At 39.2% G+C, this 144179-nt stretch overlaps 3 protein-coding genes across 3 annotated transcripts; 1 reads left to right on the top strand and 2 right to left on the bottom strand.

The window, feature by feature from the left end:
- The first annotated feature begins 42789 nt into the window (after positions 1-42789).
- LOC107831173 (protein OXIDATIVE STRESS 3 LIKE 1) lies at positions 42790-44693 on the top strand. The gene is made up of 2 exons (XM_016658910.2): positions 42790-43299; positions 44143-44693. Exons 1-2 carry the CDS (start codon positions 42971-42973, stop codon positions 44636-44638), a joined length of 825 nt encoding a protein of 274 aa, XP_016514396.1. The 5' UTR covers positions 42790-42970; the 3' UTR covers positions 44639-44693.
- A 3250-nt stretch (positions 44694-47943) lies between these two features.
- On the bottom strand, positions 47944-101019 carry LOC107831172 (myosin-15). Its single transcript, XM_075250375.1, has 38 exons — positions 100505-101019; positions 100263-100406; positions 98579-98724; positions 98334-98490; positions 93186-93244; positions 92732-92888; positions 92322-92471; positions 92082-92218; positions 81251-81397; positions 81057-81158; positions 78703-78760; positions 78456-78557; positions 77242-77279; positions 77023-77149; positions 76756-76929; positions 75793-75924; positions 74985-75094; positions 72589-72649; positions 72288-72465; positions 70872-71077; positions 70535-70654; positions 69143-69241; positions 68820-69041; positions 67194-67333; positions 66841-66952; positions 66687-66737; positions 66509-66598; positions 65980-66150; positions 64589-64738; positions 62976-63152; positions 51870-52007; positions 49817-49887; positions 49625-49724; positions 49482-49538; positions 49340-49396; positions 49177-49257; positions 49013-49095; positions 47944-48576 (listed from the first exon to the last, which is right to left on the bottom strand). The coding sequence occupies exons 1-38, from the start codon at positions 100622-100624 to the stop codon at positions 48453-48455; spliced, it is 4548 nt and encodes a 1515-aa protein (XP_075106476.1). The 5' UTR covers positions 100625-101019; the 3' UTR covers positions 47944-48452.
- A 17880-nt stretch (positions 101020-118899) lies between these two features.
- LOC142162646 (uncharacterized) lies at positions 118900-138727 on the bottom strand. The gene is made up of 5 exons (XM_075219031.1): positions 138551-138727; positions 137836-138301; positions 137674-137753; positions 136904-137122; positions 118900-119079 (listed from the first exon to the last, which is right to left on the bottom strand). Exons 1-5 carry the CDS (start codon positions 138725-138727, stop codon positions 118900-118902), a joined length of 1122 nt encoding a protein of 373 aa, XP_075075132.1.
- Positions 138728-144179: the final 5452 nt, after the last annotated feature.

The raw sequence follows: 144179 nt of genomic DNA, 5'->3' as shown, positions 1-144179 counted from the left end.
TGTGCCTAGTCATATAGCACAGCCTCTGGCACAAGAGGTGCTACTGGCGCTAATGGCGCAGCTGGGTCTACTTCGTGATCCCCCATGTCTGGTTCGAATTGTTTAGTTGTTTGTTTTCCGGTTGGCCTGATTCAAGGCCTTGAAAACTTTCTCGGGATCTGATAATGCTTTAAATATTTCACTAGTTCTCGATGAGTTTCTAGGAATGCACCTGCATAACCAAGTCAACAAACGTTAAAATTTCAATGTATAGATTGGATATAGAGAGGCTGACCACACTAAGAATTTTTGTACTTCTTTCAATTGCAATTGATAACACCATTAAGTCCCGGCCAACGGCGCCAAAATTTGGTCACGCCCAACTATGCCTTATTAAAAAGAACAACGGACGTTGCAAATATAATCTGAGTATTTCGCTCACAGTCGAACCCACAAGGAATTAACCTATCAATTACTCTTGTCAGACTCACTTAATTCTACGTAATCAACTTCCCAAACATTTTGAATAACAATTGAGGATATTTTTACTAACTATGATGGACTACAATTAAGTAAATAAAAACTAACTATGATTAAATTGTAAACAATTAAGAGAAGGATCTAAGGTTATGATTTCTCTTATTGATGGAATCCCTTCCGGTTATATTTCACATAGATTCGTATAATCGCCTCTATCAATCATGAGCACTCTTATTACCGTAAATCTCTCCCGAGTAATCACGACAATTTACTAGACACACTCTCCCGAGTTACACTAGCTGGCTTTGTTTATTACAGCTCACTTTAGATTGCACCTACGGCTTCGTTATCCCTAATTCCGCCTTTAAACCCTCGATTATTGATCCCTCATATACTCTGGGAGTGGTGTTGTTCAACAATTACCTAAATATGCACTCTCTCCCGAGTTATGCATACTAAATAGGCACAACTAATTGAGGATCCTATCAATTAACTACAACAAGAACGTAATTGACACAAATAGAGATTAAACCAAGCAATCTATATTAACATAACAAGAAGTTCATCCTTCAATAGGGTCCATCAAAACCTTAGACTAAATATTTAGCTACTCATACTAGTGTTCATCATAACAATAGCCAAATTCATCACAAATGGTAAAATACAAAAGGAAGAAATGAAAAACTCTATGTTGAAGTCTCTTCCTTGCCTCTTGCTTCTTCTTCCTTGAACTCAGCTATCTAGATCTTGATAATCCTCTTGTGGGCGAGCTGGACCTCTTTTAGGTTTTGTGGGATTGCCCCCGAACTTCCAAGTTTACCCCTGAAATTCATTTTTCCGGAGCTGGACTAGCGCAGTCGCACTAGTGGGCGCGCTAAAGGCCGCGCATATGGCCTACCATTCTGCCTCGAATTCCTGGGCTAGCACGGGCGCGCTAGTCTGGGTTCTCATTTCAGCCCTTCTTTTTCTCTTCTTCCCACGTACTCAGCTCCAAGGGCTTCCCTTGCTTCAATCTAGCTCCAATTACATTTTTAAGTCCTCATACGCGTAACTCGCTTCTGCAAAACATGAAATTCACAATTAGAGCCAATTTACCATCATTTAACTATCCTACAACAGTCAAATCTAGTCAAGCTGGGGCATAAGCAGTCGCCAAATTACATAAATCTAGCTTATTATCACTTCTCCCCGTGATATCCCTGAAATTTAAACCCATAACAGAAGTTGCCCGACTCCTTTTGCCACTGGTCAAGGAAGAGCTATTTATATATCTATACTATAAATCTATTTATGCTAAACTTTACTGCACAATGTGTGGATATGATGTCTGCTTATATAGTGGTTTTCATAATATAATGGTCAAGATTCCATTCAAATTATGTAATTAAGGAATGCATCTATAAATGTGTAACCGAAAGAATGTGGAGGAATCCATGATCATGTAAAGTTGTAACCGAAAGAATAATCAATTTTATAACTGAAACTTTTTGTTAAGTCTTTAACATCAGAATGAAAAATGAATAGAAGATCGGAAAAACAAGAAATAATTGTGAAAATCTAAGAAAAAAGATAAATAAGAATGGTGGCTTAGAGGCATGCCACGTAAGCTTCTCAATTGCCCACATTTATATTTATATATAGTTACAAGTTTAATTTTGTTATGAACAACAAAGTAACCGAAAATACTATAAGATTATTCAACTGAACCTACAAGCTTTTCCCCATTAGTCGAAGCGCATAGACGGAGTTAATAACAATAACACTAATACTTCCTCCGGTCACTTTTACTTGATACGTTTTGACTTTTCATGTCCCTTAAACAATAATAAATAAAGTACATAATTTACCATGTTACGCATGTTAATTGATGCATATTTTATTAAATTTAAGAAAATGATTTGAAATGATAATAAATACTGTGAGTAAAATATGAAAAAATTTGTTATCTACTCTTAATATGCATAAAGTTTCAAATAAAAATGAACATCTATTTTTAATATATATGCCAAATAAAAATAACCGGAGGGAGTACATTAATTAAAAGTTTGTGCGGCTTGAAAATGAATTTGTGGGGCTTGAAGTTTCTATGATTAGGTTGATCCAAGAAAAATATTTTTATAAAGGAAAAAGGAAAAGTAGAGATTAGAAATGGATTATCCCAAGAAATGGTGAGTCATCTCCACGTGATTGAAAGGTAAACCAAATCCTTAACCACTTTTTTATAGGGGATACGTGGTCGTTTGATACTTTCCCAAGTTTCTGTTGGACCCTTCAACTTCCCCTCCCTTTCAAAACTCTCTCATCATCTAATTTATTACTCGCTCCCGTCCACAATATGATCATTTTATATTTTTATTTTTGTTTAAAATAAGTATTTATTTATATAATTAATAAGAAATTAATTTTATTTTTTCAAAATTCACCCTTATTTACATATTCCGATATGTCAAGTTAATAATTAATTAAGGTTAATTTAGTGAATTTTTTTTTTCTAAAAATTTATATTTCCTTAATGAGTACTATGTCAAAGGTAAAATGTTCACCTACCGGAGGGAGTAATAAATTATATGAGCGTTTTTAAGAGTTTCGCAAGTCCTTTCGTATTTTCCCTTTTCAAAAAATGATTAGACTTTTATATGAAATGATAAGATTAAATAGTTTTAAATATAATAACTATGGCATTATTTTTTAAATAAATTTAAAAAGAAAAATATATCATATAAAATAAGATTGGAAGACGATAGATAGTAAGATGTATACTTTTCGTCTTTTGATTAAACCTTTTACGTAATTATTTATAAATTTCATCATTCTTTATGTAGGATGTTTTATTACTATTGAAAAAGACCGTTAATTTCAAATACTTTTTCCAATTTCAATTTCAATTTCAGATATGATCAAAACGCCTAATTACAAATAGAGTTGGATGCATACCTAACCTCCACGGATAATTGAGAAAGGCAAAAAAAAAAAGAAAAAAAAAATTAATGAAAGAATGCATATTGAAGCTAATATCTTGTTTTAACAAATTTATTTATGTAGGTGAGTAGGTCGTTGAGAAATCATGTAAAGAAAAGATTTTAATAAATGTCTATTGGAGTTGAAGCAAATTAAAGGAATACTATTACTCTTGCATCCGGAATCTAGGGAAATGAAAGGTTAAAAATCAAACTCGAAATTTTCATATTTAATTGGAATTGTCCAAACGCCTACCCCTACATGAAATAGTTAAAGAAATCTCCCTTTAAATTATTTTTATTTTTATCTTAGTGTACAAGTAAATGATTTTCACTAGTTTCTAGATAATGACTTCCCCCCTATAAATGCAAAACGAGGAGAGACATGAGAGAGAAGTTAGGACAAAGATCTAATCAAATCTTATCTTAAGAAGATAATGAGTAATGGGACCCACAACGGCCAAAACTGAAGCTTTAGACTTTTTTACATTGTTAGGATTTGGATAAGCCTATTATGGCTAGCTGGTCCTTTCTCAGTCTCACCACCACATCAATATTTGTACTGCCATTTCCTGTTTCCTTTTTTAAAGCAAACGAGTTAAAGATTGAACTGTCGCGAGAAAATTGTTAAAATAGTACTATCTTGACTGGTCATTCAAAAATAGTCAGTATTTGTCAACTCATTGAAAAATAGTTACTATTTTACTGCAATAAAGACTGGTCCAGCAGAATATACTGGAGTTCGGTGCACCTGTGTATGAACTTCCAACATATTATGCAAGATCGGTATATTTTGCAAGCTCCAGTATATTATGCTGGACAGGTATATTATACTGAAACTCCAGTATATTAGACTGGAGTTTTAGTATAATATACTCCAGTATATTATGCTGGAGTATTTTTCCGAATTTTGAACAGTGTTTTCGTTCAGATTTATCTTTACATGAAAAGTAACTAAATTTCGATTACTTTTAAAACTGTGGCTATTTTTAAATGACACTTGTAAATCTGACTATTTTTGAATTTCATTACTCACATATTATTCTTGGAAAAGATGAATTATTTAATGAGAATTAATACAAAAAAAAAAACAAGAAAAACAAAATCGTTTTCTAATAACAATATCAACTAAAAATTGTGTTTTTTAACATGTCCAATTTACCTAACTATTAATTTTGCCCTCCATTACATTTTTGGTCCATTCGTGCCTTTGTAGTTAACAAATCATCTTGCATGTGTACTTGTCACCGTCGTGAAATGTATGAACTCTACGTGTTCAAAAAATAGTACTCTCTTCCGGTTTATAATAAGTAATTTTTTTAACTTTTTATTTTGGTTCAAAATAAATAACCTTTTACATAATCAAAAAGGAAATAACTTTATTTTTTCAAAATTTATCTTATTTACATATTCCAATGTGTCAAGTTAACAATATACAAATTTAATTATGGGTAATTTAATAAAAATATCTATTTTTTTCTCGATGAGTTAATATTTTCTTAAGGGGTATACCAAAGGCCAAAGATCACTTATTATGACCGAAAGAAGTATTAGTACTTGTTATGCCCTTCAAATTTTGGATATGATTTAAAAATTACTCTCATGTTAAAATATCATTAAAGGTCAAGGAAAAAAAATAAAGCCATTTCTGATGAGTTAATAAGATTAGACTAAACATTTAAGGGAAAATTACGTATCAAACATATACATTATATTTATCATTCGAAATTATACTTTCAGCAAATTTATTATTCGTATCTATATTTGAATTTTATAGCAAATTCATGAAACAAGATATTAATTATTTTAAACTGAAATAAGAGAGCAACAAGCTCTCCTGGTTCAGTTAGTTAGAGCGCACATTTAGTTAGCGGAGGTCTTGAGTTTGACTCTTAATAAAAATATTTTATTTTATTTTATTCTGAATTTCGCCTTGATTATATTCGAACAATAGTTAAGAATGATAATTAGGCAAATTATAGTTATTAGGTTCTAAACTATAGTGATAAAAATAATATTTAGTCAATGATTAACGGATGGCAAAGTTGCTCTCGCTCACCCCACCCCTAACCCCTTTTTTCACAAGTTTTAGCCATGTTACTGTATAGAGAGAGAGATGACTAGCTCTTCTTTTAATTGGAGAAGTCCAATCAAAATTCACTTGTTTGTTAGTACAATAAGGAAATTAGGAGGATAAAGAAATGGTTGGATAAGAACCAACCAAAAGTAGCCACATTTTTTTGTTTTGTCCAATTGGTATTTATGATGTCTCCTTTAAGGGGCAATCCCTAACAATTCTTCTTCAATCTCTCATAAATCATAATAGTGCAATTTTATCATCATTTCTTAAGGCCCATACATATATTATTCAATCACTATCCATCCTATCGAATGTTTCCTATGCAATAACCAGTCGGTTTTCTTCCTACACGACTCTAATTTTCTTACCATTAATTATGTCATTGCTTACCATGGAAATGGATTTGAAAATTTTATAACTAAACACTAATTTTTAAATAAAGTGAAAAATTATTCTGAAAAAAAAAGTGAATAAAATTCATGGCCAAACGGCTTCTAATAATCACTCGATATTGATTTTTCAAGAGCGAAAAGTTAGAACTTTTTCGTACGAAATGAGTACTAAAACTAAAGTAAATAGATAGTACAGTAGTAACTATTTTCTTCTCTGAGTGTTCTCTCCATTTTAAACTAGTTTGTGCAACTACATGTCAAAAGAGAAACAGTCATATTCAACTAACAACCCTCAAATCCTCACTTTGTTCAATGAGCATCATTTTTATCAAAATACAAATTAATAAATTTGATATCAACAACAACAATAATATATCCAGTAAAATTTTATAAGGACATCTCAGAAGATAGAGTGTATGCAAACTTTACCCGTACCTTATGAAGGTTAGAGAAATTTTTTTTTATAGCCCTCGGCTCAAAGAAAGTGATTCCAAAACAGGTTTGAAGAAAGAAGAAAAAAATATATATCGAAAGTACTAGCAAAAATAATACGGTAGTACTAGTAAAAGAATAGCAAAATAGTAATATGGTTGTACTAGTAAAAGAAATACAATAATAAAGGAGTATGTCGAAAATACTGGCGAATAGAAAAGTATCAACAGCAAAAACAGTAAACTAGCCTAAGCGACAACATCATCGGGTAGTTATAGATAGGGGCGGAGCTAAGGCAGAGAATGCGGGTTCGGACGAACCAAGTAACTTTTCTTGAGACCCTATATTTGTATTAAAATTTTTATTATTTATATATAAATATATCATGTCGAACCCAATAACAAAAGGGATCTGGGTTCAATGATAAGAGTTCTTGGTTCGCTTGGAGAACATGTGGGTTCAAATCCCGTTGAAAGCAGTGAGCTATTTTCTTTTTTATTACAATTTTTCTTTTTTAACAAAGCAGAAATTAAACAACGTCGTAATCCCCAAACAACTTCAAAGTTCAAAAGACACTTTGCCTTCCCAGCTTGTTTGGATGGTTGTTACGTATCGTTTTATAATGTATTGTATCGTACTGTATTGTATTATACTGTATCGTTTGATAAATATAATATTTGGATAGATTGTGTCGTTTGTCATTGTTTCATGATATCACACACCAGCAATATGAAGAATAAACTTACAATATTATACAGAAAAATTATGATACAGGTAAAATTATTATATAAAAAGGTAGGGTAAATGATAAAATAAAATTATTTAATAATAATGAAGGGTGAGATTGAGAGAAAAAGACAAGGTAACGACGCGACCACACCAAATCAGTCGTTACATAAAGTGGCACATTTCGTCGTTACGTAACGACGGATTTAACGATACAATACAATAAAATTTAAGTAACAATCAAAACAAACATCGTATTTAAAATCCCCAAACAACTTCAAAGTCCAAACGACACTTTGCCTTCCTTTAAACTACTCCATTTATTCTTTTTAATAAATAAACCATAAGGATGTTTCTTCTAATCTCCTCAACTCCCAAATCAAAAAAGCTAGGATTCTGCCTCTATTGATTGCCGGCGCTGCTACCACAATTTGCCGGAGCCGGACGCCTTCCAACTCTCGCAGTGTATGCTCTTTCTCCCTTAGAAGTTAGACCCTTTTTCCTTCTTCAGTTCTTCTTTCCTGATTTTTTTCTTCATGTTTTCCTCTTATATTTTATATTTGACAATTTATACGAAATCTGGTTTTTAATTTTTGATTCTAGGGTTGTCCCATATTTTGAACTTCATTCTCTTTGTCAATTAGTGCTTTGGTTCTTTCAGAAAGTTCAAACTTGGATTCTGCCGACTACAAGGTATGTGGTTGTTGTCCTACTTTCTTGTTTTTAGTTTCTTAGTGAGACTAACTTGCATTCACATGGAGTGGTCTTATGCCCTTATTAAGAAGAAAGCTTTCATATGTAGTCAGGGGAGGAGCTACAGTAGAAGAAAATTCAGTGACTTTTTTCGAGACCCTGTATGTAATTTAACACATACACTTTAAATCCTAGCTCCGCCTCTGGTTATAGAAATGGAGAATAAAATAATACGAGCATAATAGTAATAGTACGGATAAGGCGCATAGGGAGCAGAAAAAGGTACTCCAAACTAAAGCCATGTTATCCCATAGAAAAGAGAGAATACTCGACTACCTACTAACATTTTACCCTAATTCTGAACCTTTATACCTTCCTATCTAGGATCATGTCAGCTATAAGCTGACAATGTGTCATAATGTCTAATCACTTCTCCTGAATACTTCTTCGGTCTACCTCTATCTCTATTCAGACTTGCCATTGCCAACCTCTCGCACCTATTTACTGAAGCATCTGCACATCTCATCTTCACATACCCAAACCATTTTAGACTCGATTCCCTTGTATCTTCCATGAAAGTCACTCCCACCTTAATTTGACAACTAATCACAATAGCCACACAAGTTTGAAACAATAGGACTGCAAGCCAATAGGCACGTATATATAAAGTTACTGATGACACAATTACATTTTTTTTTGGTGAAATGCCATTAGTATTTTAAATTATGGAAAAAGGTCAATAGTTAAAAAAGATTTAAGTAATAATACGTCAACAACGTCAAAGAACTTTGCACTGCTAGAATGTTTAGGGATCGTTTGGTTGGGAAACAAGCTATCCCATAATTAATTATCTCGAGATTAGTTAGCCTAGGATTAGTTATTCTATTCTCCCATCGGGATAAAAAATACTATTGTATACGGTTAAAACCGGGCCTACCCAATTCTACTATTTGATCGAGATCAGGGAGTTGCATCGAAGGCCGGCCCCGCAGTGGATCAGACCAAAGCACGAGGACATGGTACCGAGTTTGAGAATCGAGGTGCCTGTCGAGATCGAGGCCAGTAGAGATTGAGACCTAATAGGGCAGGCTTCGAGCAAAGCACAATAACAGAAAAGCGAGATATCTGTGACTGGCCGAAGATCATGACGAAAATCTCGGAACAGATCAAATCAAAGGTGGTTATTTAAGCTAATCATAGGATTTACTTCCGTAATTAGAATTGTACCATAGATAGGGTTCCTCTACAATATAAAGAGGGTTCTAATCATTTTGTAAGCATCTTACATTCTGAGACATAAAAGCAATATAACGCCTTTTCTTTTTCATATTCTTGTTCATTAGCTTGTTATATTTTTAATTGTTCTTCCACCAACCAGTTCGAGGGTATTCAAGCTCGAGGGTTGAATTCCGTTCAAACATCGGTTTGCTTTATCTTATTGTTAATTTCTATTACTAATCTTTATATTTATCAATTGATATTAGGTAAAATTACGTGTCTTTAAAACCACATTATAAGTTTAATTGTTATCCAATTTTAATGGTAAACAGTTTGGCGCCCACCGTAGGGCTAAGTATAATAGTGATTTCCTGGTATTAATTCTCATAACACATATTGCTTTACGCTTGTTCTCGTAAGTGTCTTTGATTTCAGGAATCAACATGTCAAACCCTCAAGTAGCGCCCACTCATACAGACAACGGCCTTGGTTTTCATGGCGAGAACAAAAACATAGTTGTCCCGGAAAACAGAGTACATTCAATCAACCCCGATGGACCACTGGCCATAGACCCAGTTGATGTCATCTCTTATATTGCCAGTAGTGGGAATTTAGGCGTTGACTGGAGGTACTTATCAATCCGGAGGATCAGGAAAAGACTTCGTTCATCACTAAATACAACACCTATTGTTAAAAAATGTCAGTGCTACTTATCAACGCCTAGTGAATCGGATGTTCGAAGAACAAATAGGTAAATTAATGGAGGTTTATATTGATGATATGTTATTCAAGTCCCTACGAGCAGATGACCATTTGAAACATTTGCAGGAGACCTTCGACATATTGAGAAAGTACAACATGAAGCTTAACCCGGAGAAATGTGCATTAGGGGTTGGCTCGTGCAAGTTCCTCGGCTTTATGGTATCAAATCGGGGAATCAAAATCAACCCCAATAAAATCAAGGCAATCGAAGACTTCACAGTTGTTGATAATGTCAAGGTTGTACAAAGGTTGACAGGGTGCATAGTCGCCCTGGGTCGATTTATTTCGAGGTCCTCAGATAGAAGCCACCAGTTCTTCTCACTGCTTAAGAAGAAGAGCAATTTCACATGGACCCTAGAATGTCAACAAGCCTTGGAGGAACTCAGACGATACCTGTCGAGCCACCATTGCTTCACATCCCGAAGGTAGACGAGCAACTTTACTTATACTTAGCGGTCTCAGAGATAACGGTAAATGGGGTATTAGTTCGAGAAGAGTAAGGTACGCAATTTCCTTTTTATTATGTTAGTTGGACCCTAAGCGAAGCCGAGACGCAGTACCCGCACTTAGAAAAATTAGCGCTTGCTTTAATAAGCGCCTCTAGGAAATTAAAGCCATATTTTCAATGTCACTCAATTTGTGTTGTAACCACCTACCCCCTTTGCAACATTTTGCACAAGCCCGAACTCTCGGGTCGATTGGCTAAATGGGCCGTCGAGATTGGATACGAAATCGGGTATCAGCCCCGAAAGGCCATCAAGTCCCAAATCTTGGCAGACTTCATGGCCGACTTTACGCCAGCCCTCGTACCCGAGGTCTCAAAGTAACTATTATTAAAATTAGGTACATCATCGTGGGTGTGGACCCTCTTTACAGATGGCGCTTCGAACGTGAAGGGGTCCGGGCTAGGCATCATTTTGAAGCCACCCACAGGTAATACAATTAGACAGTATATCAAAACTTCGAAATTAACTAACAATGAGACCGAGTATGAGGCCATGATTGCAGGTCTCGAGCTAGCTAAGAGCTTGGGAGCGGAGGTCATCAAGGCCAAGTGTGACTCCCAACTTGTGGTAAATCAAGTCAACAGAACTTTCGAGGTTCAAGAAGATCGAATGCAGAGGTACTTAGACAAACTACAAATGTCTCTACATCGATTTAAAGAATGGACCCTGCAACACGTACCTCGAGAAAAAAATAGTGATGTCGATGCCCTTGCAAATTTTGGATCGTCGATCGAAGATGATGAACTTTTCTCGGAGGATGTCATACAACTTTCGAGGTCAGTAATCGAAGAGGGACACGCTGAAACAAACTCCACAAGTCTAATCTGGGATTGGAGGAATAAATACATCGAATACCTAAAGAACGGGAAGCTTCCATCGGATCCTAAAGAATCAAGGACTTTATGCACGAAGGTCGCACGGTTTACATTGGCCGGGGATGGGACACTGTATAGGAGAACATTTGATGGACAATTAGCGAAATGTTTGGGACCAGGAGACACCGACTATGTTTTGCAGGAAATTCACGAGGGCACTTGTGGAAATCATTCTGGTACCGAGTCATTGATTCACAAAATCATCAGAGTAAGGTACTATTGGGACGATATGGAAAAGGACACTAAAGAATTTGTTTGAAAGTGCGACAAATGTCAAAGGTATGCACCAATGATCGACTAGCCCGGAGAGCAACTCCACTCAGTCCTATCCCTATGGCCGTTTATGAAATGAGGGATGGATATCGTCGGCCCTCTACCATTAGCCCCAGGTAAAGCTAAATTCATTTTTTTATGACTGTCTATTTCTCTAAGTGGGTTGAAGCACAAGCCTTCGAAAAAGTCGGAGAAATAGAAGTCATAGACTTCATTTGGGACCACATTATATGCTGATCCGGAATGCCCGTCGAGATCGTGTACGACAATGGAAAGCAATTCGTCGGTAGCAAAGTGACAAAGTTTTTCGAAGACCATAAAATAAAAAGGATCCTATCGATACCATATCATCCTAGTGGGAACAGACAGGCCGAATCGACAAACAAGACCGTCATCCAAAATCTTAAGAAAAGATTGAACGAAGCTAAAGGAAAATAGAGAGAAATATTGCTCGAGGTCTTTTGGGCGTATCGAACAACGTCAAAATCCAGTACGGGGGCAACACTGTTCTCTTTAGTCTACGGTGCCGAAACTCTAATCCTGGTCGAAGTCGGGGAACTTAGCTCCAGGTTTCGATATGCAATGGAAGAGTCAAATCACGAGGCTATGAATGAGCCTTGAATTGCTAGATGAAATACGGGAAGCCGCCCTCGTTCGAATATCCACACAGAAGCAGCGGATCGAGAGGTATTACAACCGAAGAACCAATATTCGACACTTTAAAATCGGGGACTTAGTTCTGAGAAAGGTCACCCTCAATACTCAAGACCCAAATGAAGGAAAACTTGGCCCGAACTGGGAGGGACCGTATCAGGTCCTTGATATCGTCGGAAAGGAATCCTACAAACTTGGCACGATGGATGGCGAACAATTACCAAACAATTGGAACGTATCACTCCTCAAAAGATATTACTGCTAAGGTACGACCTTCTCTATTTTCATTTAAATTTTGTACTAACCAATTGCAAGTATTCAATCGAAGACATCAAAGGATTCTTCATCACAAAGTCCTTAGGTATAAAAGCACGCATTGCACTCTTTTTCCCTTAGACCGATTTTTAACCCAATTGGGTTTTTCCGGCGAGGTTTTTAATGAGGCAAGCATTGTTTGTGCTAACTTAGAGAAATTCAATAGTATCCGAGGCTTCTTTACAATCAACCTCGAATACTGGGGGCATCACCCTCGGATGTTAACTTTGTTACAAGGAAGGTACTTCCTATTAACAGTGTCTCAATAGGTAAAACTTTATAAGGGCCAAATGGTCAAATGAATCGTGCCCATTGATAAGTAGAGATTTTAACGAGTTTTATGCTCCTTCTTGCTTATGCTTTGATTATAAATCGTTACAAAATAGTCCCAAAAGGCTCATAAGTTGTGCTTGATTGCAGGTTTGATCGACAAAGTGACGAAATGTCAAAGATCGGCTCAAAAGGAGTGAAACAAAGTAAACTAAGGGCAAACAAGCCTAGTGCGGACCGCACAAAATGGAATGTGGCCGCACTAGGTGATTTGGAGAGATGGCAAGATCAAGCTTCAAGCAACACGGCCGCAGTCCACACTGTGCGGCCCACGGTGAAAGTTCTGTGGCCGCACTGCCTTTTTGTGCGGTCCGCGGAAGAGGTATTCAGAGAGATGACAAAAACCAAGCCTCAGGCAATGCGGCCGCAGTCCACATTGCGCGGTCCGCGGTGAAGGTTCCGCGGCTGCACTGCCTTCTTGTGCGGTCCGCGGAAGAGATATTCAGAGAGATGAAAAATGCCAACGCGGTTCGCGGTCATTGTTGCGCGGTCCGCGACAGCTGCCTCCGCGGCCGCGGTCCATTTTACGCGATCCGTGGAGCCCAAGTCAAAGAACCCAAAATTGAAGTCCAAGAGCCTAGCACGGCCACAATCCATTTTATGCGGCCCGTGCTAACCCCGCAGGGGTATTTTTGTCCAATTTTCCAGCCTAGTATAAATAGAACAATTTATCATTTTAGGGTATCAGATATATCCAGAACTTAGGTGCGCTCATGGGAACTTCATCTATAGCCATTTTTTGGCATCTTAGCTTCAAGTTAACGATAGATTCTTGTATTTTCATTTAGCATTTAATTAATATGCTTTGTTCTTCATCTATTTCTCTATTTTCTTCTTCAAGCATGAGTAGCTAAACTCATTAGCTAGGGTTGTGGCTCAACTCTAGTGTGGGTAATTGATGGGTGTTGTCATCTATTGTTAGATTGACTATGGGTATTTGTTATTTGGGTCAATTTTATGGTTTAATCGATGAATTGGTGATTGCAAACACTGGTTTGTGCTAAGTTGACTTGGCTCTTCTTGAGAAAGACCCCAAGTCTCCAAAATTGACCCAACAAGGAATTGGGATGGACTCAAGAGAATTGATAGTCCCAATTAAAGGGTTAAACCTCGAGAGAGTAATTACCCCACTTGAACCCTAGTTGCTTGAGCTAATTTGCCTACCCATTTGGTCTCGAGAGAGTCAATTGGGCAAAATCACTCTCTCTATCGAGAGGTGTGAGAGTGGGTAAAATTGTGCAACGGTTACAGCATAAGCCCTAATTATGTCAATCAAATTTAGTAACTTCTACCCGTCAATTAGCCACCTAGGTAATGTCACGACCCTAGTGCCCTTCTTCCCATTAGATACAACTTAACAATTATCTCGTAGCATAATCTAGTTTCAATTAATAGCTTGGTAATAGTAGTTTATAATCTAAAAACCCAAAAATGTATGGAAGTGACATTTGGAACAAATACACACTTCTAGTCTAGATAGATACTCGACTTCATTCCTAGATCCCTGTGGAAATCGATCCCGACCCTTATATCAGGTAAAAGCTATTACGACCCTCTCTTCCTACTTTTTAGTAGTGTGTAGTTTGAAGCGATCACTTTTTGGCGTCGTTGCCGGGGAGCTAACGGTTTTGGCTATCTATTTAGTTAGTTTTGTGTATTGTTCTTCTTTCCTTTCTTGTTACTTACTTATTTGTGTCATTACTCAGGTACCAACACGGCTTAAACAACGCTAATGATCCTCTTGGAAATGTGATAGCGGGGGAGGAGGTAGATGATCTTGAACAAGATGAGGTGCCTCTTGCGCCTCAAGGTCAATGGAGAGGCCGGAATGCAAATGTTATTCCAAATGACAATATTCCAGACCCTCCCTCGGTTCCCCTAAGAGTGGCTCCCAGAGTATTACCGAACCAGGTCTACGCAAGTGCTATTGTCCCACCCCGAATTCGGGCAGGCAACTATCAGATAACCAATGTGATGTTGACCTTACTTGAGCAGCGTGGGTACTTCACGGGCGCTGCAAATCAAAATGCCTACAAATATCTCAAGGGGTTCATAGATACATGGTGGGGGAGCAAACAGACGAATGTGTTCGAGGATGCATTGAGATTGAGACTTTTCTCGTTCTCACTTCGGGGAAAGGCATTGGATTGGCTTGAGAGACTCCCCAACCATTCCATCACAACTTGGGATGAGCTGGCGGATAGGTTTATTGCCAAATTCTTCTATCCTAGTTATATGGCGGCACTTCGAGATGAAATATTAGCCTTCAAGCAAGAGCTAACGGAACCTTTGCATGAGATTTGGGAGCGATATAGAACGATGGTGAAAGAGTGACCAAATAATGATATGATCGAGGCCATGATCCAACAAACCTTCTACCGAGGCATAAATACTACAAATCAATGCATTGTTAACCAATTGGCCGGAGGCAATTTTATGAAACTTTCTTATGAGGAGGCATGTGATGTACTTGATGAAGTGGAGGACATATCTTCAGCATGGTAGAGTAGAGCAAATGTGCCTCAAGATGACCCTACGGTTATCCATTTGCACAAGGAATTACATGATCACGGGAAAGCGATAGTTGAGCTTACCACCACGATGAATTAATTGGCTAAGGCACAATTGCAACAAGTTCAGAATCCGCGTCAAGTGAATGCCATGGAGGGTGTTAGTATGCTTGTCAACAAGAGAAGGCAAAGGAGGCAACAAAATCAAGGAAATTCTGAGCAATTTGTTGATGAATATGATGGGTGTCAAAATGATACAATATGTCAAAAACTATCAAGGCAATAGGGGCAACTCTTCAAACCAACAATGGTGACCCCAAGGAAATTGGGGCGTTCAACAACAAATTGGTGGCAATTGGAACAACAACCAAAACAACAATTGGGGTAATCAGAACAACAACCAAGGCAACTGTAATGGAAATAACAACAACTGGGACAACAAAAACAATCAAGGCGGGTGGAACAACAATGGAAACTAATGCAACAGGGGGCAAGGCTTTCAAAGGCCCCCAATGTACCAACAACCGAACAATCCACCCCTTTTCTCTTCTCAGGATCCTAGTTCTTCTGGTAATGATATGGGTAGAATTGAAATGATGTTCGAGCAGATGATGAAGAGGAATGCAGATTCTAATGCACAATTGGCTTCTCACAACACCTCTATCCGAAACTTGGAGGTGCAATTAGGCCAAATCTCTCAGTCATTGAATACTCGCCCAAAGGGTGCTCTACCAAGTGATACGGGAGTGAACCTAAAGGGTGGAAATAACAATCATGTGATGGCGGTTACAACAAGAAGTGGGAGAGGTGGTGATGTGAATGCCTCGAAGCAAAAGCAAGTTGTGGATGAAGATGTTGAGTTGCGGGATGTTGATGTACCTTTGATTGTTGAAGATGTGGTTGAAGAGAATGTGAACAATGATGTAAGGATTGATATTGGTGAGGCCGAGGTAGAAACTCATGATGTCGTGAACCCGTCTAGGGAACACGTGATTGACATGCCCGAGCCGGTGGTTCCAAAAGCCAAGGTTCCTCTGCCAAAGCCACCTCCACCTTATCCTCAAAGGCTCGCAAAGCAGAAGATTAATAATCAGTTTAAAAAGTTCATTGACATGATGAAGAACTTATCTATTAATGTGCCTCTGGTGGAGGCACTTGAACAAATGTCGGGCTATACAAAATTCATAAAAGATTTGGTTACAAAGAACCGTTCTATAGACTATGAAACTATAAAGATGACTCACCAGGTTAGTGCTATAGTGCATTCAATGGCCCCGAAGCTTGAAGATCCCGGTGCTTTCACCATTTCTTGCACCATTAGGAGTGCGGATTTTGCTAAAGCTCTTTGTAACTTAGGAGCTAGTATCAATTTGATGCCCTACTCGGTTTTCAAAACTTTGGGTATTGGGTAACCTAGGCCAACTTCAATGAGACTTCAAAATCGATCGATGAAGCGACCTTTGGGCATTATTAATGATGTGTTTGTTCGGGTGGACAAATTCATATTTCCGGCCGACTTTGTGATTTTGAATTGTGAGGTGGACTATGAGGTTCCTATTATCTTGGGCAGACCTTTCCTTGCAACGGGGAAGGCATTGGTTGATGTTAAAGCGGGTGAGCTCACTTTCCGAGTGGGAGACGAATAAGTCGTTTTCCACATTTGCAAATCTATGAAGCAGCCCAATAGCACCGAGGTGTGCTCATTTGTAGACATTGTCATAGTAGTGATTGTGGATGATACCAGTGCTATGATCAACGTGGAAGATCCACTTAAATCAGTGCTCTTGAACATGGATGTCAATGATGATGCTAGTAGAGTGGAAAGTGTCAATGCCCTCCATGGGATGGGCTCTTATTATTATGAGCTGAGGAAGCTATCTTTGGATATTAAAAACCGGAAAACTCCACCAACAAAGCCATCCATTGAGGAGCCACCGGTGTTGGAGTTAAAGCCATTTCCTCCACACCTCAGGTATGAATTCTTGGGTTCAAATTCTATTTTACTAGTTATTTTTTCTTCTTGCCTTACTAACATGCAGGTTGAGGCCACTTTGGCGGTGCTTCAAAAGTGAAAAAGGGCAATTGGATGGACTCTAGCTGACATTCAGGGAATAAGCCCCGCATTATGCATGCACAAAATCATTTTGGAGGAGGATGCAAAGCCTTCTTTGGAGCATCAAAGAAGATTAAATGAGGCGATGCAAGAAGTGGTGAAGAAAGAGGTTATCAAGTGGTTGGACGCCGGTGTGGTTTATCCTATTTCTTATAGTTCTTGGACTTCTCCGGTGCAATGTGTGCCGAAGAAGGGTGGTATGACTGTGGTGGCCAATGACAATAATGAACTCATTCCTACTCGCACGGTCACCAGGTGGAGAGTATGTATGGACTACCGGAATCTAAACAAGGTGACCCGAAAAGATCATTTCCCATTGCCATTCCTTGACCAAATGCTAGATTGTCTTGTGGGGCGTGCTTTCTATTGCTTCTTGGATGGTTACTCGGGGTACAATCAAATTTTAATTGCCCCGGAGGACCAAGAGAAGACAACTTTTACATGTCCCTGTGGCACATTCGCCTTCTCTTGAATGCCATTCGGATTGCGTAATGATTTGGCAACCTTCCAACGTTGCATGATGGCTATTTTCACCGACATGGTGGAGGATATCTTGGAGGTTTTCATGGATGATTTCATTGTGGTTGGGGATTATTTTGATGAGTGTCTGAAAAATTTGGATAGAGTATTGGCCCGGTGTGAAGACACAAACCTCATACTCAATTGGGAAAAATGTCATTTCATGGTTGAAGAGGGTATAGTGTTGGGTCACAAAATCTCGAAGCGAGTAATTGAGGTTGACAAAGCCAAGATAGAGGTGATTTCAAGGCTTTCTCCCCTATTTCTGTCAAAGGGGTGAGGAGTTTTCTTGGGCACGTGGGTTTTTACCGGAGGTTCATAAAGGATTTTTCTAAAGTGGTATACCCTTTGTGCAAGTTGCTAGAGAAAGATGCAAAGTTCTTGTTCGACGAGAGTTGTATGCAAGCATTCGAGCTTCTAAAGCTCAAGTTGACTTCTACCCCCATCATTACCACACCAAATTGGAGCTTGCCTTTCGAGCTCATGTGTGATGCTAGTGACGTTGCGGTTGGGGCTGTTTTGGGCCAAAGAATCAACAAGATGTTTCAACCGGTGTACTACGCAAGCAAGACCATGAATGAGGCTCAAAAAAACTATACAGTCACCGAGAAAGAATTATTGGCTATTGTGTTTGCTATGGAAAAGTTTCGACCTTACCTTATGGGGGCCAAAGTTATAGTGCACACCGATCATGCCGCCCTTAGGTATTTGATGACCAAGAAAGACTCCAAGGCGAGATTGATGAGATGGGTGTTACTTCTTCAAGAGTTTGATCTAGAAATTATTGACCGGAAAGGTAGTGAGAATCAAGTGGCGGACCACTTGTCCCGTTTGGAGGAGGAGGGGAGGCCTTGTGATGGCCTTGAGATCAATGATTCATTTCCCGACGAACAACTCCTTACGGTGTCAATGAAGGATATTCCATGGTTTGTCGATGTTGCCAATTACCTTGTGACCGGAATAATCCCGTGTGAGCTCTCTTCTAACCAAAGGAAGAAGCTCAAGCGGGATAGTTTGGATTTTTATTGGGATGAGCCATACTTGTTCAAGATTTGCACGGATGGTATGATTCGTAGATATGTCCCGGAGGAGGAATAATTGAGTATCTTAGAGGCTTGCCATTCTTCACCCTATGGTGTCCATCATGGTGGGGTGAGGACTGCCTCGAAAGTTCTTAGTTGTGGATTCTATTGGCCCACCTTGTTCAAAGATGCGGGCGATTTGGTGAAGAGATGTGATGAGTGCCAAAGAGCGGGCGAAATTTCAAAAAGGGATGAGATGTCTCTCAATACGATTCTTGAAGTGGATACCTTTGATGTTTGGGGCATCGATTTCATAGGTCCATTTGTTAGCTCTTGTGGGAATACTTACATTCTCATGGCGGTTGATTATGTCTCAAAATGGGTTGAAGTCATGGTTTTGCCTAATAATGAAGCCCGGAGTGTTGTTACATTTCTTAAAAAGAGCATCTTCACAAGGTTTGGCACTCCTCGTGCGATTATTAGTGATGGAGGGTCTCACTTTTGCAACAAGGCTTTCGACACGTTGCTTTTCAAGTACGGTGTCAATCATAAGGTTTCTACCCCCTATCATCCTCAAGCTAGTGGTCAAGTGGAAGTCTCCAACTGAGAAATTAAGAGCATGTTGTCAAAAGCTGCTAATGCTAATAGGACCGATTGGTCAAAAACGTTGGATGACGCTCTATGGGCTTATCGGACGGCTTATAAAACTCCGATGGTATGTCTCCGTATCGGTTGGTGTTTGGAAAAGCTTGTCATTTTCCGGTTGAGTTAGAGCACAAGGCCATGTGGGCTTTGAGGAAGTTGAATTTGGAATGGGATGTTGCGGCAAATCTTCGTGTTGAACAACTCAATGAGCTCGATGAGTTTAGATTCATGCCTACTCAAGTTCATCCTTGTATAAGGACAAAATGAAGTACCTTCACGACAAATATGCTCGGGGTAAGGAGTTCAAGGTTGGAGATATGGTTCTCTTATTCAATTCCCGGTTACGTCTATTTCCGGGTAAGCTCAAGTCAAAGTGGAGTGGGCCATTTGAAGTTGTGTTTGTGACCTCATTTGGTGCTCTTAATCTAAGGAACAAAAATGGTGAAGTTTTTAGAGTTAATGGGCACCAGGTCTGGCATTATCTTGGAAAATTTGATGACAGCCACGTGGTGACACTTCTTCATCTAAAGTAATGTGATGATAACATGCGTCGTGTCGCGACGTTAAATCAAGCGCTTCTTGGGAGGCAACCCATGTCTTTTTCTTCTTATTTTCTTTCATTTTCTTTGTAGTGTAGGATTGATTTTTGAGCTAATTGGTTGTGAGATGTTGCAGGGACTTGATCCAGTGCAAAACAATTTGGGAAAAATTGAACAGTCTCTGAAGTTGCCAGTGCGGCCTGCATTGCACTTTGTGCGGTCCGCACTGGTGAAGGACAAGTGAGGTTCTCTCTGATGATTGCCACCGTGGCCGCATTCCATTTAGTGCGGACCGCGATGGACCTCCGCGGCCGCGGTCAATTTTGTGCGGACCGCAGAGGTTGCCTTCTCAAGCTTCTTCTGAACAAACCCAGCGCGGTCCACGGTCCGTTTTGTGCGGCCACGCCGGTAGTTGAGGATGGGTCCCATGTGCTTTTCTATAAATAGACCTCTGAGGTCACCGGTTACCCTTTTCGAAAAATTGATTCTTAGAGACCTAAAAATCACTGTTTATCTTCCCTCTTCTTTATACTAGCTTATTTGCATTGTGTTTCTTCACTTCTTCTCAATATCTGGCAATAATTCAACCACTTCTTGTTATTTTAATTAGTTAATCATTTTATGTCATTTTCTATTAACTGTGTAGGCTTCTTTCCCCCGTAATTCTTCAATTTTGATGTTAGTTTAGTTTAACGGTTAAGTTTTGCGTGCCTGAGGAGTATTATTAACTGGGTAAATTGAGTAGGGACAAAGTTAGGTGAAAATTTGAATAAAAATGCAAGACCAAGAACTCTAACTCAATGCCTTGACCAAGCACCCACCGCGGACCGCGGTCGTTTTTATGCGGTCCGCGATGCTTCGATGCGGTCCGCAGTACCATTTTGTGCGGACCGCGATGAGGATTTTTCAGGAATTGAGCTCTTGCCCAACGCGGCCGCGTTGCATTTTGTGCGGTCCGCGCTGGCCCACCGCGGCCGCGGTGCTACCTTGTGCGGGCCGCGGTGGTTGGATTTAGAGAGGTGGTGTTATAAACCTTGCCTCAGTGCAGACCACGGTAGCCTTTATGCAGTCCGCGGTGCCCCTAGTGCGGCCGCACTCCTTTTTGTGCGGGCCGCGGTGCACTATTTCTGCAACATGTTCTGCAGCTTGTGGTTTCTATTCTGCAATTCATTTTCCACATCTTTTTCACTGTCTGTGTTGATACTAACAAAGCTAGATGTTTATGTTTGCAGGCAATGATCAAACAAAGAGGCAAAGGCTCGAAACAACCCGGCCGAGGTAACTCCTCCCGGGGAGGGAAGCAAAGGATGGTAAAACTCACTCCCCAGGCTAGACAAAACATAAAGGACATGAGGAAAGCAATATAAGAGGCTGACAGAGCCATTGACAACTCGGGGAGTGAGTACGAGCCCTCTCAGGAGATCTCTTCAGATTCAGTCCCACTATACATCCCGTATCCGGAGAACGCCATACATAGAGACACTCCTCCCTCTTCCTCCGATGCTCGAGCTTCAATCAACATTTCTTCTGGGTTGTCTGAGGGCTCAGCAGCAGGTAGTGAGGATGAATTCTCTACCTCTCCCACAACGTCAATATCTGGAGAGGGTGCTAGAGGTGATGAGGGAGTTGGGGAGTTACCTGGGGGTGGTGTGCCTCAGGTTGGGGGTGTTGACCGGACTAGAAATCTCGTTATTTGGGAAGATAGATTCGTCAGCCAGGTGGCGTTCCACAAGTTTAGGGAATGGTGGTCGGCATGAAAGTTGATTCTTGAGAGGAGATTCATTGACAGAGACCTTCTACCCCTACACCCCAATATACATAGACAGTTTCGAGCTCGAGTGGGTTGGGAGCACTTCAAAGATAATTGTGTGAAAGTAAATGAGCACATGGTAAAGGAGTTTTATAGCAATGTGGCCCACATCTTGAAGGGCACTAAAGTGACCAAAGTGTGAAACAAAAATGTGGTATTTACCGGAAAGGCACTAAATGAATACCTGGGGTTCAACGAAGAAGATGAGTCCCTTTACAATGAAAAGTTGGTAATGGGCGAGGAGGTTCGTCCGTGGTTAGCCTCATACCTGGCAGTCTCAGGTACAGTTCTAGAGTGGTTACAAGCAGGGGTCAAAATACTTCGGAGGACTTTTAACTTTGAGGCTAGGGGTGGTTGACTTTTGTGTGCAGTCGGCTCGACCCCACTACCCATGATCAGACTATTCCGCTTGCCTGAGCTGTTCTTGTTGCATCTATTATGGCAGGATACCCTATCAATATGGGCAATGTTATGTCCTGCGTCATTTCTGCAGTGGGGGTTGAGCATGACCGAAACTACCCTTTTTCCAACACCCTCATTATGTATTTTAGGGACCTGGAGGTGGAGAAGAGACCTTTTGACATCAAGGTCAAACCCGTGGCTCCGTTTTCATGGTACAGTCTGAAGGGGTCAGACAACCCCAAGGACAAAAATTACAAGCCACCTGCTTCTGCCCCAACCGGCCAGTCTGAAGAGCCGGTTGCGGTAGAGCCCTCCACTGAGCCTGCTTCCACATTTGCTGACATGCCTCCCGGACCTTCCACTACTGCTGGTCCCTCTACTTCAGCTGGCCCGGGGATTCCATCTTCCCGGGCCCATCCTATCACTGCCCACCAGCTGAGCCATACACTTCATAGCTTGAACAACTGGATGTTAGCTGCGTCATCCAAGTTGTCCACCTTGACTTCTACCATTGTGGCTCAATCGGCACTGCAGCCAGCACAACTTCCATAGGCCATTGATGATACATTGAAGAAGATCCTGGAGAACCAGGAAAAGATCATCATTACTTAGGGTGCCTTGTCTAAGGCAGTAGATTCACATGGCAAGGCCCTGAAGGAGCTTGCCAGGGAGCACAAGAAGCTGCGCAAAACACATGCTTCCAAGGAGTCTGTAAAGGAGCTTAGAACGGATGTGGACAAACTGAAGGCAGACCAGCTGCCTTTAGACTTGTTATTTGAGGATCCAGCTCCAGCAACAGTACCAGCAGCAGAGCCACAGCAGGAGCAGACACAAAGGCTTCCAAAGAAGAAAAGGAAGCTCCCTAGTGCAGATGAGGCGATCATCCAATTGGCAGACCCACCGGAGGCTCCCTCCAGTCAGCCACAGGATGTTCCTGATATTCAGCCCATCCAGGTCCAGGCCCCAGTCCCAGCAGCTGAGCAGCAGGAGACCAGGAACCAGTCTGAGGTTCCCGCACATACAGAGGACCCAGGGACCACTGATGATCCTATGCAGACGGACACAGCTTAGGGAGTTCCCATATCTTTTCCTTATACTTTTTGGTGCTTATTTGTTTAGTTGGCATTGGGGACAATGCCAGATTTTTTTTGAGGGGGTGCGCCCTACATATTGTATGTATTGTTACATTTTATGTCTTTTTGATTTTCATCTTTGGTCTGTATATAATTTTATGTTTAGTTACTTTTATCGCACTTTTTATCTTTCATTTGGTCTGTATATAAAGTTACATTATTATATATATTCATCCCCATTGTATATTCAAATCCCCTATTGTACACATTCATTCTATTTTCTATTTTCGTAATTTTTTTTGTTTTTAGTTTCTTATACATCCATAATCAAGACTCTACTAGACACGGCTCATAGACAACCCCTAGGACAGACTTGCTCTGATACCAAGTTTGTCACGACCCAAACTGAAGGGCCATGACTAGCACCCGACCACACTTGCCGAGCACCAACGTACATTTCATCTAACCTTCATTATTATCTTTTAGGGCTGACGAGATCAATATAAATGGTAGACCTAGATCATGGACAACCAGCAATAAAATATGACGGCATGAACATACATAGCAGGGGATGACCAGACAATCAAGAAACTACATATAAGGTATGAGCTACCACACTACTATGAAAGACTATACAACAAAAACTAGCCGACAAGGCATACCAAACTATACATGAGCCGACACCTGTCTATGAGCCTCTAAAAGAACATAAGTGTTGCAACATAGCCGGAACAGGGCCCCGACATACCCATAATGTCTATAACAAAAATTGCATACCAAGACCAAGGCAAGTCCGGAGAAGGGATCTCGCCAATCACCGCTGAACTGGACAGTCTACTGTGGTGGGGGAGCTGCACCTGCCTGTCTATCAGGACCTGCAGCACGACATGCAGCGTCCACAAATAAAAAGACGTCAGTACGAATAAAGTACTGAGTATGTAAGGCAAGGAACCATAAATACGATCAGTAATGTAAGCAAGGATAGAGAATATACAACTTGTAACATCTTAGTACCTCTGAGGGCTACTTACATGAAATGCATGATACATATGTATAAATACATAAACCTTTAAAGCATTCGCCTCTGTGGGCATCATCATCATCATATCGTACCCGGCCATAATAGGCTCGGTAGAATCGTACCCGGCCACGTGGAGCTCGGTAAAACCCAACTGATCAGTGGTTGCACAATAGGTGCCGTACCCGGCCAACTATAGCGTGGCTCGGTAGAGTAAAATAGATACATATATATAATGCATGCTCGACTCATGCAATCACATTCTAAACCTTTCGGAGTGACGTAAGGTCGGTATCCTCTATACACGTTATTAGGACTAACTCTTCACTATGAACCTTATAAGATTTAGGAAGTACGAACAACATTGATAACATAAGAATAAGAGAAGTAACATTAACATCAATTGTTCCATAAGAGGGAAAACAATGTAAGTACTGCTAGCTTCTAAGAGTAGAGTATCTTGGAAGCTCGTTCATTACATTATGTACAATCGGAGTTGTGCAAAAGAAGGAAAGGGATATCCTCACATACCTTGTATATACTGCCCCAATCTCAAGCTATGCAATTTTCAAAACTCCTTAGTCTACAATAAGAGAAACGATACTATCGTTATCATTGAAGCGTCATAACTATTATGTATCGACCACAACCTATTTTACGATGAAACGGACAGCACCTCCCCTATATATATGACCTCACACCATTCAAAACAGTCACCAAACAGCCCAAACAACATCAATAATAAACATATTGAGCATCCCAAAATAGTCCACACACAGCCTTATCACTCCATACATACGATGACCACCGTAGTCGTGTCAAACAACCTGGAAATGTTACGGATAACTATCAGCCCATAACCCTACATATATATGGTGTTTATCCACACCTTTACTCCTCCAAAACTCCACAAGATAGTAGTAAAATATGCATCCCAACAACAACGCAAAACAGTCCACAAAATAATAACATTACTACCAAGCCTTTCGATATATATCTCACAAGTTCTAGCTTCAATGGCTTAGCCGCAACTTGGATAATCTTAAATACATATAGATTAAGAGGTTCCTTACCTTTATAAAGAAATAACAACTCCAATTTGACCTTAAATTTCCATGAAATATCCCTCCAATGCTGCCACAACAACAAAAAAGCGAAACTAGCGATCAATTAGTGTTTTTCGGCACTAGAATCACTTTAGAAGGCTTGAAATCACCTAGGATTGATATTAAGAACATGAGGGAGTATTTACAGAACATAAACCCTTTAAAACAACCTCCCACACGAGCTGGAACAACACAAAAATGAGCAACAACAAGAAGAACAAGAGACTTACTAGCGCCACGGAATTCCCGACACTTGATTTGTGTTGTTTGCCCCTTTTTTGGGTCTTGAATCTTGAGAGAACCTTGAGAGGATGTTCCTAGGGTTCTAAGGTCTGAAAATAGTGAAAAGAAATGACTTAAAATGGGTTGGAGGCATCCTATATAGGTCCAAATATCTTAAACCAACTTAGTGGGCCCCATAGAGAGGTGCTTGGCGCAGTCTCGCGAAAATGCGAATATCTCTCTACTCTGAGATCGTATCGATGAACGGTTTAATGCGTTGGAAACTAGACTCCTAGATATTTAATTTTGTTGGTAGATAACCCAGTAATTCCTTGTAAATTATGAGAAAAGATTAGAAACATTTGACCCAATGTTTAAGTAAAATTATGAACCTAAGTTGCGACAACTTTTGTCGACTTTTGTTTCATAACTCGTTTGACTTCAAGACTTATGATACGGATATTATATGATTAAAATACCTTAATAAATGACCTCTTGAGTGTATTAAGCACCGCTAGATTACCTGAAAATACGAGTTACAACATCCTTGATTCGTTTAACTTCTAATACTGGTTAATCACCCTTATACACTCTTGTATCACTTAAGACCAATAGGATTGACTTCTTATCATCTAAAAGATAATTCCTTCTTGGATTTATGTTAACTAATATATGGCATGAACTAACACATGTGGATATGGGTTGTAACACCCTCCCCCCCTTAGGAACATTCGTCCTCGAATGTAAGGGTTTATGGGGAGTTTAAATCATCGTGGATTCCAATGGAAATTTCCGATCAATTTTCCCCTATAAAATGGTCACTAGCAAAACTTGCATGTAATTAAGCCCAACATATGGCTTCACAAGGCTACACAAAGCATTATGCGTATTTACATTATCTACATATCACCATTTTGTATTAAGGAGGAGTATTCTCAAATTATTGCTTACCTCATAGAGCCGTTTCACCTTCCAATGTATCATGTCTTCCACCAGCATCCTTGTTATCTTCATTCTGGAATAAGTAAGGGTATTTAGACTTCATCTCCTCTTCTGCTTCCCATGTCATTTCTTCCATATTTTTGTTCCTCCATAATACTTTGACGGAAGCTACATCTTTTGTTCTCAGCTTGCGGACTTGCCGATCTAATATCGCCACTAGCACTTCTTCATATGATAGGTCCTCTGTAACTTGTACATCTTTGATAGGGACGACTCGAGAAGGGTCTCCAATACATTTTCTCAACATAGATACATGGAATACCGGGTGGACAAATTCCAATTCGGATGGCAATTCTAACTCATAAGCAACCTGTCCAATCCGTCGAAGAATTTTATACGGCCCGATATACCTTGGACTCAGCTTACCTTTCTTCCCAAAACGCATAATACCCTTCATTGGTGAGATCCTCAGGAAAACCCAATCACCAACCTCAAACTCTAGATCACGACGTCGGACATCAGAATAAGATTTTTGCCTGCTTTGTGCCGTCCTCAATCGCTCCTGTATCACTTTCACCTTCTCAATAGCTTGGTGAATCAAATCTGGCCCATATAATTCTGTTTCACCGACTTCGAACCATCCAACTGGTGATCTACATCTCCTCCCGTATAGTGCCTCGTATGGGGCCATTTTAATACTGGAATGGTAGCTATTGTTATAGGCGAATTCTATGAGTGGAAGATGATCATCCCAATTCCCCTTAAAATCTAGAACACATGCTCGTAGCATATCTTCCAGTGTCTGAATGGTACGTTTAGCCTGTCCGTCAGTCTGCGGATGAAATGTAGTGCTGAGATTTACCTGTGTGCCTAAACCCTTCTGGAAAGACCTCCAAAAGTTAGTCGTAAATTGAGCTCCTCGGTCTGATATAATAGATATGGGCACACCATGAAGCCTAACAATCTCCTTGATATACAACTTTGCATAATCTTCAGCCATGTAAGTTGTCTTCACTGGCAGAAAATGGGCACATTTTGTAAGTCGGTCAATTATCATCCAGATGGAGTCAAACTTATGATAAGAGCGAGGTAATCCAATAATGAAGTCCATATTAATCACCTCCCACTTCCAGGTCGGAATCTCTATATTTTGAAGCAATCCACCGGGTTTCTGATGTTCTATCTTTACTTGTTGACAATTGGGACACTGGGCTACAAATTCTGCAATAGACTTCTTCATATTATCCCACCAATATTGCTCCTTGACATCATGATACATCTTTGTCGAGCCGGGATGGATGGAATATCGGGATTGATGAATCTCATTCATAATCTTCTCTCGCAACCCTGCCACATTAGGCACACACAATCGGCTCTGGTATCTCAGTGCCCCATCTTTTCCGATCCCAAAAGCCATACTTTTACACTGTTGAATGCTTTCTCTTAATCGTACTAAGATAGGATCTTCATATTGTCGTGCTTTTACCTTGGCTACCAAAGATGATTCCGATGTATTCTGTACAGTAACACCTCCATCATCAGAGTCTAACAATCTGATTCTCATATTGGCTAGCTGATGAAGCTCTTTAATCAACCCTCATCTACCTGCCTCAATATGTACTAAGCTTCCCATTGATTTACGGCTGAGAGCGTCTGCCACAACATTGGCTTTATCGGGATGATACAATATCTCGACGTCGTAGTCTTTCAATAATTCAAGCCACCTACGCTGCCTCAAATTCAACTCTTTCTGCTTGAAGATGTATTGTAAACTCTTGTGATCTGTGTAGATGTCAACATGGACGCCGTATAAGTAGTGCCGCCATATCTTCAAAGCATATATTACTACAGCCAATTCCAAATCATGGGTTGGATAATTCTTTTCATGCTTCTTCAATTGTCTTGATGCATAAGCAATCACATTCCCACGCTGCATCAATACGCACCCCAAACCTATACCTGAGGCATCACAATATACCACATAACCTTCTGTTCCTTCAGGAAGAGTGAGCACTGGTGCAGATGTCAATCGATTCTTCAGCTCCTGAAAACTACGTTCACAAGTGTCAGACCACTGGAATTTGGTAGCTTTTTGTGTTAACTTAGTCAATGGTGATGATATAGAGGAAAATCCTTCTACAAACCGCCTATAATATCCTGCTAGCCTTAGGAAGCTGCGGACTTCTGATGGTGTTGTAGGTCTCGGCCAATTCTTTACTGCATCGATCTTCTGAGTGTCGACACTAATACCCTCATCAGATATCACATGGCCAAGGAATTCTACTGAGTTCAGCCAGAATTCACATTTGGAGAGCTTAGCATATAACTTACGATCCTGAAGCGTCTGTAATACTATCCGCAAGTAGCCCGCATGTTCCGCCTCCGAACGAGAATACACTAGAATGTCATCAATGAATACAATCACGAACACAACAAGATAGGTCCTGAATATAGTATTCATGAGATCCATAAAAGCTGCTGGGGCATTTGTTAGCCCGAACGACATCACCAAGAACTCAAAGTGCCCATATCTTGTCCGGAAGGTCGTCTTTGGAATATCCTTCTCCCTAACCCTCACCTGATGATACCCTGAACGTAAATCAATCTTAGAGAAATACTTGGCACCCTGGAGTTGGTCAAACAGGTCATCAATTCTTGGAAGTGGATACTTGTTCTTTATAGTAGACTTATTCAACTGTCGATAGTCGATACACATCCGTAACGACCCGTCTTTCTTCCGCACGAATAGGACTGGTGCACCCCAAGGTGAAGTGCTAGGCCTAATAAAGCCCTTATCCAGCAAGTCCTTCAACTGCACCTTCAACTCTCACAACTCTGCCGGGGCCATTATGTATGGAGGAATAGAGATCGGTTGAGTGTCAGGCAACACATCAATGCTAAACTCAATCTCCCTTTCAGGAGGAAGGCCTAGGAGTTCATCTGGGAAAACATCTGGGAATTCGTTGACCACAGGGATTTATTGTAAAGTAGGCGGTTTCGCCTCCGCATCCCTAACGCGAACGAGATGATAAATGTAACCTTTTGAGATCATTTTCCTTGCCTTAAGATAGGAAATAAACCTACCTTTCGGTGTAGCAATGTTCCCTTTCCATTCAATGACGGGTTCACCCGGAAATTGGAACCTAACCATCTTCGTACGACAGTCAACATTTGCATAGCATGAGGCCAACCAGTCCATTCCCATTATCACATCAAAATCAACCATTTCTAACTCAAATAAATTTGCCGAGGTTTGACGACTATAAATCATCACAGCGCAACCTCTATATACCCTTCTAGCAATCACAGAATCTCCTATCGGAGTAGATACCGCGAGGGGTTTACTTATCAATTCAGGTTCAATGCCAAACTTATTAGCCACAAAGGGTGTAACATAGGATAATGTAGATCCCGGATCAATCAACGCATATACATCATAAGAAAACACAGATATAATACCTGTAACAACATCTGGAGACGACTCGAGATCCTGTCGACCTACTAGAGCATAGGTTCGATTTTGAGCACCACTCGAACTCGGCATTGCACCTCTACCCCTACCACGACCTGTCGACTGCTGAAAACCCCGTGTTGGAGGTCGAACTGATGAGGAAGAACCAGACACAGATCCAGTCGGTTGAGCCATACCATCACCTCTTCTATTAGGACAATCCCGCATCATATGGCCAGGCTGCCCGCACGAATAGCATGCATCAGAACCTCGACGACACAGTCCAAAGTGGGCCTTTCCGCACTGATCACAATGTGGTGTTGGGGGTCTCATCTGAATAGTATCCCTGTGATGTTGCGATCCAGATGCCCGCGAACTCTGACCTGAACCAGAATAGGATCGATCATATCGAGGCCTCTGAAACTGTGGAGGAGCACTAGCTACAGGTGGCACCGAACTCCTCGAAAACTGTGGCCTGATGCTGCCTCTGAAGTCATCAGAATACCCTGCAAATCTCGCCCTCTTATGCTGGCCCCTATCCTGCTCCCTAACTGCCCTCTGCTGGCGCTTACGATCCTCTAGGGTCTGGGTATAAGCTTGAATACGGGAAATATCCATGCCCTCCACCAAGGAGGCTGTCGTACACTCATTTATTAGATGTGGTCCCAACCCATTCACGAACATATGCACCCTATCACTCATCTCGGCCACCATATGGGGAGCATACCTTGCCAAAGAATCAAACTGCATATTGTACTCTCGCACACTCATATTACCTTGTCTAAGGTTCAAGAACTTATCAGCTCTAGCTCGTCGTATCTCAACTGGCAAGTAGTGACGAAGAAAGGCCTCAGAAAATTCCTTCCACACAGCTGGAGGAGGGTTCGGACCCCTGGATCTCTCCCAACTATCATACCAGAGAACCGCTAAATCTCGTAACCGATAAGAATCCAACTCTACTGCCTCTGTATCACTAACATGCATAACCCGAAGTGTACGATGAACTTGGTCAATAAAAGTCTGTGGGTCCTCCTTGGGGTCTGATCCGGTAAACACTGGAGGGTCTAAATTAATAAAATCACGAACTCTTGTACTAATTGGTTTCTCAGCAGCACCTGTATTCTGCCTCTGAGCCTGAGCAGCTACCAAGCTAGTCAATAACTGCAAAGCACTCCGCATATCCTGGTCTGGAGTGCCAGACGGAGGAACTGGAGGCGCTGGGTGCCTTCTAATATCCTCTGGAGGAGATGGAGTAGATGAGGTATGAGAGGGCATCTCACTTTGAGCCTCACTTTGTCCTGCTCTGACTTGGGGCACCTGACTGGTACCCTCTCCCACTGCTGTATCAAGCCGTCTACTAATCGTTTGCTTCCTAGTCGAAGGCATCACTGAAAAAAACAAGGTGAATATTAGAGACGAACACTTACGACTCAACTATACGCACGATCTAGATTCAGGAAGAAGGTAACAACCCTAGATGTCATGTAGCCTCCTGATTATAAATGTGGCGCGCTACACATCCATAATCAAGACTCTACTAGACACGGCTCATAGACAACCCCTAGGACAGACTTGCTCTGATACCAAGTTTGTCACGACCCAAACTGAAGGGCCATGACTAGCACTCGACCACACTTGCCGAGCACCAACGTACATTTCATCTAACCTTCATTATTATCTTTTAGGGCTGACGAGATCAATATAAATGGTAGACCTAGATCATGGACAACCAGCAATAAAATATGACGGCATGAACATACATAGCAGGGGATGACCAGACAATCAAGAAACTACATATAAGGTATGAGCTACCACACTACTATGAAAGACTATACAACAAAAACTAGCCGACAAGGCATACCAAACTATACATGAGCCGACACCTGTCTATGAGCCTCTAAAAGAACATAAGTGTTGCAACATAGCCGGAACAGGGCCCCGACATACCCATAATGTCTATAACAAAAATTACATACCAAGACCAAGGCAAGTCCGGAGAAGGGATCTCGCCAATCACCGCTGAACTGGACAGTCTACTGTGGTGGGGGAGCTGCACCTGCCTGTCTATCAGGACCTGCAGCACGACATGCAGCGTCCACAAATAAAAGGACGTCAGTACGAATAAAGTACTGAGTATGTAAGGCAAGGAACCATAAATACGATCAGTAATGTAAGCAAGGATAGAGAATATACAACCTGTAACATCTTAGTACCTCTGAGGGCTACTTACATGAAATGCATGATACATATGTATAAATACATAAACCTTTAAAGCATTCGCCTCTGTGGGCATCATCATCATCATATCGTACCCGGCCATAATAGGCTCGGTAGAATCGTACCCGGCCACGTGGAGCTCGGTAAAACCCAACTGATCAGTGGTTGCACAATAGGTGCCGTACCCGGCCAACTATAGCGTGGCTCGGTAGAGTAAAATAGATACATATATATAATGCATGCTCGACTCATGCAATCACATTCTAAACCTTTCGGAGTGACGTAAGGTCGGTATCCTCTATACACGTTATTAGGACTAACTCTTCACTATGAACCTTATAAGATTTAGGAAGTACGAACAACATTGATAACATAAGAATAAGAGAAGTAACATTAACATCAATCGTTCCATAAGAGGGAAAACAATGTAAGTACTGCTAGCTTCTAAGAGTAGAGTATCTTGGAAGCTCGTTCATTACATTATATACAATCGGAGTCGTGCAAAAGAAGGAAAGGGATAGCCTCACATACCTTGTATATACTGCCCCAATCTCAAGCTATGCAATTGTCAAAACTCCTTAGTCTACAATAAGAGAAATGATACTATCGTTATCATTTAAGCGTCATAACTATTATGTATCGACCACAACCTATTTTACGATGAAACGGACAGCACCTCCCCTATATATATGACCTCACACCATTCAAAACAGTCACCAAACAGCCCAAACAACATCAATAATAAACATATTGAGCATCCCAAAATAGTCCACACACAGCCTTATCACTCCATACATACGATGACCACCGTAGTCGTGTCAAACAACCTGGAAATGTTACGGATAACTATCAGCCCATAACCCTACATATATATGGTGTTTATCCACACCCTTACTCCTCCAAAACTCCACAAGATAGTAGTAAAATACGCAGCCCAACAACAACGCAAAACAGTCCATAAAACAATAACATTACTACCAAGCCTTTCGATATATATCTCACAAGTTCTAGCTTCAATGGCTTAGCCGCAACTTGGATAATCTTAAATACATATAGAGTAAGAGGTTACTTACCTTTATACAGAAAGAACAACTCCAATTTGACCTTAAATTTCCATGAAATATCCCTCCAATGCTGCCACAACAACAAAAAAGCGAAACTAGCGATCAATTAGTGTTTTTCGGCACTAGATCACTTTAGAAGGCTTGAAATCACCTAGGATTGATATTAAGAACATGAGGGAGTATTTACAGAATATAAACCCTTTAAAACAACCTCCCACACGAGCTGGAACAACACAAAAATGAGCAACAACAAGAAGAACAAGAGACTTACTAGCGCCACGGAATTCCCGACACTTGATTTGTGTTGTTTGCCCCTTTTTGGGTCTTGAATCTTGAGAGAACCTTGAGAGGATGTTCCTAGGGTTCTAAGGTCTGAAAATAGTGAAAAGAAATGACTTAAAACGGGTTGGAGGCATCCTATATAGGTCCAAATATCTTAAACCGACTTAGTGGGCCCCATAGAGAGGTGCTTGGCGCAGTCTCGCGAAAATGCGAATATCTCTCTACTCCGAGATTGTATCGATGAACGGTTTAATGCGTTGGAAACTAGACTCCTAGATATTTAATTTGGTTGGTAGATAACCCCGTAATTCCTTGTAAATTATGAGAAAAGATTATAAATATTTGACCCAATGTTTAAGTAAAATTATGAACCTAAGTTGCGACAACTTTTGTCGACTTTTGTTTCATAACTCGTTTGACTTCAAGACTTATGATACGGATATTATATGATTAAAATACCTTAATAAATGACCTCTTGAGTGTATTAAGCACCGCTAGATTACCTGAAAATACGAGTTACAATATCCTTGATTCGTTTAACTTCTAATACTGGTTAATCACCCTTATACACTCTTGTATCACTTAAGACCAATAGGATTGACTTCTTATCATCTAAAAGATAATTCCTTCTTGGATTTATGTTAACTAATATATGGCATGAACTAACACATGTAGATATGGGTTGTAACAAATATTGTGTGAACCGGGTGACTCTTCCCGATTATGGATGGCGTGACAACCTTCTTAAGGGATTGAGTCCGTTTTTGTTTCTATTTTTGGTAGCTTGTAGTTAAGGTTTCCTCAAGAAAAGCTTTACTTGGGCCTAACACGGTTGCCTTTTATCCCATGGTCAAAGACAAGTCGTTGTGTTTAGGATGGTGAAAGTCGTGACCTTGAGACTCTTGTGTTGACCAAACAATCATCATGTGGTCTTTCGGGACCATTGTGTGCTCAAATTGTGTCTAAGGTTGTTGTGGGTCCCCGACTCTATGTCTTAAACAATCCTTGAGCTTGTGTGGTGAGAAATTGAATTGTGAGTCCAAGTTCCGAGCCAATGGTCTAGAACTTGCCCTGAATGTCTGTTGAGGCGAAATCTTAAGTGAAATTTGGCTTGAGAAGTGATTATAGGCTCTCCTTGATCCAAATGATAGTTGAACAATTCCATAGCCCACCAATGATATACTCCCTAGTTAACCCTTTTGAGCCTTAAACCTTTTTCTTTCAAGAACCAATACTATCAGCCTATATCCATTCTAAAATATACCCTCTTTCGGCACCCGATATTCCCTTGAGCAATGGCAAAAGTCTAAGTTTGGGGGGAGAGACGAGAGAAGGAACAAGTGGTAAAAGGTACTAAAGCGAAGAAAAGGAAGGCAATGAAAAAGAAAAGAAAAGAAAAGAGAAAGACAAAAAGAAAGCCCAATGTGAAAAAGAATAAAAAGGATTCAAAAAAACAAAAGAGAAAAAGGTGTGGAAAATTTTGAAAAAGGAGAAACGCTTTGAAGTGCAATAAAAAGAGTGACGTCTCTCTAACCCCTTAAAAAGAAGTGAGATACTCAAAGAGTCAAGAGAATTGTGTCAAATGAATCAAAAGAAATGCTTAAGGGAAGATGGGACCCATTTAGACCAAACCTTTCCTACCCTGAACCAAAAGCCTTCACATTGACTCCTCAAAAGCCCTATATGATCTTGAGTTGAAGGACGCTTACATTAGAGGATACTTACATGAGGGGCAAGCATATGGTACTTAGAGCCGGACTTGTGACCTTTCCTTGAGAAGAGATGAGTGAATTCCCATTAACCTCGGTTTGTGTGTTAATACTCTAAAAGGTGAGGTTTGCTTAGGGAGAGTTGAGGATGTGTGAGTTTGGGTTCCACAATGGCCAAAGTAAATTGAGAGAGTTCTTTGATGTAATGAGTCAACTCTTGATGCTCTTGTGTCACACTTGATCCATAGTTTTTCAAAGTTTAAATGTTGTTAATGATTCATTTGTATTGAGGGCAGTTGTTAGTCACAATTGATGATTATTGAGGTTATTTTAGGATAGTTGAAAATACTTGGATTTTTCCCTTAGGGGTTGGGTCTTATTTTATTTGCTTGAGGATAAGAAAAGGCTTAAGTTTGGGGGAGTTGATAAGTAGAGATTTTAACGAGTTTTATGCTCCTTCTTGCTTATGCTTTGATTATAAATCATTACAAAATAGTCCCAAAGGGCTCATAAGTTATGCTTGATTGCAGGTTTGATCGACAAAGTGACGAAATGTCAAAGATCGGCTCAAAAGGAGTGAAACAAAGTAAACTGAGGGCAAACAAGCCTAGTGCGGACCGCACAAAATAGAATGTGGCCGCACTAGGTGATTCAGAGAGATGTCAAGATCAAGCTTAAAGCAACGCGGCTGCATTCCACACTGCGTAGCCCGTGGTGAAAGTTTCGCGGTCGCACTGCCTTTTTGTGCGGTCCGCGGAAGAGGTATTCAGAGAGATGACAAAAACCAGGCCTCAGGCAACGCGGCCGCAGTCCACATTGTGCGGTCCGCGGTGAAGGTTCCGCGGCCGCACTGCCTTCTTGTGCGGTCCGCGGAAGAGATATTCAGAGAGATGAAAAATGCCAATGCGGTTCGCGGTCATTGTTGTGCGGACCGCGACAGCTGCCTCCGCGGCCGCGGTCCATTTTACGCGATCCGCTGAGCCTAAGTCAGAGAACCCAGAATTGAAGTCCAAAAGCCTAGCGTGGCCACAATTCATTTTACGCGGCCCGCGCTGACCATGTAGGGGTATTTTTGTCTACTTTTTCCAGCCTAGTATAAATAGAACAATTTATCATTTTTAGGGTATAAGATATATCCAGAACTTAGGTGCGCTCGTGGGAACTTCATTTATAGCCATTTTTTGGCATCTTAGCTTCAAGTTAACGATAGATTCTTGTATTTTCATTTAGCATTTAATTAATATGCCTTGTTCTTCATCTATTTCTCTATTTTCTTCTTCAAGCATGAGTAACTAAACCCATTAGCTAGGATTTTGGCTCAACCCTAGTGTGGGTAATTGAAGGGTGTTGTCATCTATTGTTAGATTGACTATGGGTGTTTGTTATTTGGGTCAATTTTATGGTTTAATCTATGAATTAGTGGTTGCAAATACTGGTTTGTGCTAAGTTGACTTGATTCTTCTTGAGAAAGAGAGCCCACGTCTCTAAAATTGACCCAAAAAGGAATTGGGATGGACTCAAGAGAATTGATAGTCCCAATTAAAGGGTTAAACCTCGAGAGAGTAATTACCCCACTTGAACCCTAGTTGCTTGAGCTAATTTGCCTACCCGTTTGGTCTCGAGAGAGTCAATTGGACAAAATCACTCTCTCTACCGAGAGGTGTGAGAGTGGGTAAAATTGTGCAATGGTTATAGCATAAGCCCCAATTATGTCAATCGAATTTTAGTAACTTCTACCCATCAATTAGCCACCTAGGTAATGTCACAACCCTAGTGCCCTTCTTCCCATTAGATACAACTTAACAATTATCTCGTAGCATAATCTAGTTTCAATTAATAGCTTGGTAATATTAGTTTATAATCTAAAAACCCAAAAATGTATGGAAGTGACATTTGGAACAAATACACACTTCTAGTCTAGATAGATACTAGACTCCATTCCTAGCTCCCTGTGGAAATCGATCCCGACCCTCATATTGGGTAAAAGCTATTGCGACCCTCTCTTCCTACTTTTTAGTAGTGTGGAGTTTGAAGCGATCACCCATGTAGATTACTCGAGACCAAAAGGTGAACATGTACGCATGTATAATATATTGAGAGAAGTATTTTTCCTTGCCAAATATTTCCTGCCTTAAAGAAATTTTTACTTTATGATTTCATAATTTTGATCTATTGTGGAAACAGGCTTAAGGACCAATCACAACTGAAGTTCAAACAACTTACCCCATACTCGGGGACTGCCATCCAAGAAATCGATGTAATCGACTTATTAAAGCCTCGAGATTATAAGACCTTGAAAAGGCAACCCTCATTTTTATAGGCCACGGCCACCCCACTCGGGGACTGACACTTCGACCAAATTTGAATTGTAATCGGGAAATAAGCGCAAGAGGCAAATCCCAAATTAAAGGCTACCACCAAGACTACCACGGTTCGGAGATGTCCGAATTCCGTAATGAAACAGGCCTTCTAATATCTTCACAAAACTGGTTAAAAAGGCAACCCTCGGCAAAATTATAAAGGATTCTGATAACATCAACCCTCGAAAACCCTAAGAGGTACCAGATTGTTCGAACTCTCGAACAACCTTATTTCATGCTAAGGCATAACAAATTTTAATATGATCAAATTTTTAAGCCGAAAAGGGAAAAGAGTCATTCTTTTGAGGCCATATCGGCCTAATTCAAGAACCTAAGGGCCATTCCATTTTTTGAGTTCGAGAAGTCATCCTCTCTCAACTAAAACCTAAGGGTCATCCTACTTCGAGTTCGAGCAAGTACTCGCTCGATTATAAAGACTACACTAGTCTGACTTCGATCAAATATCCCAAACCTCGTACTTAAGAAAGTTTTCAAGATGTGGACGAAACAGAATTTGCACGAGGCAAAAATTGAAATAAAGCCAAGTCCAAGAGAAAATAGGTCTTTTATATATGAAAATATTTACAATGACTGATCAGGATCCTACGCAAAAATTCAAAAAAGAAAAATCCTAACTGCCTAATTTTCCTCATGAGCTACATCTTCGCCATCGAGATCTCCTCCGCTCTCGGATCCACTCACGCTCCCAGAATCATTATCATCATAAGAGAGCAATGCTTTGGATTCAGCCTCAAGCTCTTTCGCATTCTCGATCTCGGCAACAAGGTTAAAGCTACGATCATGAATCTCCTCAAGAGTCTCTCTTCGAGACTGGAACTTGACATGCTCGGCAATCCAAAAAGCTCGATTTTGAGCGGCCTCGGCAGATTCTCTTGCTTGGTCTTGAGCAACTTCAGCATCAGATCGGTAAACGGCCATGATCGCCACCACGTCAGCCTTTACTTTTTCTGCCTCAGATTTAACTTTTACAAGTTCAGTGGCTAACCGAGCCTCGAGATCCTCTATTTTCTTGGCTTGAGCTGAGCTTTCCTCCTTCATGCCTTGAAGCTGATTTTTGGCCGATGATAGTTGGGCTCGAGTAGCTTCTTTCTCCGAGGCAAGGCGGTCCATGTTTTGTTTCCACCCCAAGGTCTCCGCCCTTATCATGTTAACCTCCTCACGGAGCTGTTCGATCTTTTCAGCCTTCTTCTAAACCTGTAAGATCAAAGTATTAGTCATCGTCCCCGGACTGATACATTGAGATTCTAAGATTTTCATTACCTGCTCAATCAGTTCGGTCTACTCTTTCTAAGTCGTGGCCAATGCAGCTCGGAGGTCCTTGATCTCCTCTTCTTTTTGCATGCTAAGAAGTTTGAGGGCATTTCTCTCCTCCGTGAGCCTTTGAAAATCGGCCCCGCATCGGCTTAGATCTGCTCGAGAAATGCATCACGATAGAGTGTCAAGGCCTATGCAGAAAGAAGAAAGGAAATTAGACAAGAAGAAGTAAATATAAGTGTGATATCGATGAGGGGAGTTGAGACTTACCCAACTCAGGATTCATTGAGCCTCATCGAAGAGACTTGATGCTTCAATCATGTCGGCAGCATCTTCGACCCCGGTAAAACACCCACGGAGGAGGTCCTCCCCTCCGTGGGCTCCTTCCACATAGGGGTCCCCATGGCCTGGGCTTCTTAAATTGCCCCCTCAAAAAATGTAGGAAGGGTCGGCGAATCGCCAATTTCTATTGCCCAAGCGAGTCACTTGGGGCGTTCTCTTCATTTCGAAGGGCCTCAGAGCTGGCCCCTTCAGGCATACCCACCGATTGCTCATTTCGGCGAGAGGCATCTACAGTCTCCGATGACTCGGGGACTTTTCTCGGGCCTTCTTCCGGGACCTCCTCGGTTCGAGGCTGAATCTCTTCAACCCTTACCGACTCAGCGGCCTTTGAGGCCTCAATGTTTTTCTTCACTCGGGCAACCAGTTCAGATCCATCGTCTTCATCTTCTTCTTCTTCCTCTCTTAGTCCCTGAGCTACATCAACAGGTAGAGGGACGGTATCTGTCTTCGGCTTACAAGCCTTACTTTTCTTGGGCTTTGGATCCTCGGAGGTCGAGACCCTTTTTCTCTTTTTATCCTTCGCCGGTTTCGGAACCTCCTCCTCCACGGATGGGGCCTCATGACAACATCTTTTCTGAGGTCTGTATGAAAGGAAATCAAGTGAGTATGAAAAGAAACATTTAAGCGAAAATCATTAAATACGCGAAAAGGGGCTTACCATGATTTTTGACCTCCCATCGGCCCCTTGCCAAATCACGCCATGAGCGCTCAGCGTACGAAGAGGTCAAAGTTAGGTCCCGAACCCAATTCTCGAGGTTAAGAATTGCACCGGGCATCCAAGAGAACGCTACATCGTAGAAAGGGCTGTCGATAAGAAGAAGCAAAGGAAACAAAACAATAAATGGAAGCTATAGGTGGGATTGTACTTATGTTTCATATTCTATTTCTCGGGAAATGGCATCTTCTCGGTCGGGATTAGGTCGGAAGTCTTCACTCGAACGAATCGGCCCATCCATACTCGATCCTTATCCTCATCTATGCTCGAGAACAACACCTTGGTAGCCCTACGCTGAAGCCTTATTAACCTTCCTCAATAGTGTCGGGGGATGTACAACCTGATGAGATAGTCGAGGGTGAAAGACATCCCCTCGACTTTGCTCGAAAAGAATCGGAGCAGAATAACAATTCGTAAAAAGAGGAATGGATTTGACCTAAGGTTATTTGATATTGACAGCAAAAATCAACGATGACGGGATCGAGAGGACCCAGCGTGAAAGAGTAAGTGTAAACACTTAGAAACCCTTCCACATGAGTAGTGATGTCTTCTTCTGGGGCCAGAATCACCACCTCTATGTCTTCCCAACGGCAGTCTTCCTTTACCTGCTTAAGGTCGCTCTCAGTTATCGAGCATATATATCTCGACATTGACTCGCATCGACTAGGGACCGACAAAGTTTTCTCGACCTTAAAGTCGGAAGTAAGGACACACCCCCCGGGAACGCACTCATCAAGGCACGGTGCCACCGGTGTTTTATCGTCAGCCGATCGCGATGAAGAAGCTTTTTCCTTTTGAAGAATGGTTTTTGATGTTTTTGCCATTTTTATGTGAGTTTGAAGAGAGAAGGAAACGACAGGACTTGGTGTTTGAGAGGGGATTAACATCAAACCCTGGAAATTCTGAAGAAAGGAGAGACTTAAGAGGCATAAAAGCTTAAGAGATTAGAAGAAAGTGAAAGTAAAGATTGAATCAATGAGAGAGAGGGCCTATTTAAGGGATCCACGACGACGGTTCAATGGCACTAGTGGCCGACCACTAACTGACGCTCATTAATGACTTGGGGAACTGTACTGATGGGACATTTCAGTCATTTCCGCCGCTTACGTCACGAGAATGACGTCATGACAGGTCGAAGTACAAAATTGAAGGGTCAATTCGTTTCTTCTCATTACATTCCAAGAAACGAGGGGACTGTATGTATACTGTTAAAATTGGGCCTACCCGATTCTACTATTTGATCGAGATCAGAGAGTTGCATCGAAGGCCGGCCCCGTAGTGGATCAGACCGAAGCACGAGGACAGGATATCGAGTTCAAGAATTGAGGTGCCTATCGAGATCGAGGCCAGTAGCGATCGAGACTTAATAGGGCAAACTTCGAGCAAAGCGCAATAACAGAAAAGTGAGATATCCGTGACTGGCCGAAGATCATGGAGAAAATCTCGGAACAGATCAAATCAAAGGCGGTTGTTTAGGTTAATCATGGGATTTACTTCCGTAATTAGAATTATATCATAGATAGGATTCACATACTATATAAAGAGGGTTCTAATCATTTTGTAAGCATCTTACATTCTAAGACATAAAAGCAATATAACGCCTTATCTTTAGTTCATATTCTTGTTCATCAGCTTGTTATATTTTTAAATGTTCTTGCACCAACCAATTCGAGGGCATTCAAGCTCGAGGGTTGAATTCCGTTCAAACATCGGTTTGTTTTATCTTATTGTTAATTTCTATTACTAATCTTTACATTTATCAATTGATATTAGGTGAAATATGTGTCCTTAAAATCAAATTATAAGTTTATTGTTATCCAATTTTAAGGGTAAACAATTATAATCACGGGATAACTAATCTCGGGATTAGTTATACCACGATTTTATCCCAACCAAACATGGGATAAACTCATCTCAAATTTAATATCGGGATTAATTATCCATTATCTGTCATACCAAATAAGTCCTTAATGTGTTATATCATAATTACTTACTACTATTTGTTCTGAGATATTAATTAATATTTATTAAATAAGTTCCCTTGTAATTACTTTTTAAGCAACTTTGTTGCATAAATATTTCTTGCACCCGAAGTCAAACTCTAATTTTGGTGGTAATGATTTTTATTTATTGAAATATAGCATCTCAACAAGATTGATACGGATCAGGTTTATCCTTAACAATAATAGCTGTAAAGCTGACTAGATGCATAGTAAACCATATCCTTTCTTGGATTTATACTATTTAACGCAAACCAATGGATTTACATCTCATAATGACATTGCCAATGGCTTATCTTTTATTTGTGATTTGAATATTTATTCAATTTGTACTCTTTTTTTAAAATTAAAATTTCTTTTTTCTAACAAGGACAATCAGTGGATTAGGATTCAGGATAAGACCTACCCCTTCTTTTTTCTTCATTTACTATCTATTTATTTCTGAATTTCATAAACATTGACAATGTAGTTTTTTTTATACTTATTAAAAAAAATTAATTTATAATATTAGGGCAGTTATCATTTTTCTGAGATTATAAATTAATATCTAAAAAATTATATAAAATTATAAAATAAGTGATCTGATCATATGAATATCTCTTACACGTAGACTTAGACTTAGACTCATATTTTTTTATATATATACCCCAGCCCCATTATTCTATTTACTTATCTTTAAGGTTTCTTAATTATTTTCTAAACAAAGTTTTTTCTTTTTTCTTTTTTCCAATGATAACTTATCATCTCAATATTATATAAACAAGATATGTGTCCTCTATTCTGCTCTTCTTCTCCTTCTTGTCCCAAAGATCTAAGCTTTTTCATGTTAAAATTTTGCCTTTCTTTCACCAACCTTTTCTTTAAAATCCCATTTTTATAGTTTCCAATATTTCTTAATTCAATATTTGGCTTATACAATTCTTTTTTTATGTGATCTGAAGCTGAGGAAAATTAAAAAAGAAATGTCTGTGAGTATGATAATGAAGAAAAGAGAAGTTGAAGGTTCATCTGGATTTATGCATGCATTAGCATCTGTTTGTGTTAATCCAAATGAGAAATTTAAAGGAGATCAGAATTCTTTTTGTGGTAATAATATAAAGATGGTTTTTTATGAAGAGAAAATTAATGAAGAAAAGTCATTGAATTCATGTAGTTCTTCATCTTCTATTGGAAAAAATAGTGATATTTCAGAAGGATCAATGGAAAAAACAGATGATTCTGAGGAAGTTCAGAGTTCTTATAAAAGTCCTTTGAATTCTATGGAAACTCTAGAGGAAGTTTTACCAATGAGGTAATTTTTACAGCTTTTTATCTGTTTTTTTTTTATTTTTATTTTGTCCATGTTTTTTCTTATTTTTTAGATGAAAACAATTGATTCTTTTTCACTCAAAGAAAAAATAAATAAATTGCATTCTTCATCATCCAGCAACCGATGAAGTTTTTCTTTTAAATTTTTCGAGGATTTTCCTCTTCTTCTTTTTTTCAAACTTTTAATGTTCTGTCTTTTTTTAATGGTTTCTTCTAGTTTATCTGTGTTGTTTTGGGAGAGATCAAAGCTTTTGATTTGATTGATAAAGCCAAGTTTTTCCTTAGTTTATTAATCATTTTTTATATTAAGAACATAGTGGGGTTGCTAATTAGCTGGAATTCAACTATACTATTTAAGAAATCCAGATTCTTTAGCATATTCACCAATATTATAGTCTCCTATTTTTTTGTCCTTTTGAATTTTCAATTTCTTGAGAAAGTGAGAATCTTCCAACACTTGAGAGAAATCAAGAATCAGTTTTTTAATTTAAAAAAAAATTGTTCCAGGCTTTATCAAAATGATTCTCATGATTTACCCTTTCTAGTAGGAATCTATGCCTAGAAAATTAATTTTTCTTTATGTGCTCCAATTTTTTTTTGAATCTTCTTGGGACGAGGTCTATCGGAAACCGCCTCCATATCGGGTAGGTGTAACGTCCGCATACACACACTGCCCTCTTGTCGTGCTCTAATTTGTTATAGATCTGGATTTCAATGAGCTACTATTTTTACCAAAAATGTTAATTTTCATCTCTTTTGGTAGGTTCTTATAAGGAAAAAATATTATCTCTAGATTTCCAATTAACATATGTGTGATTTTTTGCAGAAAAGGTATCTCAAGGTTCTATAATGGAAAGTCAAAATCATTCACAAGTTTAAGAGAAGCTTCAACTACATCCTCAACAAAAGATTTAGCAAAGCCAGAAAATGCATATATTAGAAAAAGAAGAAACCTATTGGCTTGTGGTTTAGCTTGGGATACTAACAAAAACAGAGGTGGAATCTCAAAAAGAGTAACAAATTCAAGTAGAACCACATTAGCATTAGCAGCAGCTATGAATTGTTGCTCATCATCAGGTTCAGTACTTAGCAGCATTAGTGAAAACACAACAATCTCATCTGTTCCTTTCGTGTCGCGCCTTAATCCTCATTTCAAAGAGTACAACAATCACAACCATTGTAATGGATTGAATTCTCCTTGTTTATCGCCATTAGCTCGTGGGAATTTCTCGGGTTGGAGATCATTCTCCTTGGCTGATTTGCAGCAATGTGAGGTTGTTTCTGTTACAACAAGTCCTACATTAGAAGCTAATATGGAATAATTTCTTGTCCAAGAATTTCCATAGAAATTATAGTATAAACAGAATTTCTTGTTCAGTTTATTTAGCAAGAGGGTTCAAGAATTCTTGTCCTTTAAGCTAGCAAGTCTTATAGAAGCCTCCAGATTCAAATGCGTTTGGATAACATCCTTTTTTTAATTAGGTTTAGCGAGCTTAATCCTGCAACATGTTAATTAGTTAACCATCCACATATTTTAATTAATGAACGTATAGTAGATATACTGACTTATCGCTCCAACTCAAATATCATTAGTCACTTAACGTCGGGAGATGCCAGATTGAGTGAACGGAAAAGGGCCATATATGTCAGTGAACTATGCGAATTAGTACAGATATGCCCGCCATTAATAATTTGGTACAGATATCCAATCCGTTTAATACTTGCTCATTCATGCCCTTAGTTTAACGGAACCACTATTTTGTCTTTCTTTAGTAATGAATAACTTGACCCAAACCCAAATTTGCTAAACCGATCTATTAGGACCCGACCCACTCTTATTTCAAAAATATTTTTTGATATATTATTTTTGTTTGATTGAGAAATTGTGTGATAATCATATTTATTTATTTGAATAATTGATAATCAATTTATTTTTGTTATACATCATTTCGGGAAGTAATCTTACTAAAAGTAGTAATATTTATTTATTATTTAAATAATATAATATTCGAACTAGTTTGTGCTTTCTTCGATCATTTTACCATCTATTTTTATTTTTCTCACAATCTATTTGTTATTTTTCACCAATACAAATATAAATAACTCCATGTTCACTATAACTTAACCCGATGGATCCATTTTTTTTGTTTAGATAAGTGATCATTATATGATTGATTATTATTTTATTGGATTATTTTCTGCATTACAAATTTGTTATGAAATAAGTAATAAATTGTTAAAACAGTGGTGCTTCTTTTCCATTTTTATTAATTAATTATTTCATAACAAATATTATTTCATAGTAAGCACCTCTGTTAAAATAGTGGTACTTCTTTTTCATTTTTATTAATTAATTATTTTATAAATAATATTATTTCATAACAAGCACCACCGAGAAAAATAAAAATAGATGGTAAAATGATTGAAGAAAGCACAAATTAATCGAATATTATGTTAGTAAAATAATAAATAAATATCACTTGCTACTTTTAGTAGGATTACTTCCCGAAATGATGTATAACAGAAAAAAAACTTATTATCAAATTACTCGAATAAATAAATATGATTATCACACAATTTCTCAATCAAACAAAAATAATATATCAAAAAATATTTTTGAAATAAGGGCGGGTCAACAGATTTTGGTTGGATCCGATTATTAATTATTTAAAAATGACAAAATAGTGATTCTGTTAAACTAAGGGTATGAATGAGCAAGTATTGGACGGATTAGACATATATGTGCCAAACTATTAACGGCAGGCATATTTGTCCTAATTCGCATAGTTCACTGGTATATATGACCCTTTGGATGTATGAACGAATGAGCAATTTGGGATGTAACATGAGAAATGAGGGTATGAATTCCTTTAGATTAACATTTTATGAGGTGAAATTACTGGTGGCCTGTTTAATAGTCATGCCTATAGCAACAACAATGCTTTAATGGATATAGAGCCCGTTCGGCTTAGCTGATTTAGAGTAGTTGATAAGCATTAAGTGTTGAAAAGCATTTTTAAGTGTTGTAGTTAATTTAAAAAATAAGCAGTTACGTGTTTGGATAAAAGTGCTGAAATTAATAATAAGCAGCTGAAGAACTGGGTATACGAAGAGTTTTGTTTTAAAAAGAAGTATTTTAGAGATAGAATAATAAATATTTTGGTCAAATCTAAAGTGTTTATAAGCTGAAATTTGATAAGTTGGAGGAGACCAACTTATGACTTTTGGCTTATAAGCACTTTTAATTTTACCAAACGCGTAGATAAACCAAAAAATACTTATAAACCAGTCTGAGGAGCTTATAGGCTTATCCAATAGTTGATTTAACTTTGCTTCTTTTTATCTCCTCCACTCCCAACTTTTAACAAGTTTTTATCTTATATAGAGCCCATATTGCTTTATTGGACAAAGGACCCCCACATTTAAAGTGACAACATCCCCAAAGCCAACAGTTTAACTTATGCCCACTGTTTTCCCTGCTAATGGAGCTGGCACCGAGTGATGTGGAGATAGGAAAAACCAATTTTTTAGCTTGAAGCAAAAGATTAAAATAGGACATTATTTTGTCACTATTAAAGCAAAAGACTTTAAATGTCACTATTAAAGGACATTATTTTGTCCTACCAAAATAGGATATTCCACTGCAGCTTAGGAAGTGTAAAAAGTTTGAATATTTTGATTTTCAGATTCCAGCGTGACTTTAAATAATTCTTTAAACTTTTATGAATTTACATAATAACAAACTAAATAGAAGACTAAAAACCATACGTTTTTACAACTAACAAGAAATTGAAAATAATCAGTATTCAGTCGTTAAGTTGTAGAGTAAGTGAGTTTTCGACCAATATTGTCCCTTATCTTTATCTTTGAGGGTAGGTTTATTTTGGTCCCTCAAATATAACCCTAAGCATATTTAGTCTCTTTCAAACAAAAATGGCCAAAAACTCTAGAGTAAGTAAATGCCCCATCTTTCAAACAATATTTTTTTATCAGATTATTTTCAGTATTGAGTCGTTAAGTTGTAGACTAAAAGCATCACATAAAATGAGATCAGATGATTATCTTAAGAATCAGTGTAGCGAAGAGGTTGACAATAAATCTTTCAAAAAGTTGACCGTTTGCCCCTTACGCCTGTTCTAGATAAGTAGATATGGTTACATCATTTATTTAAGCTGTGTTGAAAGACGAATGCCTAAACAGGATTTTGCAGTAAAGGGAATACTGGTACAGATCTTTCATTAAAGCAACTTTGAGTCCAATCCAACGCATGAAAGGGAAGGAAAATTAAAAGAGAACCAAATAGTAAGTAAATGCCCCATCTTTCAAACAATATTTTTTATCTTAAATTGACAAAGCATTTCTAAATGGGTACTAAGACTATCGAAATCTTTCAGCTAAAATTGACCCCATGGATAAGTATAAAAATGAAGTATTTTAATAAAGACAGTAAGCTGCTGTTAGGGCTAAAATAACTGAAGCACAATTATACAGATCACATAATGAAGTATGCAACTCATCAATCCTTGGAACCAGGTTCAAGAAAGAGCACACTTGCCGAACTATGAGACTTGGCTCACTATTTACACTTGAGGAGTGGAACAAATGTAGGAGAACTTGAATGGTTGCATTTGTTACAACATGACTGATTTCGATAATTTTTCAAAATATCAAATAAATAAGGGTATTCACAGTAAATGTACATCAACAAATACAAGCCTATCATTTGTACAGGGAACAGAAATGGTTAGTGAGGTAAAGGAAATATGGCTACATCTCTAAAATGGCAAGTGCCTTGAAAACTTCAAAGGCAGGAAGATACAACAATGAAATAACCAACATGACAGATATACAGAGCTCAAAAGAGGCGGCACTCCGAAAAAATAGGAAGCCTTTTGAGTAAATTGCACCTAATGCCTGTACAGATCCTACTCTAGACCTAGACTGCCATGTAAACAATCTGATGGCGTGTTCTTTTTGGATGACAACTTGTCCAGCATCTCCAGGAATCAGTTCCCAACTTCAGATGCAGTTTTCCCCCAGCAAGAATTGGTGACGTTGCACTGTGTGCAATGTCGCGAATGGACAATGCTGGGAGTTGTGCAAGAAAGAAAAGCTCTGAATGTGCCAAAAGAAAATTTACTTTGCATGCTGTATCATAAGCAATGCCGATGGATATTCAGATAGGAATTTTGGCAGCTCCATAAGTGAAGGATCTAACTCAGGAAGTGCCATATAAATGTCTTCTGTTAAGAACGGAATACTGCAAGCAGCAACAAATAATTAAAGAAGGCAACGGGGAAATGATCAAATGAATTCTCCATACACCAAGCAACTGATATGAAGCTTGCATCTTATGGACTCATATTTCATTAAGCAGAAGGCTTGATTAACGTCAAACCGAATGGCATTTGCAATATTGATGTGATCTATGAACTGGTTCTTTATGCTATCCTTAAATATTTAGTGTGCTAAACTAAATGCTATTGAGCATTTGTGTAACCAGGACAAGCTGCTACTTAGAAAAATCACTTCTAATGATTAAGATATTGTTAATCATCGACGATATCCATCAGAATTGAACAGTAAACTAATTTATATCCAACTTTGACAGAGAACAATTAACTAGTAGTTTTAGGATAGGCATACCTCAAAAGGAAAAAAATGCTGGAATAGCAGTATATATCAGTAAACCATACCTCAGATCATCATCCAACAAAAATGAGTTAGATGTTAGATTCTGAGAATCCTTGTTTAAAATCTCCCTCATCTGTGCGACAACCTACAGAGTATACAGAGTCATAAGCCTATGAGCCAAAACATTCCCGGCAAAAAGACAGGAGAAATGCACTAAAACACTTACCTCATTTGACACACTTTGAGTTCCATACTTGTCATCCCAATACATGGTACTAATTCGATATATTTGTCTGATTGTCAATGCCTGTTCAAGATGAAATACTTCGGATATTCAGTCTGCAAACAAGACTGACATCACAATGACATGTTGTGCTATTATCTCTTACCGGGCAAAGGTCCTGTCTTATCTCTTCCAGTGATTTCTTCCTCTTCTGATGAATTACCTAGATAGCCACGGCGAATAAAATTTAAAGCTCAGAATGAAACGTTCAGATATTAAAGTGCTATTTAGCAAGGTATGGCATTAACCAGAAATCCAACAGCTTGTCTGATATAATTAAGTTCATGCCAAGATGTACCTGCAAACTACATTCAGCATCCACGTACTTCTTTGTCAGTTCAACATCTACATTGGAGAATGCACAGGAGAAAAAGAATGTCTTTCTTAATACCTCTTCTTTTGCATTGACTATCCATTTTTCTAATTCTGCCAAACCGGACTTCACATATTCTCCATTTGAAAAGGTGCAACATTCTCGTCGGAGTAAAAGACTTGCATAAAATCAAAGACAATCATAAGCTTTATTTTCACAAAAGAAAAAGGATAGGATTAAAAGAAGAAGATACTTGTAAGTTAATGATACCTGTTAAAAAGTGATATGTTGATGAAGGAGAAAACCTGGGTTGTCAGCTTGCGGATGAAAAACGAAGGCACCTGGAAATACATCCATTTGTAGACAGTAAATTGACAAGAGAACGAAATTGCAAGTTTTGAAGTAACAAGGAGTTAGAAAAAGCAGACACCCTCTCCTATCACCCCAGACTAATCTTTTGCAAGTGTACTAACTATCAATGCTGTAATTGCAAGGGACACAAAAACAGAATACAAGCTTTCTTGAAGCAATACCCAAAAAACAGAATATCATTTGGATGCTTTGGAGGTTATTGAGCTATACAAAATAGAAGAAAAGGAAAATTAAGGAGTAATTGATAAATCATCAAGGTGTAATATATCATTAAGGTGATCAGGAATCCTCGGGGAGCACTGAAATAGACGTAGAGGCAAGCTGAAATAAGGCATGTGCACATTGCGAACTAAATAACCTGACCACAAATATCCGACACATACTTGGTGACTTGGGAACATGGCTTTTGTATAAAGGTATTTTATATGAGACTTCAACTATCCTCTTAATGTTCTCCAAAGAAATATTTATATTCTAAAACATCTCAAAATCCTGGTCAAATGCACAGCTTAAACTTGGGGTTGTGGTGTTCTTTCTTTTTTTTTTTTTTTTTTTGGGGGGGGGGGGGGGGGTGATTGAGTTGCGGAAGGTTACCAATTTAAAAAGCCAATAACTGTATCTAGCCAACAAACTAGCCATCCTGTTGCGAACCCATGCATATCCTCATAAGAAGGGAGGAATAGCATAGTGAAAAAGACCCCCCTCCAACACCAAGAAAGCAAAGTGGAAAATGGCCTCCTTTGGGTAGAGGTTTTGGGGATAGATTTACCATATCCGAGGGAAAAAACAAACAAAAAGGAACTTATGCATATCCTCATTGTTGGTTGTGAACTTCTGCAAATCTCACCAGTTACATTTTGTGCACAGCATAATTTTTTTTGGGATGAAGTAACAAATTTATTGATTTGGGACAAAGTCTCATATACAAGCAGTATAAAACGAGTATAGAGCCTACACAAAAATGTGGTTCTCTATGGGAAAAACCAATGATCCATATAAACAGGAACACTCATGGATGCACCAAAACTAATAAAATTTTGGAGGTTATTCCACATATATACAAAATTATATTCCACTACTTCCAAAGCTATCATATTCATCTCCCAAAGAACCCAAATGAGAGCTAGTGAGGCTACATCTCATGCCCAGCCCTGCGTCATCTTCTCCCCTTTACAAAGGTCCAATTGTGTAGCACGTGATTTGCAAAGCATAATATATATTTTTAAATTGCACTGCGTCGCAGAATCCCTACTAACCCATTTTTAAATTGAATGGCATGTTATCCATCTGGCAGTGCCAAAATAGCATTTCCCAAAAATATATACTCTATTTGACCTACAAATAGACTGTTCTAGTTTTAAATTATTTACAGGGCAACTTTCCCTTGCACTCTTCAATATTTTAACTATCATTCAGAAAGACCAGGCTGTGGTAGAGTAATTGTCCCAACCACAAAAAAGAAAACAATCTAGGTTCTGGATGACTTCTATTAAGAACGAAACTCAACTCTCATCTTAACTTCTGTGTCCACACAAAAGAGAACTCACGCATTGCAACTGAAAAGCCCACTTTGCTTCCTTGGTAACTCGAATCACCAACTTCATGGTTGAGGTTGAGGACCCTTTCCACTAGGCTATCCCTCCTTTATCACTATTCATAACCAAAAATGTTGTTTTAAAAACAAGAGTCAAACAACACGTTCCGCTTGAAATAGAGGGAATAAAAAACAGTTGTTGCAATAGAAATAAGGATAAGCTGTTTATTCTAAGTCTAGTAACGGTAAACATAAATGGAATAGCAATTGTAAGGACTTTGCAACATTAAAATGCAACTACAAACATGACATATGAAAATTGCATCAAAGAAATTCTTCATGGACGCAATACTGCAACCTCAAATTAAGAGTGAGAAAAAATACAGCTAAATGAGACGATGAGAACAATATGCATACATGATTTCCGCGTAAGCGACTCAAGAAAGAATCCAGAAATTTGATGATGCTATCCCACTGACTGCTTGGTGCCTGTTGAGGGATACCACCAGGTGATCTAGTTGATTTGCCTCCATGCACCCGTTGGATTTTTGGTGCCTTCACACATGAACACGTGATACAGAAAATTAAAATTACAGTGCTAGGAAAAAAAGGTAGCCTATCAGGTGATGTACATATCATGCTTAACTACAGGAAGAGCATGAAACAATCAACAAAATTCCCCAATTTAGCTTTTTTTGTTCTTAAGAATCCCCCAATTTTAGAGTTTCAGAGAAATCCCCCAATTAAGCAGCAGTTACTTATTTAAAATTCAACAGAGTTACCATACGACAATCAAATATCAGCCAACACCACCTCAATCCCAAACAAGTTGGGATTGACTAGATGACTCTGTATTAGTGTGAGAATGCACGGGAGAAAAATCTATTGATTAAAAAATTAATAATGATACACTGAGCCCTATATATATAATACATGTCCTACTCCTAATACATATGGGATTAGGGTTATATACTACTATTTAACTATGTACGGAGAGTATCTTTTCATTATATACTACTGTTATAATGATACAGAGCTTGTTACATATATAACTAATACGAGGACCAGTGAGGGACTTGGTGAAAATATCAGCAAACTGATCATTCGACTTCACAAATTTTGTAGTAATATCTCCCGAGAGTATCTTTTCTCTAACAAAGTGACAGTCAATCTCGATGTCTTTAGTTCTCTCATGGAACACTGGATTTGACGCAATATGAAGAGCAGCTTGATTATCACACACAAGTCCCATCTGACTAATCTCACAAAATTTCAACTCCTTGAGCAACTGTTTGATCCAAATTAGCTCACATGTAGCCATAGACATTGCTCGATATTCTGCTTCTGCACTAGACCGAGCAACCACATTATGTTTATTGCTCTTCCAAGACACCAAATTTCATCCTACTAAGACACAATATCCAGACGTAAAACATCTATCAGAAGGTGATCCTGCCCAATCAGCATCTGAGTATCCAACGATCTGCTCATGGCCTCAATCCTCAAACAATAAGCCTTTGCCTGGAGCTAATTTTATATACCGAAGAATGCGGACAACTGCATCCCAATGACTATCACAGGGAGAATCCATAAATTGACTCACAACACTCACATGAAAGGAAATGTCAGGTCTAGTCACTGTGAGGTAAATTAATTTACCAACCAACCGCCTATATCTTGCAGGATCGCTAAGAGGCTCCCCCTGTCCTGGCAGAAGTTTAGAATTCGGATCCATCGGAGTGTCAACAGGTCTACAACCCATCATTCTTGTCTCCTCAAGATTATCTAAGGCATACTTCCGTTGTGAGATCACAATACCTGAGCTAGACTGAGCGACCTCAATACCCAAAAAATACTTTAATCTGCCCAGATCCTTAGTCTGAAAGTGCTGAAAGAGATGTTACTTCAACTTACTAATACTATCCCGACCATTGCCGGTAATAACAATATCGTCAACCTAAACGACCAGATAAATACAGAGATTTGAAGCAGAAATGTCGATAAAATACAGAGTGATCAGCCTTACTACGAGTCATGCCAAACTCCTGAATAACTGTGATGAACTTACCAAACCAGGCTCGAGGAGACTGCTTTAGACCATAGAGGGACCGGCGCAACAGACATACAAGGCCACTAAACTCCCCCTGAGCAACAAAACCAGGTGGTTGCTCCATATAAACCTCATCCTCAAGGTCACCGTGAAGAAAAGCATTCTTAATGTCCAACTGATAGAGAGGCCAATGGCGAACAGCAGTCATGGATAGAAAAAGGCGGACTGATGCAATTTTAGCCACAGGAGAGAAAGTATCACTGTAATCGAGTCCAAATATCTGAGTATATCCTTTGGCAACAAAACGAGCCTTAAGTCGATCAACCTGGCCATATGGACCAACTTTGACTGCATACACCCAACGACAACCAACAGTCGATTTACCCAAAGGAAGAGGAACAAGCTCCCAAGTACCACTCGTATGTAAAGCAGACATCTCGTCAATCATAGCATGTCGCCATCCGGGATGAGACAGTGCTTCACCTGTAGACTTAGGGATGGAAACAGAGGACAAAGATGACGCAAATGCACAATGAGATGATGAGAGACGATGGTAACTTAAATCGACATAATGAGGATTAGGATTAAGTGTGGACCGTATACCTTTTCGTAGTGCAATCGGTTGATTAAGAGGAGACAAGTCCGCAGTATTAGCAGGGTCAGGTGCTGGACATGAATCAGCTGGGCCTGATGCTGGGGGTGGTCGATGATGATAAGTCAGGAGTAGTGGAGTTGTAGAAGGTTGAACTGGACTAGGTGGTCGCACTGGAGCTATAGTTGGTGGAACTGGACTAGGTGGTGGCACTGGAGCTATAGGTGGTGGAACTTCAACTGGAACTATAGGCGGTGGAGCTATAGAGTAATATGAATGGGAGATAGGAACTGAATCTCCAAAAGAAGGAACGGGTAGCACCTCAGAAATATCTAAGTGATTAACTGGACCTGTGAAGTATGATTGGGTTTCAAAGAAGGTAACATCAGCAGACATAAGAAATCGCTGAAGCTCAGGAGAATAACATCGATATCCCTTTTGCGTTATCGAGTAACCCAGAAATATGCACTTAAGAGCACGAGGAGCTAACTTATCTTTTCCTGGAGTAAGGTCATGAACAAAGCACGAGTAACTCCCAAAGACACAGGGTGGAAGAGAGAACAAAGGTAAGTGGGGAAACAGGACAGAGAAAGGAACTTGATTTTGGATAGCTGAAGATGGCATACGATTAATAAGATAACAAGATGTAAGAACTTCATCCCCCCAAAAACGCAGCGGAACATGAGATTGTATGAGTAGGGTACGAGCAGTTTCAATAAGATGTCTATTCTTTCTTTCAGCTACCCCATTTTGTACGGATGTGTACGGACAAGATGTTTGATGAATAATCTCATGGGAGTTAATAAAAAAATGGGGAAGACAAATACTCTAGGGCATTATCACTACGAAATGTGCGGATAGAAACCCCAAATTGATTTTGAATTTCAGCGTGGAAGGTCTGGAAAATAGAAAACTCAGATCGATTTTTTATCAAAAATATCCAAGTGCACTTGGAATAATCATCAATGAAACTGACAAAGTAGTGGAATCCTAAGGTAGAACTAACCCAACTAGGACCCCAAACATCTGAATGGACTAAAGTAAAAGGTGACTCTGCTCGATTATCAAGACGCCGCGGGAAATGGGAGCGGGTATGCTTACCGAGCTGACACGACTCACACTCTAAAGTGGACAAGTGAGATAAGTCAGGTACCATTTTCTGAAGTTTTGACAAACTGGGATGTCCTAACCGTTTATGTAATAAATCTAGTGAATCAGTAACGGGACAAGTTATTGGAGGAAGACAAGATGCGAGTCCATGTGATTTTGCAAGGATAAGGTAATAAAGTCCATCTGATTCACGCCCGGGACCAATGATTCGCCCTGTACTGCGTTCCTGTATAAAAACAAGGTCATCAAGGAATAAAACAACATATTTAAGTGATTTGGCTAAGCGACTAACGGCTATGAGATTAAAAGGACTACCAGGAACATAAAGAACTGAGTCTAAAGGTAAGGAAGGAAATGGACTTGCTTGACCTATTGCAGTTGCCATGGCTTGAGACCCATTGGTCATTATGACTGTTGAAAGAGATTGAGAATATGAGATACTAGTGAAAAGAGATTTGTTACCAGAAATATGATCAGATGCACCTGAATCAATGACCCAAGACTCAAAAGGTGAAGATTGGGAGACACAAGTCATGCTACTATTTGTTGGAACAACGGAGGCTAATCCTGAAGATATTTGTTTACGTGCTTTCTACTGAAGAAACTCAATATAATCCGGTAAAGAAACCATCTGGATTGGGTTTAATGCATTCGATCCAACGACTTGTGATTCTAAGGCTTCTAATAAGAATGACTTTATAATGTTCACGCCGGAAAAGGTCAGAAAATTGTTTGGAAATCATTGTTCACTGTTACTGTTTATCGGAAACACTGTAGCTCGCCGGAAAATAAAAAAGTCGTCCGAATCTGATTTAAACTTGATGGGTAGGCTCGGAAAGGCCACACGAACAGGCTGTCTGAAGGAAAAAATTTGAAATCTGGCCGGGAAAAGGCCACACGCGCCGGCGCGTGGGGAAAAACTCGCCAGAAAAACAGATTTCCGATCCGCGCGTGAAAGGTCGGTTGCCGGAGATCTTTGGTGGGATTTTGTTGCCTAAGCCTTGGGAACCCTGTGGTTGTGTTGGTTTTTGCACAACACCAACGGAAAGTGATTTTGTTACGGATAGCCTCTTAAGTCGCCGGAAAATTGCACGGCGACGAAGTCTTTCTTCCCGGAAGTCGCTGGAATGACGCACAACGATAATTTTCTCACTGAAGCTTTGATACCATGTGAGAATGCACGGGAGAAAAATCTATTATTGATTAAAAAATTGACAATGATACACTAACTTCCTCGGTATTAAAATTGATAATGAAAATCCAAAAACTCCCTCAATCGGCATTCACTAACTTCCTTTGTATTTCGTCCTAAAGAAAATGATCTTTTCCACTAAAATAAGATGTTTACCTTAGGGGCGGGCATAAAATCCGAAAAACCGAATTCCGAACCGAATCGAATTAATTCGTTATTTCGGTTTCGGATTTTTTCGGTATTTCGATCTAATTCGGTATTGCAATTTCGGTATTTCGGCACGGTCCTCGGTATTAAAATTTTGAAATTTCGGTATACCGAAATACCGATTTTTAAAATACATTTTCTTAATAACCCAGCCCACTGCCCATCGCCCCAGCCCCAACGCCCAAGCCCACACCCTTCTTTATTTAATTCCCAGCCCTAGCCCACTCTAAACTCTAATATCTAAGGGTTAGCTTGCTTAGCTGGTTAAGGAGGGACTTAGGTCTTAGGGCATTAGTAGCCATTTATCAATTTAGACTTAGAGAGAGTACAGTATAGTCTTGAGCGGCGATTTAGGCATTTGGCAATTTCCGACTTCCGAGCTCCGACTCCTCACTCCTCAGTCCTCACCCACGCTACTGTTGCGACTTGCGAACTTGCGATAGTTTCAATTTTCAAAGGTATGTTTTTCCCTCTTTTCTTCTTGGATGAAATTCGTGGTTGTGCAAAATATTTATATATGTTGTAAACCAGTTTTCTTTTCTTTCAAACTGATTAACAATTTACATATTTGGTTCTTGTAACTAATTGTGAATTTTAAAGCTTTTATCACGTAATTTTTTTCGTGTAGGCTGTGTTCAACTAGAAGTAATTTTCCGTTTCATTTTCAATTCATGGAAACTGGAAAGGAGCTATGATTGACTTTATTCTCATAGAAAATAAAGAGAAGACATTAGTTGTCAAGTACTAAGTATACTTCCTTTAAATATGATGACAATACTAATAGCACATCACATGCTGATATGGAAAAAAACACAGAAGAATCTAAATTGTATGATTGATATTTGAGGGTAAGCAAACACATTATGATTTATTAAGTTCCCAAACTCTTCCTTAAAATAATCCAAACATGTATAAGATATTGGTGAGTGAGGGGAACCAGAAAGAAAATTGGATCAGAAAGACAAATGGATTAACAATTTTGCTACAAAGTAAAGAACCTTTTAGCATATGTTGAATGTTGATTGTTATCATAAAGAACTGCTAGTGTTACTGTTAGCATCTTTTAGCTAATTGTTAGTTTATGTTTATATTTGTTTAATTTTGTATAGATGGCAGATACAAGTAGAGTAAGTGATGTTGGTTCAAGCGAAAGTTTACCTATTACGGTAGATAGTAACACCAACACCATTGATACTCAAGATTCCAAGAAAAGGAAAGCCATGCAACCTAGGTCTGACATTTGGAACCATTTTGATAAATTTGAGGTTAATGGGGTTGGGAAAGCACGGTGTTGATATTGTAAACAAGCTTATGCTGCTAATTCATCTAAGAATGGAACAACAGGATTGAAGAATCATTTGCTTAGATGCAAAGAATACCCACTTAACATTGCTAAAGATAATAGTCAAACAAAGATAAATTTTCAATCTTGCCAAAATGATGAAGGATCAATTTGGAAATTTGATCAAAAAGTGGTTAGGAGGGCCTTAATTGAGATGATAGTTATTGATGAACTACCATTTAGCTTTGTAGAAAATGAAGACTTTATGAAGTTTATGAGAAACACTCAACCACTATTTCGTCTTCTTTCTCGTAGAACAATAACAATTGATTGTTATGAAGTTTACGGTGAATTGAAGCAAAATCTAAGAAGTTCTTTTAGAAAAGCACAACCAAAAATTTGTCTCACAACAGACACATGGACTTCATTACAAAGAATAAATTATATGTGTTTGACAGCCCACTTCATTGATAGGGATTGGAAGTTGCATAAAAGAATACTAAATTTTTGCCCTATCACTAGTCATAAGGGTGAAGAGATGGCTAAAGCTATTAGGGATTGTTTGCTTGAATGGAAATTAGACAAGGTTTTCACTATCACCGTGGACAATGCTTCTTCAAATGATGTCACAGTCAAAGAATTGTCTAAACAGTTAGATATGTGGAAAACTAATATGATGAGTGGTAAACATCTTCATGTGAGATGCATGGCTCATATACTAAATCTAATTGTGCAAGATGGTTTGAAAGAACTTGATGCTTTCGTGACACGTGTTAGAAATATTGTGAGGTATGTGAGATCTTCGCCTGCAAGGACCCTAAAGTTTAAACAGTGTTGTGCACATGTAAAGGTAGAATGTACCAAAACGTTGTGTTTGGATGTTCCTACTAGGTGGAATTCCACCTATTTGATGTTGGATACGGGACAACACTTTGAAAAGACCTTTGACAAGTTTCATCTTTTTGATGATGGATTTTCTACTTATCAATGTTCTCATCTTTGTGAAGATGGTGGTAATGCAGGTCCTCTTGAATCTGATGATTGGGTGAATGTGAGGAATGTGATAGAGTTTCTTGCAAGATTTCACGAGCTAACTAAAAAAGTTTCAGGTTCACGTTATGTCACTTGTAATTCTCATTTTGAGGATGTATCTGAACTTTATTGTCATTTGAAAATGTGTTTAGCTAGTGAGGATGAGCATTTGAGAAAAATGGTTGAGCGAATGCAAGAAAAGTTCAAGAAGTATTGGGGTGAGCCTGAAAAGATGAATACAATGATTTTTATTGCTTCCGTCTTGGATCCACGTAACAAACTTGAATATGTTGAGGGAGCACTTGAAGAACTTTTTGGTGAGGAAAAAGGGAAGAAAATAAATGTCGAGGTGTATGCTTATATGAATTCTTTGTTTGGAGAGTATCTTAAAAAGTATTCAACTGGATCTTGTCCTCAATCTCCATCTAGTTCTACTTCATCTCACAACACATCTAATACATAGTGCATCAAAAATAAGGACTAAGCTTAGCTTGAAGAAACAAAAGGAAGACAATGGAAGTGGGAGTGCTAAATCGGAGTTGGATAAATACATTAGTGAAGAACAAGAGCCTTTTAGTGAAGAATTTGATATCTTGAGTTGGTGGAAAACACATGCTCCTAGATTTCCTATTCTTTCGGAGTTGGCTCGTGATGTGTTGGCCATTCCAATTTCTAGTGTGGCGTCGGAATGCGCATTTAGTACTGGTGGTCGTATTCTTGATTCATTTAGGAGTTCATTGACTCCTAAAGGTGCGCAAGCTCTTATTTGTGTTCAAGATTGGCTTAGAGAAGAGAAGAATCCTATTAGTGTTGAAGAAGACTTGAAGTATCTTGAGGAACTCGAGCTTGGTAAGCTTTAATATTTTGTGTGTATTTTAGTTCAAAATAATATATCATGCTTTTTCATTTGTATGACATATTTGGTCGAATTATCTTTAGATATGGAAAATAATGGAAGCACTACTATCATTGTTTGATGTATAGTTGCAACTTGCATTTTGAGTGGTAAGTTTAATACTCTATTTGTTTGGTGATATACTTAATACTTTTGTAGTTTTGTTTTATTATCATCAAAATATAATATTCTAACTTATGATTTATATTTTTGTTAGGTTCAAGTGCAATCATGCCCCGTGCTCCTAAAGTATGCTCCGATATTTGGGAACACTTTGAGGTGAAAGAAGATAACGGAGAAGTTCGCAAAGTAGAGTGCAAGCATTGTGGTCAAGTCTATAATATTAATCCAAAGAGGAATGGAACAATTGGTTTAAGGAAGCATATTAAGCGTTGTCTTGCGTGTCTTCCTGGAATCCGTATTTAAGAATTAAGACTGTTTTTGTGCCCTCTCTGTTTTTGTTGCACTATGTTTAAGTGTTAAGACTGTTGCAGTTGGCCAATTGCATTGTGTTTAAGTGTTAAAACTGTTTTTGTTGCACTGTGTTTAAGTGTTAAGTGTTAAGACTGTTGCACTGTTAAGTTAATTCTGTATTTTTGCTGCATTCTGCTGCATCTGTTGGCTGTTGCACTGTTAATTACTTACTTCTGTTAATTCTGTTGTATAGTTGTGTAATGTGTAGTTGGTCGTCCCTTTTAGGCCAACTTTCAGCTTTGGAGTTAGGCAAAATTTTCATTTTGCAGTGCACTGGAGTGGCGTCAACTTGTATTTGCATTGTTGGTTCAATCATTCTTTAGCTAGTGATGTCTTGGCAATTTTTTAATCCTTTTAATTATTTGGTGTTTTAGCCTATACTTTGACTAATAACTCAATTCTTCCGAATTTGAACTCTAGAAAAGATTCCATGGCTTGATTATCAGTTGATTGTCTCAAATTCTCTATTCTTTATAGTTCGGAACAGATTCTTTCACAATTCACAGTGAAAGTTTCAGTTGTGCATGTGCACTGTTAGCATTGATTATTCAGCGATTATTAAACTGAAACCGTACCGAAACCGTACCGAACCAAATTAAGAAATACCGAACCGTACCGAAATATTTTGGTATGGTATTTGGTATACACAATTGATAAACCGAATACCAAAATACCGAACCGAAATTCTTAAATACCGAACCGAAATACCGAATGTCCACCCCTAGTTTACCTTATAATAACACCAAGCAACCCAAATGCTCATCCTAGGAGAAGCCCTTTTTACTCCTTTATTTCCATTTTATATGGCGATATTTGACTGGACACAATGTTTAATAAAGAAAGAAGGAAGACTGTTGGCACATATTATAAGTACCCTTAGAACTTATGGTCTTAAACACACCACGACATTTCTATGACTATAACAGCATGTCACTACAGGTAAAACGAGAAGTTTAAAGTTAAGAGTTCTCAAATGTAGACAAGTGTTATTCTTTTTGGAATAGACAAAAAGGGAAAGAGTGATATACCAAATGTAACAAAGGGAATACCAACTTTTATGTCTAACCTTTCAGTTCAGCTACTTCCATTTTCAATTTCCAATTAATTTCTTTTTAATTTATTATTTGCTTAATGGTAATATATACACAACAACAAACAACAACAACAAACTAGATGAATTCCCACAAGTGGGATCCTGGAAGTGTAAGATGTACGCAGTCTTACCCCTACCTTGGAAGAGCAGAGCGATCGTTTCCGATAGACCCTCGGCCAAAGAAAGGATGAAATGAAGTAATGACAATAATTAATAACAACAAGATAAAAAGAGAAAACCGAAGCCAAGATAGCAATTATACGCTAGATAGTAATAGCAATCTAAGAATAAAAATATACATGCTAACCTAATGCTATCAAACTAAGGAAGACAAAGGAAAAACGCTCGACTACCTACTAACCTTCTACCCTAATCCTCAACCTTCATACCCTCCTATCAAGGGTCATGTCCTCAGTAAGCTCCAGCTACGACATGCCCCGCCTAATCACCTCTCACCAAAACTTCTTTGGCCTACCTCTATCCTGCTCGTACCCACCAAAGTTAACCTCTCACACCTCCTAATTGGGGCCTCTGTGCTTCTCCTCTTAACATGCCCGAACCATCTCAATCTCGCCTCCCGCATCTTATCCTCCACAGGGGACACACCCACCTTATCCCGAATAACTTCATTCCTAATCTTATCTAACCTAGTATGTCCATACATCCATCTCAGCTACTTTCATCTTCTAGACACGAGAGTTATCGACGGCCAACACTCTGCCCCATACAACATAGTCGGTCTAACCACTGCTACGTAGAACTTACCTTTAAGTTTCAGCGGCACATTCTTATCACACAAACCACTGGAAGCGAGCTTCCACTTCATCCACCCTGCTCCAATACGATGCGTGACATCCTCATCAATCTCTCCATCACCTTGTATTATTGACCAAGGTACTTGAAACTTCCTTTCCTGAGGATGACTTGTGTATCAAGCCTCACATCTATGTCTGCTTCCTGGATAACGTCGCTGAACTTGCACTCCAAGTCCTCTGTCTTGGTCCTGCTTAGCTTGAAACCATTAGACTCAAAAGTCTATCTCCAAACTTCCAGTCTCTCGTTAACACCACCTCGCGTCTCATCAATAAGAACTACATCATCTGCAAATAACATACACCATCGCACCTCCCCTTGAATGTGTCGCGTCAATGCGTCCAAAATAACATACACATCGCACCTCCCCTTGAACTACATCATAAGTTTTCCTTATTTTGAAATACTGCTTTTGAGTAAGTTCAGCCCCGAGTTACAATAAAAGTGTCTGAAACAGGAAAAACAGGTCCCAGGAGCATATGAGGCCAAAAGACAAAAGCATCATGGATTCTTCTTCCAACCTCTCACTCAATTATCATTACACAGTTCTTCATACCCCCTCCCCCCAAAAGAAAAAAAAAAAGGGAAAGGACGTAAAGCAGTAGGTAGGGCTTGTCATGCCTAACTAGTGGTTGCAGAATCAGTAGATTCGACAAGAAAATAATGCTGACTTGGAAATCAGTTCTATAAAAGGCATTAAGTACTGAAAGACAGTGTTCAACAGCTGAATCTAATGACATGCTCATGCACAGGAAAATTATTTGGGAGGCAGGAATAGCGCACCTGAATGCACAGACCCAGCAATGGGGATATTTCCTTCTTCAAATTGTCACGAATCAGACCAAATATCTTCTCTACACATGCGGTTAATTGTTGTTTAAACAGTAAAGCTGGATATCTTGCTTCCATATGTGACATTCCATCCTCCGATCCAATAAATTTCAAGGGCGACTTTAAACTCTGAAGAAGGTGAAAACACAAAAACCTGTTAGGTCTCTTGACGTAATCCAGCAATTTGAATGATGATAAAACCAAAAAGGTTAACGACAATCATAGCAGATTTGATAAGGATAAAGCACAACGCATTGAACAATAAATACACATACACAAACACACTAAATATGTACACACACACATAGATATTTCCAACACACACATAGATAGCCTTTCACCTTCCTCGGGGACCCAAGGGTGAAGGGGAAATGAAAGAGATAGAGCCCGGAGGATTTAAAGAAGACTTATCGAAGAGGACACACAAATCAAGCACTGAAGCCATAGACGACAGCAACATGACTCGTTGGCTAAGTTGCTTGGACTCGGGTACAGATATCCGATACAGTTGCCGATCTAGATGTCGGATCCTTCATGATCTAAATCTTAAGATTCGGGGTACGGATCCAGGTATTGTAAATGCGCCGGGACAGGCTAAAAATAATTCAAATATCTAAAATAGAGTCATAAAAATATGCATAAATTATGAGACATTATGTGGAAAACTTACAAGGTATTCCGAGGAGGAGAAAATATTGATCAAGAGGAGAATCCGAGAAGGAGATAAAAGGAAAAGGACTGACATAGAAATTTCTACATACAAGGTATTCCATTTTCTTCAATTTCACCTTACCTTTTGTTTAATTTCAGAAATTATTGTATCTCTCCCTAAATTCTCTCGATTTTAGTCAAAGTACCCAAAATCGGTTGACCATATCCCACACCAACACCCACGTCGTGTCAACACGGATGCGAAACCAAAAGAAAAGAGTCCGAGCAACCTACCTCGTTGGCCACATAGATATAGCTTTCCCAACAAGAGAAGAAGAAAAAGGCATCAAAGGATTTCTAGCATAAAGTTGTGGGAAAGAATACGTGAAGGCGATGAGATCTATACAGGATAGGATAACACTAGGCTGATACCGCGTCCCAGTGATTTGCTCGGTGGTTAGAGCGCAGTGCGTGATGTGTGAGCTAGCCGTCATGACTCATGGGTTTAAACCCTATCAAAGACAAACAACTTGGTATTTAAGTGGAGAAGGGTAGATGGCGAGCTCATATTCACCGAATTTTGAATCATGAATCAATGACCCTCGAGGATTTTCGGTCATGCATAAAAGAAATTTTAACCACCCAAAAAGAATGGCAAGGTTCGCGATACAGTCAACTCATCCAATTTATGAGTATGCAGACACAATTTTGTAATTTTCTTAACTACATAGAAATACAAATAATATTTTGCAGCTAAAAATAGAGGGGTTTATGTTAATTTTTCACTTTCTACTTTATCAAAAACTTTCCAATTACAATCATGATCAAATACTATTGGATATTAGTAACAACGGAACATGATTACACTATTACAAACACCAGATTTTTCCTTATCATCTCTATACACAACTTACTTGTGCGACCCTCCCATTTAGTGCAGAACCGCCTCCAGAACGCTGAGAAGTACTAAAGAATCCATTCGCCCTCAAATTTCTTTGCAAAAGACAGAGAAGTGCAGATGCATTCGATAACCAATAAGGCAATGTGACATCCTCATCTCCGACCTGACACCCCAAGAAAATAGAAGAAAGAAGAAAACCTGGTTAAAGATGAATGAAACTAAAGACACTAGCTCGTCTAAAACTACCAGATAGCTGCATCTTTTTGAAAACTGCATTTATTCAAAAAGGAAAAGGTAGCCTTTCATTTAGAATAAAACTGTCATTTGTTCAACGATCACAGTTGGTACAATAGATAGCAAGGTGATCACACACTAGGTTAGGAAGCCACCTGGATGTACAGCTACATATCATGGTAAGCAAGTTATTAGAGGCACTGTCTATACAATGAGTTCGGTTCAATACTTAGCAAGGTGGTTCACAACTAGGTTAGCAAGCCAACCCAGATATGCAGCTGCATATCATGGTAAGCAAGTAATTATAGGCTTGTCTGCAAAAAGATTTGAAACTTTGTATTGAACTGTATAGCCGCCTCTGACAAGGAAGGTATAGCCTAGCGGTAAGGACCTGCCACCTCCAAACATAAGGTTAAGGTCCGGGGTCACACAGGTAATGAAGCAGGGATTAGGAAAAGAGCCATTGTTGGGCTCTTGGGTGGGGTAAAGATGGGTGGGTTTATCACATCAAAAAAAAAAAATTGCATAGACCACTTCATCCAAATATTTAAGATGAAGCACATTTATTTGCAGGCCAATTCTTTTTCACAGGTCAAGCATATGAAATATTTGTTGATAAGCAGCCGAGAGAGTTGAATCCAGGATCTTTTAAAGAAGTATGAACCGAATCCAGGACCTTTAAAGTGTATGAACCACCTCATCTAAAAGCTTATTTTGTTAAGGAACACTTCTATTGTTTTTAGATCTGCAACTCAATGGATTTAGGACTAGGACCACAACTCCAACTTCTTGGTAGTCCCTTCAAAAAGTTCCATATATGTTGCTTAATCTCACAGTAGTCACATCTGACAAACACATCAATCCAAAGCAGCCATTAGCATTTTGACTTGCTCAAGATTGCACCACAGCGTGTTAATTTGGAGAAAATCAAAGATAATATCCACAGAAATAGAAAAGTTGGTCGAGGGATTTACTCATAACATGGTAACCAAAAGCACAAAAACAAACAATTAATATAAATGTAACCTTGAATCGGCTACAATCTGAAAAGATACACTTACGCAAAACCTGGTTATGAACTACATAATGAAGCATCAAGTAGTTTGACAAAGCCAAACAGAATTTAAAAATTAAGAAATCCTTTACCCCCAAGGACATCAAAGAGATTACCTTCAAAACTTCATTGATACCCGCAATGATAAAGTCAAAAATAGCAGTCCTCTCTGACTCAAAGGCATGCCAGTGAAGGAGGCACCTGTAGATGACACAAGCAGCAACTGGCTTTCCATCCTTAAATCCCAAATTCTCTTTGATACACCGTGAAAGAATTTCAGAGTTCTCCTGCAACAGAGACTTCACTTTAAAGAAGCGTACATCAAAGCCACCTTTACTTAGACCTTTTACACTAGTTACCTACTAAACTTACAGTTGGGACAGAGGGTAACTAGAGTAGGGGGAACTCATCACTTTTCTCTCACAAGGGAAATTAGTTCTTTCACGCGTTGTTTTACAACTAGAAGGGAAGTAAATGAGATTCAATCCTCTATAATCCTCTTCTACTACCTGAATGCCAGTACCCTTCATCACTCCTGTCCATTAGTTTTCTTAAACTTCGCATCCACCCTCCCCAACAGTGATAACCAGGCCATCATGGCAAAGAAAAACATAAATCATCACAAGTTTTGAAACAGAAAGAAACCTGCTGCTTTTCACTGGTCAACTTAGCTCTACGCGAATCAGAAAATCCTTGAGCAAGAGGAGGTATGATTTTTGTTGGAGTGGGAGATTCCTAACGAACATAACACAACCGTTAGTGATCAAGAAATAGAGAAATGGAACTACATACTTAAACTGAGACTGCAAAAAAGGATACTTACAAATGAAGATTTACGATCGGCAGAGGGCAGAGCGAGTGCACCAGAAAATTTCTGCACAAAGGGGACAAAAGTTTATTGGATCTAGAGCTATAGCATGCAAGGAAGAATTCTCCGTCATGGTTTATACATTATAAGTTAACATATAACAGCTTACATCGATAAAAGGCTTGGCAAAACCAGCACGATTGCTCCTCGGAGTTACACCCAGTGCTTTCTGTCGGAGGATATGATTTTCATCCTCTAAATTTGAGAGCTTCTCTTGCATACTGATATAGAAAAGAAGCATAAGTTTTAAAACATCTGGAAATCAACCAGTTATGAAAAACTATATGGTTGCAGCACCAAAAATGAGTGTAGATAGAGACAAATTCAACATTTTTAACAAACTAAAACAGATATCATTCCATTTCCTTATATATGTATACGTTTTACCATTAACAAGAAGCAGAAGACTAACTATGCGATGAGATTGCCCCAAACAACTTCTCATTGGTTTATTAAAATTACCTTTTTAAGTTTTGTTGGAGTTGTGAACATGTTTCTTCAACTGCTGTCAACTTGGAAATTGTGTTAGTAGACTCTTCTTTAGCCTTTAGTAGCTCATGCTCCAATGCTGAGTTCTTTTCCTCTAAGGCGCTCAATGAACTCTGGAAAGACAGCAAATAATAAGTATCCACAGTGTCAAGTCTTTGGCCATTCTTATAGGGTTAGAGTTGTTATAGAGCATGTGAACTGGCTATCCGAGTTGCAGTAAGGCATGCACATCAGGCCCTTTCTGCTCTAAAGCAAAAGCAATTAGCAGGACTCTCTTTAAAGTGATTGTCTACAAGAACAAGCAAGTCATCTAGAAGTAGTATCTTGCAACTTATATTAATCAGTGATTAAATGCAAATAATTCCAAATGTCAGCTAATCATAATAAATATAAATATTTCATCCAGTAGTTACAGCTTAATTTCTTGTGGTTATAGAAGCCTTAAAGACATCCAGCCACCCTCTCCCCCCCCCCCAAAAAAAAAAAACAAGACAACGATAGACTTTCTTTTGATAACGGGTAACCAAGAAATCCCGAGGGCAAATGGCGCACGGCTCGAAACTCATGGATTAGGGCACACCCCTCTACCCGTCTCCAGTTAAAATACCAGGCTTTTGTTTGCAACATAGTTCGAACCTATGCCGTGCGCCTAACTCACACATCCCGCGCTAAGCTCTTACTACTAGATCGAAGCCCTAGGGGCCAGAAGAAAGGCATATATAAGTCCTTCATTGACATTTGGAAAAAAAATGCATAACCTTCAGAGCTCTTATAAGCAACATGTTAGCATACAAACACTCTTACCATCAATGGATAAATTCTACATCATATTGTTCTAAGCTCTTAATCTCTTAAAATCTATGCAGATTTAGTGAAAATCTAGCACAATGGATTAAATAGACACAAAGGTGATGCCAATTAGTTGAGATTAAGGTTCAATCATCTAAGTAATTTTTTTTTTTTGATAACCGACAAATCCCTTAGGGCCAGTGGCGCACGGTTAGAAACTCGGTGGAAAATGGGCCCGCTCCACTACCCTCCACTTAAGTACCAAGCTTTTGTCTACGGCCGGGTACGCACCCGTGATGTGCACCTAACCCACACATCACAAGATGTACTCTTAAAAGTAGACCAAAGCCCAGGGGCTTGCTGGTATGTTTATTTTAGGTTTAATGTTTGCTAGAAATCTTTTAGTCTTGTTAAAGATTGTATCCTAGTAGAAAATGTAGAGACTTCTAGTGCTAGAGAGTCTAAATAGTTAAATATTGAATTGAAACGGGTCTAAATGGACCGACATAGATTGTGAGGATTTATATAGCCAACCCAAACCAGCTTGGGATTGAGAAGTAGTTGTTGCTGCTCATCCTCTTAAGCTTATAAACTTTCTGGCTGATCAAGATCCATTGGGCATAACAAAAGTCTTTCCATTCTAGAGAGTGACACTACCAGGCCAAGATGCATTATGAATTCCAACAAAGAGAGATGCTTAAAAGATGCTCACAACATGTAGAACTAAATTTCCACAAGGGAATCAATCATCCAATTTCAATATGAGTGCAATCAGAGTTGAATGCAAACAGAAAATCGCAGTTATATGACCTTCAGAAATGTATTTTCATTTCTTAGCTCAGTCACTGAAAAAACTTCTCTTTCCAAAGCAGCTTTCTCCTTCATGGATAAATCCAGTTGCCTTTGGAGCACAGCATTCTTGTTGACCTCATTGACTGCAGCCAACTTTGCTGCATCTAACTCAAGGCTTAAAGATTCTACAGTCTTGTGAAGTTTTGAAATTTCCACTAATTTAGCCTCATCATTAGATAGCTGCATCACAATGTTAAAAGGACATTTTGTTCAATTAGAGAGCAAAATATGGTACTGCATCAATAAATCATTCACATGTAAGTTAACAAATGGACTAGTACCCGCAATTTTTTTTCTAGTTGCAACCTCCAAGTGAGATCCTCCAACTGCTTTTCAAGCTTGGTTTTTGCTATACGAAGGGCACCAGCTTCATTAGCTTCCTGTACAAGGGAAAAACAAAGTGTCAACTCTTCAAAGAGAAATAATAGCTGAACTTTTGGAAAATTAGGGGAATAGAATTTCATCCGGAAAATCTGGCACATCAACTTTCATAATATCTGTGAGGCATGGCAACAATCCACAAGATTGAATCAAAATTGAAAAGATTCTATAGCGGCAACAGCCAACTAAAGCATATAAAAAGAATTATCTTGAATCTCTGACTAACATTCCATTCTGTAAACATTGTTCTTTTTTTCTTTTTAATATTGGTGGTGTTGGGGCCAACTTGCATACACCTCGACTAATTTCACTGGTACCTGCTACCTCCCACCAGCACAGGTACCGGGTAACTATATCCACTTAAGCATAGACGGATGGGAAGAAATAACCGATGGAATTTAAACCTGAGACCTCATGGTTCTCCGCCCACTTCATTGCCTGCTAGGCTACAGAGTAGCCTATGAGTTCTCTGTAAAATCTATCATCTCTTTTTTGATGGGGGCAGACAAATATATAGAATCTCAAGCACAACCAGCAAAAGCAAGAGCATCAATTTCGCAAATTTACAGTAAACAAAAACAAGATACAAACTGTAATATATTTACGCAAAAATGTACATTTGTTTTCATGGGGAGCCTAGATTTAGCATAAATGTAATGATATTAAATAAAATTACGCAACAAAATAAAGCAGATCTGAAAATGAAAACTACAGTACTGATATAAATGTGAACAGTAATAGATCCCAGCCATGCATAAAAAGGGAACAAATGGCAGTGTTTCTAACTTGGCTGCTAAAGCATAGTGTTTATCACTTACCCCTGACTCTAAGAACTTTGTAACTCGCATCTAATTTCTAAATCACTAGAAATGTGCGTACTAAAAGGCTATGGCTACACATATTCTGGTATTTTTCGTATGACTTATGCAAGCACAAAGTTGGGCAACTTACTCTGGGCTTCAAAATTTCATGAACAGACTAAATGACATGGTCACTAATAAAGGCAGGCTAATCTTTGTCAAGTCTTTGTATTACAGCATCGCATCTTCAGCAGATGCAACCATAAGCTTCTTTTGTCTAAAAGCAGCACACAGTCAGCTAGAGCAATAACTTATTCCGTGAAAATATTGTACCATCCAGCTACAACATTTCTCATCCTTCCTAACTACTTTTATCACAATTTTGGTCACTCATAAATATGAGGATATCTCCATCAAATGAAGAAATTTCAAGCAGAGCTTGTCAGTAAATACCAAACTAGACACTGAAAACAGAGGTACCATCCTTCTTACCTGTTTGAGCTTTCTGAACTCTCTTCTTGCCATTTTTCGCCTCCAAAGACATTGTATAGAAATAATATTGGACTGCCGATGACGAAACGCTGATCGAAACTTGCACATTCTCCAATGTGCCTATGCAGTAGCAGAAAGAATATCGAACATTAGCTTAGAACAATTCCCATTTTCCTTTCTTCTTTTTCTTGTTGGGGTGGGGTGGGGTGGGGGTGGGGGTCCAAACACACAACAACCACAACTTTTCATCTCATCTAAATAGTTCTTGTTTAATTTAAAAACTCAATTTTATAAAATGTAAAAGCCGCACAGGGTGGGAAAGGGAATATATATTCACCTGAATGATAGTAGCAGCCTTATTCTCCTTCCTGTATAAGAACTTCTGTCGAGCAGCAAAACCACGAACGCAAGACTGTATCAGTAGAGAAGCAGCATAAAGTTGCACATAAGCATTCCTCAAGATCCACTTCCGCATGTATTTTTGGATTATGATCGCAGCCGATGCTTCCTGCAGTGCAGCATATAAATTACGAGCAAGATAACCTGCAAAAGTCGACAATGCTTTCAAGCCTCATTTACTGCCAAGACCAAAATAAAAAAGCTGATGCAGGAAAAGCAGCCTGACATTAGCGTTAATTAATTAAAACACATAAAACGGACAAATACAAACAAGTAAGGAAATGCACACAAGTCAGATCACATACTGTTACAGCCAGACTGGAGATATTTTTTCCAGATATGATAAGTTGGATATATTGTTTTTTCAGAAATAATTACTAGCAAGAGTTGTATATTAGACCAACAATTACAAAAACTCACGATGCAAAGCAAAAACATGACATCTATTATTTTGTAAATAAAGCTGCTTCCATTAAATATATGAGAGCACATCACTTAAATCTTTATCCAGGAGGAAATATGCCATTAATTGTTGCATATGTGGCTTTGTTTTACTCTATGATCATAAGGATACCGTCAGTTTCCATCTTAACAAACTGTTCAATCCTAGAAATCTGCCTGAGAGAAAAGACCCCTGCAGCCTAATTATATCACCTAGGAAATTGACCCTTGTTACAAACCCAGTGTAGTCCCACAAGGGGGGTCTGGGGAGGGTAGAGTGTACGCAGACCTTACTTTGCCTTTAAAAAGGCAGAGAGGCCTGAACAAAATGAAATTGACTGGTTTAACAGCCTAATTAAATTTCTGCGAGAACAAATTGAATATTTGAATTTCCTGCTTCTAATTTTTCAGTTATACTGGCATCAAACAAAATCTTTATGATTTACACTGCATTTTATTATTTATTGGTCCCATTAATGAAAAGCAGTTAAACCAGAAACGTTAGGAGAATCCTAAGAGGTGGCAAAGCCTAACCACAAATCAAACTAGATGAATATCAAACTCATCATAAAAACATCAAAGGTTCCTTCTAAACAAAGTTTTGTTCCCCAACAAAACAAGAACCAAAAAGTAGTGGATAAGGGGAACCAAAACCACAACTTATTTCTACTAGGCTAGAAACAAACAGTATATTACATTGTATTTCATCAAAAATAATAAATTTAAACTAGGAATAGGCAGAAAGTAACATCATTCCCTTCTCATCTAAAGATTCACGCAAAAAGGGATAACCAAAGCAAACTATTGCGGTAGTAATAAGCACATGAATATCATTTTGTGGAGAGCAGACAGTTATGCACTATTCTGGACGAAGTATAGTTTAGCAGCAAGACATTATACTGAGAGAAAGGACCTCTGCAGCAAGACTGTAGACGAATTGCAGCCAATCGGTTTGAGATGAAGTCCTTGCGTGCAAGAAATGTACGTAGCCGACTTTGTATTTGCTTCGCAGAAGAGTCCAAAATCTCAGCACGACGTGAGTCTAAAACACCAATCTGGCCAGCCCTAAGGAATACTTTTGTCTTTCCCAACTGCAGAAATGAGAACGACAACATTACTTCAAGAAACTCACAGCATGAATTAACAAACTTAAAATTTGCAATTGCTAGAGCATCAAACTTCAAAAAGTTAGTGCAAAAGCTTATTACAGCAACCTGATAATTCCCGAGCTTGAGTTTCTGCAATATTTTCTCTGTGATGGTTTTTTCATCATTACTGGACGCATAGGAAAAAAGCAAATTAAAGATCAAACAAAGTGGACTAAGATACAAAATTTACATCCAGTGCAGGAAGGGACCAAAACAACATTGTTGTTTAATAATGAAGGATATTGTAACTAAAACATTCAGCTAACATTCTCCTGCATGCTTTTAGTTTTACTTTTAAGAAAAAAACATAATCCAGCATAATCACAACAATGAAATATTTCCTTCTTTTAACAGAAGCGATTAAGACGAATATATAATGCCACCTCTATAGATCTTCAAAAATCGAGGCTATCACACCAAAACATCTTGCCGGAAAGGGCTGAAAGAGTAGTTCTCTAAATAAACCCGAAGGATGACAGCCACATCTCATTACCAAAAAGGAAAGCTCTAGATATTGATAAGACTGTAGAATCAGTTATACATTGATCGCATATAGACATATAACAATGTTTTGGGTAGCCATATGCTGCAAATACAGAAGATGGTAAGACTAATCTCATCATCCAACTTTATTTTTCCAAACTCTAATATTACCTATCTTGCTCGGACACTCTGAAAATGTCGATGCGTGCATGTCGGATCTTCCAAAAGTAGTTCGTTTTTGGAGGATGCGACACGGGTGCGGCAGCTGATTTAAAGACCCCACGCAACATAGAATGTTACCCCGGTTACTATTAATCAAATCACTCTCATGCCTTATACCAGTCTTTAAAAGAATCCAAGCAGGGTCCATTCTGTTGACCTAAGTTGCTCCGATACAGCAATTTAGGTGCAGCACCCGTGTCGACATGACACTAATATGGGCGTGGGTATAGGATTTATGCCGGATCTGGTCAAATAATTTTGGATACTTCAACCACAACGGAAGGAAAAGTTCGAGACAAGATATAATTTGATTCCCAAAATCAGAAAACTAGGGTAAATTTGAAGAAAATAGCATACCTTATCTAGGAAATCAATCATTTACTTATCTACAACTTGAGAAAGAAATCCACACTTTACAAGCTATACATAAGTAGCCCGAAACTTTTTTCAAAATTTAGAGATATTTTTAGATTTTAATTTATTTTTGAATTCAGATCCCCGTACCCGTATCCGTACTAGGATCTGTATCCCAAATTTTAGAATTTACATTTCGAAGGATCCGACTTCTAGATCCGCAGCTGTGTCCGAGCAGCTTAGCTATTAACAGAAAGTAGCAAATATTTTTATTTTGGTTAAATGAAACTTCAAAAGATAATATATTAGGTAAATCATAACACCAAAGTGTATTTTACTAGTTAAATGAGTTTGAATTCTTCAGATACATGTAAAGAATAACACTGAAATTTTAGGACGTATAAAAATAAACAGAGGCAGACATGATTTGGCACTAAGGGAATACTAATCATAAAAAAGTTAACCTGCCAAAGCAGAGAATTTCAATTGTTTGACTTGACAAGGATTGTCTACCTTCCCAGGTTAGAGGTAAAATCTGTGTACACACTAACCTCCCCAGACTCCACTTGTGAGATTACACTCAGTTTGTTGTTGTTTGTTGTTGTTGACTGGACAAGTATTGTAGGACACAACTTCATAACAGAAGCAACTAGGGTTCAGTAGAGCAGGGGACAAAGCCAGTACCCTATTGGCCTATACCTAGATAAGTTCATCACCTATATAGTCATCCTAAACAGCAGCAGAAAAGGATCGAATGCACGCACTCAGCTAACACAAGCTCTACACAAAATGCAGAGTGAGTCGCTGACATATTAATCCAAGCATCATCAGCTACCTACTTCCACTTTGTACCTGGGCAAGTATGCCTTTTCTTCATTTTTGGTTGGGCTATGCCAGATAAACCAAACTCAAAAAAGTTCAGCTTCCCTTTCATCTTTCAGATGATTCAGAACAGCACTGTTAATCTTAAAGCTATATTACTTAGTGTTTACTTTAATTCTGCTGTTAAAAAAATTGTAAGAGAATTTTGATATTAAGCACTTTCAGGTATATTCAAATGATTTCAGCCCATGAAACTTCTTAATCTTAAACTTTTAAGAGCAAGCCGCACAGAAATTCCTTCCTGCATAAGCTGGTCATTGCAAATCACACTTTGGATGAACAATTGTCATTTTAATCTGAATTTTAACATTTTCACAGATCTAACTAGCAAAAACATTATGTTGGTAGCTCTGCTAAACCAACCTATGGATTATATGCATGGAAATGTTTGCTGGTCATGTCGGATGCTTCCAAGCATCCCATTACAAATCCAATGCAAGAGAACAGAAAATAAAAAAACAAAAGGGTCAAATAATTTCACCAAAAAGAGTTATAATAGTCAGGACAAGATGCAAACCCACCTTCCATCCAACATGTCTAAAACAATCAGTCCAAATCGATCTATAAATTCATGGTAAGTTCTGCGTGTGGGATAACCTGCCAAACTTATGCGCACAGCCTCCAGAACACCCTGCATTGTATCAAATTATTGCTAAATGAGAACACAGCACCAAGAGAATGCACATGAATATCCTTTTTATTATCAAATGGTAAAGGAAAAAAGGAATTTGGAGCCAAAAGGATGCAGGAAAAAGCATCAGTATCACAAAGTTCAACACATCACTGTGCAACCCAATGGAAGAAGCAAAACCGATTTGAGAATTCAATAACACAAAGAGATCCCTGATTCACTCTATCGCACTCTAGAGCAAAGCAAATGAAGGTGTAATTAGAAAGAAGAGAAAACAAAAGCAAATTGCACTTATAATCAACAGTTTAAGAATTGAAATGAGTCAAATGATAGAAGATAACCAAACCGGAAAAAGATCAAGAAAATACTAAAAGAAGAACCCTTGTAAAAAGAAAACAAGCAGCGAAGTGACAAAAAACAACCCACCTGAGAGATATCATTCCAAAATAGGATAAGAGAATAATAGGCGAATCTTGAAGAACAATGAAAGAAAATTATGCATGTGAAGTAAATATAGCAGGCATGAAACAAGACTAGCCTTGGATGCCATACATTCCACTATATACCATATGCAAGAAACCAAGGTTAACAAGCATGAAGCAACTACATTGAAAAATCAAAAAGTCACATCTTATCAGTAATATGACTGAAGAGCCAAAACACTGACATATGGCAATAAATAAATTATATCAACTGACCCCACAACGCAGTTGGTGCAGGATGCTGAGATTTTCAAATTTTTGAGGCCGATTCAGAGAATTTGGCTTCACACAACGAACATAGTGCGGTTCAGTTGAGCTGAGTGTCTCCATGAGAGCTTGAAGTTGTTGCTACAGAAAGAAGATGTGAAGGACAACATAAAACAACATTATCTAATAAATATATAATATATATCTAATCAAACTTTTGCAGCAACTGCTCTTTAAGGTGGTACTCACGCACAACTTAGGAGAAACCTTGACACATAATCATTTAGTCTTTGACTTTAAGCAAGAGATGAATACATATCAATGCACCAGAAAGTAATGCACATCGCAAGGCCAAAACCAAAAGAATTGTGGAAAACAAAGTTCAAACCCTAGATTTTTTTAAATTAAGCAGAGTATGCACTGAACATTACAACTAAATGCATGTGTTCTCAACTTCTCATATATAATACAAAACTGAAATAAATACCACTTTCTGCAGATGTTTACAACAATACAAGCATTTACAAGATGTATACCCCCAGACACGTACACTAACATAGCATTCTTATCAAACATTACAAGGAGTCAACACAATGTTCATATTACTCTGCTTTAGCAACACATGCTCAATTTGTTTCAGCTCTCCTTAATCCTAAAAGGTTTAAATACGACTTCCCTGAAACATTTGACTGACCAGAAATTTACAGAAACACCATCGACCATCCGACCTATCACTATAATTTTACTCTCAGTTTTAAATAAACAGAGATACTTGACACCAGAGTGTATCAACCATGTTGGGGTAGAAATTGTGACATATTTAGGCTAATAACATGTCCAACGCATGCATCTATGCAAGAAATTGATTCGTGTTAGTTCCACCAAATGATGACAAGAAAATTTGTAAACTTAGCTTGTGATGTTAAATGCTCTGTGGCAGTAAACAGTGCCGCATTAGAGTAAGCTTCATACCTTAAACCGAGAAGCTACTGAAGAGAACTTGTATGATGACCTAGACGATTCTTCTCCAAGGAATGGAAAGAGACCGGCAATAAAAGGACACTTCGAAGAAGATAACAGATTACGGTGTTCTACCACGACATAATCACGATTTTTATCTAAGAACGTTTCTGTCTTATATGTGACCTACAAAATAAGAACAAAAACATGAGTAAAAATAGCAATCATTCTCTTCATGAACATAAACTGAGCTTTCAAATTCCTATTAGTCTGACATGCCTTGCCAGCATAATGGGAGATGGTAAAATCTGTTTCATAAAATTTCTCCTTCTCTAATCGTGGATGCCCCCGAAAATTCTGGAACAACTTATTTGAGAAAGTTTGATGCGTTGACTTTGGGAACATGCTGCAATGGTGAATACATAAAGATAAGGAGATGTTACACCCAAAATTCCTAAAAGAGAATAAATTGAACAAATCACATCACATATTTTATACCAAGCTTCATCCAGAAGAGCAATTACCCCAATAGGCTTCTGCAAAACACATTTGACATTAAGTCAAAACAAAACTCCAGTTTCAAAGTAGAAAGCGAAAAGTGCAAAAACCCAAAATATGAGAAGTGCAAAAATGCGACTAGGTCCAGGGGACTTGAAGTTCAAAGCTTGAAGTGCAACATACAATTTATGAAAAATTAGAAACTACGGAACACGTGAGTTTAGTACTATAATAATCAAATTGCAATTATAAAAATATAATAATGCTGTCATTAATCCAACTTCTCAAAGTTGAGATTCAATGTACAGACTAGTTCTCATTGAGATCATTTAGAACATCATTATTTGAACTTGCCTACACTTCGCTAAAGAACATGGCTTTTCCCATGGAGCGTTAACCCCTTGCTTTTTGCGCCATCACTGGAAGTGACGAAGTGATGGCTCTTAATAACACTGGATAGAAGAAAAATCAAAATGAAATAAACCACAAAAGCTTCCAACGGTGAATCAATTTACATCTCCAATAACAACCTTTGATGCATCTGGATTAACTAATAGTTAAGAACTGACAGCTCTGGCCAACAACAAAAGCATGGTGGTAGCTATATATAAGGTCTCCGGAATCAAGCATAAACTAAGAAAGTTGCACTAGTGGAGAAGACACGCTTTCAGAAGTAAATTATGCCCTTTTGCAAGTAAATTATACCCATACATCAGTTAGAAATTGATCGTAGTGAACCTTCAGGTTAATAAATACCTGTGGTTCTGGCAAGCTACAATGTCTAAAGTGCACAGCATGCCAAATGCCCAATGAAATATTATGAGAGATCCGAACACAAAGTATCATGATTGTATCCTCTTCAGAAATCTTATTTAGCTTACAATTTTCAGTGAATGATAAAACAAATATACACCATGATATTCAAGTAAGCACAAATTCATCACAAAACCAAGAAATTTAGCATATCCAAGTTTGCAATCTTTTCCTACATGAAATATGTGCTATAGAACATTTAATGTGTAATATCAGCTGACAACTTCATACAGATATTCTTTTGTCCTTGCAGTAAGGTTGCTCCTTAAGCTTACGCAAATCAATTTGAAGATCCCAACCACATTGCAAACTTTGTTTCATTCATTGCATCACCTAATTAACAGTCAAGTCAACTGTATAGGTACGATGTAAAATAGATTATGAGGAGAATAGCGTGGAACCTTCTCTATCAGATCCAAAACATCTTGGTTGTCTATAAATTCAATGTAACTCCAATTGATTTCCTCTTTCTGATATTCTTCTTGCTCCATCTTGAATACATGCTAGAGATTTAACAGGACCGAAATAAATAAGTAAACGGTGAAAGAAGAAAAGGTGAAATCAAAAGGCCATAATAGCAATTAAGATTCATAAAATCTTTAGTTCTTTTATTAGAAGGGTAATTTATCCTAGAGCAGTACAACTTACCTCATTAAAATGTTGCTGAAGCTTTTCATTTGCAAAATTGATGCAGAATTGCTCAAAGCTGTACAAGGGGTAGTACCGAGAAATCAATTATTGGATTGTTCAGGTACCAATTTCGAGTTATTGCAATGTTTGGAAACCAAGATCCTTCTCGAAAATGAAGCTAAGAGAAGCATCCCAGAAATTCCAAGCAAAAGATATTAACAAACCATAGGAATATAAAAAATTGAGTTTCAAACATTAACATGAATTGCCTATGAGATGCAGTTGATAACAGCAAGAAAATCAGAATATTATTGCTAACTGAGTTGGCAAGATGGCAGAGCAGAAACTTGCGTCAGCGTAGCCATAGGGTAACTGAATATCTTCACCAAGTCCAAGTTTATGAAGTCAGCTGGATACAATGTGTTTCAAAGTTCATATAGCAAACCAGGGTCAGGAAGTGCATACAGTGTTCATATGATATTTGATACGGGTGTCAAAAATAGAATTGGTGTTGCTGTTTGATATCTTACAGCAGAGAAGATTGGGTGATGAGTGTCGTTTGTAGAGGATCATATTATGTTGTAGATGCTCTACTTCTTCGTATACTGTTTGTATACGGGGGATTATCCCATTCTTAACAAAATTACTTTATCAAAAGAAAAAATCTTACAACAGTAAGAACAGTGTCTGGAGTTGGAACAACTGTCATAGAGCATTGCCCAAACATATCTTCTTCTGTGATAAAGAAGGCTCTATTAATGAGAAGGTAGAAAACAATTCTATTTCAGTGATTCAGTCCTCGGTCTCCCTTCAACAATTCCATACTTTTCCACTACCACCTCCCTCCATAGAGCATGCTACTCAATCCTGAATCTCCATAACTATTTCCCTAATAAGGCCTTGTCGAAAACTTGGAGATATTTCAACCCCTGACTTCTTTGGAGATGTAACAAACTCATAGCTAAGTGAAACTTCCTATCCTCGTTTGTTGAATCCAATAGAAAGTTCCTGTGATACCTCTCAAATTTACCTGACACTGGCCAGTGCATGAAGCAATGACATAAAGTATGTAAAGATGCTCGACAGGGATACTCAAGCCCACCATAACCACTCGTCTTGTTCATCACTCCTCAGCAAGGATAAAGCTCATCCTTAGTGAAAGAGAGGACAAATAGTAAGTCAAAGCTTCAACCTCCATGGCTCGAATTTCTGAGTTCCTTATTCCCAGGCTTCCCCCCTCTCAGCTTCAAAAATTCATAACACCATTTAGCCAAAATTCTCCTTTGGTTCCTTGATTCTTCAAGTAGGACCATGATTTTGTGGATTCTAAAAATACTGATAAAAAATCAAAAGCATTGATTTTTCACCAACAATTTTTCAAGTTAGTAAGGACACCAGAAAACCATTTTTTCCTCTTTTTTTGGGTCAATCAAACATTTAGTCCATAGAGTCTAAGATGAAGGGGCAGGACTTACCCATCTGGGTTTTAAGGCAAAATACAAAAATGTTCCTACTTTAAGCACATACTGCCTGCACATGATAGGCTAATATTTGTTTCAAACTCCTAGCTCGTGACAAGAACCAACTTAACAAACAGCCCACTATATTGTGGACCAAAACGGGAAGACAATAACCAAGGGCTAAAGCAATAAGCTATTTCCACAATAACTCCAAGACTTTCCCGTTTATGAACATCCAATAATTTCTCAACCTTTTGTTTCCAGTTTAGGCTAAAACTCCTTATATAAAACTAGATTAATTAAACAAATTTTTCATAGCCAACTGTCATACCACTCTAAAACATTATTAGTGAAATTTCAATAATTGCCAGCAACCATATACTTCTTAAGTTTCAATCAAGCTTTCAGTAAAGCATGAATAACATTAAAATAAAAGGCTTGTGAGCTCACATCTAAAATATAGACCATTGCTTTTAGGTGCTAAACATCACCCAAGCTCAACATAAGACTGCCTTTCATATTTCATTACATGTTTTTTCCCAAAATTAAGGCATGACCTTTTACCGGCTGGCAAAACCAGTAGGAGCATATGCCTACAATCTGGAGTTTTTAAATTCCTTTTTTTTCACCCAAATGAGTAATTTTAAGTTGAAGTTGCACAATTAAAGAAGGCTCAACTGGAAATTCCATTACAACTGCAGTAAAGAGGATGCAATGTCAAAAATTCAGACTTGAGCCAAAAATAATTGATCAACTGCTTCGGGGTGTCTATTATTTACAAATCTGATTCTAGAAGGACTTCCAATAACCTTTATTTTCCACATTTAAGTAAATATAGCAACCTATTATCTTCCTTATATTACATGATTTTTGAAAGAAAATAAAAGGCAAAAAAGATAACATGTAACTAACCTGTTCTGCTTAAAGCATTCAAATCCATATATATCCAAAACACCAATTTGTATCTGGGAATCAGGATCTTGCCCAACAGATCTATTAATCTTTTCAACTAACCTGAAAGCGATGGTACAATACTCTTACAGAAACAACTAATGTTAACAGAATATTGACTATTGGATACTGTAAACGAATTCTAGATTACCAACCAATCAAATAATTGGGCATAAACAGTCTTCGCTAACGTATCACGTCCTGCAACAGCAGCACTACAATCAAGAGCCTTAATGATGATGCCTTCGTGAGTTTGAATTGATCTTGTACAAAGTGTGGTCACTAACAGCTGGTCATCACACCTTTAAAAGGGAGTAATTGGGGATCAGTTGGACTGTGAAGACGCTAAGTAAAACAGGTAAATTACCACCCTAAATCCTTATAAAGCAAATATGACAGATCTTGAATTTTTTATTTTGTTTCAAATAATAAGGATACTGGGAAGTCTCCCAAGACAAGAAATATAAAGAAGGTAAACGATAAACAGAAGTCAGCAATACTTCAAGGCAATACAAATACCATTAAAGATTAAACCCAAAACACTGGTTACCTTTGCTTCTTTTGAGAGTTTTGAGTTTTATTTTACACGTAAACCTTACGCTACATTTTTTTACCAGAATTGACTAAAAATTTTATGTCAAGCAAAAGTTATAATAACAACCGTGAATTAGTCTTACCCTATATGACGACATGAAAACTGCTATCCTTTCCTGAATAATTTTTTTCTTCATGCCAAAATCAGGAAAATGCCAAGACAGAACATGAAAAGCAAGAAACAAATGAAGAACTATTGCAATAACTTTTGAAGATGAGATATTCATTATAAAGAATTGTGATCTACATATTACAGCAAGACATATAGAGTGTACAGCAAAAACTACGAAGTCCCCAATACAAATTGAAATTGTACGAACCAAAATAGGTAATAAACATATTCTAAGAGATTGAGAGCCCGAAAACTTAAGAGAGCCGACAGACCAGTATTTTCTACTTTTTTTTTGTAACACCCTGTAAAATTCGGCTTAGGTATGAATGAGTTAAAGGAGTAGTAAGGATATATTTTGAACATGTGAAGTCCTATCGGGATGATTATGGGTGAAAATAGTTGTTTCAAAATCAAGATGGAAAGTGAGGTGCATAAGATTTGACAAAATCGACTAAGTTTGCAGAAGGTCTGTCTTCCAACAGGGTTTAGTGAAAATGTGTAAGGAATTTGGGAAAATTCAAAGCATGAAAGTTGTAGGCCTTTGAAATAGCTTTCCAACAATATATTGTGGAGCCCAAACGGAGCTCTCTGTGCAAAAAGTTATGCCCGTTTTACAGAATGGTGCGTAACCACCGCGTTCGGCCACGTTTTACCACGACCGCGGTCGTGAGGCAGTGCTCCAGCTATTTACCGCGGTCAGGACCGCGGTCACGCCTACTGGGACGTGGTGGCCGACTTGGGAAGTCGTTTTTTTAGCCTTATTTCATCCCCACAGCCCCAAAACATAAAAACTTGCTCTACAAAGGAAAGCTCTCAAAAACCTAACTCCTTAAGGGTCCCTCCACCACCCAAGGTAAGTTTTAATGGTGATTCTAAGTTAATTTCAATTTCCCAACATCTTATTAACATGGGTAAACCCTCCATATCATTAGATATTCGATTGGGACATCATTGCTGAGAGAAGGAAGCCTAGAACTCGAATTCAAAGGGTTTGAACTTCAAAAAGGTAATGTCTTCACCCTCTAATTGATTCTAGCATTGGTTTAATGATTATAAACCCTAGTTCATGAGATATGAGTTGATGGGTTTGATAGAAAAACATGAACGATTATGGGGTTGGGGTGTTGAGTGTTGATTATTGGTTAAGGGTGTTGTTTACCTTATGGGTGATGAAGAATAATGTTGATTATAATCATTTGAGACTTTAGAATTTATCTAGGAACATGAGATTGAGTTGTTGGGTGTAGAGACACCATTAATAAGGACTATGAAGCTTTATTTTCACCAAGTGTTTGATAAAATGCTTAAGTGACCAAAACATGAGCATCATAGCTAATATGGAATCCCTTCGACTTGTATTGCTATAGATTAAAGTTGAAAGGGTTGACAAATGTTGTATTACGCACAAGAGCAGGAAGTTAAGGTATGTGAGGCTAACTCTCTATGTTTGGGAATTTTAATGATTCTCCCTACACTACGTTTGTTTTACGACGTAACCAATTGCCTCAGAAATATAGTTAAGCCTAGTTCCTTGAATAGTTATAAAACTTCTATTCTCTAGCTTCATAACTCGTTCATGACTTTCATTCTGAACGTTGTGAGCTCAGTTCGTATTCAATATAGACTTGGGCTTGATGTCCCTGAGTCTCAGTATAGCTTACTCAGTATGTCATAAATAGTTAAAGTTTCAGTGTTCATAATCAGTTCAAGAATACATGTCTCAATCTAGTCCTATTCAGTATTCCAGTATTATGTAACTCAGTGTGATTCAGCATTTCAGTATCATGTATTGTAATATGATTCTCAGTTCCTGATTTTATATTCTTGAATGTTGAACACCTGTATTTGGGCCTGAGGCCGCAGATTATGTTTTATGCATCTTTGGGCCTGAGGCCGCAGTTATGTATACGTATACTTGGGCCCGAGGCCGCAGTTGTGTGTGTGTGCGCGCACACACACACACACACATATATATATTGGGCCTGAGGCCGCAGTTTCATATTCAGAGAAACAGGTTGTTCATCATTCAGAAGAGGGAGTATTCATATCCTTACTTCCTTGTTCAGTTATCAGTTTATCAGCTAGCAGTTCAGTTTCAGTATTTACAGTTCTTTTCTTCAGTTGTTTTACATACCAATGCAATTCAAATGTACTGACGTCCCTTTTGCCCGGGGCCTGCATCTCGCGATGCAGGTAACGATTTTCAGGTTAACGATTTTACTTGCTAGGACATCTCGTATCAGCTATTGGTGAGCCCCAGTCTTTCGGGGCCTTATCTCTCTTTTATTTTAGTCATTATAGTATTTCAGTTAATAAGGTATTCCAGGGACCTTGTCCCGGTAAACAGTTAGCATTTTCAGTATTCTTTAGAGGCTTCGTAGACTATAACCCAGTCAGTCAGATATTAGCAGGCTTTCATGTGTTAGCCTTGTCGGCTATTTGTTTATACTTGCAGACCCTTCAGTATTTTGCGCATCTATGATATTTCAGTCAAGACTCTTTAGTAGATTATCATGCTATATACTTAGCTCTAGCTTACAGTTATACCACATGTTGATCCAGCCATACAGTTGGTTCGCTCGGTCACATGCAGTCAGGCAACGAGTGTCGTGTTACGCTGAGACCATGGTTCGGGGCGTGACAAAACTTGGTATTAGAGCCCTAGGTTCAAGAGTCCTAGGGAGTCTATGAAGCCGTGTCCAGTGGGGTCTCTTTTATGTGTGTGTGCACGCCACACATGTAATCAGTTGACCACCAAGACATCTAGGATTGTTCCATTTCTTTCATACTCTAGATCGTGCAGTTAGAGATTTGCTTTCATGAATCTTTCTAACCCATGCGAATTGCATATTTCAGAAAAATGCCTGCAAAAAGAAAGTACACCAGGAGGGCCTCAGCTACTAGCCAGGGGGCCACAACTAATGCTGCTCAGGAGGAGGACACTCCAGCCCAGAGAGTTGCATCGGGCTCAGTGCCCAGTGCTTCAGACATGGATGTCAGGGGAGCTATCCAGTTGCTCACCCAGATTGTTGCTAATCAGGCTCAAAGGTAGGGAATAAGTGATGTTCATGAGACGGGTAGTCCCAGGTCTAGGGAATTCCTCAACATGAAACCTCCCGTCTTCACAAGGTCCAAAAAGGATGAGGATCCGCAAAACTTCATTGATAGGTTCAAAAGATATTTCGAGTGATGCATGCTACAGACACTGAGGCAGCAAAGCTTGTTGCGTACCAGCTGAAGGATGTTGCCAACATTTGGTATGAAGCATGGGAAGAGTCCCGAGGGGAGGATGCGGATCCTGCGACTTGGAATGAGTTTGCAGATGCGTCCTTGAGCATTTTCTACCCATTGAGGTCTTGGAAGCTAATGCTTTGGAGTTTGAGAGACTCAGACAGAATGATATGAGTGTGAATGAGTACTACCTCAAGTTAGTCTCTCTGGCCAAGTATGCTCCGAAAATGGTATGTGATATGAGGGCCAGAGTTAGGCGGTTTGTGTTGGGGCTTTCAGATGATTTGTTTGCTAATGCTAATATAGCTGCTCAAAATAATGACATGACTATCATTAAGATGGTTGCCTTTGTTCAAAGGAACGAAGACAGGTTGAAGGAAGAAGAGCGGCTACGGAGAGAGAAGGAGACAGTATTCAGCAAGAGAGCTAAGATTGCAGGAAATTTCAACCATGGGGGATCTCAAGCAGGAGGCAATGGCCAGTTTTTCAAGAAATCAAAATCAGGACCTGCTCCATCTTCAGCTAGTTCACCGGTTCAGAGGTCAAAGTTTAACAAGAAACACCAGAATTTCAGAACAGTAGACTCACAGTCCCAGGCTAGTGTGGGCTACAGAGTCCCCGGTTACCCTATTTGCAACACGTGTGGTAAGAGGCACCCAGGGTTGTGTCGTTTGAGCACAAATGGTTGCTTTTGGTGCGGTCAGCAGAGCCACTTCTTAAGGGATTACCCATCGGCAAAGCAGAACAATGGAGGCAATGTAGCTCAGTCCACTAATTCAGCAGCCCATCATAACTCTCAGGCCCAACAAAGGCGCGGTGCAGCAAAGTCTAATAATGCAGGCGGTGGTCAAAACCGCTTGTATGCACTGGCAGACCGTCAGGATACTGAGGCTCGTGGAGATGTTGTCACAGATATGCTAACAATATTCACTTTTGATGTCTCTGCTCTTATAGATCCGGGGTCCACCCTATCTTATGTAACCCCATGTATTGCTAAGAAATTTGGGAAAGAACCAGAAAAGTTGTGTGAACCCTTTGAAGTGTCCACTCCAGTTGGAGAATCAGTTATAGCAAGGTGTATCTATAGGGGATGTCCAGTCAAAGTGCATCATCGTCTTACTGCAGCAGACTTAGTAGAATTGGAGATGGTAGACTTCAATGTGATCATGGGCATGGATTGGTTAGAGTCCCGTTATGCCACAGTGGGTTGTAGAACCAAAATAGTAAGTTTTGAATTTCCCGGTGAACCAGTCTTAGAATAGAATGGTGATGCAGTAACACCTAGGGGTAGGTTTATTTCCTATCTTAAAGCCAGAAAGATGATCTCCAAGGGATATATCTATCACCTAGTTCGAGTTAAGGATGCAGATGCTCAGATCCCCACTCTCCAGTCGGTACCAATTGTAAATGAGTTTCCAAAAGTGTTTCCCGAAGATCTCCCTGGAATCCCCCCGATAGAGAGATTGACTTTGGAATTGATCTACTTCCAGGCACTAAGACGATATCTATTCCGCCTTATAGAATGGCTCCAGCAGAGTTGAAAGAGTTAAAAGTCCAGTTGAAAGATCTTCTAGATAAGGGATTTATAAGGCCAAGTGTCTCACCTTGGGGCGCACCGGTCTTGTTTGTCCGAAAGAAGGATGGGTCTTTGCGTATGTGCATTGACTATCGTCAGTTGAATAAAGTCACCATCAAGAACAAGTACCCTCTTCCCAGAATAGATGATTTATTTGATCAACTTCAGGGTGCCCAGTGTTATTCCAAGATTGACCTCAGATCGGGATACCATCAGTTGAAGGTTAAGGAAGTTGATATTCCAAAAACAGCTTTTAGGACTTGATATGGGCATTTCGAATTTTTGGTAATGTCATTCGGTTTAACGAATGCACCAGCAGCTTTCATAGACCTTATGAATAGGGTCTTGATTTGTTTGTTATCGTGTTTATAGATGACATCTTGGTTTATTCCCGTAGTGAGACTGACCATGCAGAACATCTCAGAACTGTGTTGCAGGCACTACAGGATCACAAGTTATATGCAAAATTTTCTAAGTGTGAATTCTGGTTGAAATCAGTAGCGTTTTTGGGCTATGTCATCTCAGGGGAAGGCGTGAAGGTGGACTTTCAGAAAATAGAGGCAGTGAAGAATTGGCCTAGACCCACCTCAGTATCCGATATAAGAAGTTTTTTGGGTCTAGCAGGATATTATAGGCGTTTTGTAGAGGGATTTTCTTCTATCTCGTCCCCTTTGACTAGATTAACTCAGAAGAAAGTCAAGTTTCAATGGTCGGACGCGTGCGAGAAAAGTTTTGAGGAGTTAAAGAAGAGATTGACTTCAGCTCCAATCCTGACACTACCGGAAGGAACCGAAGGGTTCGTTGTTTATTGTGATGCTTCAGGGATTGGTCTTGGGTGTGTATTAATGCAGCACGGTAAAGTCATAGCCTACGCGTCGAGACAACTCAAGGCTCACGAGAAGAATTATCCGACTCATGATCTTGAATTAGCAGTTGTGGTGTTTGCGCTTAAGATCTAGCGCCATTATTTGTATGGGGTACATGTTGACATTTTTACAGATCACAAGAGCCTCTAGTACATCTTCAAGCAAAGAGAATTAAATCTACGTCAGAGAAGGTGGCTCGAATTACTTAAAGATTATGATGTTGATATCCTCCATCATCCGGCGAAAGCAAATGTTGTAGCCGATACTCTCAGTCGGCGTTCTATGGGAAGCTTAGCTCATGTTGAGGCAGACAAGCGAACTATGATGAAGGAAGTCCACCGCTTAGCAAATCTAGGAGTCCGACTTTTGGACTCCGAAAATGGTGGCGTTGTTCTCCAGAACAGGGCTGAATCCTCCTTAGTAGCCGAAGTAAAAGAAAAACAGTTCAGTGATCCCTACTTATTGTAGCTGAAGGAAGGAATTCACAAACACAAGACTATGGCTTTTGAACAAGGGGGGATGATGGTACTTTGAGATACAGAGGCAGACTATGCGTTCCAGACGTAGATGAGCTCAGAGAGCGGATTATGTCAGAAGCCCACAATTTCAGGTATTTTATTCACCCAGGTTCCACAAAGATGTATCATGATCTTAGGGAGGTTTATTGGTGGAACGATATGAAAAAGAATATAGCAGATTTCGTGGCTGAGTGTCCAAATTGTCAGTAGGTGAAAGTCGAACACTAGAGACCCGGCGATTTAACTCAGAATATAGAAATTCCCATTTGGAAATGGGAGATGATAAACATGGACTTCATAACAGATCTACCTCGCTCGTTCAGGAAGCATGATTCGATTTGGGTGATTATAGACCGACTTACCAAGTCAACTCACTTCTTGCCAGTGAAGACTGAAGACTACAGATTCGGCCGAGGATTATGCCAAGTTGTATATCAAAGAAATTGTCCGATTGCATGGGACTCCTTTGTCCATTATCTCAGATCGTGGTGCTCAGTTCACAACAAACTTTTGGAAATCCTTTCAGAAGGGATTGGGCACAAAGGTGAACCTCAGCACCGTTTTTCATCCTCAGACAGATGGCCAGGCGGAACACACCATTCAGACTCTTGAGGATATGTTGAGGGCGTGTGTTATTGATTTTAAAGGTAATTGGGACGATCATCTACCTCTCATTGAGTTTGCTTACAATAACAGCTATCACTCTAGTATCAAGATGGCACTGTACGAAGCTCTGTATGGGCGAAGGTGTAGATCACTAATTGGTTGGTTCGAAGTCGGAGAAGCGGAGTTGTTAGGACCCGATTTGGTCTATCAGGCTATGGAGAAAGTCAACTTGATACAAAGGCATTTGAAGACGGCTCAAAGTCGCCAAAAGTCCTATTCGAACGTGCGACGTAGAGACTTAGAGTTCCAAGTTGATGATTGGGTGTTTCTGAAAGTATCGCCCATGAAAGGCGTTATGAGATTTGGGAAGAAGGGGAAGCTTAATCCCCGCTATATTGGTCCATATAGAATCCTGCGAAGGATCGGACAGGTGGCTTGTGAGTTAGAACTGCCTCAAGAACTAGCTGCTGTACACCCGGTGTTTCATGTGTCCATGTTGAAAAAATTCATGGGAGACCCGTCTTTTGTGGTTCCTACAGAGATTATAGGGGTTAAAGATAGCCTGTCTTACGAAGAAATTCCAATGGTTATTCTTAATCGTCAAATCCGCTAGCTCATAACTAAGCAAATTGCTTCAGTAAAAATGCTTTGGAGGAATCAAAAGGTTGAAGAGGATACATGGGAAGCCGAGGAAGACATGAAGTCCAGATATCCTCATCTCTTTGAAGAGCAAAAGGAAAATGTGGAAGGTAATTAACCTTTCCATTCAGGTCTTATATTATAATCTCCATGTATTTCAGTATTTACTCAGCTTAGTATTTAGTGATCACGTGCTCGTTCAGTTTGATATACATGTATTCATGATATTCCAGTAATCTCATACCTCCATCACACCCGTTTAATGTCCATAGATAGATAGTCGTAGTTGCAGCCAGGACCATCATTCGAGGACGAATGATTCCAAGGGGGAAATAATGTAACACCCCGTAAAATTCGGCTTAGGTATGAATGAGTTAAAGGAGTAGTAAAGATATATTTTGAACATGTGAAGTCCCATCGAGATGATTATGGGTGAAAATAGTTGTTTCAAAATCAAGATGGAAAGTGAGGTGCATAAGATTTGATAAAATCGACTAAGTTTGCAGAAGGTCTGTCTTCCAGCAGGGTTTAGTGAAAATGTGTAAGGAATTTGGGAAAATTCAAAGCATGAAAGTTGTAGGCCTTTGAAATAGCTTTCCAACGATAGATTGTGGAGCCCAAACGGAGCTTTGTGCAAAAAGTTATGCCCGTTTTACAGAATGGTGCATAACCACCGCGTGCGGCCGCGTTTTATCGCGACCGCGGTCGTGAGGCAGTGCTCCAGCTATTTACCGCGGTCAGGACCGCGGTCACGCCTACTGGGACGTGGTGGCCTACTTGGGAAGTCGTTTTTTTAGCCTTATTTCGTCCCCCACAGCCCCAAAACATAAAAACTTGCTCTGCAAAGGAAAGCTCTCAAAAACCTAACTCCTTAAGGGTCCCTCCACCACCCAAGGTAAGTTTTAATGGTGATTCTAAGTTAATTTCAATTTCCCAACATCTTATTAACATGGGTAAACCCTCCATATCATTAGATATACGATTGGGACATCATTGCTGAGAGAAGGAAGCCTAGAACTCGAATTCAAAGGGTTTGAACTTCAAAAAGGTAATGTCTTCACCCTCTAATTGATTCTAGCATTGGTTTAATGATTATAAACCCTAGTTCATGAGATATGAGTTGATGGGTTTGATAGAAAAACATGAACGATTATGGGGTTGGGGTGTTGAGTGTTGATTATTGGTTAAGGGTGTTGTTTACCTTATGGGTGATGAAGAATAATGTTGATTATAATCATTTGAGACTTTAGAATTTATCTAGGAACATGAGATTGAGTTGTTGGGTGTAGAGACACCATTAATAAGGACTATGAAGCTTTATTTTCACCAAGTGTTTGATAAAATGCTTAAGTGACCAAAACATGAGCATCATAGCTAATATGGAATCCCTTCGACTTGTATTGCTATAGATTAAAGTTGAAAGGGTTGACAAATGTTGTATTACGCACAAGAGCAGGAAGTTAAGGTATGTGAGGCTAACTCTCTATGTTTGGGAATTTTAATGATTCTCCCTACACTACGTTTGTTTTACGACGTAACCAATTGCCTCAGAAATATAGTTAAGCCTAGTTCCTTGAATAGTTATAAAACTTCTATTCTCTAGCTTCATAACTCGTTCATGACTTTCATTCTGAACGTTGTGAGCTCAGTTCGTATTCAATATAGACTTGGGCTTGATGTCCCTGAGTCTCAGTATAGCTTACTCAGTATGTCATAAATAGTTAAAGTTTCAGTGTTCATAATCAGTTCAAGAATACATGTCTCAATCTAGTCCTATTCAGTATTCCAGTATTATGTAACTCAGTGTGATTCAGCATTTCAGTATCATGTATTGTAATATGATTCTCAGTTCCTGATTTTATATTCTTGAATGTTGAACACCTGTATTTGGGCCTGAGGCCGCAGATTATGTTTTATGCATCTTTGGGCCTGAGGCCGCAGTTATGTATACGTATACTTGGGCCCGAGGCCGCAGTTGTGTGTGCGCGCGCGCACACACACACACACACATATATATATTGGGCCTGAGGCCGCAGTTTCATATTCAGAGAAACAGGTTGTTCATCATTCAGAAGAGGGAGTATTCATATCCTTACTTCCTTGTTCAGTTATCAGTTTATCAGCTAGCAGTTCAGTTTCAGTATTTACAGTTCTTTTCTTCAGTTGTTTTACATACCAATGCAATTCAAATGTACTGACGTCCCTTTTGCCCGGGGCCTGCATCTCGCGATGCAGGTAACGATTTTCAGGTTAACGATTTTACTTGCTAGGACATCTCGTATCAGCTATTGGTGAGCCCCAGTCTTTCGGGGCCTTATCTCTCTTTTATTTTAGTCATTATAGTATTTCAGTTAATAAGGTATTCCAGGGACCTTGTCCCGGTAAACAGTTAGCATTTTCAGTATTCTTTAGAGGCTTCGTAGACTATAACCCAGTCAGTCAGATATTAGCAGGCTTTCATGTGTTAGCCTTGTCGGCTATTTGTTTATACTTGCAGACCCTTCAGTATTTTGCGCATCTATGATATTTCAGTCAAGACTCTTTAGTAGATTATCATGCTATATACTTAGCTCTAGCTTACAGTTATACCACATGTTGATCCAGCCATACAGTTGGTTCGCTCGGTCACATACAGTCAGGCATCGAGTGTCGTGTTACGTCCAGACCATGGTTCGGGGCGTGACAAAGCTTGGTATCAAAGCCTAGGTTCAAGAGTCCTATACAAGTAGATGATAAAAAGTTCAATTTTCTTGTTGATTTATGCAGAGAAAAGGACATGAAAATCATCCATCAATCAGAAAAACAAAAGAAGAAGAAGAAAAACATCTTCAAAAAACCACTTACGTAAAAAGCTTAGCAGCCATCTGCAGATGAAACCTGGACTTTTCATCTTTTATAACTGATGAGTCATGTTCTTTGCCCGGAGAGAATTCTATGTTTCCTAGGTGTAGAATTGCTGCCAAGGTACGAAATATTGCTTCCTGTTATTGAAAGGACAATGCAATGCAATAATTAATGAAGTAGAATAATTATGCTACTAAACAAAGAAATATTGATTAGGATAATAAACTACAGCTGCAAAACCTGTTCCTCCTGAGTGATTCCAACAATGTCCATAGCTCTCCTTGTCTTGATATACTCCTCAGCATTGCTAACTCCATCTAGCTCATAGGTTTTGCTCTGGTTCAAGTAGTGAAAATCACTCGGATGACCTAGCTTGTACCTCTCAGCATCCTGAAGAAGTAAGAACATAAAAGAGAAATAACCTTAAACTTTTACTGTGATAGTCAAATCGCATCAACTAGCCACTTGGAACAACCTAAACTACAGCATACACATCAATGATGTCACCACATAGAAGTTAATATACACACAAGGAAAAGAATATCAGAACACACATTTCACTTGGCATGAAGAATTTTTTTTGAAAATGAAAACATGAAGAATTTCATGAATTAAACATCATAACCAAGCACATGGAGGGAAGAAAATACCATTCCGGATGCACATAATTGATAAAAGCAGTGATAATTCCTCTCAGGATCTGTTATCTGAACAACGCGAGATCTCTCCAGAAGATAAGTCCTAATTGCAGCACCAGATATTCTACCACTTGCATCAAATTGGATCTCAACAAACTTGCCAAAACGACTGCAAGACACAAGGATTAGAGGTATTAATCATAATTCAATTGACCTCAAGAATGGCTGCCCCATGTTCTGCTATCACTTTACTGAATAAGTACAAGTTCAACAATTACAATTAATTTGAAATAACAAGTTTCATAATAAAATGGTGAAAGACAAGACAGAGAGATTCCATATAAAGGAGAAAATTATGCTTTTACAGAAAACAAAGAAACCAGCTTCACCGCTGAAATAATGAACATCACCGATTGCATCAAATGATACATGTGAGCAATGCGAACATTAGTAGTCAAAAACACACCTTGAATTGTCGTTCCTAATAGTACGTGCATTGCCAAAGGCCTCCAGCAACGGGTTAGACTAGACCAAAAATGAAAAAGGATTAAGAGTTAGTAATCTGAACCTTTTTAACTGCAAAAAAAATCAACCAAATTTAATCATCAATGAAAGAATTTCACTAAAAACAAAAAAGAAAAAGAAAAGGGAAAAAGAATCTCACTACAGTAAATAGAAAACACTGAAACAATAAAGAATCATAGAGGATGATCTCCAAGCAATTAGAATTGCATTAGCAATCTTAACCTAACTGGCACTACATCTAGATTTTGATGATGAAAAAACACTAGGCTAGAAACTAACTGTTCCAATGACATGAGAATGACAGTAAGAACACTACAGTTTATTTATTGAGCTTTAGTCTGTCATTTGCTGATTTGATGGAGAAAGAATGTTGTCAATTCGCGTGCAAGAAGAATGTTGATGCTTCGTAAGGTAATGGGATAAGATGATTAGTCCTTTACATCTGGAAAAGGAAGGATGCTATCCCTCCCAGTCTGAGCCACATTAGCTTTGTTAGATAGTTATGTGTAAATAGTCCTAGTCCCATATGTAGTAAGAGTAGAATATGTCCTAGTCCCGTATGTAGTAGGAGTAGAATATGTCCTAGTCCTATATGTAGTAGGAGTAGAATATGTATTATATATAGGGCTCATTGTATCATTGTTAATAAATAGATTTTTCTCCCGTGCATTCTCACATGGTATCAGAGCTTCAGTGAGAAAATTATCGCTGAGCGTCATTCCAGCGCATCCGGGAAGAAAGATCTCGTCGCCGTGCAATTTTCCGGCAACTTCGTTTTGTTCCCAGGGTTCATCACTAATACAATGGTGTTGTGCATATACCAATACCACCATCAGATCTGAAACCCTTGTGTGACCAAACCCTAGAAATTCCAGTCCCATCTGAACAAAAAAGTCAGTCACCGTGCGTCTTTCCGGTTGACGACTCAAGATTGAATTGCGTTATTTCCTCATCGGCAAGTGTTGTGCGAAAACCAACACTATCATCTTGTTCGGGAAATTCAGGCGACAAAACCCCAATCAATCGCTCCGGCAGAAAGTCATGTGCCTCCACGCGCCGCCAAAATTAGGGTTTCGGCGAGCTACATTAACTTTTCCAACGTGTGTGAGCCATTCCGGCCACTTTTTGACAAAACTTCTTCAGGACAACTTACTTGTCCAGTGATTCCGAACCTACCCATATAGATTACATCAAATGCTGACAATTTTTATTTTCTCCGGCGTGAACATTGCACTTTTTCCGACGTAAACGGTTCACTTTTTCCGACGTAAACAGTTCACTTTTTCCGGCGTAAACAGTGATTTCCAGAATTCTATTTTCTGTTGGTGTTTGAGAATCTATTTTGTAGTGTGGAATTTGGCATAGTCTCACTATTTTCAAATTTTTCTGGAGACTTTTCGGCATCATCAACCACCTGGTTTTGTTGCTCAAGGGAGTCTAGTGGCCTTGTATGTCGAATGATCAGCTTGCAAATATTTTCACCAAGTCCCTCACTGATCCTCGTATTAGTTACATATGTAACAAGCTCAGTACATATGATTTGTATGCACCGGCTTGAGGGGGAGTGTTAGATAGTTATGTGTAAATAGTCCTAGTCCCATATGTAGTATGAGTAGAGTATGTCCTAGTCCCGTATGTAGTAGGAGTAGAATATGTCCTAGTTATATATGTAGTCGGAGTAGAATATGTATTATATATAGAGCTTATTGTATCATTGTTAATAAATAGATTTTTCTCTCATGCATTCTCACAAGCTTCATGACAGGAACATTCATTGTTGCGTGCAGATTTACAGGTTCCTCTCGTATGACATCCCTCATCACAATGTGAAATGTTTTGATCTGATCAGTTTTTCTTTCCTGGGCGCATTTAGCAAACTGTTGGAATGAACAGCCATCCAATAAGTTTATGGAGATGCCACCTCCAGTGCAGTTAAGATGCATAGAAGTCTTGACAAAGAAATGGATTATAAAATTTGTGCATCTATTTTGTCCACGCAGCTCGATCTGAAGCTTGAACATCTGAATGGTTTTCTAAGTGAATATCATATCCTTAAGAACTGTTGTGTTAGTTGAACCCAATACAGCGAGATTCAGACACTGCTGATAGGCTAGGAATAAGCGTCATGAAAGGGCAAACTGGATGGAGTGATAGTGGTCTACTGAAATGGCTGCACATGCCAGCGCATGTACTGATAAAGAAAGGGCTCTGGTTCCACATGTGAGGTACACGAGACTCTTCTGAGGTCAACACTTGTAATTTGAGGTAGATGTCTACATGTTTTCGCTATTACTGAGAGGATATAGTGGACCTCTACTGGAAGTTGCAAATTGAAGAACCAAGATCTGTCATATTGGCTCTGTTTCAGTGTTTTGCTTTGTTTTTTTTTTCTTTAATGAGAAACCAGAGGATGGACTCACATATTGACTCTGATAACATGTAAAGATTTGAGAATGAAACTTATTATTCCCTCAAGCCAATGAAGAAAGATAATGTTTACAAGTTTACAAGTAATCCCAAGAAAAAGAAGAGCATGTCATTGCAACCCATAAATCTCTGAATTCCACAGTTATACGGATTCGGGATTTTTCATATTTACAAGTCATAGTATCTTGCTTCATTTTCATATTCTTAACGTATTTAAAAGGATGGATAAAATATTGCATCTCCACTATTATCATTTCTAATATATATGAGGAGCCAACTCAATTTTCCCAAGCATAAAGAGGACTCAATTGAGGAAACCTCTATCTCCCTTCTTGTTCAAATTGGTTAGGGTAGTCTTGAGCAGAACGATAGATACAACAGCTGGAGAGGACGGCTAAAAGGTTTCAGGATGCAAATAGCTCAGATCCAGGCAGTATCTCTTACATTTTGTATGAGGATGACACAATGGTTCTTGTGATGCTGATGTGATATTGTTAAAATTCCTGAAAATAATCCTAATAGCCTTTGAAGTTGTTTTAGAGTTGCGCATCATCCTGGAAATAAATTACATTATATCCCATGAATGAGGTGGAAAGCGTGCAGCAACTAGCAGAGGTTTCTACAAATTAGCCTTCTGCCCGCCAACCTATCTGACTCTTCCCGTAGGGACAAGCAAAGCTTTATCACTGTTGCAAGGGGTTATTGAGAAGTTTGAGGAAAAAATAAGATTTTTGGAAACAGCATTATTTATCTTTTGGAGGTAAGGTAACTCTAATAAATAGTGTACTTGATATCTCACCTACTTATGCTATGTCACTGTTTCCACTTCCAAAGAAGGTGGAAAAGCAGCCTACAAAGTAGAGTGCTTTTCATGGTTAGTAGCTAAAGAGGGTCTGGTGCAAGAGGTATGACTATTTGCAACAGATGTGTCAATAATTTCCTGAAGAAAATTATGAAGACGCAAAGCACCCCTTTTTTTTTTGGAAGGAAAAAGTTAGGCAAAGCACTTATTCATCCACAGCAGAATCACAAATCAGATCCGGCACATGTCTATGAATTTGCTTAAGTTAAATGGTGAAAATCCCCTAAAGACCTACAACTTTGATGGAATAGAAGAAGACTACAAAAAGATGATAAAAGGTTGTGGACCACTACACTAGAGGCTATAAGTTTTTTTTTTTTTTGGGGACAGAGAGAAATCAAAGATACTATAAAGCAAAAAAGAAAAATCTGTGTATCTTAAAGCATAGATGTTTAACTCTCATAGCCTTTTGGTGCAAAAATGCAAATGTAAGAAGTAGACAGGATGGTTAATTTCCTTGATTTTTTTCACACGTAGCTAGTGTTGTAATATGCATACTACTTGGTTTGTACTACTTATCCATTGCACTCTCTAGTGCTCTTCTTTAATAAAATTTTCATTACATTTTTAAAAGAAATGGAAAAGCAGCTGCATATGTTGAGGAAGATTTTTCCCTGTGGGAACACAACTGCCAAGAAAAGATATTCCGCCTTATGAAATGGGAGAAGTGTCTAGAACTAAAAAAGATGGTAAGTTAGAGGTTAGGGCTAAGTAATCTGATCCTTCAGTAGAAGTTTATTATATAAGTGGCTTTCGGGATGTAGAAGCTTATTATATAAATGGCATTGGAGATGTAATGGAGAAGATGGGTGCTCTTTGGAGGGGAGTGGTCTTTGCAAAGTATGTGATTTTTAATAATTTAAGTGCTAAAGTGGCACAAGCCCCCCATGAATATGGTTTCTGTGTAACTATATATTAAGCCTTTAGCCAGAATTCAAGCCTTTCACAACAGTCACAGTTGGAAACTGGCATAAATCAAGTTTTCCGAGTGATACAAGGTGAGAGAAATACCGCAATATAAATAATTTGGTGGTGCTACTGGATGCAACTGTAGCGCATACAGATCTGAGAAAGTATGGTATATATAATACTAAGAAGAGACTTGTCAGACTGGAAATGGACAGCCAAAATTGTTGGCCAGGTTGGAGGAGAAGGGACAGAATAGTGAATGCAAAGACATGTTAAGAGTGGATAACTGACAGTAGAGGTACTTTTACTGCCAAATCTAGCTATAAAACTTTATTTTCAACAAAAATGGAGGCGTGACTTTAGAATGCAATCTGTGAAACCACGGCATCCCCTAAGGTGGCACGCTTTGGGTGGATTGCAATCAATGGAATTTACTCACACGTGATAATCTAATGAAGAGGAGAATTTTACTATAAAATAGATGTCATATGTGTGAAGTGGGAGAAGAAACTGTAGCTAGCTTCCATCATAGCTCATAAGGAAGCATGTTATCTGTACTTCAAATCCTATCTAAAGCTGCACTTTCTTGGTGCTTGCAGTAAATAATAACCATACCTGACTACTTCTTTCGAGTTATAAAAGAAAGTTGCTCTCACCAACAAAGACAAAGTTGAAGAAATTGAAAAATACATTCTAATGAAGCTAATAGATCACTAAGCAATCAGTCCCATCCAGGGAGATGCTATTCCTATGTCGACATGCCGAAAAATATGACACCCTTCTGAGAATATAACAATCTAGACCCAATAATGGAAATTCATTAAAGTTACAGAGAGAACCACCATGAGATGTTTTGCCTCTAAAACCATTAAGCAACAGCCAGCAAGTTACCTCGAGAACCTGTTGTTCAACTGTTCTGTCATCATCAGCAGCACGACCACCAACATAGGTAAGGTATTGCATTATCAATTTTGTTGTCTCTGTTTTCCCTGCTCCACTTTCGCCACTAACCAATATAGATTGGCTTTGGTTCTCAGACATCATAGCCCTAACAAAGAAATTTGAGCAAAAATAGATCACCATTTGGTTCACTTTTGGCAAACCTAACTAGATCCTCAAATGACCAGTCACCAAACCTGTATGATGCATCAGCCACAGCAAACACATGCGGGCTAAGCTCACCGAATGGAGCTCCTTTATATTGCTCCATCATGTGCACGTTGTACAGATGAGGAAGTTTAGTGAATGGATTGACAGCAATTAAGATGCTTCCTGTGTACGTCTATTAAAGGGGAAAAGGGGGAAAAGCAATTATATCACAATGCATAAGTAGGATGACGGTGTTAGAGCATATGAAAAAATGGCTATTTAAGTTAACATCGACAGGAACTGCAACTACTGAAACCCCCCAGGCAAGAGCAATGATTCTTAACTAAAGCTACTGATTTTAAGCACATTGTTATATGCAAATAGCTTTTGGTTCAAAATTTAGGTTAGCACACCATATGTCAAAATCGATGAGACATTCTAGAATCAGTGGCGGATCTATGTGGAGGGGCAGGGGTTCACATGCACCATGCTCCTCTTCCTAGACTATGTATAACAATGCTATATATCTTGAAAACTACTTAAATACAAGTGTATGCATCCAAACTCAAAGAGTCATATGGTGCAATTACTGGTGCACCTTTATAAGTGAGTTTGGGGGTTAAATCACATGTTTGTCTTCTTGTTTTTTTTCCTCTCTTTTTTCCTAGAATTGGACCCACCCATGGGGATGGGCAAGTCTGGTATCCCTTCTTCATTTTAGTTAAGTACTTTTATTTTTCTTTGTTTGGTTTATTCTTTCAAATTTTTAAATTCCCACACATTGAAATCCATATTCTCCTATTGTTGCTGTAAAAGTTTGTTTAATTCAACAAATGTCTATATTAAAACTAGCAGCAGTGGAGGATATAGTATATAGTCAATGGGGTTCACATAAATTGAAACGGAGGGAGTATATATATATATATATATATATATATATATATATATATAAATCTAACTCGATAGTTTTACAGTGCAATGGGTTCAACGGTAAGAATCTAAAGGTTGAACCTATGAAATTTAAATCCGGGATCTATTTATTCGTAGTAGTCCACCAATCTTCTTGAAATCCTAGATCTATCCCTGTCTAGAAGGCCCGCACAAGATATAGCTTCAAATCTTTCCTCACCAAAATATTTTCAAGGATATACTTTAAGCAAATATTGCAAACACATTGCAGCAGTCTGGGGGCAAATATCAACTGCTACAGTGAATAAACTCAATAAAGTGTATCAATTAAGCCAGAGGGCCCATTTGAGTAGAATAACAAAGTAACATCCAGAACAAGGTAGATATACTATTCATCTACCAGAACAAAAGTAGAACAAGGAATTGAACAAATATGGCGCAGGTTGATAATGGAATTTCATTGACTTATTCCTAAAACCCTAAATGGATCGAATGCAGAACCATTTTAGAAGCTTTATTTTACTTTTCTTAGTACTCCATATAGACACTAGTAAGAATAACACTACTTCAAGAAATAAGATAAAGATCCATTAATTAAATTATGATACATTATGTTTTCCTTCCTCCTCCAACCAACCACTATACAATAAGCTTGTAACCCTGCTCCACGCCCAAAGCATCTTTCTTTAACTGGTAGGTAAAGCTAGAAGAGGCATCACTAACACTATGCGCAGACATGAAAGCTCTATCAATAGAAGGATTCAAGTTTTTTCTTAATTTATAAAAGAGAAATTATCAAGAAATGTAAAAATGAGAACTAACATAAATTTCATTAAGAGCATATCTTCTCTGAAGATTGTCTAAAACACCGGGTTCATTCAAATAAGTCAATTTGGTCATGTCATCAACTCCTCCATGGTCTGCCTCTTCATCCCTTGGGTACAACTTCTCCGGTAAAGCTAACATCTACAAAAATTAATTAACATTTTTCAATCAACCCATTTGACTAAAAAAAATTGGTCAAAATCAACAGAGAAAAATTCAAAATTTGAAAGTGCTCTCACTTTCTTCCCAGAATCAGTAACGACTTGAACTTGTTTACCGATAAAATCAGTCACTCCAGCTGCAACCCAGGCGGAACTTTTGTCTTCGACCCATACTTTAGAGCCCTTTCGCAGTGTCATTTTTTGGATTTTGGATTAGCTAAAGCGGCATAAAATATCAACTATCAACTATTCTGTGTGAAAAAATGGGGATTTTTTGGATTTGAAATTTGAAGTAGCATCAGCAATTAGAAAAACCCTAGAGAGAGAAAGTTCAAAAAAAAAAGGACGATATCAAGAGAGAAGAAAATATTGATTTTATCAGCTTCCCGCCCTAAAACCAAAAATGGAGCATCTGACACAGTCCAAATTTTTGGCCTTCTGTTGCCTAGCGTTTTCTTAAGAGTATATTTACTAAATGGGGAACTTAGAGCTCGTGATAGACAAATTGAGGTAGAATTTTTGAAAACTTTCTTAATTTGGATAGAATTGTTCCAAGTTTTAATTTTGTTCCATTTACTACAAAATTGATGGTTAACCGTTAGAATTAGATGCTTCTTCTGTGTAATAATCTTTGTCAAACTAAAGTATTAAGATATACACAAAAGGTTTATATATGTACTTCGTTATATTTTAGGTCTAAATATATTTTTGTCGTAATATCATTGGTTCAAATATACTTTTCTTTTGTTAAGTTTGTCCAAGGTAAACATCCAATCTTATGTGGCACTGACATTTGATGAGGTGGATGTCACGTGGCATCCATCTCATTACACCTAACCCATTTTACCCCTCTCTATTTATTTTTTTACCACTAAAATTTCTTTTCCTCTACCATCATTGTCGCCATAATCGACACCATGAACAATATTGGATTTTCAGCTAGTCAACTCAGATCAAATTAGAGTATCTTAACAGTATGAGACTGAATGATGCCATCTTGCAAATGCTTTGAGCACTTAGGTCTACAAAAAAAATACGTCAATTGGTCACCCCCAATATACACATTAGTAGTAGATAAAGAGATTATCTAGTTTCTCGAGGAAGAGAACTTCACCTGAAATTCAAGAAGTTTCGGATTGTATTGAATCTAATACGAGTGATGAGTCGAGAAACAAACATATATAAAAAATTAAACTTTACAACAACAACAACAATAACTCAGTAAAATCTCACAAGTGGGGTCTGGGGAGGGTAGTATGTACGCAGACCTTATCCCTACCCCGAAGGAGTAGAGAGGTTGTTTCCGAAAGACCCTCGGCTCAAGATAATAAGAAAAAATAAAAGGAGAGAATATTAGTTTCACCATAGTGATCATAGGAAAAATAGGAACATGAAATGCAGAAGAAAAATACAAGGCAGAAATGATGGCTAGTAAATAGGTCCTGCATCGAAAAGAGAAAATATTAAGACACGACAATGCCCCTAGCTATTTTAGACAAAAACCTTACCAAACTAGGCTCACAACGGTACAAAGTAACGTAAGACTCAACTACCTCCTAGCCTACAACCGTAATACTCGACCTCCACAACTTCCTATAAAGTGTCATGTCCTCGGAAATCTGAAGCCTCGCCATATCCTACCTAATCACTTCTTCTTAATACTCCTTAGGCCGCCCTCTACCTCTTCTCGTGCCCTCCACAACTAGCCGTTCACACCTCCTTACTGGAGCATCCGGGCTTCTCCTCTGTACATGCCCGAACCATCTGAGCTTCGCTTCCCGCATCTTATCATCAATGGGAGTCACGTGCACCTTCTCTCGAATTTCATCATTTCTAATCTTGTCCATCCTAGTGTGCCCGCATTTTAAACTTTGAAGTACAATATTGTTCGTGGTGGCGATAATAGTGGCAATGGTAGTGGAGGAGAAGAAAAATTTTGTGGTGGAAAAATTAGAAGGGATAGGTAAAATAGGTTAGGGGTACTGAGGCGGCTTGCCACCTCTTCAAATGTCGAGGACACATAAAATTGGATATTCACCTTGGACAAACTTAACGGGTATTTGAACAAATAGTATAACGGTAGTGATATATTTGGACCCAAAATATAACGAGGGGTATATTTAAGCTTTTTATTACATCTCGCATTTTCGTATGTTAAAATTTTGTCGTAAGTTAATCGACGTAAGTTCGGGAATGGGATTATTTTGAGATTATAGGCATTATGCTATTTCCAACAAGTAATGAGTAAATTTGTGAAGGCGAGAGGGGAAGCAAGCCAAAGAAAATGAATTTTGTCCAAGTTTGGCATATTGGGGATACAATTCGAGCCAAGTGTTAATACCTGATATTTATGGACTAGTACCATACAATGTACTATATGACCAGGATAGTAGGATGTATAAAGTGTATTAAAAATAAGTAGAATTTTAAGTAATTTAAGACAATTAATAATTATGTGGGTAATTGGTTAATTATCGGATAGCGGGATATTACCTAATTAAATTAACTCACTGATAGATAAGATCAAAATAGCAAGTGGCAACAAACTAATACACCAACCATATGACTCTTAGTCATAATTCATGACTAAGAGTCATTTTTTTATAGGTGGCAACCTCGTTTGCCTTCTAACATTTTGAGTGCAAATAAGATTCCTATAAAATTCTAGTAACGTAGCAGTATGACTACTTACAAACTTGACTCCTTAGTAATGTTACTTCTTACAAACTTTACTTCTTAATAACGTGACTTCTTAGTAACATTTTAATACAAATCAGATTTTCAATACAAACCAGATTCTAGTAACGTGATTCTTCAACCAATCCAACGAGAATTGTTAAAGCTTTAGCAACGTAAAATATTGCGATTCTAAGAAAGTACGGTGCAACTTTTTCCAAGAATATCATACGGATTTTCCCTTACTCCAGGTATGTTAAGGTTATCCCTCATTTCTTTTTGGCATGATCCAAATAATAAAAATGAAACGAGCAAAATACACGACTTTCATAAATGACTCAATTCATAGAAATACTAGGGGGTGTCTATATTCTTGATTCCCCATGGGGATTATTATTATATCTTCTGTTCATGGGTATCAGAAAAATACGTATTTGATAAAGTTCATCCGAAAGACATATAGATTTTTATGGCATTCCAAGAAAATCTTATTAACGTATTTTTATGCATTTAATGCATTTATACAGGTACATTGACCCATGAACACACGACGTTATATACGCATATAAATGTATATTATATTTATATGGGATATGGGAAAAGATTACTGCGTTATATACGCACCACTACTGATCAGCTGGTATACGTTGATGATTTTGCCCACAGTGACCGAGATGATATGATGTGATGCCCTCAGAGGCCTGATGATGTTATGAAACATATACATATGCACGATATGACATTCATACGCATATGTATGACACTATAATTATATCATGATTTATAGAGTTATCCAGACTTATAGGTTCAGTCATTTACTCTATATTTCTTCCATGTCTGTTATGTACTTATTTATGTGCCTTACATACTCGGTACATCATTCGTACTAACGCCCATTTTGCCTGGGGACGCTGCGTTTCATGCCCGCAAGTCTCGATAGACAGGTCGAGAGTCCTCTAAGTAGGCTATCAGCCCAGCGGAAGATGTTGGTGCGCTCCATTTGCTTCGGAGTTGCTTGTTTGCTTAATATAATTTAAACATGTAATGTTTGGTATGACGGGACTCTGTCTCAGTCTTTATGAAAAAAATGTATTCTTAGAGGCTTGTAGACATATGCCATGTACGTAAAAGATTGTATGGCCTTGTCGGCCTATGTTCAGTACACGAGTGGTTATTTTGGTCTTATAGGCACGTACTTCACATGTATAAGTTTGTATTCCCTTATGCTTTACTCCAGTTTATTTACCTATGATAGAATGATATGAAAGATATGTTACGTTAGTACTCGGTTGACTAAGGTACCAGGTGCCCGTCGCGGCCCATCGGTTTGGGTCGTGATAAAACTGGTATTAGAGCACTTTTATCCTATGGAGTCTACAAGCCGTGTCTAGTAGAGTCTTGTTTATTGGTGTGTCGTGCACCACACTTATAAGCAGGAGGCTACATGGCATTTAGGACTGTCACTCTTTCTTCTTACTCTAGATAGTGTGGTAGAGCTTAGTTGTAAGAACTAAATTTTCTAAACTCTATCTTATTCGTAATATGACGATGCCTACATTTAGAAAACTGGTTGGTAAGGGATTGAATACGGTTGCGAAAGAGTTGAGTCAGAAGAACTCGATGAGCTTCTGGAAAAAAAGTCTTAAGGCAAGAATATCTATCCACCTTTATGGTGAAAGACAATGAGAGATTCAGAAGATAAATACAAGTTTTAACAAGTAAAGAAAACAAGGTGAAAGAGGGTACGAGGTACCCAGCTAATGAAGATTATCCTTACGTACCATTATAAGCATTTTGAGTTGCCTTCAACAGTAATAGAGATACGTGCAATTGGCCACACCGATCTAAATTATGCTCTATGAGAGCTAACAAATTTAGTTTAAGAGAAGGACATAATATTACGATCTGGCTGGGGTTAGAGTGACCCAAAATGGTGGATGAATTGTTTGCGTTAGGTGACATTGCCAAAGGATATTGCAAATATGCTAATAGATCTCCCTGTGAGACACACAGATGGTGCACTCAAAAATAGTACAAATAGATATGAGTACTACGAAGATAGGCACTAAAAGTGTGGAAAGGATAAATATTACCTTAGTGTGACTCTCGTCCCTAGTAGAGCGAGGACGTTGAGAAACCCGAAGAGCCGATGAATGAAGCAAGGGGAGCTAAAAGCAAAAGAATGTCTTGTTGAAGTTTTCACAAGAAAGGGATAGGCACAAATATTATTAGAGTAATGAGAAGAGAAATAAGGAAGAATTATAAGCAAGATGTGATACATGGATGACAACGATGGAAAAATAAAATGAAATGACAGTATTACATAGTCGATAATCGAGGGAAGGAAAAAAATGAGAGGTGCCAGGCCTGGTGACAATAAAAGAGTATAGGCCATACAGTCACATCCTCATTTCGAGAAATAAGTTCGCAACTCTAATGTGATTAGCAGAAGGAAAAGTTAGACCCTAGAGTAATAGAAATCAGTATGAGCTGGTGAACAAGATAAACTAAGCATAAACTGGGAACTGAGTGATTTGACAATAGTCAACATCATGAGAATTTTAGATTGTATTCCGGCAATAATAGAATGGACAACAGAAGAAGGTCCATGATGAATTTTGAGAATGGTCAGTTAGGGAGACGTTTCCCTAAAGCAAGCAATATGAGCAAAGTTAAGCTTAAGGGACTGTATGTGCCAGTTACACTAAGTGTCACCATCGCGAATGAGGAATTTTGGTATCCTTGGCACAGAAGGATTACCGCAAGGCGAGTAAAGATCATTGATGATGTGAAAAGACGCCAAAGATAAAGGGGAAAAACATCTATAGGCAGATCGTCATAGCTCCAAATCTTAGTACTCCCATAAAGGGGGAATATGGAATGATAAAGGAAGAACGCGATTAAAAAAATGAGAAAGGGGTGAGAGTGCACTTATCCAAATGTTACAGATATGTTATGATTCCAGAACGTTATGTATGCACGATGTTAGAAAAAAGGAAGTAAGGATTCCTGCCGGGATGTTATTGATAAAAAATTAGCAAGTACGCGGGGTAAGTTAAGACAAGGAAATAACCCAAGAAAGATTATGCGGAATATGGATATGAGAATGGGCCGACGAGCAGTTAGTAGTTGATTCAGGAAGAGCCTATTCATGACTAGACAAAAAGTTACAGAAAAATCAGCAGATCATGCAAGATAAATGTAGTAAACCCCAACATGGAGAATTCAGCCTCGCAGTAATGTCATTATAATACTTGAGATATATTCAAATATGATACGGGGTATTTAAAGATATCATATGAGTGTTATGAGGATAAAAGAAAGTGCCACAGGGAAGACAGTCAAAATATCAGTTCAGAAGCAACCTTACAAGCACAACGGCACGGAGGTAAGCAACTAGGTATGATTATAGGCAAGGAAGGACATCAAAAAGGTCCGTAATAAGCTCACAGCTTTACGAGAGTCAAGGGTTCTCCCTAAGTACTACAACGAAAGACTAGCTGAGGAAATAAGGAAGAAGGCTGCAACCTAAGCACAACGACCTAAAGAGGAAATGGTCACAACAATCTCACAATAACATTGTAAGTACTCCAACGGAAAGTAGCACTTACCGTGGCTAATGAATGGAAAGTAAAATTAAAAGTAATATTCGAGATCATATGAGTTGTATAAAAACTCTGGCATGTGTGAGAACTAAGATAAACTAAGTATGGACGCAACAAGGGGGCAGAAAGACCAGGAAAAGTAATAGCTTACTTTGAAAGAAAACTAAGATGGAACGAAAGAAATTATTCGATCAATGATCCAAATATTGTGTTTTAATTAGATTATCTTTACTAATATATAATCCTCCATACAATTATTTATGTGCTTGCTAAGGCGAAAATCAAAACAGTAGCACGTTAAAGAGTTATTTACTTGAATAACTAAATAATTATAATTTTTACGTCTGATATAGTTTCATTTTCTCAATGGCACTGTGTTATGTGTCTGCATTTGATTTATGTTAATCACTAAAGGTCAAAATGGCACGTAGAGAGCATCACTTGCTAGTTGGAATGAAGAAAAAAATACATGTTGTAGACTGTAAACATTCCCAATCATCTTCACTCCCCATTTAAAAATTTGTGAGAAAACGAGTCTTCCTTTTCGTTTTAAACGAATATTAGTCTCCTAGTTTACAATTATAAAAACAATTTGTTCAAAATCAATTAATGCTAAAAAATTAGGTGGAGGAATGTATTTTCGTGTGTGACACGTCAACTAATAAGAGTAGTGTAATGAAAACCTTACTTGTTAGGAAACTGATGACGTGGCAAATAACTAGGAGTAGACGTTACCTATTTTTGTCTTTCTTTTGTAATTTAGCAAAACTGAGCACTTCACTACAAAAATGGGACTCAGAGGGAACGAGAGAGGTGAAGTTTCAAAATTTTGGACAGATTTGAAAATTGTAGAGGCAGAGATAAGAAAAGGGACGTAAAGTTGGGTCAAATTTACGGAGCCTGCCATCGTGGGCCGTAATGGGAGGCGCGGCTCTTGGACCGAAAGATGCTAATGAGTCAGCTGAGCATTTGTATTTATATTCGTTTTTTGTGTCACGTTTTAATTTGTGCTCGCTTTGCAAAAAAGTTATAAGCGTACCCGTTTTTTCGTATAACTTCAGCACACGGGGCTGAAGTAGCAAAAACAATCACGCAAAACTTCAGCATTTTAATAGTCGGGCTTGAAGCTGAAGTTTTTTGTTTTTTAACTGACGAAGTTTTTGTTTTTGTAACTGGCAAACTTCAGCTCTAGAGCTGAAGTTTTTGTTTTGTAACTAGCGAATTTCAGCTCTAGAGCTGAAGTTTTTATTTTTGTAACTGACGAAGTTTTTGTTTTGTAACTGGCGAACTTCATCTCTAGAGCTGAAGTTTTTATTTTGTAACTGGCGAACTTCAGCTCTAGAGCTGAAGGACCACAATTAACATTGATTTTTTAAGAAAAATAGTATCTTCTCAGCTCAAACACGAATAAACATACAAAAACTCCAAAATTTTACAGCTCATCCTATTGGTAACTTAAACTTTTTCCTAAGAGTAATTTGCTGTAAATTTGGAGCAGAAGTACAACTGTCGAACTGTTCAATTTAAAAAAAAATTGACTTTATAACAAAAGCAGCGTTGCTTCTGATGATAAATACCAGTTTGTTTTGTAACTTGAAGAAGAAAACGAAGGAGGAGAAGGAGGAGGAGAAAGGGGGTTGAAGTTATTTAAAAAGTAAATACAAGTTAAAAATTTAAAAAAAGAAATGCATATAGGTTAAATGGAGCGACCAAATAGGACGCTCGTGCAATATTTACGAGCCAACTGTGACGTTTGACTAGAGCGCCTTGTCCCCATTTTAGTTGTTGTTTTAACTCAAAAAATTCCCCAAACTAACTGTTATTTTAAACTATCTAAGACTAAATTTATTATTTGCTTCCAACTATACCTCAATATTAAAAAAGAAATTTCTTTTTAATATTGCTCAATTCTTAAAAAAATTCAATAGAAATTACTCAGTAAATTATATCTTGTATTTTTTTAATAGACATAAAAATAATTAAAACGTAGATTAGAGAGGAAACACTTTGATTTAGTTAATTATATATTAACAGTTAGTACGTTGTTGTTGAGTTAGAATACTCCACCATTTAAACACTTGGTTAAGAAATAATTTTAAAGAAAGTCGAACGGCAATTCAAATGGGATGAAGGAAGTGCAACACTAGAACTAGTTCAAACTTAACGTTCCCTCAAATGAAACTGGAAGATGTTTTTCCCCGAAATAATATACTCCACTATCTAGTTATGTTTGTTTAGAGAACTCATTAAACAATTTCTTGAAGCAAATACCGCCTATAATACTTAATTTTAACATTTCATCTATTTCATCATATATGTTTCTATTTCATTTTTTGTACGTTTTGAAAAGGTCTGTCCTATATTATACGCGAACTGATTTTAATATTTCTTTCTGTTCTTAATGATGTGAATTGTGATATGTGGAAAGTCGCAATATTCAACAAACCATGTTTATATTATTTAACTTTAAATTTAATCGAACAATGCCTTAACATGAATAATGAAAATACTAACTTTCATGTAAAGAAAATGAAGGACCTGTATGGGTCAAAATCTGACCACAAGATGGTTGTCCTTAAAATGAACGATAAGGGGTCGACCAAGTCGTAGTCGTGCCCACGGGGCGTGATAGCAATAAGTGTCGCGGCCATTGCCGAGATCAAGCCGTCAGAAAGCTTACATCGCAGAACATATGTCAGAGTATTTGGGCGAGTAGGGAAGAGTACAGTCATGAGAAGGTACGGAGGTCAAAGACCGTTAGATAAAGGGAAAAATTGTTAATATATATATGATGGGCTCCCATCCAAGAGGGGGGGGGATCGAGAGGTAAAAGATAAGAACAAGATGAGGTCTCCAACAACGAAGATACGGCTCAGCTGCTGGTTACCCCCCTCGTAGCCACCATTATTGAATTCGCAAAGATAGATCTCACAGTTATCAACAACTTTCCCTCTTCCCATTATTTGCCCTTACAAGTACAGAACAATATATCAAAGATGTAAGCCTATCATTTACATTTGATGCTTGTTAATCATCTCAATAAATGTTATACAAGCTCGGTCTCCTTTGATTTTCATATTTTGACACGTTCGGGTCTAGAGTTAATTATGTTTGGTTAGGATTTACCCTCCCTTTCTCTATTAATTGATTTAACTAAAAGGTTTAATACTTTTTTGGTCAAACAATTTGGCGCCGAATGTGGGAATATCTTAGCCAATTTTTTTAGTTTCCTTTAGATCTAGAACCAACCAAATATCACTACCAGGCTGTCATGGCCTCACTATCTCAGCACAAACACCAACTCGAAAGAATGGTAGGTAAGCCTTTGAGATAACCATACCGATCTAGGTCAGATCTCTTCATAAAATAGAAGTTATAGCCGATGTCTATACAAAACCCGCATCTCACCTGTAACGATGGGTTTGGCACGCCATATGCATGTTTAGAATGGAATCAGTCACTATGAGATTGGTATGACCGCAACCCCATCTGACGTAATCCCCTTATATATCGACCTGTACTCGCACCTCTTGGGAAAGGATGATAACCTGCTGTGTGACCCTTTAACAGAGCGGGCACATCCTGCCCTATTTTCATATCCATACACACTGGATGATTTATGAACGAAGTATGACATATTTTCCTTGTTGTTTGTGCAAATCAAATGAGGTCGGACCGGGACTCGGTTTCGACATCTCAACAAGCAAGTTAAGTCCAACCCACGAGAAGCCTAGATGCGGTAAACGACAGAGTTGAGCACGGGCGCCAAACCTGAAATCATCATTCGAGTATGGGGCGACGCGAGCGACCCTACGGTGCTATTCCTCTTTTTACCATCTTGCCAGGCCAAGGTAACAAGCAATTTCGTTTGGATTTCACTTACCATGATCTCTTGTTTATTCAGAACAGGAACACAAGCGCTCTCATAGGTATGCGAACGACGAACGAGCACCACTAAAACATCCCATGAAAAGGTTTCGTACCATACCATTTCGCAAGCAGTGACCGAGCGAAGCCCTGTAAGCCGTGCCGAATTATAAATAACCGAAATGGATCATCACATGTCAACTATCAGGCAAATCTCCATAACAGGGGGCTCACCCACGAAACGCACAGTAATCTCCGGTGAAACATAGTAACCCCCAGTGAAACGCACAATGATCTCCAGTGAGACGCACAGAACTCTCCAATGAACGCAAAGCTAAGCACACTGGGACTCACCCGCGAAGCGCCTAGTATTCTCCAGTAGAAGCAAAAGAAAGCACATCGGGACTTATCCCAGTGAACGCCTAGACAGTACGACAACGTGTAATATTCTCCGCCATCCTCAAATCAAATAGGTTACAATTCGACCTCGCTCGAATTAACACCTTCACGGCCATTGGCCATCGTCAAATCAAATAGGTTACAATTCGACCTCGCTCGAATTAACACCTTCAACGGCCACTGGCCATCGTCAAGTCAAATAGGTTGCAATTCGACTTCGCTCGAATTAACACCTTGACGGCTACTAGCCATCGTCAAATCAAATAGGTTACAATTCGACTTCGCTCGAATTAACACCTTTACGGCCACTAGCCATCGTCAAGTCAAATAGGTTACAATTCGACCTCGTTCGAATTAACACCTTGACGACCACTGGCCATCGTCAAATCAAATAGGTTACAATTCGACCTCACTCGAATTAACACCTTGATGGCCACTGGCCATCGTCTAATCAAGTAGGTTACAATTCGACCTCGCTCGGAATAACACCTTCACGACCACTAGCCATCGCCGAAATAAGTAGGTCACAATTCAACCTCGCTCGAAATAACACCTTTACAGTCGTCGGCCACCGTTAAATAAAAGAAAAAGTTCGAACTCGTTCAAATATAAGTCAGAAATAGACTTCGCCCAAGACGGCGACTTCAAGTTCAAACTCGATCAAACATAAGTCAGAAATTGGCTTCGCCCCAAACAGCGACTCCAAGTTTGACCTCATTCGAGCATATAAGTTCGAAATTGACTTCGCCCGACGGCAACTCCAAGTTCGACCTCGTTCGAACATATGAGTCCGAAATTGACTTCGTCTGACGGCGACTCCAAATTCGACCTTATTTGAATGTACAAGTCAGAGATTGACTTTTCCCTAAGATGGCCATTCCAAGTTTGACCTCGCTCGAATACATATGAAAAAAGTAATTTCGCCTAAGTCGGTAAGTCTGAATTCAATCCCACCCAAATGTTCAAGTCAAAACTGACTTCGTTCAAGACGGCGAGTCTGAATTCAACCTCGTTTGAGTCAAGGACGATTTCGCCTAAGTTGGCAAATCAGAAGTCAACCTCTCCCGGACTTGCAAATCTAAAGTGACTTCATTCGGACTCACGCAACGAGATCCTACTCGATCCGGGCAGGGTCAGATTCCCAATCGAAAAAATCAAGGGCTCATCACAAAAAAAATCTGAAGGTCTACGCCAAAACAAAAAGATATGTAACAAACGAGGGAAAGAAAAAGAAAATAAAAAAATACACAAACAAAGGCGAAACAACTGTTTTATTTAAATATATGTACGTAATAGCCGCACCTTACAAAAGGCCGAAATAGGCCCTACAAAAAATGACAATGAACAACAAAAGAACAAAAAACTAAGTATGAAAGCTGCAACAATTTTTCACTCGGCGTCATCACCGCCATTCTCCCCATCATTATCTTCAGGAAACCCATCCTCAACATCAGCATCCTCGCCAACCTCTGGTGTCGAAGGGTCATAGCCGCAATTGACACGAGCCTCGCGTGCCTTCGCCTGAGTTTTTTCAAATGCAGCCTCAGAAACAATGCTCGCCTCCCACAAACCCTTGTATATGCCTCGTTGGGCCTAGGCATGGACCCACAGCTCATGCAAATGACAAGGAACAACGACAGAGGTAAATTCAACTTGAGCCAACAATTGCGCCATCTCAGCCTCAAGGGTCGCAACCCGGTCTCCTAAATTTGAAGCTTCTCGATCAATTTCGTCGATGCGCTCCTTGAGCCTTGCCTCCCTCAGCGTGGTCGTTGCCCTCTCAGACTCTTGCTCAGATTTGAGGATGTGGATAGTGTCCTCCAGCACTGCCACTCTCGCCAAAGCCGATGCCCAGAATTCTTGGCACTTTCCATCTAGGCCACTTTCCTCTCCAGCTTGGCCAATTTTCTCATCCATTCTACACTCAAAGCTTCGACTCTGGTGGCATTCTGCTCAAGTTCGGCTTACAATGATAGCACCTTCGCCTGAAGATGTTTGCATTCCGCAACAACCCCCTTTCCCAACTCAAGCTCTTCATCCTTGGCACAGAGCAACTCCTCAAGTTCACTGCATCTGCGAATAGACCGCATCAGGTCCTCATGTCTTTTCTCCAACTCCTCCCTGTTAGACTGGGTACTGGCGCCCGCTCTAAGCTTCTCATGCATCTCACGGCACCTGTTATGGTACCACCGATACTTCTCAGCCATCTTCAGAAAAATCACAGCCCGCGTCTCGGCCCTATGAGCATTCTCGATTTCCAGCATGTAGGTTTAAAAAGGAGGGAGGAAAGGAGTTAGTAATATATAAAAAAATAAACGAAGGTCACTAAGCAAAAGAAACGAAGAGGAACTCATCCTCATGCCCAGAGAGGCCATACTGTGTTACAGCGTAGAGTCGCTGACATCTTGAAGAGCCCCGTTTTCAGTGGCGGAGCATAGAAGGTCAAACTGTGGCATAAAGTCTACCGTATCTTGCAGCAAGTTGAGTTCAGACAGGATTTCGAGTATTCGAGAAGGGCCTCCCGCTTCTACTACGGTTCGGGTACAACCCTTCTCGAACATCCTCATGTCCTCAGAGTCGATGTCGAACTCGAATTCATAATCATTAACCACGATGCCCTACCCTCTCTCACTAGCCGAAGAGGGGGCGTGGTTCGGCTGCGATGCCGAAGGGCCGCCCAAAACCGCAACGACGACCGCATAACTCTGTCTCTCTGCCACATCAACTCCTCGCACGCTCGCAGTGGGCATCGTCTCCATAGCTGGGTTGGCACCATCTCCGATTTCGTTCACCGCTGGGGTAAGGACGACCCTCGAAGAAGTTTCGGTCGGGGAAACCTCTTCCAATACCACCCTCCGTCTCTTAAATGGGGCCTCCTCACTATTTGCGTGGGAAGATTCACCTATGAAGTGGGGTGCGGGAGTCAGAATCTTTGGCCGAGTAACCTCCGAGCGCACAGCTTCGGTCGCAGGTGCAGGCTGAACAGTAGCCCTTGGCACGTGATCGGCTCCAACCCTACACCACTATATAATGATGAGGAGTGGTCAATGCAGCTTTTACCCGAAAGGTCGGGATCGATTTCCACAGGGGGTTAATATTGGTTGGGAGTTGGGTTTCTATCTAATCTAACTACACGTGTTGCTTTTAATTACACTTCTAACTATGTTTGGATTTGTTTCTATTCTACTTTTAATGCTAATGATTGCTGAAAATAATCTAAGTACAATGTTTTGTAAGAGTTTTCTCAATTGATAAAAAGCACTAGGGAAGTGACTTACACCTAGGCGAGTATCTAATGGGATCTAAAATTTAGGACAAACTTGTTATATTTGGGGTCATGATATAACTTTTACACATAATTACTCACTCTATACCTCTCGGTAGTTTGAGTGACTTTGCCCTAATTGGCTTTCTCAAGCCTAACTGGGTGTTCAAACAATGCAAGTAAAATTGGCTCAAGTCAGGTATTACTATCTCTAGGTTTAACCCTTTAATTGGGGCTATCAATATCTTGAATGCACCCCAATTCCTTGTTAGCCTAATTTTTCTAGAATTAGTCCCTCTTTTTCAAGAAGAGTCTAAGTCATAAAGGCATGAATTAGTGTTTGCAACTACCAGTTCTACAATTAAAGCATGAATCAAGCTAAATATCACTAACCCACAAACAAATAAGCCCTAAAATTGAAGACCTTTTAAATACCCATACTAGGGTTGGGTCACAACCCTAGCTAACGGGTTTAGATACTCATAATCAAGGTAGAAATCAAATATGAAGATGAAATATAAGCCGTAAAAGTTGATTACAATAATAGAATCTAAGATTATAAGCTAAAGCTACTCTAAATTACTCTAAATGGTAAAGTACGGTTGTTCACCAGCTCACTGATACAAAAGATGACCTAAAAATGTGAAAAAGATCTACTTATACACAGGAGAAATTACTGGACAAAAATACCCTTACGGGAGTTCCACTGTCAGCATAATAATGGGCGGCTCAATGCCTGGAACTTTCGTGACCGCGCAAAAGCAAGCGCGGACCGCGTCTTCTCTTTTGTGTTTGGCTTAGACTTGATTTCACGGGGAGCATAAAAATTGCCGCCTCAGCATTAGCATCAACTGCGGTCGCGCAATTTGCACGCGGATCGTGCTTCTTGATTGATGCTCTTAGCGGAATTTACACCACGACCGCATCAGGTATTCTGCGGCCGCTCTTTTTTATCGTGGTCAACGGGCTCTGTTGCACCCAAAAACACCTTCTCCGAATCTCAATTATGCGGACAATGTAATTGTGGCCGCCTCAGCGGTGGACCTTCCGTGGCCGCTCTTTTCCTCTGCGGTCAGCGCTTTTATCTCAGCTTTGAACTTGTGCAAATTTAACTCCTTATGAGTTGATCATGGTTTTCTTATCTCATTTTGACCTTGTGCAAATTTAACAGATAAGTCAGTTTTTGGGAATACTTTTACACATTTTTGATCCAAAACCTAAGCAAAAGAGAGCATAAGATAGGCTAGAATCCATAGTTATCAACACCCTCAAACTTAAACTTTTGCTTGTCCTCAAGCAAACAAAGTAATTCCCACCTCCACAAGACAAATAAGAGGAAAATTTTAGCTGTCTTAAGGTGACTTCATCAAGCATCAATTGGGACTAACAATTACCCTCAACATAAATGTATTATCTACAACACACAACCTTTTTAGCACCATGGCGCTAGTGCGACATAAGAGCATCAAGAGTTGACTTGACTCATCAAGGAAGCTCGCTTTACTACGTAGGTCGTTGTGGAACACAAACTCTTTCTCCTCCACTCTCTATAAGAAAATCTCACTTAAGAATTGAAGCACTCAAAACAAGTATTGTGAAGAAGCACACTCATCTCTCACAACGGAATGTCACAAGTTCGGCTTTAAGTACCATAAGCTTGCCCCTTATGTGAATCACCACTAATGTAAGATCACTCAACTCAAAATCATATAGGGCTTTTTGTGGGAATGTAATAAATGCTTTTGGTTTAAGGTAGGATATGTTGGTCTATGAAGGTTTCATTTTTCCTTAAGCACTTCATTTTCTCATTTCGGCTCACACTTTCTTGACTCTTTGAGTCATTTTCTTCTTTCTTAGGGGACTAGAGAGATACACTGCCACACTTTCTTGTTCATGACAATCATTTTTCTCCTTTCTAATCATTCAAATCCTTTCATCATTGCTTTTATTGAATCCCTTCATTTTTCTATATTATTCACTTTCTTTTTGACTTTTTTGCTTTTCTTTCTTTTTCTTTTGCCTTTCCTTTTCTTCATTTTGTAACTTTTATCACTTTTGCATTCCTCGCTCTCCCCCCAAACTTATACTTTTGCCAGTTGTGCTAACGAAAGATCGGGTGGCAAGAGAGGGTCATTTTAGAATGGATAAAGGTTTGTATCATAGTAATTGAAAGAGCAAGATCTTCGGCTCAATGGGGTTGACTAGGGATATCATATTTGGTGGGCTATGGATGCTTTCGAGTTTAAATTTGGATCAAGGAGAGTCTATAATAATTTTTCAAGTCAAGCTACACTTAAAATTTCGCCTAGACAAATATTCAGGGCAAGTTCTAGACTTATTGGCACGTGACTTGGATTTGCAAATCAATATCTCCCCTCACAAGCTATTGGATTGCTAAAGAGAATAGAGTTGAGGGCCTATAACAACCCTAGCTAAGATTGAGCAACACAAATGACTCCGAAGAACCACTCGCTGATTGTTTAGTCAACACAAAAGTCTAACGGTCACAATTAACACCATTCTTTGCAAATCTAGTTGTTTCTAACCATAAGGTCAAAGGTAAATGTGCTAAGCCCAAGTGAAGCTTTGCTTGAGACACTTTTATTCATTACTGTAATTTACACAAAAACATAAAGAAAACGGACCCAAACCCTTAAGAAGAATGTCATGCCATCCATCATTGGAAAGAGCCACCTGGTTCACACAAATTCCACCTTTGAAAAGAACCGTGACATTAAGAAAATCAAAGGCTTATTAATCATAAAAATTTGTAAAAGTAAGAAGATACAAGTTTAAAAAGAAGCTACTAAATGAAATAAAAAGCTATGATATTTAGGAAAAGTGTAAAAGAAGTTATAAATTAAAATACGGAAAGTAAACTGAATATGTACAATAGGGGATTGATACGAATATACATAAAATGGGAATGAATATATACATGGAAAGGTAACTTTATATACATACCAAAAGTACGAAAATAAAGAATGATAAGTAAAAAATAATGAAAATAAATAGTATCAAAGTTATTACAGACCAATATCCGAATCATCATCAAAATAAGGCCACCATCCCAAATAAAAATTAGCATTGTCCTCAATGCTATCAACAAAAATATAATAGGGGAAGGGTAGAGAGTAAAGAGAAACTCCCTATGATGCCTCTGTCTGTATGGGATCACTGGCTGGGTCCGGTGGCTAGCCTGAGTCACCTCCATCGGGGTCCTCCAGCTCAATCTCCAAATCCTCAGTTTGGGGGATCACCCCTCTCCTCATGGGCTCTCTATCAGCCTCCTGCTCTGGTGTCTGTGCTGCCTAAGCTGCCGGAACTGGCTCCTCCAAGAGTAGGTCCAATGGGATGTCTCAAGCTGATATAATCTTCTTAACCTCCTTGCTCAGCAGTTTGACTGACTCCTTTGAGGCCCGAGTCTTTTTCATCTTCTTCGTTTGTTTGCGCAGCTCCTTGATTGTTTTTCCCTATGCTTCCAAAGTGGCCATGATTAGCATCTGGATGTCCAGGAGCTTCTTCTGGTTGTCCAGAAACTCCTTTAGTGATTCTTCCACTGAAGCAGGCACCTAAGGCTGTGCCAGAACTGACTGAGCTGCCACTGTGCTGGAAAGGACAGACAACTTTGATGTAGCTGCATGCATCCAGTTGTTGATGCTGGAGAGAGTCTGATACACCCTTAGTGCGGTCAGAGGGTATGCTGATGAAGAAGGCACTGAAGTCGGAATAGAAGAAGATGGTTCGGATAATGGAGGTGGCATAGTAGCAGAAGAACCTTCAGCTGTAGAAGGCTCGGAACTAGTGGCCACCACCCCTGGCTCTTCAGACTGGCTAGTGGAAGTGGTGGCTTTGCCTTTGGACTTGGGGTTTCCCGGACCCTGAAGGTTGTACCATGAAAATGGCCTCTTTGGTGTCATTCTGATGTCAAAGTCCCTCCCTTTTACTTCCTGATCCTCTAGGTACATGGTGAGGAAGTTTGGGAAATGATATTAGCTCTCATCCTTACCAACCACTCTGGTAATCACTTTGGCCATAATATTCTCGACATTGATCGGGTACCCCGCCATGATAGCCCCCACAATAATCGCCCGGGAGACCGGCATATCACCGTCATGCGTAGTAGGGTCTAACCGGCTGCATACAAAAGTTTCCCAATCCTTCGCCTCGAAGCTCAAAGTGTTCCTGTAGATCGGGACCCCAAGTGTCAGCCAAGCTGGAGTAGTCCCCGAAAGAGCAATCACTGATGTAAGCCAAGGGCGGGCTAACTCATTCATAGCCACCTTTTCCAGATACATGGACTCATCCTCGTCATTGAACCCATCATAATCATCTAGAGTCTTGCCATCAAACTTAATATTCATGTTGTGGATTTTGGTAAAAATTGTGCCCTTTTTGATGTGGGCGACATTAGCGTAAAACTCCTTGACCAAGTGTTCATTGGCCTCTGATAAGTTGTTGGTGAAGTACTTCCATCCCAGTCTCTCGTTGAATTGCCTCTGGACATTAGGGTTGTGTGGTAGAAGGTTTCACTCAATGAACACCCTTTCAATTATAAGTGACTTTTGAGGCCACCACTCCCCTAACTTGTGGTCGGCTTTCTCACTCACAAACCGGTCTTGCCATACCACGGGGTTTCTTGATCTCACTAACCCCTCTGTCTAGGTGTCACCACCTCTCCCGTCATCAGGAATCTCAATATCAACATTAATAGGATCCGTTGGTGAGGCCAAAGGTATAGCAGGTGGAGAAGCTGATGCTGAAGCCTCACTACTCTCCTCTGAGCCATCAGACAACTCAGAAGACTCAGGGGAAGCAGGGGGAGTAGTCTCGTCTCTTAACTGGAATTTCCCTTAGAAGTCTGTGGGAATATGGGTTAGCCCTAAGTCTCCTCCCGAAACTTCCCGAGAAGGGACATACTCATTTTCTTCAGAATGGGATCGGCTTTGTTCGCAGTTTTGATGGTTTTCCGCAACTTCCTTATAGATTTCTAGACCGCTAGTGGTAGTTTGGTCCTTCTTTGACCTCCTTTTCCTCTGCCTCAGGAGCATTCAACCCTCCCTTTTGGCTTATCACTTCCGCCTCTAGATCGGACCATTGTTTGCATACACAATCAGTAAAAGCTCATTAGTGTTATTGTTAAAAGAATCATCAAAGGAAAGCAGATGAAAAATTGACAAAGTTTCTAACAGTAAAGGTCCACTGAGAGAGGAAAAAGGAGAGTGGCTGCGGAATGGGTACCACTGACAGCGGAAAAAGAGGTGTGGCCGCGAAAGACTAGGGATCAGACTACCCAGTCTCTGAAGTTTGACCACCGCTTAGAGCGGATTTTTGGGCGCGGCCGTGAAAGCCGTATCGCTTTCCGCGGAAAAATGAATGCGGTTGCTGACCCAACTTGGAAATTCTCTGAACTTAACATCCGCGGTCCGCGAAAAAAAGAAGCGCATCCGCATAAAGCTGGTCGCTGACCGCAAAATTTCCACCGCTGCCCGCAAAAAACTAACCATTAGTACTCTACACTTAGATGAACGCTGATCGCGGAATTACGGTTGCGACCGCGGAATTCAAAAAGAACGGGCATTGAAGGTTTTTTTTACTAGCATACAAATTAAGCTATTAGGTGCTAAAATGAACAACCCTACCCCCGATTAGGCATAAATAACAAATACCCACATGAATTTTTAAAATCAATGCCTAGATTATGGGTGTCACACCTCCTTTTTCCGCACCCGAGGGGGTACAGGGGAGTTTTTTCCAATTAAAGGACAATCGAAACGGGATTGGTTTATTTATTTCAGAGTCGCCACTTGGGAGATTTAGGGTGTCCCAAGTCACCAATTTTAATCCCGAATCGAGGAAAAGAATGACTCTATATTACAGTCTGCGTACCAGAAATCCGGATAAGGAATTCTGTTAACCCGGGAGAAGGTGTTAGGCATTCCCGAGTTCCGTGGTTCTAGCACGGTCGCTCAACTGTTATATTCGGCTTATTTATCTGATATTAAATACAATTATGAACCAATGTGCCAATTTTAACTTTTTACTGCTTTATTATTGTTATTTCAAAAGAATGTGAACATCGCTTAAAACACGTCTTTGGATTGCGTCACATGAAATGCACCCACAATCCGGAACGCATTTTATTTGATGTTTTGAGATTTGGATTTGGGTCACATGAAATGCACACCCAAGTTTAAGAGAATAGATTATTAAGCACGCGCCTAAAGAGACTATCGTGTTATTATTTTGGGAAGGCCGTGAAATTCGCTAAACGACCCTCCTAAATTCTAAGTAATTTAAAACAAGTATTTACTGAGGGCCCCACAATTTGTATTTTTATTCGGCGAGGCTCATCTCATTCTTATTTTTTGAAGGAATTTGCAACGACGTGGAAATGCGTCTCGGGCCACGTCACAATCAATGTGCCCATGACTAGAGACATATTTCGACTCCGTTGAGATTTGGATTTGGGTCACATAAATGTGCACCCGAGTTTAGGGAGATAATATTATTAAAGGCGCGCCTAAAGCAACTAGCGCATTATTATTTTTGAGTAGGGCCGTGAAATTTGCTAAACGACCCATCCCGGAATCTAAGTATTTAGTATATACATTTAGAGGTCCCCGCAGCTTGTGCATTTTTTCGAGGATCGTCTCATTTTATTTATTAAAGGCAAGCCTAAAAGCAGTTATGATTTTCTACCCATGACGTCATCTGAGGTTAAATGAAAACAACGATTCTAATAAACAGTAATATCCATGGTAAAATAAAAAAAACGATTCAACCAAGATGACTCGCAAACCGTTCATACATTCTCACATTCACTTTAAACACGCAGTAACTATCCATAAAAATAAACATTTTTTAACAAAACAACAAGATTGCATTGTCGACATTCATCAATATCAAATACTCTCATTTGCCTTGAATCATAACATGCGAAACGAACAAAATGAAACAAGGGACGAAGAACACCAACCTTCGAACCTCGACAATCCTAGAACGACAAACAGTGCTTCCTACGGAACTCGAACCGGACTTCACTGAACAAGGACCAACAACGAAAACCCTGGAACAAACTCGACGAACCGGACCTCGACTCAACTTTTGGACTTTGGACTGGAACTCGACTTCAATTCGACCTCACTGACGGACTGTTTGGTCGACGACTGTGGGGCCAACGGGCAGTGTTTGACGACAGGGGGGGTGCAACGGGTTGCTTGGGCAGTGGTTTTGGGGTGCAGTGACAACGGGGGTCGTCGTGGGTAGTGGTCGACGGAACTGGGCAGCAGCGACGTGAGGGAGTAGGTTGAAGCTGCGAGGAAGATGAAGCAAGAGGTCGACGAGCAGGTGGGTTTGGACGTGAGGATGGGTGTTTGATGGTGTTCCGACGTTGATGGATTAGGGTTCCTTGCTAAGTTTTTCTTGGTGAAGAAGAAGCAGCTATGGAGGAGTGGTCATGGTCGACGGAACTGGCGTTGGTTTTGGTTGTTCGTTTGGTGGTTTACTGGAGGTTTGGGTGGTGTAGATGGAGGCGGGCTGGTTGGGTTTTGATGGAGGGTGATGGGGCAGGTGTTTGGACGGTGTCGAAGGGCAGCGATGGTGGTGGTGCTCGGACAGTAGTCGATGGCCGGGGCTGGATGGGTCGTTTGGTGAGTTGAAGAAGAAGACGATGGTTAGGGGTCCGGTGGTTTTTGTGTTCGGGGGGGGGGGGGGGGGGGTTTGGTCGTGGGTTTTGGTAGGGTTCCGCTGGGTATTTGCTTCTTCTTCTTCTTGAAGAAGAAGCCTGAACAGTAGTCTCTTTTCAAAATTTTTAAAGTCTGTTTTTTTTTAATTTTTCCCCCTTGTCAAATATGTTAGTCCGTGTATTTGACATGGCTTTGCCCAGAAAAATGAGCCCACGCGTGGTGGGGTTCAAGGAATATGTTCCCCACGCGTGGTGGGGTTCCCCACGTGTCCTGGACACGGTTTATTGTGGGCTAGGTCCGAAAATTAGGCCTAAAACCGGGTAGTTTGAACCCGAATATTATTCTTTTGCCCAGACCCGAGAAATAGGAACACGTTGCTTAACTAGTCCTATGTAAGCAAAAATAACTACCAAAAATAAGACTAGTATTTAAACAAAATTATATCTTTTTAAATATTTTTTCAAGATTTAAAATAGCTACAAAATATTAATAAAACTATTTTTTTGTAATTTTCGTTTTTAATAAAGACAAAAATATGAAGTAATATTTTTGTATTTTTCAAAATTATAATGACTGCAAACATTAATAGAACTATATTTTTTTGTAATTTTCGAATTTATATAAAGTACCAAAATAAAGTACAATTTTTTTTTGTATTTTTCAAGTTTATGAGAAATACATAAACTAAAATTATATATATATTTTTTGTGATTTTTCTTTTTGCAACGAAATAAAGTAAAATAGTTAAAATAGCTATACTAGACCCAATTTCACATATTCACGCTAAAAATGTGAAAATTCTCGGGGAGGGTCAAAAATCATGTGCTTACAGCTGCCCCTCTTTGACTGGAAACACGAAGAGTTTTCCGACAAAGAACGACTAGATGTGTTTTTGACCTGACCATTACTTGGACGGACTACACTTAAGGAAAGGGAGGGAATGTGACCGAGCCCTGGTATCTGAGCTGCCTACATATCCTTGGTTATACAGGAATCAGGCCACGTGTAGTTCGGGATGAGAGAGATAGTGAAGTGTACCGAGGTGAAGAGCCGATCGAGGTGCCGTTCCGTTGAGGTTCCGGTCCGCGGTCCTGTCATTACAACAAAAATGAAAACTGAAAAAGACTAACTAAGCCTATCAGCTACTAGTTACAAGGATTCCTATCTCTTAAGTCTTCTGAAACTTGGTCTTGAGTCTTGAATGGTGCTTCATACAGACTTTGGATCTGAACCTTGATACTTGCTAGTTGTAGGTGCTAGTTCTTGAGCAGACCACCTTTGTTCTCTACTTCCGTAATTTGGGCTCTTTTTCTTTTTCCTCTTTTTTTTTCTTCTTGTTTTTGTTGTTTTTTTTTGTGTGTGACCAGCTTCTGTTGATCATCCCAGACTGTTGACTTGCATTCTTGGGGCGAGCTTCTTGTTGCTTCTACCTTGGATTGAGTGCTGGGGATTTTTGTTGTAACCTTCTGCTTTCTAGTGGGTCACTGCTTGATCTTGAAAAATTTTTCTCCGTTCTACAGGCGGACTCCTGACTTCTTCTATTTGCGACACGCGACAACCTCCGTTCTACGGGCGGGTCCCTGATAATCAAAACAAACAAAACAAACAAAATTTTCTAACCCAGTTTGTACTGGGAAGATTTGTGAGTCGTTAGCAAAATTGTAACTCACTTACACTACTGATGCAATGATGAGAGTAAACTAAAGACTAGACTAAGATGTGCATCTCCTCTGAGTAAAACCAAAAACTCTTGCTAGCAAATGTGTCTGCTAAAATAAAAACCTCAATGACTCAAACTAGAAAGTGCTTCTTCTATGGTTGAATCGGAATGAACTAAACTAGGAAGTGCGTCTCCTTGGGGTGAAAACTTCAGTGACTAGAACTAGGAAGTGCGTCTCCTATGAATAAAATCTCGATTTAGGAAGTGCGTCTCCTAAAAAAACTTGAAAGACCTTGATTAGGAAGTGCGTCTCCTACAGGTAAAAGTTCAATAAACTAGACTAAGAAGTGCGTCTCCTATGGCCAAACTTAAAATGAATCAAACTAGGAAGTGCATCTCCTAAGGGTGAAATCTCAATTCCGGAAGTGCGTCTCCTACAATAAAATATAACCTGAAAAAAGCCAAACTAGGAAGTGCGTCTCCTATGCGTGAAATATTAATTTAGGAAGTGCGTCTCCTATGGGATAAAAGTAAACTTAGGAAGTGTGTCTCCTATGGGCAAAACTAAACCGTAAGGAAGTGCGTCTCCTATTGGGTACAATAAACTTAAGGAAGTGCGTCTCCTATTGGTAAAATAAACTTAAGGAAGTGCGTCTCCTGTGGGTGCAATAAACTTAGGAAGTGCATCTCCTATTGGGAAAAACTGTTCTTAGGAAGTGCGTCTCCTATTGGTAAAACTTACTTAGGAAGTGCGTCTCCTATGGGTACAACTATACTTAGGAAGTGCGTCTCCTATTGGTGAGATTATTCTTAGGAAGTGCGTCTCCTATTGGTGAAACTTATCTTAGGAAGTGCGTCTCCTCTTGGTGGAACTTATCTTAGGAAGTGCGTCTCCTATTGGTGAAATTATTCTTAGGAAGTGCGTCTCCTCTGGGTGAAACTTATCTTAGGATGTGCGTCTCCTCTTGGTGAATCTTATCTTAGGAAGTGCGTCTCCTATTGGTGAAACTATTCTTAGGATGTGCGTCTCCTATTGGTGAAACTTGCTTAGGATGTGCGTCTCCTCTTGGTGAATCTTATCTTAGGATGTGCATCTCCTCTTGGTGAATTTTATCTTAGGAAGTGCGTCTCCTATTGGTGAAACTATTCTTAGGATGTGCGTCTCCTATTGGTGAAACTTACTTAGGATGTGCGTCTCCTCTTGGTGAATCTTATCTTAGGAAGTGCGTCTCCTCTTGGTGAAACTTGCTTAGGAAGTGCGTCTCCTATTGGTGAAATTAACTTAGGAAGTGCGTCTCCTACTGGTAAACTTAACTTAGGATGTGCGTCTCCTTTTGGTGAAACTGACTTAGGAAGTGCGTCTCCTTAGGAAGTGCGTCTCCTATTGGTGAAATAACTTAGGAGGAAATGCCTCTCCTATGGGTGAAACTAAACTTAGGAGGAGATGCATCTCCTATGGGTAAAACTAAACTTAGGTGGAAATGCCTCTCCTATGGGTGAAACAAAACAAACTTAGGAGGAAATGCATCTCCTATGGGTAAAACTAAACTTAGGAGGAAATGCCTCTCCTATGGGTGAAACAAAACAAACTTAGGAGGAAATGCATCTCCTATGGGTAAAACTAAACTTAGGAGGAAATGCCTCTCCTATGGGTGAAACAAAACAAACTTAGGAGGAAATGCATCTCCTATGGGTAAAACTAAACTTAGGAGGAAATGCCTCTCCTATGGGTGAAACAAAACAAACTTAGGAGGAAATGCATCTCCTATGGGTAAAACTAAACTTAGGAGGAAATGCCTCTCCTATGGGTGAAACAAAACAAACTTAGGAGGAAATGCATCTCCTATGGGTAAAACTAAACTTAGGAGGAAATGCCTCTCCTATGGGTGAAATAACTTAGGATGTGCGTCTCCTATGGGTAAAACTTAGACTTAGGAAATGCGTCTCCTATTGGTAAAGGCGTGGAATGTATTCCCTTGTTATACAGGTGGGCGCCTGGCATGAAATGGACAGACAAAAAAGTATTTCTCTTGTTATACAAGTGGGCGCCTGGTAAAGACATGAAAAATGATATGCCCGCATTATACTGGTGGGTGACCTTGAACAGAAATGAAAAGACAGAAAATGTATTCCTCTCGTTATTCAGGTGGGCGCCTGTCCTCATCAATAATTTTGAAAATAACATCCTATTTGAGGGCGGATGAACCCAACATATCCTATTTGAGGGCGGATGAACCCAAAATATCCTGTTTGAGGGCGGATGAACCCGACATATCCTATTTGAGGGCGGATGAACCCGACATATCCTATTTGAGGGCGGATGAACCCAACATATCCTATTTGAGGGCGGATGAACCCGACAGATCCTATTTGAGGGCGGATGAACCCAACAGATCCTATTTGAGGGCGGATGAACCCAACATATCCTATTTGAGGGCGGATGAACCCAACAGATCCTATTTGAGGGCGGATGAACCCGACATATCCTATTTGAGGGCGGATGAACCCGACATATCCTATTTGAGGGCGGATGAACCCGACAGATCCTATTTGAGGGCGGATGAACCCAACATATCCTATTTGAGGGCGGATGAACCCAAACATATCCTATTTGAGGGCGGATGAACCCAACATATCCTATTTGAGGGCGGACGGACCCGACAGATCCTATTTGAGGGCGGATGAACCCGACAGATCCTATTTGAGGGCGGATGAACCCGACATATCCTTAAGACTTGAAGATGTCTTACCTTGAATACTTGTTGGGATGAATTTTCCCTTTCTATCTTCCCCATTTATTTTTTATTTATATTTTTTTTCTTTTTTGTTATTATTATTCCCTTTTTTTATTTATTTATTATTATTATTATTATTATTATTATTATTATTATTAGCTTCCTCCTTTGAAGTCTAACCGCTGAGGATACCGACTTTCCAACCTTGTGTTGGACTTCTCGCAGCCGCTAGGGATAACACTGTTGGGGAATTATTTACTTACCTGTTGGGGGTAAGATATTATCAGCTGGGGGTACCTGACTTCCAGAAAATTTTCTAAATGGAAGGAAAATTTTCTGCCCCAGTTTGATAATATCCCTTGTGGCACGCAGTTTTGGCATCAATGCCATTTCCGTTACCTGCTTCAAATCAAACAAAATTTTGTTAGTTTAAAACACGGTGGTCGGTTGTGATACTCCTGCTGGGATGGCTTTCCCTTTCTCCTCCTTGCTCTGCGTTCAACAACTTGTTGGGGATGATCTTATGTGCTGGGGATAATCCCTTCCTGCTGGGGGATATCCCTCTTCTTTTGTGGCATAGCTTGGAAACTGGCATTTCCCCGACCTTTTAGTCTAGTATGGATTTCGCCAAATCATGCTCACTGCTTTCCTCGCTTTGTTCATGGGCCTTGGCTTTGAGGTTTATAACCTTGGGTTTGACAAGTATATCTCTCTTGACGCCCGTCAATCCTTTTGTCAATTCCCTTTGCTGGGGATATCTTTTTTGACACTGGCCTCGCGCTTGTTCCTCGCTGACTATACCATTTGGATATACTAGTCAGATCTCATCTTGGAAAGCTGATGGCATATTTTGAAGTCATTTCATACTTGTTCTGACCGGACAGACTCTATTGGGGCAAATTTTTTATGAAAGGAGAAAGATAACGGAAACAAAATAAAAGACAAAGGAAACGATGACTCTTTTACAAAAGAAACTATAAATAAAAATCTATCAAACGCAGATACCGACTCTAATGGCCATGACATGCATATGGGGCCTATCCTTTACCGTCAATCATCTTTCAAGATCCTCAATTGGTGATTCCCCATCTGATTCTTCATCTTATTCGACTTGCAGTGCCCGAAGGGTTTTCACTATCAAGTCTCTCTCATTTTTGGCTTTTCTTTCAGCTTTCATCGCCTTATGGTGCCTGTGAAGGTTTTCATCGACAAGACTCTCTCATTTGTATCACTTTCCAGCTGGGGATTTGGAGTGTCGCCGGTATGACTCTTTCTACTGGAGATTAGAGTCCTTTCTGCTGTGGAACAGAATGTTATGTTCGCCGGTAAGACTCTTCATTTGTCTGACTTGGCATCTTTTGGAGACTGATCCGAAGGTCTTTCTTTGGACCGTAATGTGGGTTTTGGATAGGCTAGAAAGAAAAGGTATAAAAGGCTCAAAAATGCATTAAGTTTGGGTTATTAGTTACAACCTTCGGAATTAGATTTATTTACAACAGACACAACCTTTGCCCCAGTTTCTTGCTTGGGGATATCTTAATTGATTTTTTTTTTTCATTTTTCAAAACTATGACCGAGCCGTGAAGTGCCTACGTATCCTCTTTGAGGAATCAGGTCAAACGTAGTTCCCATTCCTCGGTTTTCATTTGACTTTCCTCTTCTTTTTTTCTCTTCTCTTTTTTCATCATTTTTCTTTCCTTCTTTTTTTTTCATTTTTCTTTTGTCGTTTTGTTGATTTTTCTTTTTTTTTCTCTTTTTTTTCTCCTTAGTTACTACTGATTCCGAACGAGGGGTATGAAAGAAAATAAATAAGGCCCAAAAGGGGTTAACGAAGGATAAAGTGTTTGGGTAGCAGAACAAAATGCCTTCGTCATTTCAGTCTTCAAAACATGCCAAGTGCAAACAACACACTTTAAATTTGTGGTCTCTTCTGATGGTGCTGGACTTGACAATTATGTTAAACCTTTTATTTTTCCTTTGTCATTTCTAAGCACCGCTGGGTGACACTCTCACCCTCATTATCTTGAACGGCCCTCATGCCAATTTGGCGAATCTTGCTTTTAACGGTTTTTCTTTGTATTTCACTTGCCCCCTAGTTCCACATGACTCAGGCTCTGAATAATCTCAAACCGTTCTTATTTCCTTTAAATGGTCTGATCACCTTTTCGGGGTTTTATGATTAACTTTAAATGCTAGGCCCAAACTGTGCACGCATGTCATGTCACTAGAATCGGCGTTGAATAAAAATGATAAAATGACTAAACAGAAAGATGACTGGGAATAATCCAAGACTGAATTTTTTTTGCATTGGACTGAACAAATGGTTTTAAAAACAAAGCAAACCGGAATAAAATCCTAAACAACTTGGACATAACTTAAACAAACCGCTATGACAAAACGGAAAGATAAGCGGAAAGATATTGACACAAAACAAATCCGAATTACAATCCTAATAATCCGAACAACGGAAATGACAACAAAATAGACCATCAAAGATCCTCTCCGGTGGAACCAAAATGGAGTGTCTTTCCAACTATCCAAGCACGGCATCTCCGGCTGACCCAAAATGGAGTATCTTCCAACTGCAAAGCATGACATTTTAGCCATTGAGCTCTATATCAACATTGCCAAGACCATCCCCAACTTCAGTATTATCAACATCAATCAACAAGTTCTCAAGATGATTCGCCTGCTCCCTGTCACTGTCGTCGATCACAATTGCCCCTTTCTGAATCATTCTTTCGATTTCCTTTTTCAAAGAACGACAGTCTTCAATGCTATGTCCTTGGACATTAGAGTGGTACATGCATCGTACAGCAGGATTGAACCCTTTTGCATATGGATCTGGAGTATAGCCAAGGAGCGGCTCAATCAGTCCTGAAAGCTTTAGCTTTTCAAACAAACTTGCGTAGGACTCCCCAATTGGTGTGAAATTGTTTCCTTGCCTTTGTTTTCCCCCATGCCCCTGTTTTCTAGGGTCGTTGGGTGCTTGGAAACGATGTGAAGGCAAGAATGCATTACGTGGTGTTGGCTCTCGCCACCGGGGGTGACCTGATGGTTGACCCTGCGACCGGACCTTGTTTGGAGGATAATATTGAGGCGGATTATATGGAGCTCGGGGGCAGGCTTGGGCATGATAGATTGAAAAGAGTGGCTCTGATGGTGGGTAGTAGGGTTGTGGAAGGTTGTATGGAGTGCGTGGATAATTTGGATGACTGGGTTTGGGCTGGTAGTGAGAGGAAGGACCTCTGAATTTGGACCTAGTACCTGCTTCGACTGATGCGACCTCGCGCGCACCTCCCGTGCCGCTCTGAATAGCCTGGGTCGTTGCCTTGAGCGCTGAGTAATTTAGGATCTTGTTAGACCTTAGGCCCTCCTCTATCATGACCCCTATCTTTACCACTTCATTGAAGGATTTCCCAACCGTTGTCACCAGGTGACCAAAGTAGGTTGGATCCAATGTTTGCAAGAAGTAGTCCACCATTTCTCCCTCTCTCATGGGAGGATCAACTCTGGCCGCTTGCTCTCTCCAGCGGAACCCAAACTCACGAAAACTTTCCCCAGGCTTCTTTCCAGTCCTCAGCAATGTGAGACGGTCAGGGACTATCTCGAGATTGTATTGAAAATGACCTGCGAAAGCCTGCGCCAGATCATCCCAAGTATACCATCTGCTGGAATCCTGCCTGGTATACCATTCTAGTGCCGATCCACTCAGACTTTGGCCGAAATAAGCTATCAGCAGCTCATCTTTGCCACCTGCCCCTCTCATTTTGCTACAGAATCCCCGCAAATGCGCCATGGGATCACCGTGCCCTTCATATAAATCAAATTTGGGCATTTTGAACCCGGCCGAGAGTTGGACGTCCGGGAAAGGGCATAGATCCTTGTAGGCCACGCTGACCTGGTTGCCCAAACCGTGTAGGTTCCTGAAGGACTGCTCCAGGCTTTTGAACTTTCTCAACACCTCATCCTGTTCAGAGGCTTTAACCGATTTTTCGATCTCTGCCGGTACCTCCAAGTGTGGATTGTAAGCATGTGGTTCGGGGCATGGAATGCAGGCTCAGGGGGATAGTATTGCGTATCGTGAGCCTGAAACAATGGCTCACTGGTCGTTCTGTGCAAGGGGGCTGATGTGGGTCCCACAAAAGGGGGAATATCGGGTGTGGGGAGAGGTTGATGGGGTGGTGGAGCCTGGGAATCATGAGGGCTTCTTTCTTGATGGTAACGGGGATTTGGGAGGCTTGTTGAAGGGCCGAAGTGAGGGTATTCCGGCATGTGCCCCAATGGCTCAGAGCTCTTTTGTGCTTTGGCTAGAGCTATCTGCATTGCATTCATATCTAGTCCCATCCTTTCTATCTTTCCCATCGCTTCCTTTAACAACTGGCTCATCGGCCTTCCTTCCTCGGTACTATTCTCTGAAGTAGTCATGCTTGTTGTTATCGGTCCTTTGGATCTAGTTTGGTAAGGGTGTGTTGCCAGAATTCTTTAACAACTAACTGTTTGAGATTCGGAAAACAACAAACTTGTTAGCGTTTAGAGTGTAACAGATTTGATAACAACACATTGGGGATGCAATGCCCCTAGGTAGTTAACCGTTTCTAACATGCTTTGCTTCAAACAACATGCGTCATCCCTGCTTCAAACAACATGCGTCATCCCTGCTTCAAACAACATGCGTCATCCCGGCTTGCTTATTTGCCCTTTTGAAGTACTTTGGGAACCCCTGTATTTTATTATATTTTGTATTTTCTTTTTCTTTAGATTTTTTCTTTTCTTTTTTTGTTTCTCTTTTTTCCAAATTTTTTCTTATTATTTTTTTTTTATTTTTTTGTTGTGGTCGAATCTTATGGAGATTGCCTACGTATCATGCCCCCGCATGAATCAGACCTTGCGTAGTTCGGACCAATAAAAGATAAACAATACTAAACACACATTTTTTTTTATTTAAAACAAACTGGGTTTCAAGGATTTAAAGATTACCCACAAACTTGAAAATTAAACAAACCGCATATTCTAGACAAAAGATTTATAAACTTCAAAACAAATTGCCAACTTCCTTCCTCTGTTTGCTAATTTTAACCAAATGGTTATTTTTTGCAAATGTGGCCCCTTCCAATTTTCACATGAATTTTGAGGCCGGGGAGGATTATTTCGACACTTTACAAACTTGTCCATTCTTTTACGAAAATAACCTTTCGACAACTGAAGGATACTCTAAGGCTATTTCGGCAAGAACGGTTTAAGATGCGGCCGAAGCTGGCTCGGCTTATTATGACAAAAGACGGTATTCACATGACCGCTGACTCTTTGATTTTTATTTTCTTTTCAAATTACAATAAAAGACTTAGCGTTGTAAACATGGCCCTTCAGCGCCTCGGGGACGAAGATTTATAAGGCTGTGTGGGTCCATATCTCAGAATGACCCAAAGGTGGCTGTTTATGCCAAGTCAGCCTTCCGGCGTCCCTTTCGGGAACATTCGGCCCTTTTTATGACAAAATTAAAATTTGACATATATATATTTTATGTTATTATTAATTTTTTTTTTGGCTTTTTAGCAAAAGGTAGGGTTGGACCCGATGAGGGTTGCCTACGTATCTCACATCCGGTGAGAATCAAACCCGCGTAGTTCGGGCAAAAGAACTACTTTAAAAGAAGAAAGGAAGCATTTTTTTTTGATTGATTTTCTTTTTAAAAGAAACCCTTCTAAGATATATTTTTTTGAATTTTCATTTGCTCTTTTTTTTTCTTTATTCTAAAGAAGAAGAAGAAAATATTTTTTCGGAATTTTACTTTTAATAAAAGAAATGCTTTCTCAAAATGTTTTTTTTTTTGAATTTTGAATCTTCTTTTCAGTTTTGAAAAAAGAATCAAAATATTTTCGGATTTGCCTTTTTTATTTTATTTTATTTTATATTATATTATTTTTTGAAAACAATTAGAAAGACTTCCTAGAGAAGCCAATAATGGAGAAAATATTTTTGGATTATTTTAATTTTGTCATTTTCATAAACAAATAAATAACACATATTTTAAAAACAAGACTCTTTTTTTCATTTTTATGGCAAGACAAACAATTTTCTTTTCTATTAATGCTTTTTTTTTTAATAAAACAAACTAATAAGACATATATTTTTTATTTTATATTCTCAAAATTTCGGCAGAGTTTCGACACTACTTGGACATTTGTTTTTTTTTCTTTCTAAAAATAAGTAGTTATATCTCTATACTGCCATTTCCTCATCTTTTCACGATTTTCTAATTTGTGGAAAATGATGACAACATACAAAATCTTTTGAATTTTCATGCCTTGTTTTATATGTATTTTTTATTTTATTTTTATATTTATTGTTATTTTCAAAATGTGGCATGGGAAACATAAGGATTTCCAAGACATCTTGGATTTCGCAAATGTTCCCCATGCGCTTTTTCCAACATATGAAGCGTGGGGGACATATGGGCGCGGCCGCGAAAGCCGTATCGCTTTCCGCGGAAAAACGAATGCGGCTGCTGACCCAACTTGGAAATTCTCTGAACTTAACATCCGCGGTCCGCGAAAAAAAGAAGCGCATCCGCATAAAGCTGGTCGCTGACCGCAAAATTTCCACCGCTGCCCGCAAAAAACTAACCATTAGTACTCTACACTTAGATGAACGCTGATCGCGGAATTACGGTTGCGACCGCGGAATTCAAAAAGAACGGGCATTGAAGGTTTTTTTTACTAGCATACAAATTAAGCTATTAGGTGCTAAAATGAACAACCCTACCCCCGATTAGGCATAAATAACAAATACCCACATGAATTTTTAAAATCAATGCCTAGATTATGGGTGTCACACCTCCTTTTTCCGCACCCGAGGGGGTACAGGGGAGTTTTTTCCAATTAAAGGACAATCGAAACGGGATTGGTTTATTTATTTCAGAGTCGCCACTTGGGAGATTTAGGGTGTCCCAAGTCACCAATTTTAATCCCGAATCGAGGAAAAGAATGACTCTATATTACAGTCTGCGTACCAGAAATCCGGATAAGGAATTCTGTTAACCCGGGAGAAGGTGTTAGGCATTTCCGAGTTCCGTGGTTCTAGCACGGTCGCTCAACTGTTATATTCGGCTTATTTATCTGATATTAAATACAATTATGAACCAATGTGCCAATTTTAACTTTTTACCGCTTTATTATTGTTATTTCAAAAGAATGTGAACATCGCTTAAAACACGTCTTTGGATTGCGTCACATGAAATGCACCCACAATCCGGAACGCATTTTATTTGATGTTTTGAGATTTGGATTTGGGTCACATGAAATGCACACCCAAGTTTAAGAGAATAGATTATTAAGCACGCGCCTAAAGAGACTATCGTGTTATTATTTTGGGAAGGCCGTGAAATTCGCTAAACGACCCTCCTAAATTCTAAGTAATTTAAAACAAGTATTTACTGAGGGCCCCACAATTTGTATTTTTATTCGGCGAGGCTCATCTCATTCTTATTTTTTGAAGGAATTTGCAACGACGTGGAAATGCGTCTCGGGCCACGTCACAATCAATGTGCCCATGACTAGAGACATATTTCGACTCCGTTGAGATTTGGATTTGGGTCACATAAATGTGCACCCGAGTTTAGGGAGATAATATTATTAAAGGCGCGCCTAAAGCAACTAGCGCATTATTATTTTTGAGTAGGGCCGTGAAATTTGCTAAACGACCCATCCCGGAATCTAAGTATTTAGTATATACATTTAGAGGTCCCCGCAGCTTGTGCATTTTTTCGAGGATCGTCTCATTTTATTTATTAAAGGCAAGCCTAAAAGCAGTTATGATTTTCTACCCATGACGTCATCTGAGGTTAAATGAAAACAACGATTCTAATAAACAGTAATATCCATGGTAAAATAAAAAATAAAAAAACGATTCAACCAAGATGACTCGCAAACCGTTCATACATTCTCACATTCACTTTAAACACGCAGTAACTATCCATAAAAATAAACATTTTTTAACAAAACAACAAGATTGCATTGTCGACATTCATCAATATCAAATACTCTCATTTGCCTTGAATCATAACATGCGAAACGAACAAAATGAAACAAGGGACGAAGAACACCAACCTTCGAACCTCGACAATCCTAGAACGACAAACAGTGCTTCCTACGGAACTCGAACCGGACTTCACTGAACAAGGACCAACAACGAAAACCCTGGAACAAACTCGACGAACCGGACCTCGACTCAACTTTTGGACTTTGGACTGGAACTCGACTTCAATTCGACCTCACTGACGGACTGTTTGGTCGACGACTGTGGGGCCAACGGGCAGTGTTTGACGACAGGGGGGGTGCAACGGGTTGCTTGGGCAGTGGTTTTGGGGTGCAGTGACAACGGGGGTCGTCGTGGGTAGTGGTCGACGGAACTGGGCAGCAGCGACGTGAGGGAGTAGGTTGAAGCTGCGAGGAGGATGAAGCAAGAGGTCGACGAGCAGGTGGGTTTGGACGTAAGGATGGGTGTTTGATGGTGTTCCGACGTTGATGGATTAGGGTTCCTTGCTAAGTTTTTCTTGGTGAAGAAGAAGCAGCTATGGAGGAGTGGTCATGGTCGACGGAACTGGCGTTGGTTTTGGTTGTTCGTTTGGTGGTTTACTGGAGGTTTGGGTGGTGTAGATGGAGGCGGGCTGGTTGGGTTTTGATGGAGGGTGATGGGGCAGGTGTTTAGACGGTGTCGAAGGGCAGCGATGATGGTGGTGCTCGGACAGTAGTCGATGGCCGGGGCTGGATGGGTCGTTTGGTGAGTTGAAGAAGAAGACGATGGTTAGGGGTCCGGTGGTTTTTGTGTTCGGGGGGGGGGGGGGGGGTTTGGTCGTGGGTTTTGGTAGGGTTCCGCTGGGTATTTGCTTCTTCTTCTTCTTGAAGAAAAAGCCTGAATAGTAGTCTCTTTTCAAAAATTTTAAAGTCTATTTTTTTTTTAATTTTTTCCCCCTTGTCAAATGTGTTAGTCCGTGTATTTGACATGGCTTTGCCCAGAAAAATGAGCCCACGCGTGGTGGGGTTCAAGGCATATGTTCCCCACGCGTGGTGGGGTTCCCCACGTGTCCTGGACACGGTTTATTGTGGGCTAGGTCCGAAAATTAGGCCTAAAACCGGGTAGTTTGAACCCGAATATTATTCTTTTGCCCGGACCCGAGAAATAGGAACACGTTGCTTAACTAGTCCTATGTAAGCAAAATTAACTACCAAAAATAAGACTAGTATTTAAACAAAATTATATCTTTTTAAATATTTTTTCAAGATTTAAAATAGCTACAAAATATTAATAAAACTATTTTTTTGTAATTTTCGTTTTTAATAAAGACAAAAATATGAAGTAATATTTTTGTATTTTTCAAAATTTTAATGACTGCAAACATTAATAGAACTATATTTTTTTGTAATTTTCGAATTTATATAAAGTACCAAAATAAAGTACAATTTTTTTTTTGTATTTTTCAAGTTTATGAGAAATACATAAACTAAAATTTATATATATATTTTGTGATTTTTTTTCTTTTTGCAACGAAATAAAGTAAAATAGTTAAAATAGCTATACTAGACCCAATTTCACATATTCACGCTAAAAATGTGAAAATTCTCGGGGAGGGTCAAAAATCACGTGCTTATAATGGGGATTAATCAAACTCTAATTAAAAAGAAGAAATTAAAACTAAGAGAAAAGAAAAGCAAAGACATAAAAGCAATGCTATGATTTGAGCATACCAGTTGTTTGATTGTATGTTGGAAACTAACTTGTGATTAGAGTTATGACGTTGGGAGTAGATTAGAGGAGATGAACAATGGGCTATTTCTTTTGAGAGTGAAAAGTGCGAAAAGGGTAAAAAAAGGAGGGTCCTCCTATTTATACTAAAAACCCAAGGGCCCACATCGACCTACCTAGTGCGATCGCAAAATTCCACCGCGGTCCGTGCTTTTGGCTGATTTGAAGAGCTGTACGATCAATAATCCTGCTGAGAGCGGAAAAGTGGCCGCGGCCACGGAATAAGGTTCGCTGATCGTGAAAAAGCTACCGCAAACGCGGTTGAAACTTCAGAGAGGTCACATTTTGGATTTTTCAAGACCGAGTCCGCTACAAAATCACGCCCCCGCAAAAAAGCTTCCACTGACCGCTAAATTTTGAGTGCAGTCAGCGGTCCAATCATTTACTTAGCCAAATTTTCCAGTATTGGTCTTGCACTGCATCAAAAATTCCTACACAAATCTCATAACCAGTTAGTCCAAAACAAATCTTACACTAAGAAGAAAATTAAAAAGAAAAAAAACACATGGGTTGCCTCTTAAGAAGCGCCTGATTTAACGTCGCAGCACAACACATGTTACCATCATCATTTGAAATTGATCAAGGCCACCACGTGGCTGTCATCAAATTTTCTCAAATAGTGTTTGACTCGGTGCCCATTAACTCTGAAAACTTCACCGTTTTTATTCTTCAAATCAAGAGCACCAAACGGAGTTACATGTACCACTTCAAAAGGGCCACTCCATTTTGACTTGAGCTTTCCCGGAAACAGTAGTAGCCGAGAGTTGAATAAGAGAACCAAGTCACCCTCCTTGAATTCCTTGCTCCGGGCGTATTTGTCATGTAAGCACTTCATCTTGTCCTTATACAAGGAAGAGCTGGAATAGGAATGAAACCGGAACTCATCTAGTTCATTGAGTTGCTCCACCCGTAGACTGGATGCAACATCCCACTCAAGATTTAACCTCTTCAGTGCCCACATAGCCTTGTGCTCTAACTCAACTGGAAGATGGAATACCTTTCCAAAGATCAACCAGTATGGAGACATACCAATTGAAGTCTTATAAGCAGTCCTATAAGCCCACAAAGCATCATCCAGTTTCCTTGACCAATCAGTTTGGTTTGCATTGATAGTTTTTGATAAGATGCTCTTTATCTCCCTGTTGGAGACCTCAACCTGTCCACTCGCCTGAGGATGATAAGGGGTTGACACTTTATGATTATCACCATACTTAGACAGTAAAGTATCAAAGGCCTTGTTGCAAAAATGAGACCCCCTATCACTGATAATCGCCCTTGGAGTGCCAAACCTTGTGAAAATATTTTTCTTTAAGAATGCCACTACACTCTATGCCTCATTGTTGGGCAAAGCCAAATTCAACCCACTTAGAAACATAATTAATAGCAACCAGAATGTAAGTGTTACACATGAACTCACAAAAGGCCACATGAAGTCTATGCCCCACACGTCAAAAATGTCAACCTCAAAAATAGTGGTGAGAGGCATTTCATCCTTCTTGGAAATTCCACCAGCTTTCTGACACTCATCACATATCTTAACAAGCTCACCAGCATCCCTATACAGAGCAGGCCAATAAAAGCCACAGGTAAGAGCCTTTGAAGTAGTTTTCGCCCCACCATGATGACCACTGTAGGGCGAGGAATTACAAACATCAAGAATACTTATTTTCTCTTCTTCCGGAACACATATCTAGATCACACCATTAGTACAAATATTGAAAAGATAGGGCTCATCCCAGTAATAATCCAAACTGTCATGTTTAAGCTTCTTCATTTGGTTGGAAGAGAGCTCACTCAGGATAATGCCGGTCACGAGAAAATTAGCCACATCGGCGAACCAAGGCATACTATTTAAAGACATAGAGAGGAGTTGTTCATCCGAAAATGCATCATTGATTTCAAGACCATCTTTGGGTCTCCCTTCCTCTTCCAAGCGGGACAAGTGGTCCGCTACTTGATTTTCACTTCCTTTACGATCAACAATCTCTAGGTCAAACTCTTGAAGCAAAAGAAATCTTCTTATTAACCTAGCCTTAGAGTCCTTCTTTGTCATCAGATAAAGTAGTGTCGCGTGATCAGTATGAACAATCACTTTGGCACCTATGAGATAAGGCCTAAACTTTTCCATGGCAAACACAATTTCTAGCAACTCTTTCTCCGTCACCGTACAGTTAACCTAGGAATTGTTCATAGTTTTGCTTGCATAGTACATCGAATGAAACATCTTGTTCACCCTTTGCCCCAAGACCGCTCCTACCGCAACGTCACTAGCATCACACATGAGCTCAAATGGCAAGCTCCAATTGGGTGTGATAATGATAGGAGTGGTAGTTAATCTATATTTGAGAAGCTCAAAAGCTTTTATGCACTCATCATAAAACACAAACTTTGCATCTTTTTCCAACAATTTGCACAAGGGATTTACCACCTTGGAAAAGTCCTTGATGAACCTTCGGTAGAACCCTGCATGCCCAAGAAAGCTCCCCACTCCTTTGACGGAAGTAGGAGAAGGGAGTTTTGAAATCACTTCAATCTTCTCTTTGTCCACTTCGATACCGTTCTTTGAGATATTATGGCTGAGGACAATGCCTTCCTCAACCATAAAGTGACACTTTTCCCAATTAAGCACTAGATTTGTCTCACATCGGGCCAACACTTTGTTAAGATTACTCAAACATTCTTCAAAAGGGTCACCCAAAACACTAAAATCATCCATAAACACTTCCAAGAAATCCTCCACCATGTCCGTAAATATAGCCATCATGCACCGCTGAAATATAGCCGGTACATTACACAAACCAAACATATGTGCGAATGCAAAGTGTCATACGGACATATGAAGGTGGTTTTCTCCTGGTCCTCTAGTGCAATCAAAATCTGGTTGTAACCTAAGTACCCATCCAAAAAGTAATAGTAGGAACGCCCAACGAGTCCATCCAACATTTGGTCAAGAAAGGGCAATGGAAAATGATCTTTTCGGGTCACTTTGTTCAGCTTCCAGTAGTCCATGCATACCCTCCATCCGGTGACAGTCTTGGTGGGGATTAACCCATTTTGCTCATTTGTGATCACAGTTATACCCCCCTTTTTCGGCACACATTGTACCGGTGAAGTCCATGAACTATCCGAGACGGGGGTAGACAACCCTTGCATCTAGCCACTTGATAACTTCCTTCTTTACGACCTCGTGCATAGCCTCATTCAACCTCATTTGATGTTCCATGGAGGGTTTGGCATCATCATCAAGTATAATCTTGTACATGCAAAAGGCGGGGCTTATCCCCCGAATATCAGCTAGAGTCCATCCAATTGCCTTCTTCCTTCTTTGTAGCACCTCAATAGTGGCATCTACCTGCACGTTAGTTAAGCACGCAGAAAGAATAACAGGTAAAGTTGAACAAGGTCCTAAGAATTCATACTTGAGGTGTCGAGGCAAAGGCTTCATTCCAATACGGGAGGTTCCTCGATTGAGGGCTTTGTTGGTGGAGTCTTTCTGTTCTCAAGATCTAAAAAAAGTTTACGGGGCTCATAGGAGTAAGAACCCATCCCTTGCAAGGCATTTACATACTCTACCAAACCTTCATCCTCAGTCGTATCATGGTTCAACAATACAGCTTCCAAAGGGTCCTCCACATTGATCATGACACTCGTGTCATCAACTATCACTTCTATCACCAGATCCACAAAAGAACAAAACTCAGTACAATTCGGCTGCCTCATTGATTTGCACACGTGGAAGATAACTTTTTCGTCACCTACCCGGAAGGTGAGCTCCCCTGCTTCCACATCAACCAATGCCTTCCCTGTTTCTAGGAAAGGCCTTCCTAATATTATCGTCACCTCATAGTCAACTTTTTAGCCGAGAATCACAAAATTCGCAGGCAAAATAAACTTGTCAATCCGGACAAGAACATCATCAATAATACCAAGCGGCCTCTTCATTGTTCGATTCGCCATTTGCAATCTCATTGAAGTAGCTCTCGGTTGACCAATACAAAAAGTTTTGAATATAGAGTAAGTCATCAAATTTATACTTGCTCCCGAATCACATAAGGCCTTTGCAAAATCCGCAATCCCAATGGTACATGGAATGGTAAATGCGCCGGGATCTTCAAGCCTTCGAGCCATTGAGTGCATAATGAAACTCACTTGATGAGTCATTTTGATGGTCTCACAATCCATAGATCTCTTTTTAGTTACCAAGTCTTTCATAAACTTGACATATCCCAGCATTTGCTCAAGAGCTTCCACCAAGGGCACATTGATCGACAAAATTTTCATCATATCAATAAACTTCTTGAACTGGTTTTCATTCTTCTGCTTTGCAGTCTTTGAGGGTAAGGTGGAGGAGGTCTTGGCAAAGGAGCCTTGGCTTTAGGCATTACCGTTTCCGGCATGTCTATCACGTGTTCCCTGTAGACATGTAATTTTTTACCCTCCCCAAAATTTTACATATTTTAGCATTTAAATATTTAGTTTAGGCCTAATATCGCTATTTCAACTAGTTTTGACTCTTTTACTTTATTTTGTCACAAAAATAAAAATTACAAAAATATTTTCTTTTATTTAGGTAATTGATATTTTATCTTGTTACTTTTAGTTTATCTACCTTTCATAAAATTTAAAAATACAAAAATAATTCCACTATGTTTTCAAGAATATTAGCAGTTTGGTAGGAATATTATTTAATTTTGCAATGATTTTAATCTAATTCCATTTTTATCTTTTTAGTATGATATTTGAAAAAATACCAAAATAGGTTTGTTTTAATGGTTAGTTTTATTTTAATAGTTATTTCTACTTAATTAGGATTAATTAGTCAATGGGGTAGTATTTTTAATCTTATTCAATGATAAAGAATAAAATTTGGGCTAAAACAATCTATTTTTAAGCCCAATTTTCGGATTAACCCATCAAGCCCAATACCCACTAACCCTTCCCTAACTCTAGAGACCCTTCTAGAAAAAGCCTTCTTCTTCTAACCTAAGGACATACCTTAAGCATATACTTCTTGAACAAAAAAGATCCCTAAACCTAGAACAACCCCCCAGCCGTCACCCAAACAAGCCCCTCTTCATCATGGACAGACCCAAGAAATCCAGCAGCCATCGACAATGACCAACCCTAATTTCTGGAGAAAAAACCAATGATACATAGCAGCGAAGGAGAACCCTACACCACCGCTCACACCACGCACCAACCTGCCGCCATCAACAAGCACAACAACACCAACCAACGACCCTTTTCTTATTCATCTTCTTCATACCAAGAACCCAAATCTCCTCAGTAGCCCACCATCACCGCTGGTTCTAACAGCCAACAGCCCACCATCAATAATATGTGAAAGCTTAAGAGGGCAGGGAATGAATATCAAAGAATTGTAATCATGTTGGTTCATCTTTTCATCATTGTGGCAATCTCTCTTAAAGAATGTGTGTTATTGATAGAAGTTAACCAGTCAACTCACTATGCAAAGTTTCACTTTCATCTATAGCAATTCTTCGATACTCTGAATTTTAGTTCTCGCTCTCTTCTCTATCGCGAATCTGATGGCACAGTGTCTTTTGTTTCTGTTCTTGGCTGCGTTTTTCTCTATTTTTTGGACTCCTCCATGCCAGTGCCGGCAATGCCGATCCGATCTACAGGTGACCTGTTCGAGGTCTAGGTTTAGCTCCTATCAGTTTATTTCCGATTGATGTCCATTTTTTCTGGTTAGTTGGCTAGCATTGGAGATCTTGTATTCATTGAGGTCCATTTCTTAACATTATTTTTTTAATTAATCTTCACTATTCCTCCTTATGTGTTTTGAATAGAATGAAATTCCATTTGATGTTAGTTTACCCAATTGCGTGTATTTGATGTTTTATATTAGTTTCTTATCGACTTGGTTTGTTGATTAATTACGGAGAAGTAGGCTATTTTGATTTGAATTGAAAGAATGAGGCATTAAGGAATCATGCAACTTAGATTTGTGGAGTCATTGGTTTAAAATTGGTTTGGGGCCGGGGTTTGGAAATTATAAGACAGCCAAAAGAAATTGTGCCGGAAATGAGTCTGTTACTTTACTTTATTTACTTTATTTTTATTACATTGTTCGCTAGGAGCATGCTTAGGCCGACCACACTAGGGTAGTCAAATCTTAGTTTTTCTTTATTTCATTTTTATTTGAGGCGAGAGGTCACTTCTTTTAGTTAAATTCATCCGGGGAATGCCCCAAAGGATTTGTATATATTTTATTTCGAGGAATGCCCCGTAGTATTCTGTAATTGGAGGCCGAAAGTAGAACTCATAGTACTTTTATTCTTATATTATTTTTATTTTATTTTATTATGTAGGGACGACCTCGAGCCTTTTTTGATTGTTTATTTTCTTTTTGTGTGTTTTACCTCAATCTGAATATTTTAAAAGCCAACTTGATCATGTATGCAACTGTGACTTTCACAGAACTCGGGGAATGCCTAACACCTTCTCCCCGAGTCTAATGGACCCCCTTACCCAAATCTCAGGTGCAGACATAGTTTTGGAGTCCAAAGTGTTTTAAAACGAAAAATCGTTTTTAAAAATCGGTGACCTGGCACATCGAAACCAATGTCAGGTGGCAACTCTGAAGAATCCTTTTGAACACAAAATTTTTATCACTTTCGAATTTGAAAACCCTTTCATGCTTCAAAAATCACTTTTATTTATTTAAGAGGGGATAGTGAGGCATATAAAAGGGGTGTGTCAGCTCAGATAAAGGGGTCAGAGTTCATTTCAGAGTCATTTCAAGTTTCAAGTCGGTAGCAGGCGCCCACCTGGAGAACGAGGGAAATCATTCTAAAATTCAATTCAAGTTAGAAGAACTAGAAGCTCGCGGCAAGAATGCGAGTCGACAATCCGAGATGACCAATAGAAGTAGTCTCAATCCAGAATAAAAGAAGGAAAAAAGTATCCGAAATGCAGAAGCGGAGATAAGATATGAATTTCTCAAGACATGACTGAGTCACGAGCACTACATGTCCGGTCTTGATCCGAAGAAGTTGTGGAAGAATGAATCAGCACCTGCAGCTAGCAAGCGTCAAGGTTCAAATCTGAAGTCTGCATGAAGAACCATTCAAAACTCAAGATCAAGCTTCAGAAGACTTATAGATAGGAATCTTGTAACTCATAGCTGACAAGCTTAGTTAGTCTTTTTTTTATTTTGATGTGATAACAGGACCGCGGACCAGAACCTCGATGGAACGACACCTCAATCGGCTCTCCACCTCGGTATACTCCATCACTATTCACTCACCTCTGAACTACACGTAGCCTGATTCCTTTATAGCCAAGGATATGTAGGCAGCTCAGATACCAGGGCTCGGTCGCATTCTCCTTTCTTTTAGTTTTTGGTCTCTCTAAATAAGGGTCAGGTCAAAAAATCTGTGTCGTCATTCTTTGTCTGAAAACTCTTCGTGTTTCCCGTCAAAGAGGGGCAGCTGTAGCCATGTAATTTTTGACCCTCCTCGAGATTTTACACATTTTAACATTTAAATAGTTAGTTTAGGTTTAATATCGCTATTTTAACTAGTTTTGACTCTTTTACTTTATTTTATCACAAAAAATAAAAATTACAAAAAATAGTTTCATTAATGTTTTTTAGTCATACTATTTTACTAGAATTTTTATTTTTACATAATCTTGAAAAAATACCAAAAACAGTTTCATTTTAGGTTTATCTTTTATAGTGTATTTTAATTAATTAGGAGTGATTTTACATTTTTATAGGTGCTTTATACTATTGTACAAAAAGAATTGGATTTGGGTCTATAGTTTATGAATTTTAATTTTTAACTCAATTTTAATCCAATAATACGTAGACCCAACCCAAAACCCAAAGCCATCTAAGCCCAAATCTTGTTAACCCATACCCCATTTCCCTTAAGGAGATAAAAAAACCTAAACTTTTCTTCTCTTCTTCAGACCTGAACGACACACCCCTCAGATCATCTTCTTCACACCAAAACTCTAGCACCTAACCTAACCCTAGAACCCCTAAACCCTAGAGATATGGAGCCGCCGCCGCCGCTCCCTCC

The sequence above is a fragment of the Nicotiana tabacum genome, chromosome 1 (genome assembly GCF_000715075.1).
Source record: "Nicotiana tabacum cultivar K326 chromosome 1, ASM71507v2, whole genome shotgun sequence".
NCBI lineage: Eukaryota > Viridiplantae > Streptophyta > Magnoliopsida > Solanales > Solanaceae > Nicotiana > Nicotiana tabacum.
The sequence above is the reverse complement of the archived record's forward strand: the minus strand, read 5'-3'. Positions and strand labels throughout refer to the sequence as shown.

What these genes read in the sequence shown, in the direction of transcription:
- LOC142162646 (XM_075219031.1), bottom strand. Translation starts at nt 138,727, where the DNA reads ATGGTTGAGGAAGGCATTGTCCTCAGCCATAATATCTCAAAGAACGGT. An exon ending in TCAAGGACTTTTCCAAGGTG is followed by an intron (nt 138,302 to 138,550) that starts GTAAATCCCTTG and finishes AACAATTCCTAG; the next exon opens with GTTAACTGTACGGTGACGGA. An exon ending in GCCCTATCTTTTCAATATTT is followed by an intron (nt 137,754 to 137,835) that starts GTACTAATGGTG and finishes CTCGCCCTACAG; the next exon opens with TGGTCATCATGGTGGGGCGA.
- LOC107831172 (XM_075250375.1), bottom strand. Translation starts at nt 100,624, where the DNA reads ATGACACTGCGAAAGGGCTCTAAAGTATGGGTCGAAGACAAAAGTTCC. An exon ending in GACAAGCTGTTGGATTTCTG is followed by an intron (nt 49,397 to 49,481) that starts GTTAATGCCATA and finishes GTGGCTATCTAG; the next exon opens with GTAATTCATCAGAAGAGGAA. An exon ending in TTGTTGGATGATGATCTGAG is followed by an intron (nt 48,577 to 49,012) that starts GTATGGTTTACT and finishes TGCTGCTTGCAG; the next exon opens with TATTCCGTTCTTAACAGAAG.
- LOC107831173 (XM_016658910.2), top strand. Translation starts at nt 42,971, where the DNA reads ATGTCTGTGAGTATGATAATGAAGAAAAGAGAAGTTGAAGGTTCATCT. An exon ending in GAGGAAGTTTTACCAATGAG is followed by an intron (nt 43,300 to 44,142) that starts GTAATTTTTACA and finishes GATTTTTTGCAG; the next exon opens with AAAAGGTATCTCAAGGTTCT.